The sequence below is a fragment of the Cajanus cajan genome, chromosome 8 (genome assembly GCF_000230855.2).
Source record: "Cajanus cajan strain Asha chromosome 8, NIPB_CcT2T_4, whole genome shotgun sequence".
Classification (NCBI taxonomy): domain Eukaryota; kingdom Viridiplantae; phylum Streptophyta; class Magnoliopsida; order Fabales; family Fabaceae; genus Cajanus; species Cajanus cajan.
In genome coordinates, this window is record NC_138524.1 from 2,652,583 (window position 1) to 2,762,091 (window position 109,509).

The 109,509-nt window shown below is 30.8% G+C and overlaps 8 protein-coding genes and 1 long non-coding RNA gene across 17 annotated transcripts; 4 read left to right on the forward strand and 5 right to left on the reverse strand.

The window, feature by feature from the left end:
* Window positions 1-672: 672 nt before the first annotated feature.
* On the reverse strand, window positions 673-8,759 carry LOC109788532 (serine carboxypeptidase-like 34). Its single transcript, XM_020347276.3, has 10 exons — window positions 8,400-8,759; window positions 3,675-3,785; window positions 3,390-3,485; window positions 3,198-3,290; window positions 3,006-3,094; window positions 2,355-2,645; window positions 1,765-1,904; window positions 1,441-1,533; window positions 1,246-1,351; window positions 673-980 (listed from the first exon to the last, which is right to left on the reverse strand). The coding sequence occupies exons 1-10, from the start codon at window positions 8,674-8,676 to the stop codon at window positions 831-833; spliced, it is 1,446 nt and encodes a 481-aa protein (XP_020202865.1). The 5' UTR covers window positions 8,677-8,759; the 3' UTR covers window positions 673-830.
* Window positions 8,760-13,578: 4,819 nt separating this feature from the next.
* Window positions 13,579-17,257, forward strand: LOC109815231 (uncharacterized). Its single transcript, XM_083061818.1, has 5 exons — window positions 13,579-14,011; window positions 14,097-14,219; window positions 15,212-15,311; window positions 16,044-16,168; window positions 16,867-17,257. Exons 1-5 carry the CDS (start codon window positions 13,718-13,720, stop codon window positions 17,083-17,085), a joined length of 861 nt encoding a protein of 286 aa, XP_082917944.1. The 5' UTR covers window positions 13,579-13,717; the 3' UTR covers window positions 17,086-17,257.
* A 5,707-nt stretch (window positions 17,258-22,964) lies between these two features.
* On the forward strand, window positions 22,965-25,392 carry LOC114915558 (uncharacterized). Its single transcript, XM_083062442.1, has 3 exons — window positions 22,965-22,974; window positions 24,468-25,250; window positions 25,358-25,392. The coding sequence occupies exons 1-3, from the start codon at window positions 22,965-22,967 to the stop codon at window positions 25,390-25,392; spliced, it is 828 nt and encodes a 275-aa protein (XP_082918568.1).
* A 10,929-nt stretch (window positions 25,393-36,321) lies between these two features.
* Window positions 36,322-44,580, reverse strand: LOC109798977 (uncharacterized). The gene is made up of 3 exons (XM_083062328.1): window positions 44,436-44,580; window positions 39,744-40,964; window positions 36,322-39,521 (listed from the first exon to the last, which is right to left on the reverse strand). The coding sequence occupies exon 3, from the start codon at window positions 39,516-39,518 to the stop codon at window positions 36,825-36,827; it is 2,694 nt and encodes an 897-aa protein (XP_082918454.1). The 5' UTR covers window positions 39,519-39,521; window positions 39,744-40,964; window positions 44,436-44,580; the 3' UTR covers window positions 36,322-36,824.
* Window positions 44,581-46,340: 1,760 nt separating this feature from the next.
* Window positions 46,341-48,343, reverse strand: LOC145950932 (uncharacterized). The gene is made up of 2 exons (XR_014428760.1): window positions 46,864-48,343; window positions 46,341-46,674 (listed from the first exon to the last, which is right to left on the reverse strand). It is a non-coding gene; the product is annotated as an uncharacterized LOC145950932 (long non-coding RNA).
* Window positions 48,344-63,331: 14,988 nt separating this feature from the next.
* LOC109798244 (serine carboxypeptidase-like 35) lies at window positions 63,332-66,364 on the forward strand. The gene is made up of 8 exons (XM_020358447.3): window positions 63,332-63,730; window positions 63,890-63,994; window positions 64,100-64,288; window positions 64,492-64,580; window positions 65,016-65,297; window positions 65,564-65,700; window positions 65,806-65,898; window positions 65,974-66,364. Exons 1-8 carry the CDS (start codon window positions 63,466-63,468, stop codon window positions 66,227-66,229), a joined length of 1,416 nt encoding a protein of 471 aa, XP_020214036.1. The 5' UTR covers window positions 63,332-63,465; the 3' UTR covers window positions 66,230-66,364.
* Window positions 66,365-74,169: 7,805 nt separating this feature from the next.
* Window positions 74,170-82,179, forward strand: LOC145950656 (uncharacterized). Its single transcript, XM_083062064.1, has 2 exons — window positions 74,170-75,604; window positions 80,496-82,179. The coding sequence occupies exons 1-2, from the start codon at window positions 74,494-74,496 to the stop codon at window positions 80,531-80,533; spliced, it is 1,149 nt and encodes a 382-aa protein (XP_082918190.1). The 5' UTR covers window positions 74,170-74,493; the 3' UTR covers window positions 80,534-82,179.
* Window positions 82,180-87,120: 4,941 nt separating this feature from the next.
* On the reverse strand, window positions 87,121-91,360 carry LOC109803148 (uncharacterized). 8 transcript variants are annotated; one of them, XM_083062066.1, is made up of 10 exons: window positions 91,320-91,360; window positions 90,907-91,006; window positions 90,562-90,669; window positions 90,224-90,340; window positions 89,745-89,767; window positions 89,211-89,349; window positions 89,010-89,086; window positions 88,816-88,933; window positions 88,174-88,274; window positions 87,121-87,262 (listed from the first exon to the last, which is right to left on the reverse strand). In XM_083062066.1, exons 1-9 carry the CDS (start codon window positions 91,343-91,345, stop codon window positions 88,230-88,232), a joined length of 753 nt encoding a protein of 250 aa, XP_082918192.1. In that variant the 5' UTR covers window positions 91,346-91,360; the 3' UTR covers window positions 87,121-87,262; window positions 88,174-88,229. The 8 variants fall into 8 exon arrangements, with proteins under 8 accessions (XP_082918192.1, XP_082918194.1, XP_082918191.1 ...); XM_083062068.1 differs by lacking the exon at window positions 91,320-91,360 and adding an exon at window positions 91,095-91,304; XM_083062065.1 differs by lacking the exon at window positions 91,320-91,360 and having other exon boundaries at window positions 90,907-91,304.
* Window positions 91,361-93,617: 2,257 nt separating this feature from the next.
* On the reverse strand, window positions 93,618-96,984 carry LOC109799107 (uncharacterized). 2 transcript variants are annotated; one of them, XM_020359614.3, is made up of 5 exons: window positions 96,828-96,984; window positions 96,268-96,376; window positions 95,762-95,856; window positions 94,946-95,190; window positions 93,618-94,706 (listed from the first exon to the last, which is right to left on the reverse strand). In XM_020359614.3, exons 2-5 carry the CDS (start codon window positions 96,295-96,297, stop codon window positions 93,964-93,966), a joined length of 1,113 nt encoding a protein of 370 aa, XP_020215203.1. In that variant the 5' UTR covers window positions 96,298-96,376; window positions 96,828-96,984; the 3' UTR covers window positions 93,618-93,963. The 2 variants fall into 2 exon arrangements, with proteins under 2 accessions (XP_020215203.1, XP_082918621.1); XM_083062495.1 differs by lacking the exon at window positions 96,828-96,984 and adding an exon at window positions 96,538-96,820.
* Window positions 96,985-109,509: the final 12,525 nt, after the last annotated feature.

A 109,509-nucleotide genomic window follows, 5' to 3' on the forward strand; every position in this document is an offset into this window, starting at 1 on the left:
ATTGTCTTAAATATTAAATATTAAAATGTTTAGATTAAAAATATTATCAATATTTATATAATAGTCTTAAACTCTCAATAATAAAAATATTAAAATATCTTTAAAATATTTCAAAGGACAATATATACTAACTAAATATAATTTTAATATTTTAATAATTTAAAATTCTAAATATACAATCAAATATTAAAATCTTAATGTCTTAAAAGTTAATTAATAAAAGATTTGCAAGTTAGCCTACGAACTTGTAATAACTCCGACAAATTTGTAAATTTCATAAATTGAACTAAAAAATTAAATATAATTATACAAATTTTTTTAAAAAAATATTTGTTATCCACAGCATTCACAGGTTTATTGAATCAGTCTGCAAACCTAAATCCATCTACACTGGTTGACGAACTTATATGATGAATAAAAAATGAAGTGACTAGTGTAAGTGGAACCTATTAGTGTTCCTACTGTTATATCAATATGTGACGATTTTAAAATTTTGTGAAAAATTTCATTTATATATGTTAAGATTAGTACCTGAGAAATAAAATTAATGATTTTAGATGTTCAAAGAATGAAAGTCAAATAAAAATATTCAACAAGAATCAAAACCAACATTTATTTATTTTAAAGGATAAAAATAACAATTTTAAATTTAAAATAATGAGAAAAAAAAAGTTATAAAATCAAAATCAGAACTCTTGCACTTTATAATAGTCGTTAAAATTTTCAAATGTAAAATAGGAATATTTGTTTCATTCTATTACAAATTATACAAATAATAAAATTGCATTCTATTTTTCCATCAATCAAAACATAGCTTAAAAGAGAATTTATTAAATTGGTTGAGATGGTAATTTCTTATTTTCTAGGAAGTGTCGAACTAACTGCAGAGCTTGTTTGGGTGCGAAAGTAGGAACTTGATGACCAGCACCCCTGATGGTAACAAAGGTAAGCCCGTCGTAAACAATGGTCCATCCTCCCACCTGTCACACCCCAAAACATTATTCTTCATTCATAACTTTAAACTTAAATTGGAATAATTGAACACAAATTCAACCTATATTATATATGGATTAATGAAGATACAATGACATATTTGTTTTAGAATCCTATTTTAGACTTTTAGTACTATTTAAACAATGAAATTATGATTTTTTTACACTTTGAACAATTCAATTCCTTTAGAAAATAAAAATGGACCGTTTGGGTTTGAAGGAAAATCTCAAATACAACGTGGTTTTGATTTACCTGGTTGCTGGTATACCATGGAGTCCAATCTTCAACAATCCCAAGTCCCAACTTTCTAAGAGTGTATCTTGTTGAAGTTACGGGAATTCTTCCATCGGTATCTCCACTATATTCAAAAATAAATAAAGTAACGAAGAATTAAATAGATTAAAACAGAACAGAAAAGAGTATATATATCATATGATGCAAGTGTACCTGTAAACCCAAATGCGAAGACCACCAGCAATAAGCTTCTTTATGACAGGAAGCATGGAATGTGGTGCGTCACTCCAAAATGTAATATTATCGCTAAGAACAACCACAAGAGACAACATCATCAATACATATTTTACTCATGATTAAATTAATTTACCTATCACCTATGTATTAATATATATATATAGCACAAATTAAGGTTGATTAGATACCATTTTTGCAATATATAATGTTAACCCTAAACTGAAGTTAATTGATGACATAAATAAATGTCATACTATTAGAAAAGATAAATAAACAGAAAAGGGAAAGGTGGAGCAAAACCTGCAATGAGTCCATGGATAGGGAATTTTTGTGACATTGGCATGTAATGCCTTTTGAACTTCTGGCCTGTTTAGGTACACTTCAGTATAATCGGATGCACAAGGATCATATCCACCAGCTGGTTTTCTATGCCACCCATCCTATTCGAATCAAAAATGCCCAACATGCTCTATAAGATATATAAAATTAATCGATCTCATGCATCCATATATGTTTGAGCCATAGTCAAAAGTAAATCAAATAGATAAATTCAATACTATATCTTAATCTAAAACTTTAAAGCACAGTTATTTTGACTTTTATAATACTGTTTTATTTAATGTGAGATTCTCATTCACATTTGTACATTAAAAGTTTACTTATTCACTAAAACTTATTCTCAAGAAATTATGTTTAAAAATAACATTCAAACTTCAAACACACCCTAAAACATATATAGATTTCTTTTTTGTGTCCAAAACTAATACTTAAAGTGACATAACTATTTAATGTTTTTTTATTACTAAAGAGTGTTTCGCGTCAAACATTCGTTACTTAACTAGCTAAAGTGGAATTTTACTAAATGACAAAAAACGTTGGCAAAAGCTCACAATTTTGGAAAAAGTTTGAGGGGTTGTGCTTCTGACAACAGTGGTTTCCTTTCTGGTATTGCTGTTGTTGCTGAAACACTTGGGAGCGTACAAGCTATACATGTCAATAATCCTATACACAGCGAAGTACTTGTTGAGTTCCACTGAGCATTCATCTGTTTGATTTGGAAGACTAAAATTGCATTTGGTAGTAATGTTATGGTATAATCCATCTGATATGACAGCATGATCCCATGCATAATCTACCATACCCTTTGAATCTGTTTCATCGTCCAATGCTGCATTTCCAATCTGCACAACCAAATGTCATTGTGTCAAATTAATATCGGTTTTATTTTTGGCTTCTGGACTTATTGTTTTTTGATTCTACGTGGAGCTTGTTTTGCCCTTGGTTCAGTATGTTGCATGAACACAACACAGATATCATATCATACTTAACTGTACTCCCAATTGCACCTAATCTTATTAAAGTTATAGTCAAGTGACGTACAATTAAAAAAAAATACTTTTTTAATTTTACAAAACATACTTTTTTTGAGTATTCAACCGTACCCATTGTGTACCCGTACGTATTTGATACATATCAGGTACAAGTATTTGATACAAAGAGAAGTATTTTTTGAGTATTCAACTTATACTCGAGAATTTTACCATGAATCCTTTGAAGTTAATGTAGTCTTTCTCGGCAGGATTGCGATTATTATCGAAAATGAGCTCAGAAAGTTGCGGAACGTAGTGTCCTGAAATGTCAAAGAAAACCAAATTTATTTAAAATGGAGAGAGGCCCAAATCATATTATATCATATTAATTTCGTAATGTATGGTGTTTTAGATCATAGATACCTGCATAGCTTTCACCTGCAATGTAGAACTTGTGTGATCTAAATTGCGGAAATCTCCTAAACCAGTTGATGAGAAAGGTGTGTGAATCTTTAGCTGATGTTGGAAAATCAGTACAGTACCCATCAATAAATCACATTTGGTAAAATCAAGAGAAAAAATAGTACAAATTCTTAGATGAGACAGCAACATTACCAGTAATGGTGTCACCAAGCTCACTGATATCACTGCTGGTGTTGGTGTAGGAGAATCCCACTCCCACAGGGGATTCCAAAAACAAAAGATTGGCAGCTGTAGAAATCACATTGGTTAAAGGATCATTGCTATGTTTAGCACATTTTCTTAAATAATAAATACTTATATTGATGTTTATAATACAAAAATATCAGAGTTAAAAAAAATTACAAATCAAGTTGTGAGTAAATAAACATGTTTTGGTATGTAGTGAAAAATCATGGTTATTAATCTAAATTGACCAACCTTTATTCCAAGAATAAGGGTTCAACTTTAGCTTTGGTTGGCTGCTGTTCTGGGGAAAGAAGGGTCCTAGCTCCTCTGCTTCTCCATAACCAATTGAAGAACAGCCAGGGCCTGAAAATATTCATGCATCTTCTTCATATTAATTGCAGTAATGTACATTTGTGTCACAAACAGTTATCAATTTGTATAGCTAATTGTTTAGTACTTCTTTAAATTTACTACTTAATTAATAGCATATCAGGATATAAACATTTTTTTATAGAAATTATATTGATAATGACATAATTTAAATGTAAGACTTAACGCATACTATTTTAATTTTATTATTAAGCCGAACTCGATGATTTATATTTATTTTCGGTAATTAATCGGTATAAAACAATAAATTACAGGTGTAACGTATAACCAACTTCGAAAGGGAAAGCTATACAAAGGGTGATATACAAAGGATATGAGCTACCTATAGACTATAGTAATGAGTTTAAAAATCAAATTAAACTAATTCGAAAACTACGTGATGCTACATTTCAACTTCCATGTTCTTATCACTATCATTGTAAACGAAAAAGTAAGTCATATTTATTCAAAAGGAAAAGTCAAAGAAGCCATTGTAATGATTTTGCGGTTCCAAAAATTGAATGAATCCATTGATTCCAACACGGAGTTGCTCGCGAGGTTAACTTTCATACAATTAAATCATTACGGGGTTTAACAACCTTCAAGAAGATTGGGAAGTTACAACACAATTTTAAAAGAACTTTATATTATAATTTCTTATTTAAGAAGGGTGCAGTAGAATTTTCTTAATTATAAAATATATTTCCATATTTAAAAATATTTACTTATTTAAAGTTTTAATTATAACAATTGATAATTCTTTATTTATTATCATATGCAAATAAATATTCATCTTACATAATGCTCAAACTCAAATATTAGTTTGAATAAAACGAGTATTTTAACATATATATTGTAAGGTTTTATTTTTATATAATTAAAAATTATAATAAGTTAATCAATTTGAATATATAAATTATGTTAAAATTAAATTTTTTTAATATATAAATTATATTTTATATTTAAGATAAATAATTTATATTGTAATAATAAAAAATTAACTATTGACAAAATCTTCCTATAATTTTTTCTAGAATAACAATGAAAATGTTTGAACTCCAAAACTTTCACAAAAAGAAAATAATGAAATATTTAAAAGATTGGATATCAGAAAAGCGTATACATAAGAAATACCAAAATAAAAGTTATTAAGTTATTATCATGAATTACTAAAAACAATCTAATGGTAGTTTTATGGTGTGTTTGGATGAGAAATTTTACAAATTTAAGGAATTTAAAATTATTGATATTTGAATTATTTTAATTTTAATTTCTATCATTCTTAAAATATTTTATTTGGAAAAATTAATTTCAAATTTTTAAAATTTTAAATTTTTAGTTTGGATATGATAATTTGATTCCTCTATGATAAAATTGATTTTAAAAATATATTCATGTATTGAGATTTTTAAATTAAATTTTATAAAAATAAATATTAGTCAATTTTAAAATATTTAATAATTTTAAAAATTAATATTATATAATATTTAATAATTTTAAAAATATTTTTAAATATTTAATAATTAAAAGAATAAAGAGATAAGAGATAAAATAAAATATATAAGTGAAATAAGAAAAATAAATATAAAAAATTTCAAATTCTTACTTTTTTGAGAGAATTTAAAATTTTACTATTTTAAAAATTTTCATAAATACTTGAATTTTAAATTCTTTGAAAATTCTATATCTAAACAAAATATTTTATCTCAAAAAAATTAAAATTCTTCAAATAAATAAAATTTTCTATTTAAATTTCTCGTCAAAACACACAAGCTAATATGAAAATTAAAATATACATCAAAAGCCATGTTGTATAATAAGCACCGATCTGTGAATTTCTATCAAATATTTAATTTTAGAAAATGTAGATGAAGATGTCACGATAACACAAATGAATGAGATAGATTATTTTTTTTAAAACAAATATATATATATATATATATATATATATATATATATATATATATATATATTTTTTTTTTTCATGAGCAAAACTGTACGAGTACAGTATGAGTGGTGCCGGTTGTTTTTATTCGTGATGACATTAATTAGTAACATTGTTGTCGACAATTAATTTGTTGTCTCTTGTGCTAGGAACAATGAGATTTTTGAATTGGATAACAAAGTAGTCATAGATAAAATAAAATAATTTAGCTATTCATAAATCTTAGTTAAAAGTTTTAGTAGAAAATTGTTATTTTCTTCTCGATCCAATCAATGATATTGATTTTGCTAAGAGGCGAACAAATAGTATGGTTGAAAAGCTTGTTAAGATGACTCCATCTTTATCTATTCTTTATACTTTTAATCATGTTTTTTCTTGTATCGAGCAATTGATTATTAATGAAATTACATAAACATGTTTTAAGAAAAAAAAAATCATGATAACAACTTAATATTTTTTTATTATTTTTTATAAACATGATCCATATAGTATTTTAATATTATCATCTGAGGAATAATTTGTGTTCACAAAATAACATTTTCATTAGTTAATTATTATTTTAATACTAACAGGAATCAATTACAGGAGCAATACATCGACTCAAGATTGATTTTTAGATATGAAAAAAAAATCATAATAAAATGGTTAACAAATAATTTTGTTAGATTTTTTTTTCCAAATAAGTTTTTAGTCACTCAAATTTTCAAGAATTTGATTTTTAGTTCCTCTTAATTTTTTTGTCAATTTTTAGTTCTCTATTATTTTTTGTAGCATAAATTAGTCTTTGAAGTTAAATTTACTCTATTAAGTGATGATATATATGCAAACAAATCATGTTAACTTGACTTATGATATTCACGTGACTATTTAATAAATGTTAAATCATATGTGTAAAATTTTACTATTTATTCATGGCTATAGGGGTGAAGATTTATTTTTAAAATATTTTTATTTAAAAAAAAAATATTTGACCATGAATTAATAAAAAAATTATAGTAAAATTACATGTCATATGATTTGACATTTATTAAGTAATTATGTGAGCATTAATAGTCGAGACAGTCACCATCTATCAAATGACACTTAATCTTAAATGACTAATTTATTGGACAAAAAATTAGTGGATGATTAAAAATTAACAAAAAAATTTTAGAGACTAAAAAACAATTTTTTAAAAAATTTAGAGACAAAAAACTTATTTAACTTTTTTTTTTTTTATGTCCATGCTTCGTTAATTTTGTTTCATCATCCCCTAATTTTTTTTGTGGTATTACTAATCTAAAGTATTCTTAACTTTATGTTCCTATCAACACAAGAAAAAGTTGGGTTTTCTCACTTGGGTTCAAAGCAATATTCATTACTTCAATGCCGATTTCATTATGGCAGTTTCTGCTGCAAGTTGAAGGCTTGAAGCCATTGACCGAAACTTCGATCAAAATTCCAATAATCACATGTTTGGTCCATATCCAATTAATTTTTTTCTTATAATATTTTTTATTTTTATTTATTTTATTGACCTCATAATCCATAATAATATTAGAACGACTCAATATTATAAGAAGGGGTGCTAATGGCAAGCGGAAAATAACGTTTTAGTGACTAAACAAAACGCATCTTGTTGACCTAAAGCAACTGAATAAGCTATAGCTACATCCTTTCTTGACTCTTTGCCCCTTTATTTTCTGTTTGTATTTTTCGTTTTTTAATATCCGACGGTAAGCTAAAATAATGAATTTGGAAAACCATTACGTAACCTATGAATTAAATATGACATTAATTAATTATTAATTAAATATGACATTGGCAGAATGATCAAGAAAAAACTCATTAATTAATTATTAATTATAACGAATGTGAGCATAATTGTTACATTCTCCGTCCTGTAATAAATATTACATGATAAAAAAAATAGATACAAAGAATAATTTTATAAAATTAATTTTACTATTTTTTTTTTGTTGTAAAACCGATGTAATATAACAACAACTTCCTACAGAATATTATTAAAATTAATATGAATAAAAAATAGTTAAGATTATATTAAAAATTCAAATAACACTTATTTTTCGTCTTACAAAATGTTTATGAGACAAAAATAGTAACATGAATGTGGCAAAGTTGGTTCGCTCTTGTCGAAATAAAAAAAAAAAGTTTACATCTATATTAATTGTCTATGCCCCATAACATTAATAACCGTTTTAATGAAATAGTAAAGTCCTTTTCTTTGTACAATAATGCTAAGCATTATATTGGTGCAACGAAAAACCAATTCAATATTTTTGACTAAATCAATATTTACCATTGAAGTCAAGCAGAGATGAGAAAGTGTGGTAAATTTTTTAATACCAAGTTTAATTTCTATAGATTAAAAAAAAAAAAAAATTAAAGCATTGTAGTTGTTACGGAATTGTGATGTGATGATATACGAATACCAACATTACTTGTCACAATCATTCATTAATTGGCAAGACTTAGACGTCAATAGTTATTTCATATAAAATATAATATACATGTGTTCATATTTTTGGTTAGAACTAAAGATATTTTCGAAGATTAAAGATTATCAGAAGTGCGTGATGTTATATGATAAAACATGACAGTAAATACTAAATAAAAAGGCGTGACATGCATATCTGAGGAAGAGAGTTATGAGAAAAAGATACCTCCATTGAGCCAAAGGAGAAGAGGTTGTTGTTGCGATTTGTGTGTGGCTTCAAAGAACCAATAGAAGAGTGCTCTGCCATGAGTTTGATTAACAGTGATGTAACCAGCATATTGTTTGAACTTGACCTTAGGCTGACCAGGTAATTCATACACTCTGTCTGCTTCTTGTTCGGCCAATACCTTGCTGCTCACTGACACACCTAAGGCTTGTTTGGTGAAAGAGACGAGAAGCATAAGATGAACAACAAAATTCAACTTAACTGAAAACAAAGCCATTTTCTCTCAATTCTCTCCCCGTGCACCGGGCGTCACCTAGCTTTGGTTTAAATAATGAAGAGACTTGAGAAAACAGGAAAAAGACTTTAATTGCAGGCACTGTTGCTTTATCCCAAAACTAAATGTTCCTTAATTCTCAAAGCCACGTCGGAATGACATGACAATTCTTTTTTGTCAACATAATTTATACAATATTTCAAAATTAAAAACTAATGATTAATTTATTTTTGTAAGTTATATTTTTCTGAACAAGTATTATTTTAATGATTTTTTTTATTTGATTTATTATATTTTGACCATAATCTTGTATTTTATGTTTTCTTATCAATAATTTAAAACTAATTTTTAAAATATAAAAATTATTGAAATTGTAATTCAAACTCTTATAAGCATGATTAGAGAATTTAATTATCTATGAATTGTATTAAACTTTTTGACCATTTTTTATATCACATATATTTGAGTTTTAAAATTTATAAAAAATAATTAATAATATTCAATTATATAAAGATTGACCGGGAGGTGGACTCCACAAAGTAGTTTTTCTATCAAACTGTAAAACAATTGATTTATAGAGTATTCAAATAAATGCCTAATTGTTATAAAAGAAAAATGAAAATTTCTCATTATAATAATTAATAACAAAATGATAAAATATTTTCTAAAAAAATATGTAAGAAAATTATATTTATGTTGTTAATAGGCTGATTTTAAAGGAAAAAAATAATGCTAAAGTTAGGAAAATTATTTTTTCTATAAATGCTATATCAAAAAATCAAGAAAATAAAAGATCATATTTTTCTTAAATTCTATCATTCCTATACAAATCATAATCAAATTATAATTAAATGATATCTCCATCAATTAAAATAATGGATGCATAACATTATGAAAACAAATAATATCAATTCTATTAATAGGTTTTGAAGTCAAACTCTTTAAGATTTATTAGAACAACACGCAAATTCAATCACTTAACATGCCAATTATTTCAGCCAATTCGATTAGGAACAATATCAAATTACAAAAGTAGAAAATTCATAATTATTTCAAGAAATCACACATAAACCTAAAAAGATTTTAGATCACTTCACTATCCACAATTTTTGTAATTATTCCAAATATCATTTAATATTGTAACAATGACCTTGACAAAATTATTCCACTTTCGATGGTACTCTATTTATATCAAAGGATCAAACATAATATTTATATCATATTTTTTTTATCTATCCTTTTCTTTTTCATATTTTGGAAAAATTTTCCACTTTCGGTGAAATTTATTTTCTTTTAACTTTTCATATTATTTTCTCACTTCCAGTGATAAAAAAGAAATATTCTTTTATTTTCATTGTTGCACAACTTTCCCGCTTCTGGTGAGAAAAAAAGTATTCTTAATTTTTTTTTATTTGATTTTGTCTTCAAGACCAATTATATTTAAATTTCACAATGATATGAACAATACAAATACTCTATAAAATAAATAATATGAAGAATATGAATAAAAATAAAATATATAGCATTGAAATATGAATTTGAAAAAATATGACTTTCCTCGATAATTTTTTTTTTCACAACATTGTCTTGTATGTTGCAATATTAATGGAGAAAAGACTATTATGTTAACTCTAATGGAATAAAGACTATCATGCCGATAACGTGTTATAAAAGAAAGAAAAATAGAGATAACAAATAAGATAATATGAGACGAGATGAAGAAAATAATTTGAGTAATATATTATCTTTGAGAGATGATTAACCTATTTATAGAAGTACATGTGATAGCTGAACAATTACATAAAAAATGAATAATACACAACAAAAATATAAATAGTAATGATTGATAATGAATATTGACATCCACTAATTAAGTCACTAATTATTATTCATAACACTAATTTATTATTTATTTGTTGTGTGATTTCCTATTGTAATTTATTTTGACCATTTTTAAGTATGTTAACCAAAATAATATGGATTGAGAGATATTTATTATATAAAAACCAAAGTTAAATTTTAATGAATTGATATAACAATACTCTATATATATATATATATATATATATATATATGGAGAGAGAAGGGAAATCTGTTACTCTAGAAGTAAGTCTACCTAAACTTATTTCGTTCAATAACTCATGTTCAACATCAAATTTTAACGATCAAACCGTTGAATTCCTAATGTATAAATCAAATCTGCAAATTTTAAAAAAATTTGAAAATTATTTGATAACTCGTTTCATTAATTCAAATTAATGTATAAAATGATTTTATGATTATCCATCAATTTGAATTAATGAAACGAAGTATCAAATGATTTTAAATTTTTTTAAAAATTTGTAGATTTGATCTATGCATTAAGAACTTTAAATTCAACGGTTGGATCGTTGAAATTTGATGTAGAATATGAGTTATTGAACAGAATAAATTTAGGTAGACTTACTACTAAAATAAATGAATCCCTCCTCATATATATATATATATGGAGCATATCAAGAGAGAATTTATTATGAGAGATGAGAGGGTTAAAATATAACCCTTAGATTAATTTCCTCTCACTTGATTAAACCCCAAATTTTCTCTCACTTGAGAGATGAGAGGTTAAAATATAACCCTTAGATTAATTTCCTCTCACTTGATTAAACCCCAAATTTTCTCTCACTTGATTAATTAAGGGTTATATTTTAACCTTCTCATCTCTTATAATAAATTCCCTTTTACTTGATATGATCCATATATATATATATATATATATATATATATATATATTCACTTAAAAAACAAACTTAGTTTAACTTGTTTTGACCACAAAGAGAGGTTGTACATTGGATTTTTTGATACACATTTGAGGTTGAGTGAAACTTTTGTAAGATATTTATTTTGTTTGATAAAGGATTGCAAGGGCATGAATTGCGGATTGGTGAGTGGTCAATTGCTTTGGGTTGAATCTTTGAAAATTCTTGCTACTTATAATCCACAAACTTTGTATGCAATGCATTGTGGTTCCCCACCATCGCACTCATAAATAACACAAAGTAAGACCACAAAAATGCCCAGAACTGCAGTTTGACCACATACAAAAAATTAAATTTGTCTAACTGGCTGCTACTGAAAATCTTATCAGTAGAGTTAAAGGAATCATAGAATATGAATATTGTATTCCAATTTTTTGCCGGCCTCATAAAGGCCGAGGAGAAACAAGTGAGGCAAAATAATTAATTCAGTAATTCACGTTAAAATACCGTACTGTATCGTTCGAAATTCAAGTCACGAGAAACAAAGTCACATCATTCACTTACATTTGGTTCACCTATTTGTTTCTCACACACGTTTTTTGTTCTGTTTCATATTCCTTCTCTCATTCACGTCCCTATTGAAAAATTGTCTCAAGCCAATCAGATTATAAGTCCAAGTAGACCAACCACTTCCATTACCACAGATATCTTAATTTGCACAAGCTACATAACAACAGTTTCCAGACACAGCTTCTGACAATTCTCATTTCTCAAGGTTCACACTGAATTAAAACAACATTAACAGTTTGTTTCAAAAAACTGTTAAGGTTAAAACAAAATCTAAATTTTGGATCGGATTAGAAAAAAAATAACAATATTGTTTCAGAAAAGTTAGGGGTTACATGGGTCACATGAGAAAAGAGGCTGGAGTAAGTCTCGTTTGTTTCTTCCATAGTTCATGTGAGGTTTCTGTGGTATTTCATCCATGGTTCTCTGCTTCGTTTCTGGTTTTCTTCCATAATTTTCTCATTCACATAAATTGGATTCCACATCTTACACAATTTTGATTTTCTTCCTTTGATGTCCATTCATTTGACATTTTGGCTTATGTGGTGCAAAGACTAAGCCTGAAAAGTTGTCTCAAATTGGGAGCAAGATCAATGCAAGAATTATGACTTATGTGGTGCAAATGCTACATGCAACTAGGATGGTAACCATCCAACATGTGAATGTATGAAAGCTTATGTTCATTAGTTTTCTCAATATTGGAAATTTTCAATTTGGTCAAATGGTTGTGCTCCAAATTCCAAGGAATAAATTTAAGTGCACAAATGGTTATACAGATGGCTTCTTGAAACACACATGAAATTTTCAGAAAAGTCTTCTTGAAATTGTTCTCATGTATCGTATGCAAATTTAGATGTCTTTGGTAAGGGAAGTGGTTACTTGAGTTTAATAATATCTTTGGCTTGAAGTTTTTTTATTTTTATTTTTATTTTTTTATGAAGATCTAAATGATAGAAGGAATATGTATCACAGAATTATAAGAAAGTGTGTCTGAGATATGAATACGTGGACAATAAATAAGTGAATGAGGCGAGGAAACTAACAAAATCAGTTAATTTTATTTTAAATATAAATTAATGTGACAAGTCAATTTAAATGATGTGGCTTTCAATGATTGAAGGAACAAGAATTAGAGACAAGGGAATAGGAGATTTTTTATCGGAAAAAATGAAACAATTGTTCTAAATTTTAATTCTAGTATTTATTTATTGTAGAATTTAGGGTTTATTTGTTTAACGTAATTTAAACTTCGATTTTCTAAATCATGTGCAGTGTTTTAGAGGATAAATGAGAGTAACCGTAACACTAGCTAAATCGAAGAGGTTGGTTTCCATGTTTTATTTCTACTAAGAAGAGACAATTTTAAATGTTTTTAGTTTTTTTCATCTGAATCACGTAAAAAAAGTAAATAACTAGTAATATTGAATCACGTAAAAGAAAGTAAGAATAACCAATATTACGAGAGCACATATGAATCACGAAAGAAGGACAAATGAGTGGCGTAAAAAAAAAAAAATAATAAAAAAAAATATCAAATTATTTTAGAAAAAGAGTTGTGTGAAGAATAGCCCAAACATGGTTTGACCCAACCCAAGGGCCAAGGGCCAAGGGCCAAGGGCCAAGGGCCAAGCAGGTTGTATTTCAATGGATTGAGCAGTTTCCCGCCATTTGGCGCGAAAATAAAGGAGTAAAATGGCACACAGGTAGTGCAATGCGATTGCAAGAGTGAAGTGAGAAGAATGGAGGGAAAAGGAACAGGAACAGCCACAGGGTGTTACAAGTGCGGCAGACCCGGTCACTGGTCACGTGACTGCCCTTTCGCTCCCTCCGATCCCAATCCAAACCCTAATACCACTCCCAATTCCAACCCTCCTTCCTCTTCCTTGAAGCCCAGATCCGCCGCCGAAAAGCCCAAGAAGCTCCCCCGAACAAAGCCCAAACTCACTCCTGAACTTCTTCTCTCTGACCACGGCCTCGGCTACGTGCTCCGCTATTTCCCTCGCGAGTTCAAGTACCGTGGTCGTGGCCACGAGGTACCTCACTCTCTTTTTCTCTTACGTGTAGGGTTAGTGTTTCTGCTCTTAATTTTATCAACTTTTCTTCTCTTATGCGCGTTAGGTTCGTGATTTGGGCAATCTGCTTCAGTTGTACGCCGAATGGCACTCTCGATTGCTCCCTTATTACTCTTTCAATCAGTTTATTCACAAAGTCGAGAAAGTCGCTGCTACCAGGCGTGTTAAGGTATTCTTTCTCTTTCTCCCCAATGCAATGCAACTTTTTCCCCTCAAACTTTACACATTCAGCATTTGTTTGAATTTATTTAAAGAAAGATAGAAACAGAGCTAGATACGGTTTTATTTTAGAAAATTGATTTCAATCAATTTACTTGTTAAACTCTACATAATTATCTTATCGTCTTATATTGTACTCCATTTTTTTTGAGATCACATGGTGAATTGTTTTGGGACAATACTTATAGATGTTGTTTCTCAGTGCTTTTGATGTTCTCCTTCAATTAAAATTAGAGTTTCATTTTGGTAATATGTTCATAAAAGTATATCAAGGTGAAATTTTAATTTGATTAAAGAATGTTGTTAAAAGCACTCAAAGTACAATTGTTCATTATTTTGTTTGTTGGCAAGTTTACTATGTTATTTTAGTGAGAATTTTGGATTATTGTAAATTTTTACGAGCATGATGATACTTTCAGCTCAGTGATTGGTAAAATATTTTGACTGACTTCGTTCTATGTTAAGCACAGCGCTTCTACAAACTGTAGTGTAATCTAGTAGATTCAGTGAGATCTGTGTATTGACCAGAATCCCATAGCCATCAAAGCCTATCAAAAGGAATAAATCATCATTGGTACAGTTCTTTGATGTTGAATATGTATATATTAGTTTAATTTGTCCAAGAGAATGAGACTTCTTTGATCTATGAACACATCTATTTTCCAGAACAGTTTCCCATAAAAATATTTTCAATCATTTGGTGTTTCTGAATTCAGCTGATACATACACGAAATAAGAATATGAAGTTCTTCATTTCCTGTGCTGCTTCTCATACACAGTGCAGTCTCTCCCTATGTGTTTATATTTGTTGAGAGGCTGTGTTCATCGCATGTACAGATATGCTTGCAAGAATGATGCATCCATACTTTCAGTCTTTCATTCTACGCAAAAATAGATTCTTAATGACTGTCTGCTACCTTTTTTTTTCCGTGCTTTCATCAGACATGCCTTGGAGAACTAAGAGAAAGAGTTGCCAGTGGTGGGGATCCAACAAAACTGCGTGAACCACCAGTTATACATGACCTTCCATCTGATGAACATGGTATCTACCTTACACTTTACTACCAAGGTCTCAACATACATTAGTCTCGTTACTGTAATGGATCTGTGGTTATAATTTCAGAGAACATCTAATAGGACACAGAATGTATATTATGTAATGCATGTTATTTTCAGTTAGGAACAGATGAACGTTATCAACTCAAATAGCTGATAGTGTTTAGATTATGTTTAACGAGTACAGCTTAATGACTTAAGTCCTATTTGGATAAACTTCTTTAAAAGCACTTTTAGAAGAGAAAAATATGAAGAAAAAATTAAATGGGTTTTTTTATAGATTAAAATTAACATAAATTAATTTGTAGAAGTTTTATTTAATTAGTTTTTCCAAAATCTTATTTTTAACTCTTGTATAAGCTAATTTTAGCTTACAGAGAAATTTATTTTAATTTTCCTTCCTTAGCCACCTCTGTTGAGTTGTAGACAAATAATTTTTACCGAGGATTTCCTTCTTTTAACTTTTTTCTAGTATATGCTTATCTTTTAATTGATAAGACGCAGGATCTTATGTTCAACAATTTGAACCTTGTACCAAATTGACCAAATCTAGGTCGACTATTAATTTTGACATACTTCGACTGGACTCATTTTAAATAGGGTAGCCAGCTCTGATTCAATATAATTCACTGGGACATTGCGATGATGATTGATCAAAAGAATTAATAAGTTAGGTTTTATTTATGACTGATGTATCTTTTGTAAATCTGTGCTCTAGGATTCGCTGTATCTGCAGATGATGGAGGAGCAAATCATCAAGAGAGAGACATGTTTACTGAATCTGAAAATGTCAATGACATTCAGGAAGACATGCTTAATGATATTTATGATAAAGCTACTCAAGTAAGTTTAATTTACTTCAAATAAAAGTCATTTATCATTATGTAATATGTTTTATGTAATTGTGAAAGCACTATCAATATTTATCTAAATCAATCAATCAGGACGAAATATGTAAAATTATCTTTTAAGGATACTGATTCTCACAGATTTGTTAGTAATTTACATTATCCGGGAAAAAAGGTTAAGCCTAGTTCAGTCATCCTTATCTAGTGGCATGCAGGAGTAAAAAAATAATAGAAAAAGGAAAAAAGTAAGATTGATGTAAGAATGCAATAGTAGTTGGGGTGGGTAAAATGAACTGAACCGAACTAAATTTATAAAAATTATACTGAACTTAAAAATAGTTCTCATAAATTGAACTAAACTGAATATTAGTTCAAACGAATTGAATTGAACTGTTCTTTTGTATCATTGAATTAAACTGTTCTCTCTCAGTAATTTAAACAGAGATCACTCAAACATCTGTTGTATATGCATTTTATCTTTCCTTCTCAAGTCTATGGTTTATTCATACTTAAGCCTCTGTATGAAGGCAGATACCATTATCTCTAAGAACTTTGTAAATTTAATAAAATAGTTGCAAGTAGCTTGTTAATGTTATTCGTAGCTTTTCAATTAAACCAAATTGTGAGAGAAATGGTAAACAAGGAGCTTATGTCAAAGCATAACGACAGTAGTACCTTCCCCTTTTATTACAGGAACCTTCTGAGTCGATGGACAATGTGGTTGGCACTAGTATGGCTTCAGAAAGTATGGCAATTGAAAAGACATCAGAGGAAGTCCAAAATAATGGATCCAGCCAATCTGTCAAAGCTGAGATAACAGAAGAGCAGAGAGCTCGTATGGAAGCAAATCGGTTGAAGGCACTACAAAAGCGTGCTGCTCTAGCCGGCTTTTCGCAGGCCTCCCAAATTTGATATCAATTGTAAATGAAAACACTCTTTATCGTTGTCTCAGTACCGGTTATGCCCCCCCACCCAAATGAATTATAGTTTATTTTTTGGTTTGGTGAGTCGGTGACAATGTTATATACCCGCTTGTGAGCATGATTTGTCATAACAGTAAATGGATTCTTGTCGATTAGCTTCATGTTTAAGTTTTAAGCGCCGGGCTTACTTAATTTGTTTGGGGGCACCTTATCCCTATTTACAGTACTATTTAGAGAGCTTGATAAAGATTGTGTCACGCTGTCAACCACTTGGGGGCAATTTACTGACTTATAGACTGTAGAAGTAAACAGTGACATAGCATAATGCTATGTGTAAGCCAAATTGAATATCATCTACTCATACATGTATTTGATGAAGTTACAAAAAGTAGTTGGTTCCTGTAAAATGTATAATTTAAATGTTAAGTGTGGTTGACAGTTGACGCTATGATATTATACTTACTATATCCTTGCTCACCCCAGTTTAACTAAAAAAATAAAATTAAAAGTTCCCTTCTCAATCCGTGTCAGATCCTGAATTGATGAATTGTGTCACTTAATATATAACTAGGAAAAAAAAAGTCTATCATCTATTTCTTTCTTTTTTGTGAAAAGGAGAACATATGCAATTATCGTGCTAATTTGACGAACTTTTAACTTTTGATACTCAACTCAACAAGGTAAAAATACCAGCTGCGGTTGCTTCGGCCGTGTAATTGACCGATCTGATCAATTTCTCACACGGAATTACGGGACGTTAGTAAGTCTTGTGGACGAAGTGTAAGCGAGAGTAATCATGGGAGATGAGGCTAAGAGGGACTAGAACCAAATAGGATCAAGTAGAGGTCAAACAGGATTGTCGGAGCAGTTGACTACAGTCTAGGGGTCGTCGAAAAACATCACGTATGGAAACTGGTCGTGCGCATGAACATTAACGTGATAAAAGAAATTCTAAGCTCCATGTACCATGTTGTGATTTAGGAATTGTGTATTAAGAGGTGTATTGAATTAAGATTTCGAAAAATAATTTTAGCATGAAATTTTTTTAAGAATTTTAATAGATTTTAAAAGATTTTATAAGGATGTTGTGATTTTTAAGATTTTTTTAAAGACTTTTAAAACTTAGATTTTAATCAAGATTTTGTAATTCAAATTCTAGTGAATTTTAATGAATTTATATTATAAGATTTTAAAGGATTTTATGAATTTTACATGAAAATATAGATTTATAATATTATAAAATTTAATAAAAAAAATATAACATAAATAAGAAAAAAAAAGTAAAATCAACACAATTTTTTTTAACAAATAATTATTTCTATCTTTTAACAAATAATTGACTTTACTATTTTCTTAACTAACATTTCTTTACATATCTAAAGTTATAATAGTCCCTAATGTATTAATAAATTCTCTTTCATGCACTTGAATCAGAATAATATATTTAAAATTATGTTCTTCATTAATCGGTAGTATTAAATATGAAGATTCATCCATTAATTCACTTGAAAATTCATTAGAATGTCATTCTTTGTGAAAAAAAAATTCTCTTAGACAGAAATAGTCCTTGACTTAAAAATTGTAAAGCGTGAATTAAAAGTATTAAATATTCTCTCAATTACATTTCTTAAAAATGTATGATATAAATTAAAAACTTCATTTTCATTTTGAGGGTCATTACCATGACCTGCAAAATCTTCTTAATATATGTTTCAAAACTTTATATTTCAATATTAAATTTTATTAAAATAAACAATTAAATTTTAATAATTTAAAAATTAACAATATATAATATTTAATAATAAAAAATCATTTTAAATATTTAATAATTAAAAAAATAAATATTGATAAATTATGCATCAATTGATAGATAAAAAAATAGGAGAAGAAGAAGAGATGAATAAAAAGAGAAAGAAAAAAAAGACATAGTTGAAAGAGAGAGAGGAAGAGAAGCAAGAAAGGTGACAGAGAAGGAGAGAGAAAAAATAATATGAGACAAAACAAATAGATATAAAAGAGAGATAAATAAAAAGAAAATGAGAAAATGAAATAGAGAAAAAAGAATAAAGAGAGGTAAGAACGACGAGAAAGAAGGAGAGAAAAACAAAGAATATGAAAGAGAAGAAAAAACATTAGAGAAAATATTTAAGAGAGAAAAAGAAATTAAAAGTAGGAATAGAAGAGAAAAAAATCATGCGAAATCTCAAAGATTTTGGTGAGATTATTTTATGAGTGAATTACATATAAATTATACTAAAAAATCTTACAAAATCCAGTATTTAAAATAATCCATTGAAATCTTTATAGTTTTGAATATCAACGAATTTTTTTTAAGTAAAAAAAAGTGTTAATTTAATACCACCAGATTTTGATAGACTCCTAAAAAAATCCTAATTGTCTTAATTGAAGACCACAAGATTTTGACGGTCTCTTAAAAAAAATTCTAATTATCTTGATTGAATATCACATGACTTTTTTATATTAAAAAAAGTTTTAATTGAATATCACAAAACTTTATTACAATAAAAAAGTCTTTTAAAATTTATTGAAATCTTAATACAATACACCCCCTAAATCTTTAACACACATAACTCTCATTTAAAATAAAAATAAGGATTTACATGATATGATATAATCAATTAAGATATGATTAACCACAATATCTTAACATTTGTATATTTTAAAATATTTTAAAAGGTTAATTTATTTATAAAATTATTTTGAATTTAAATTTAAATTCAAAATAACTATTTTTATCAATTACATGTTTTAAAATCTAAATAATATCAATTTTAATAAGATATTATAATCTAACTGTTGTACTTTTAATCAATTTTAATTATCATTTTAAAAATTAATTAATTTTAATTATTATAATTAATTATAATTACAATAATCAATATTTCTTTATATAAATAGTGAAAATTAGTAAGAGTCAAAGATATTGAGTATGATTTTATTTATTTATTTATTAAGAACTTGCTTACACATCCTCAGTCTAATACTAAGAAAATTGTATTAAAAAGATCGTGTTATATCATATCTTAAAGATTTTCGTTAGAGTTTGTAAACAAGTCTTTTCATGTATTATTAATCAATGGAAAACATTTGATGAGTTTTGACATTCGTGCATGGTTGCAGTGGGGACACTGATGGAAGAGTTCCAGTTACATCAACAAGATACAACATAAGTAAGATGGGTTTGAAAGTGAAGAAAAAGTGGAGAGCATGGTTTCACTAGCTTCAAGTGGCAGGGTGGGTGGAGGAGTATGAGAATGGCCTCACCTTTGCCACCATTAGATGTGCTGGCCACCAAGTTCCTGTGTTTGCACCATACCAAGCCCTTGTTCTCTTCTCCCATTTCCTCTCTTCTAAAACCCTCTCATATTCGAAGTGACATGTGCAAAGAGTATGACTGTCAAAAGAGAAAATATATTAAAAGTGTATGCACGTAACACCTTTCAATTATATAATATATTCATTCAAAACTAGCATATGATGCCAGAAAAATAACACAATCCTATACACTTCAACCTTAAAACCTTTCTCATTTTCTATTTAGTATTGTAATTTCATCCTTATTATTTTTTCTCCATTTGATATACTCTCTTATCAATCCTTTATATTATTCATAAACGTTTTTTTTTTTGCACAAAAATATTTTTAAAGATTTTTCTTTGAACAAATTTGAAACAAATAAAGATATGTATGGAGTTTAATTTTATGTATTGTAATCGATTAGAAATTCTTATTGATATAATTTTTTTAACAAATTTATATTATATATATTTATATATATATATATATATATATATATATATATATATCAATTTTTTTATTGAATATTATGTAAGATTTTTATATTGTTCCTACATTTAGATTAAATTTTTACGATCCTGTATCTGAATTGTCACAATAAATCGTTGATTATAATATTTTAATTCCTACTCACTTTTCAAAAGAGGATGATAAAAAAATCGTAGTACAAGTTTAATGATATAACATTAGGGGTGACATCAAAATATCTGGTCCCAATATGAGCAAAGTTTAATAATTCACACAGTGCTACTGAATTTCCCTCTCTAAGTATATGTTGTCGATTCACATAATCCAAATCTCTTCAAAGTCCAATGAAATTCACTTACTAACACAGGATAAGGATCATTTAATCACTTAATAACATAATTAATTAACAGAGTTAAATCATACATTCATAACCAGATGAAGTTATGTTAGCGAGTTATTTGCGTGTATGCATCTCACGGGAGCTCCTACTCGTTTTTCAATGATTGAAGAAGCTCATCGACACCATTGGAAGATGTACGCTTGACTATTCTCATGTGATTGAATTTGAGGCACCTGATGATATGTGATAATTGATAACTCTCCTCGAATTCAAAAGTTTTTCCAATCACGAGGACTATCCGAATCTGAAAGATGATAAATTGATAATAATGATTATATTTTTACAATAAAGACCTATCGCACGTTGGTCTGGGTGTGCCTAATGTGGGAAGAGGCCTTGTATTTCCTTCCATTTTGTTTTCAATCTTAGTGTTGAGATTGTTATAACTACTATCCCCAAGTTGTACTAATGTTGGTGACAAAATCCCTTGCTCACATGGAACTAAGGCTAATTTTTCATATGACAAATTATATATTATTTTCATTTCTTATAAAAAAAAAAATACACGTTATCTTATTTTTCTTGTATAAGTCTTTATAAAAACATGTTTTTAAATTGTTCTATTTCTTGTTTTTCAAATGTTTAGAAAAACCAATACCTTTTGTGTGTGTTTTTATTTATTTTTATTTTTAGCATATTAAGCTTTAAAATATTCTCTAATCTAATCCCTCTAATAAGAGTATCAAGATTTTGTGACAAAAGAGGAATGTAGAGAAAATTATGATTTACTTATTTATTTATAAATGGGTCTAAAAATTTTAATTTTGTTTTCCTTTTTTATTGTAAAAAATAGATTTAATTTTTTAAATGTATTTTTTAATTAGGTTAATTTGGCTCAATGGTCCAACATGGGTCAAGTTAGTACAAGAAATGACAAATCGAAAAAATATAAGTTAGATTGACCTAACCTAAAATAACATTTGGTTTGTATAGGTTAGGTTGGGTCAGACTAGCCCGACCCATTTGACACTTATACAATATACACACAATTTACAATTATCATAGAGAGAATTGTAGAGATAAAAAAAATGCAACTACTACTTACTAACGCATTCAAAATACTAGAAATTTCGAAAACAATATAGTTTTATAACAGAAACAATATCATAGATCATACACAATTATATCACAATTGGAGGCCAAAGAAACAACAGATTCACAGTACAATTACATTCAACTTTTGGGTTTAAATCTCATGCATTAAAAAAAAAGTAGTAGGATTGAGGTCAATCTTGCAACTTGTAAATAACCCATATAAAAAATGAGGTTCTCACCCCTTCCTTACATTGATAGATGCCAAACTCTTGATTGAGATGTTGGCATATACGTCATTTTTGAAAAACTATTTTTGCAACAGTAACACGTTTGCAACAGCCACGTAAAAGGAAACAACGTGCTTCCGATTTTCACGTTGCTTTCCTGATCCTTTCACTTGCTACGGTTAACATATCATGAATGTGGTCCATTTTTCAACCCATTATCAAATAACTTGCGGATATGGTACCGTGATTCCCGCACGTTTTTCTCCAACGTTCAAAGAGGCTCTACGATGGATTAGAGCTCTATAAAATTGAACACGTATCTCTATTTTGGGTCCCTGAGCCTACTCTCCTCTTCAGTATACTACACCATCGCATATTGAGAGCAAAGGTTCAGAAACCTGAAGGAACAAGCGAACAACAATGGTTGGAGGTTGGTCTTTTAATTTCCGCAATTATGAGAATGATCTGAACGTGTTTGTTTTGATTTTTTCCATGTTTAGATCTTAAGGATATTAGTTCTTTCATTTGGTATCAGAGCACGTTGTTTCCTCTGCCTTGTTTTGTATCGAGTTTTTGGGTATCTTTTTTCAACCCCATAATTGTTTCTAAAGCTGGAGAGGGAGTAGAGGATGATTTTTCTACCGTTTCTGTAATTAAAATGGTGTTTTTCGATGTTCAAAACGTGGAGAAATGGTCGGGTTTTCATTTCGGGTCCGCGGGTCATAAACGGGTAAAAATGACCCGTCCCAAGGTTGAAGACGAGTGAAACGCAATGTGTTTTCGCGTTTTGTTTGTTTGTTTGCTATTGACAGGCATATGTTTTATTTTTAAATTGTATCATACTTATGAGAAAAAGTGCTTGGTGCAGTGGTTTGTTCACTTGGGATATTACTGTCATGGCATGGGTTCGAATCCTGTTGGGGTCTTTTGTTTTGATTCCCGGTTTTGATTTCTTGCATGCTGGAATGATTTCATAATTACGTGGTTCCCGTTTTTTTTTATTTTTATTTCTTGCATGTTTTCGTAATTACGTGATTGCATGCTTCGTACGTACGTGATCAAATGAATTCTGATTTCTTGCATGCTGGAATGTTTCGTAATGCAGGAATGTTTCGTAATTATATTCAAATGATTTATTGCATGCTGACTACATAATATCATAAATTACGTAAAGGGACACGTCACATACATAGTAAATTTAATAGGTGTTATTCCTGACTGCATTACGTAATGTTTTTTTATATTTATTTTATTTGATATTAAAATAAAAATAAGATTTATTTATTTTATTTTAATGTTTAGTGATACATATAATTTTAATAAGTTAGAGAATAGCCACAACATCTTTAATTAATTAAAATTATATATTTTTAAAAGATCACATTAAGAAAAACATTAATTGTAATTAATTATATGTGATGTGATGAAATATACCCACAGGAAATTTCTTACATTTTTATGATTAATTAGGATAAAATATTATATTATATTTCTTAATTTACTCACAGGAATTAAGAAAGGGAACCCAGGAGCAATTTACTTACGATACTTAGTTGACATTCATAAAAAGTATCTAATGATTTATGAGTTAAATACATCCTGTTTAGCAGAAAGACGGATATTCCTTGCTAATTATCAGACAATTACTTATTCACAAACCCTGTGGGGGGCTAACAATTTTCATTTCCCATCTCATGTAAAACCCTTTTCGCTCCGCTTATCCCTACCCCCCTAGGGGTATTTTAGTGATAGGTTCTGATAGTTTTATCATAAGATTACATGAGTCTAATTGAATATGACTTTAGCCCACAGGCAAGTTTTATGTCACTAGATTCGTTAAAAGAGACATGTTTGCATTGGTAAAACATGACATTTATTTTAGTCTCAAGTTATGATGATGAACATGTTTTTTGACATTTGCAGTTTCTCAATCTATGAATATTTCTGATATCAAGTGTGGCATTCCCGAATTAAAGGGTGACAATTATAAGGTTTGGAAGGAGAGAGTTCTTCTTCATTTAGGCTGGATGGACATTGACTATGCTATTAGGAAACCAGCACCACCAGGTATTACTGAGACCAGCACTCCAGATGCAGTTGATCTTTATGAAAAATGGGAGAGGTCAAATCATCTCTCTGTGACCTTCATAAAGACCAACATTTCTGCTGGAATTCGGGGTTCTGTTGACCATCATGACAATGTCAAGGATTTACTAAAGGCTATTGATGAACAATTTACCACATCTGATAAATCTCTTGCCAGCACCCTTATAATGCAGTTCTCATCCTTAAAGCTCACTGGGATTAAAGGAGTGCGTGATCATATCATGCGCATAAGGGATATTGTGGCTCAACTGAAAGCTTTAGAGGTTACCATGTATGATTCTTTCCTAATGCACTATATTTTGTGCACCTTGCCTCACCATTATGCCCCCTTTAAAATATCTTACAACACACATAAGGATAAGTGGTCTATTAATGAATTGTTGACCATGTGTGTTCAAGAAGAGGAAAGGTTAATGATGGAAGAAGGAGAGCAGGTGCTATTAACTGTTTCTTTTAAGAAAAAGAAGAATCAAGATAATAAGAAGGGAAAGATTTCAGCTCAACCAATTATTAAGAAAGAATCCAAGTGCTTCTTTTGTAAAAAGAAAGGACACATGAAGAAGGATTGTTTGAAGTTTAAGAATTGGCTGGAAAAGAAAGGTAATTTATTTGCTTTTGTTTGTTATGAATCTAATATGACTAGTACTAATCATAACACATGGTGGATTGATTCTAGATCTACAATCCATGTTTCTAATACCTTACAGGGTATGCAAAACCTAAGGAAACCGATGGGAAGTGAGCAATGCATCTATTCAGGAAGCAAGATGAGTTCACATGTGGAGGCCGTTGGGACATGCAATTTAGTTTTGAGCAGTGGTTTTATTTTAAATTTAGAAAATACTTTTTATGTTCCTAGTTTTAGTAAAAACTTGATTTCTATTTCGCAACTTGCACCTTTGGGTTTTTCTTTTAAATTTATGGATTCTGGTTTTACTTTGTTGAATAAATCCAAAGTTATTGGTTTTGGTGAATTACGTGATGGTCTTTACTCTATTAATTTGCAAAATAATGATGCTGCTTAGAATTCTATGCATGTTTCTTCTGGGTTAAAACGTTGTGTTATGAATGAGGATTCTTCTATGTTGTGGCACCGGAGATTAGGACATATCTCCATTGATAGAATTAAACGATTAGTAAATGATGGAGTACTTAGTACTTTAGATTTTGCTGATTTTGAGACTTGTGTGGATTGCATCAAGGGTAAGCAAACTAACAACTCCAAAAAGGGTGCCAAGAGGAGTTCAAACATACTAGAAATCATTCATTCAGATATTTGTTGTCCGGACATGGATGCAAATAGTCCAAGATACTTCATCACCTTTATTGATGATTACTCACGATATATGTACCTTTACTTACTTCGTTCTAAGGATGAAGCCTTAGATGTCTTTAAAGTTTTTAAGGCTGAAGTAGAGCTACAATGCGGAAAGCAAATTAAGATTGTGAGATCAGATAGAGGTGGAGAGTACTATGGTAAATACACAGAGAATGGACAAGCACCTGGTCTATTTACGAGATTTCTTCAAGAACATGGGATTGTTGCCCAATACACTATGCCTGGTTCTCCAGATCAAAATGGTGTGGCAGAAAGAAGAAATCGAACATTGATGGATATGGTGAGAAGTATGAGGAGTAATGCAAAACTTCCTCAATTCTTGTGGGCTGAAGCACTTAAAACGGCTGTGTATATAGTAAACCGAGTTCCAACCAAGGCTGTTTCAAAGACACCTTTTGAGTTATTCAAAGGTTGGAAACCCAGTTTACGACATGTACGCGTTTGGGGATGTCCGTCTGAAGTAAGGATTTATAACTCACAAGAGAAGAAACTAGACCCGAGGACTATTAGTGGGTATTTCATTGGATATGCTGAAAAGTCCAAAGGGTATAGATTCTATTGCCCATCTCATAGCACTAGAATTGTGAAATCAAGAAATGCAAAGTTTCTTGAAAATGACTTGATTAGTGGGAGTGATTTAATACAAGATATTAGTTTTGAAAAGGATCACTATGAAGTTCAACCATCTCAATCAAATGACAGACTGGTAGTCAATCACGCTCCTTCAGTTCAAAGATGTGTTAGACAACCAGTGATTCAAGTTCCACAAGTTGTTGAAGATGATAATGTAGATCAAGTTGTTGACCAGGAGCAACAGGTAAATGTTGAACAACCTATTGAGCAATCGGTTGGACAACAAGTTCCTGACCAAAATGATGAGACAACATTAAGAAAATCTACTAGAGTCAAAAGATCAGCAATTTCTAGTGATTATGTAGTGTATTTACAAGAATCAGATTATAACATTGGAGCCGAAAATGATCCTGAAACGTTTTCACAAGCCATGAATTCTAAGGAATCAAATTTGTGGCATAATGCTATGAAAGAAGAGATGAATTCTATGACGTCTAATCAAGTCTGGGATCTTGTTGAGTTGCCTCATGGTGTAAAATCCATTGGATGTAGATGAGTCTTTAAAACTAAAAAGGACTCACAAGGTAACATTGAAAGACATAAAGCAAGACTTGTTGCCAAAGGATTCACTCAAAGAGAAGGAATTGATTATAGTGAGACATTTTCTCCTGTATCTAAGAAGGATTCTCTACGAATAATCATGGCATTAGTAGCTCATTTTGATTTTGAACTACATCAAATGGATGTGAAAACAACATTCCTTAATGGTAATCTAGAGGAAAAGGTTTACATGAAACAACCTGAAAGATTTTTCTCTAGTGATGGTGAGCACTTAGTATGTAAGCTTAACAAATCCATCTATGGATTAAAACAAGCCTCACGCCAATGGTATTTAAAATTTCATGAAGTTATATCTTCATTTGGTTTTGAAGAAAACATCATGGATCAATGTGTATACCAGAAGGTTAGTGGGAGCAAGATTTGCTTTCTTGTTTTATAAGTGGATGACATTTTGCTTGCAACTAATGACAAGGGTATGTTGTACGAGGTGAAACAATTTCTCTCAAAGAACTTTGATATGAAGGATATGGGTGAGGCATCTTATGTTATAGGCATTAAGATCCATAGAGAAAGATCTCGAGGTATTTTGGGTTTATCTCAAGAGACCTATATCAACAAGGTTTTAGAGAGGTTTAACATGAAAGATTGTTCACCAAGTGTAGCTCCCATTGTGAAGGGTGACAAACTCGAGTTGAGTCAGTGCCCGAAAAATAATCTTGAGCGGGAACACATGAGAAATATTCCATATGCTTCAGCTGTTGGAAGTCTTATGTATGCTCAGGTTTGTACTAGACCTGACATTGTATTTGCAGTTGGAGTTTTAGGAAGATATCAGAGTAATCCTGGTGTTGACCATTGGAAAGCTGCAAAGAAGGTAATGAGATACCTTCAAGAAACAAAAGATTTCATGCTCACATATAGACGGACTGATAGTTTGGAGGTGATAGGCTACTCTGATTCAGACTTCGCTGGTTGCATTGATACCAGAAAATCTACATCTGGCTATGTTTTTATGCTGGCTTGTGGAGCTGTATCTTGGAGCAGCAGAAAGCAGACCTTGACTGCTACTTCTACTATGGAGGCTGAGTTCGTTTCTTGTTTTGAGGCTACCTCACATGGTGTATGGTTGAAGAGTTTTATATCTGGACTTAGAGTTGTGGACTCAATTGCTAAGCCATTGAAGTTGTATTGTGATAACTCCGCTGCTGTTTTCATGGCTAAGAATAATAAAAGTGGAAGTCAAAGTAAGCATATCGACATTAAATATCTAGCCATAAGAGAACGTTTTAAGGAAAAGAAAGTTGTCATTGAGCATGTTAGCATCGAGTTAATGATTGCTGATCCTTTATCTAAAGGCATGCCACCAAAGAATTTTAAGGATCATGTAACTCGAATGGGACTTGGTTCCATGATGTGACAATCATTGTAATTACTTGTTAAAACTCTTATTTAGTTTGATGTTTTCTCATTTATCTTGTGCACATACCTATTTACTTTGAGAAAACTCATTAATTGTGACCTGGAATAAACGTATGGTTTATTCATTAGAGCTAAGAGATTAAGATGAGAGACTTAATATATTGTGATACATGGGAGATAATACTCATTATCAAGAGGACCTATCACCATGATTCATATATTTGGTTTCCTATTTGATTGATAATTGGATAAATGGACCAAGTGGGAGAATGTTGGCATATACGTCATTTTTGAAAAACTGTTTTTGCAACAGTAACACGTTTGCAACAGCCACGTAAAAGGAAACAACGTGCTTCCGATTTTCATGTTGCTTTCCTGATCCTTTCACTTGCTACGGTTAACATATCATGAATGTGGTCCATTTTTCAACCCATTATCAAATAACTTGCGGATATGGTACCGTGATTCCCGCCCGTTTTTCTCCAACGTTCAAAGAGGCTCTACGATGGATTAGAGCTCTATAAAATTGAACACGTATCTCTGTTTTGGGTCCCTGAGCCTACTCTCCTCTTCAGTATACTACACCATCGCGTATTGAGAGCAAAGGTTCAGAAACCTGAAGGAACAAGCGAACAACAATGGCTGGAGGTTGGTCTTTTAATTTCCGCAATTATGAGAATGATCTGAACGTGTTTGTTTTGATTTTTGCCATGTTTAGATCTTAAGGATATTAGTTCTTTCATGAGATCTCCAAAGTTGTCTCCAACAGTCTCTGGTTCTCCCATCCCTTAGTGTTTGTAAGGCAACACTAACCTTACTAACGTATTTATATAAAATTGCTAACCTATTAGTTGTCATTTTTACTTGAATTTCATGAATATTATTGTGTAAAATGGCATGCTTTCATTTTTTCCCGTTATAAATTGCCCAAGGATGTGAATATTATATACAAATATGTAAATTATATTATAGAAATTCAATCCAATCAAATTATAGTAATTTTTGGTTAATTATGGTGGTTTTGCTTTGTAGGTTAAGAGAAGAGAAATCAAGATAAAGAAAAGAATTAAAGTTCGAAAAGATTCATGGAAGAAAATATGTTAATCTCTATTAACTCAACAAGGCTTAAGCCAAATCAAAAGGGCTTAAGTCATTTCAGAAAAAATTTAAGATTACAATCTGCCAAAAAAAGGCTTAAGCCATTTCAGAAAACCTAAGCCATTTTACTCTTCATGGTGAAGTATTTAAAAAAGGCTTGGGTCATTTAGAAATGACTTAAGCCAATTTATGACAGTAAATAATCCTTTATTACAAATCATAACATTTAAAAGGGTGAAAAGAATAAGACAGGGGAACTTTTTGGACATCAACACACCTCACCCATCATTCTCTCTCTCTAGCCTCAAAGACCATCCAAGTTGAAGATTTTGGTGGTGATTTTGAAATTTCGGAATTAGAATGGCGACAATTTTTACTAGATTCTTTTTTTCTTCTTTTGTTGGTTGGCTCATGGAAATGAGTAGCTAATCTTTTCTTTTTGGGATTGGATGTAATCTGTTGCACCTTAATGTAACTCTTGATTTTATATGTTATGATTTCTTCTACTTTTTAGTGATTCATTTTTGTTCTCAATGCCTTTACATTTTGATCACTCGTATTTGAAACTTTGATTTAGAACTCAATTGGAAAATGTTTTCTAGATAATATTGCAGGAGAGGAATTAACATATGTGCTTATTAAGATTACAAAAAGGTGTAGAAGGTGAAATCCAGTCCCAAGCATCTCATATATATATATGAATTTCTCCGATACTTATTTGCATATTTGTCACTCATTTTAAATTTTATCAATTTTAACTAAATTTAATGAATCAAATGTTGAACATGTGTGAATATTATATATATATATATATATATATATATATATATATATATATATAAGTTTTTTCTTTCTAAATTAATTGAGAATCAATCAATCTACCTAGTCCCCAAGGATACAAATTTAGTCATTGTGATAAATAATTTATATTGTAGCCAAATATTATTTTTATTTATTGATAAATTATTTTAAAAACATTAAAATTTAATTTCTAAATATTTATAATAATTAAAAACTGAATTAGATAAAAAGTATAAAAAAATCCTAAAGTCTCTGTCGTCAAAGAGGAGCCCCTAACAAAACATTATAGTGCGAGATAGAAGTTTGTATTTAATATATAAGGATTATTTTAAATATAAATTAATACATATTTTTAAAAATTGATTTATGATAAATATAGTATACTGTAAGAAAAATATTTTTATTTATTGATAATTTATTTTAAAAATACTAAAATTTAAATCATTAATAATTATGATAAATAAATATTGAATTAGATACGAAATTAAAAGAACTCCTAAAATTCCTTCGTCAAAGGAAAATTCCTAATTAAAACGCTCTCTGACAATGTAGACATCCGTTATGTATATATAGGGTTTGATTTAATTCATAAATAATTATAATAAATAAAATTGAATTACATAAGTTATAATAATCCCTAAAAACCTGTTATCATAGAAACAAAACCCTTTCATGAGTCTTGTCGGTAAAAAGCCCCTAAAAACTTTCTCGTAGTAGACAATTATTTGCATTCAATATATATGGGTTGATATTAATTATATAAAAATTATTTGTATATTAATTACAATATAGTTTTTACTCAAATTCCTTTTCTTTTACACGTATTTTTTTTACTTTAAAAATAATTAAAATTAAGAAATTATAACATAAAAAAAGGTGAAAATCATTCACTACAAAAAAATCAAGTTTTAGCGATCACCAAAATCGGTCGCTATTTAGGTCGCTATCCATTCATATCCGTCGCTAAAATATTGGTCTCCTAACTTCTCGAGACCAATTTTGCGACTGAATTTTTTGGTTGCAATTTTCGTCGCTAAATTTTTTTATTTATTTAAAAAAAGATTTTAAAAATCAGTCTCTAAATCAGTCGCAAAAACCTGAAATAGATATGAATAAATTCGGTCGCTAAATCTTGAAATAGCTACAGATTATTTTGGTCGTTATTTAAATCGCTAAAAACTTGAATTAGCTACGAATTATTTCGGTCGCTAAAAACTTGAATTAGCTATGAATTATTTTTTGTCGCTATTTCGGTTGCTAAAAACTTGAATTAGCTACGAATTCTTTTGGTCGCTATTTCGGTCGCTAAATCTTGAAATAACTATGCATTATTTCGGTCGCTAAAAACTTGAATTAGCTACGAATTCTTTTGGTCGCTATTTCGGTCGCTAGCCACTTTAAGTAGCTACAAATCATCTTGGTCGCTATTTCGGTCGCTAATGCTAACCAGTATTTTTAAATTCTTTTTAAATTATAAATTTATACCTGTTAACGAATATAAAATTAACAATATATTTATTACACAATTTATAATAATAAACTAGAACATACTAAAAGACATAATCTCATCGATGTAAATTTATATTATAGTGAAAACTAAATAAAATATAAGTATGTCAATATGGTATGCTAAAAACACAATAATAACATAAAACGTTTAAATTTCAACAAAGTAATAGTGAAATACAATAAAATATCTTGAAACAAGTAAAATAAAGAAGCTTAATTAAGGGTCTTCTGCTATCTCATCAAGAGCATCATCAACACCATGGTCAGGATCATCTAGGGTAGTACTCGGTGGAGGAGGGGTTGGCCTTAAAGGGTCAATGTTGAGATGGCGTAGTATATACTGTAACGACCCGGCTGGTCACTACACACGGTATAGCACACTAAAACACCAGACAGATAGAACAAGTATAAATATAGGATCTAGAATATATAAATATACAAGATTCCAGTCTGACTAGAGTTAAAGTGTACCAAGGAAAATTACAACCAAATGCTACTATCCCAAGTAGCTACAAGCAAAATATCCACACAAGCAAATTAGCTCCAAAGTCCGCCGGAGACTCATCCCAAGACGCCCACCTATTTCTGCTCTGCTCCCATACATAGTATGATCATCGCAGTTCCAACCACATGGAAAACATGCAAGGGTAAGCTAGTATTCTTTAAAAATCAAAACATACTAGTAAAGGATTAGCAATGTAAATAAATTCATCGTTATAATTATCAACACATCTGCACAGCTTATATTGCTCAACAACATCAGCACCGTAATGCGGTTATATCAACACTGCTTAGTAGCAGCAACAGCACCACTCTAGTGGCTATAACGGCACCGACTTAGCGGCAACAACAACACCACTCTAGTGGCTATAACAACACCGACTTAGCGGCAACAACAGCACCACTCTAGTGGCTATAACAACACCGACTTAGCGGCAACAACAGCACCACTCTAGTGGCTAACAGCACCGACATAGCGGCTATAACAGCAGCAACAACACTACCTCAAGTGGGTATAATCAGCATACAGCTCAGCATTATATAGTACAATACTGTTAAAAATCAACATATAATTCAGCTCGACTCAACAACAAAATTTGACACAGTTCAAAAATATTCATTTATTATTAATCATCAAACAATTAATAATTTCAAAAACTAACTTCCCTTACTTGGATAATCCTGAACCGAAATTTGAGCAGAACCTCCTCCTCTTTCTCCTCTTTTCTTTATTCTGACAGAACCACCTCTACCGGATTCCTCTTCCTCTTTCTCCTCCTTTCCTTTCCTCCCTCTTTCTCTAAGGATTTTCTCTTCCCAAGGTATGAATTTTCGTAACTCCCCAAGCCCCTATTTATAGCAATTCTGGCTCCTCTACCCGGTACGGCCGTTCCAAAAATTGGAACGCCCGTTCTGGGCTCGAAAAAGCTACGCAAATTTTTGAACTGGAACGGCCCGTTCCAAATACGGAACGGCCCGTTCCCAATTTCTAGCAGAACGGCCCGTACTCCTTTTGAAACGGCCTGTTCTCCCTTTAGAACGGCCCGTTTCACAATCAGAACGGCCCGTTCTCCTTGTCGGAACGGCCGTTCTGAGCCCATTCTCACTCAAGATTTTTAGTTAAATTTTAAAGCTTGGAACGGTATTAATTTTAAAGCAAAATAACCACACAAGCAAATTAGCTCCAAAGTCCGCCGGAGACTCATCCCAAGACGCCCACCTATTTCTGCTCTGCTCCCATACATAGTATGATCATCGCAGTTCCAACCACATGGAAAACATGCAAGGGTAAGCTAGTATTCTTTAAAAATCAAAACATACTAGTAAAGGATTAGCAATGTAAATAAATTCATCGTTATAATTATCAACACATCTGCACAGCTTATATTGTTCAACAACATCAGCACCGTAATGCGGTTATATCAACACTGCTTAGTAGCAGCAACAGCACCACTCTAGTGGCTATAACGGCACCGACTTAGCGGCAACAACAACACCACTCTAGTGGCTATAACAACACCGACTTAGCGGCAACAACAGCACCACTCTAGTGGCTATAACAACACCGACTTAGCGGCAACAACAGCACCACTCTAGTGGCTAACAGCACCGACATAGCGGCAACAACAGCACCACTCTAGTGGCTATAACAACACCGACTTAGCGGCAACAACAGCACCACTCTAGTGGCTAACAGCACCGACTTAGCGGCAACAACAGCACCACTCTAGTGGCTATAACAACACCGACTTAGCGGCAACAACAGCACCACTCTAGTGGCTAACAGCACCGACATAGCGGCTATAACAGCAGCAACAACACTACCTCAAGTGGGTATAATCAGCATACAGCTCAGCATTATATAGTACAATACTGTTAAAAATCAACATATAATTCAGCTCGACTCAACAACAAAATTTGACACAGTTCAAAAATATTCATTTATTATTAATCATCAAACAATTAATAATTTCAAAAACTAACTTCCCTTACTTGGATAATCCTGAACCGAAATTTGAGCAAAACCTCCTCCTCTTTCTCCTCTTTTCTTTATTCTGACAGAACCACCTCTACCGGATTCCTCTTCCTCTTTCTCCTCCTTTCCTTTCCTCCCTCTTTCTCTAAGGATTTTCTCTTCCCAAGGTATGAATTGGGAACTCATCCCAAGTAGCTACAAGCAAAATATCCACACAAGCAAATTAGCTCCAAAGTCCGCCGGAGACTCATCCCAAGACGCCCACCTATTTCTGCTCTGCTCCCATACATAGTATGATCATCGCAGTTCCAACCACATGGAAAACATGCAAGGGTAAGCTAGTATTCTTTAAAAATCAAAACATACTAGTAAAGGATTAGCAATGTAAATAAATTCATCGTTATAATTATCAACACATCTGCACAGCTTATATTGCTCAACAACATCAGCACCGTAATGCGGTTATATCAACACTGCTTAGTAGCAGCAACAGCACCACTCTAGTGGCTATAACGGCACCGACTTAGCGGCAACAACAACACCACTCTAGTGGCTATAACAACACCGACTTAGCGGCAACAACAGCACCACTCTAGTGGCTATAACAACACCGACTTAGCGGCAACAACAGCACCACTCTAGTGGCTAACAGCACCGACATAGCGGCAACAACAGCACCACTCTAGTGGCTATAACAACACCGACTTAGCGGCAACAACAGCACCACTCTAGTGGCTAACAGCACCGACTTAGCGGCAACAACAGCACCACTCTAGTGGCTATAACAACACCGACTTAGCGGCAACAACAGCACCACTCTAGTGGCTAACAGCACCGACATAGCGGCTATAACAGCAGCAACAACACTACCTCAAGTGGGTATAATCAGCATACAGCTCAGCATTATATAGTACAATACTGTTAAAAATCAACATATAATTCAGCTCGACTCAACAACAAAATTTGACACAGTTCAAAAATATTCATTTATTATTAATCATCAAACAATTAATAATTTCAAAAACTAACTTCCCTTACTTGGATAATCCTGAACCGAAATTTGAGCAAAACCTCCTCCTCTTTCTCCTCTTTTCTTTATTCTGACAGAACCACCTCTACCGGATTCCTCTTCCTCTTTCTCCTCCTTTCCTTTCCTCCCTCTTTCTCTAAGGATTTTCTCTTCCCAAGGTATGAATTGGGAACTCATCCCAAGTAGCTACAAGCAAAATATCCACACAAGCAAATTAGCTCCAAAGTCCGCCGGAGACTCATCCCAAGACGCCCACCTATTTCTGCTCTGCTCCCATACATAGTATGATCATCGCAGTTCCAACCACATGGAAAACATGCAAGGGTAAGCTAGTATTCTTTAAAAATCAAAACATACTAGTAAAGGATTAGCAATGTAAATAAATTCATCGTTATAATTATCAACACATCTGCACAGCTTATATTGCTCAACAACATCAGCACCGTAATGCGGTTATATCAACACTGCTTAGTAGCAGCAACAGCACCACTCTAGTGGCTATAACGGCACCGACTTAGCGGCAACAACAACACCACTCTAGTGGCTATAACAACACCGACTTAGCGGCAACAACAGCACCACTCTAGTGGCTATAACAACACCGACTTAGCGGCAACAACAGCACCACTCTAGTGGCTAACAGCACCGACATAGCGGCTATAACAGCAGCAACAACACTACCTCAAGTGGGTATAATCAGCATACTACCATAACTAATGAGTTCTTGAGGCAAGTTGGACTTAAGCAGTTGCAAGACACCGAACTGGTGAAGCTTCTTGGGATGTTGGGTACCGATAAAGCTGTAGGCTTTGAGCTGGGAGAGGATGGGATCTTAAGGTTCAGGGGAGAGGATGGGATCTTAAGGTTCAGAGGCAGGATTTGCCTACCTCAGGATGCTGAGCTAAGGAGAGTTGTGCTAGAGGAAGGTCACAAGAGCAAACTTAGCATACATCCAGGTATGACTAAGATGTACCAAGACCTCAAGAAGACTTTCTGGTGGTCTGGTATGAAGAGAGAGATGTCTTGCAATTGCTTAAGTCCAACTTGCCTCAAGAACTCATTAGTTATGGTAACTGCCCCACAACTAATGTGATCCTGAGCTAACTCCACACAGAGATTCAAATCTCTGAACTTCTCAACCAACTCCAGCTCTCTAATCATCATACTTGTCATGTGGATGGATTTCCTACTCAGCGCATCTGCCACCACATTGGCCTTGCCTGGATGATACATCAACTGAAAATCAAAATCCTTCAGAAACTCCATCCACCGCCTCTGTCTCATGTTCAGCTCCTTCTGATCAAACAGATACTTCAGACTTTTGTGATCACTGAAGACACTGAATCGAGCTCCATACAAGTAATGCCTCTAAGTCTTTAAGGCAAACACCACAGCTGCTAACTCCAGATCATGAGTGGGATAGTTCCTCTCATGAGTCTTCAGTTGCCTTGAAGCATACGCCACCACTTCCCCGTTTTGCATCAACACACACCCCAGACCCTGATGAGAAGCATCACAGTACACATCAAAAGGCTCACCAGAATTCGGTAACACCAACACAGGAGAAGTAGTCAACCTTCTCTTCAACTCCTCAAAGCTCCGTTCACAGGCATCTGTCCAAATAAACGGCTGCTCCTTCCTCGTCAACTGGGTCAGAGGCGCTACTATTCTAGAGAACCCTTCAATGAACCTCCGATAGTAACCCGCTAAGCCCACAAAGCTCCGTATATCCGTGACAGTCCTCGGGCGTTCCCACTGCAATACCGACTCCACCTTAGCCGGATCAACAGCAATCCCCTTAGCTGAAATCACGTGGCCCAAGAACTTCACCTCATCCAACCAGAACTCACATTTTGAAAGCTTAGCATACAATTGCTTCGCTTTCAAAATCTCCAACACTGTCCTCAAGTGCTCTCCATGTTCCTCCGGGGTCCTTGAATAAACTAAGATATCATCAATAAACACTACCACGAATTTATCCAAGAACGGCCGGAAGATCCTGTTCATGTAGTCCATGAACACAGCGGGGGCGTTGGTCACACCGAACGGCATCACAACATATTCATAGTGACCATACCTAGTCCTGAAAGCAGTCTTCGGTATGTCACCCTCCTTCACCCTAATCTGGTGATATCCTGACCTCAAGTCAATCTTAGAAAACACCGTCGCGCCCCTCAATTGATCCATTAAGTCATCTATCCGGGGAAGTGGATATTTGTTCTTAATGGTCAATTTGTTCAGCTGCCTGTAATCAACACACAGTCGACTACCCCCATCCTTCTTCTTTACCAACAACACAGGAGCACCCCACGGCGAAACACTCGGTCGCACCAACTGCTTTTCCAATAAGTCCTCCAACTGATCTTTCAGCTCAGCCAGCTCAGCAGGAGCCATCCTATAGGGAGCTACTGACACTGGTCCCGCACTTGGAACCAGGTCAATGCTGAACTCCATCTCCCTAACAGGAGGCAACCCAGGCACCTCGTCAGGGAACACCTCGGCATACTCCTTCACCACATCGATACCAGCTAAGATCCTCTCGGTCTCCACACTCGTGGTAGCAAGCAGAAGACAGCACTCTGCCCCATCCCTCAGCAAGGACTCAGCTTGAACAGCTGAGATCAACAGCTCATCCTCCTCTTGAGGGAAGATTAACCGCCTATTGGCACAGTCTATAAGGATGCGATTGGCGGACAACCAATCCATCCCTAAGATTATGTCAATATCCACCAAAGGTAAACAAATCAAGTTCACCTTGTACTTCTTCTCATCCACCACAACTGGACAACCCACGCACAATTCAGAAGCAATCACAGAAGTAGAAGCGGGCGTCGACACAAGTAGTCTCAACCCCAATTCACACACAGGCACACCCAACAAAGCAGCACATGCATATGATATAAATGAATGCGTAGCACCAGAGTCAAATAGAATCATCACATCCTTACCAGCGGCCTTGCCCTTCCCCTTTACAAGATCAGAAGAAGTCGAAGCCTCAGCACCCGTCAAAGCAAATACCCTACCAGCAGTAGTAGGTCTGTCACCCCTCTGTGTATCAGCTCTCTGTGCACCACTCCTCTGAGTATCAGCCCTCTGTACATTACTCCTCTGAGTGCTCCTCTCTGGTCTATCCCCCGTAGGACAATTTGCCGATTCGTGGCCCATCTGATGACATCTGAAGCAACGGTTCTCCGTGTGCGGACAGTCCCTGATAAAGTGGGGCCCAGCACACCTGAAACATCTCAGAGTGGCACCTCCACTCTGTCTATCTCCACTAGCAGCACTGAAAGATTGCCTATAAACAGAACCCCCTCGCTGTGGTTGGGGCCTGTCATATGGTTTCCTCTGACTCTCACCCTTCTTGGACCCATATGGTCCCCCAATAGTCCTTACAGTACGGTTGCCACCTTCCAACTGCTCAACCACCTTCGCCTTCTCCACTAAGGCTGGGAACTCCGTGATGGCCATAGGCACCACCATCCTCTTCAGCTCATATCTCAATCCATCTGCAAATTTCCTGCATTTCCAAGCCTCAGGCATAACCTGCGAATAAAAACGGGCCAGGTGCTCGAATTTTATCGCATACTCAGAAACTGTCATCCCACCCTGATGCAGTCGCATAAATTCAACCTCCTTGGCGTGCCTTACACTGTCAGGAAAGTATTTCTCCATGAACACTGTCCTGAAACACTCCCAATCAACGGTAACTCCTCTAGCAATAAGCATCTGATAGGTGCCTCTCCACCAATGCTCAGCCTCTCCCACAAGCATGTACACAGCATATGCTAACCTCCTCTCTGGAGGACATCCCAGTACGGTAAAGATCTTCTCTAATTCACGGATCCAGCGGTCAGCTACCTCTGAATCCCCATCTCCAGTAAACTGCGGAGGGTTACACTTTCGAAACTCAGCAAGATCCCGGCTCTCCTGTGACCCTGCAGGTCTTGCTGCACTAACTGCAGCTCTCTCAACCTCCATCCTAGCAAAATAGGTATTTTGTTGTTGCATAGCCATGGCCAACATCTCGAGGGCACGGGCTATCTGCTCATTTGTCCTAGTCATCTTCTACAAAGATAACAACTTCTTTAGTAAACAGTAACTAAGCCACACAAAATCAATAGCACAACAAATCACCACAACAATTTCAGCACAGCAGACATCACAATACTGTTAAAAATCAACATATAATTCAGCTCGACTCAACAACAAAATTTGACACAGTTCAAAAATATTCATTTATTATTAATCATCAAACAATTAATAATTTCAAAAACTAACTTCCCTTACTTGGATAATCCTGAACCGAAATTTGAGCAGAACCTCCTCCTCTTTCTCCTCTTTTCTTTATTCTGACAGAACCACCTCTACCGGATTCCTCTTCCTCTTTCTCCTCCTTTCCTTTCCTCCCTCTTTCTCTAAGGATTTTCTCTTCCCAAGGTATGAATTTTCGTAACTCCCCAAGCCCCTATTTATAGCAATTCTGGCTCCTCTACCCGGTACGGCCGTTCCAAAAAGCGGAACGCCCGTTCTGGGCTCGAAAAAGCTACGCAAATTTTTGAACTGGAACGGCCCGTTCCAAATACGGAACGGCCCGTTCCCAATTTCTAGCAGAACGGCCCGTACTCCTTTTGAAACGGCCTGTTCTCCCTTTAGAACGGCCCGTTTCAATGAATTTTCGTAACTCCCCAAGCCCCTATTTATAGCAATTCTGGCTCCTCTACCCGGTACGGCCGTTCCAAAAAGCGGAACGCCTGTTCTGGGCTCGAAAAAGCTACGCAAATTTTTGAACTGGAACGGCCCGTTCCAAATACGGAACGGCCCGTTCCCAATTTCTAGCAGAACGGCCCGTACTCCTTTTGAAAACGGCCTGTTCTCCCTTTAGAACGGCCCGTTTCACAATCAGAACGGCCCGTTCTCCTTGTCGGAACGGCCGTTCTGAGCCCGTTCTCACTCAAGATTTTTAGTTAAATTTTAAAGCTTGGAACGTCCCGTTTTGCTTTTGGAACGGCCCGTTCCAAGTTACCAAAACACCCTTCAAACTTTTTGAAAATTGCGAAAATGCCATCAATAATTACAATAATACCCCTATACCTTTATAAAATTCACGAAAATGCCATTTTAATAATAAATAATAATAATAATTAAAAAAAAAAAAATAAGGTATTACATATACTGCATCTGCTCATCATGTTGTCGTATATGTTCTTCCAATGCTTTTTCCTTTGCTTCCTTTGCAGCAAGCTCAACATTTAATTTAGTTATCCTATTTTTCATTTCTTCTATCACCCCTACAGTGACTGGTGATGGTTGTGACATAGAAGATTGTGGAAGTGTTGAGCGAATGAAATCATCGGTCAATCCAACAAGCCCATACAAGTTCCCCTTCGTATTCTTTTTAACCACCTGCAAATAAACTTCATTATCACTAATACAAGTAGAAGCGTAGCCCTCTGTGTCATCCTGTGTAGCTTGTTGCTTGACTTCAATTAGACGCTCCTTATATTTCTCCTAAAAAAATAAAAAATATTATTTCAACAAAAATTTCAAGACAACAAAATCCACAACTGATATATTTAAACCTTTCTTAAAAAAAGTTTTTTTTTTAAAAGTTATAGCTATTAAAAAAAGTTTTTTTTTTGCCTTGTGAATATAATAAACCAACAAAAACTCTAAAGACATTTCTCCCAATTTGCAGGGTTATCCTTGGAACGGTGGCTTCATTGCCTGTAACAATAATTTACTTCGTGCTTCTTGGACTCTAACTCATTTTTGAAGGCCAGATAAAAATATAAGTATGTATATATTTATGGTGAAAATTGTCAAAACTAATATTGTTTCATACTAATCAATTTAACTTGGCATGCGTCTCAAGTTTTACCATAATCTTCTAGATAAAATGGAAATTTTAACAAAAACACATGTTGGCAAATGACTAACAATAATTTGACAGAATTTAAGTTGACATCAAAACATTACTTCAAGTACTTTACTGTACATTTAAAGTTTTCTTACATAAGGGATTATAATTTTTTTTTTATTTTTCTTATATATCTATGTGATTGCTATAAAAGATTGATACATTAACTATAATGTAAGAAAATAACATTAGCTAGGGGTTTTACTTTTTATTTATGTGATAGAAACATATTAAGGGAATTGCTAATGTATAAGGTACTTTTAACAGGGAGTTCATGGAAAACAAGACATAAAGATATCTATCTAGTTATCTTCCATTTCTCATTTTACCACATTTTTTTCTCATATATTTCTTTCTCATTACATTAGTGATCACATTTTTTTTTCTTTTTTTATTATCTTAAATTTTTTCTTTATATATATACCATTAGTTCATTTCTTATAAGGGAATCATTCTCAAAAGATTAAAAAAAGAAAAAGAAAAAAGAAGAGCATAGTAGAACAGAGGCAAGACAATATTAAATATGAAGCAAAATATTGCATCCGGCCCATTAAGAGATGGGAAACTCTGATGTTAGCAAAATGTCAAAATAAGAGTTGAATTGTGACAACTTTTTTTTTTGTTGTTCTAGAAACATGAAACTCATAAACCTTTTCATATTTTTCTTAACTAAATACATTTTTATCAGCTAAATTGTGTAATATTTAACTAATTGAGTGATCATTTCTCATCTAATCAAAATATTTTGTACCTTCTAAAGATTACATTTATTAATGTTTATTTTTTATTTTGCACAATTTCAGGTTACAGATTCAAGCCTGCTGACAAAAGCGAAATTCTTCTACTAAAGTCATGACTACAAAATTATGGAAATTCTTCTTTTCTTAAGTACATGATTTTAACACTGGTGCTGGTTAACACAGACCGGTGGAGACTGTCCAGAATCCTATTGTTGAAGGGATTCAAAAATTAACAGAAATTAACAGGACATAGTGCATACAAGCTCCAAAAATCCTCTCTTTTTTTTGTTATTGTCAAACATGAGCAAGGTTTTTGCATTGAAAAAAAAAAGGTTGATGAGAAAACCACAAGCAAAGGTGGTTTCTAGAATGAAGTGGCCACAAAAACAAATCTACCATAGAAATAAGATAAGTGAACAAGATCAGTGACGATTAACAAAATGCAACAACAGTCACACACAGTAACAACAACATTACAAGACAAAATTGATCACAAACAAAAAGGAAAATCAACAAAAATTACAGAATAAAACAGAACATGGAGAGAAACTTTACCATAGTAGTGATCAGCAAATTAGAACCCAAAAACCCTTTAAGAGCAGAAACTAAAAATTAAATTATGGTTGTAAAATAATGAAATGGTGCATGCAAAATGTAAAGTTAAGAGTATCCACCACAACCTGAGCAGTGTTTATAAAATATGTGTATATTATGTGAAATATGAGTGTGTCACCTCCTTCAACTGACTTAAAAAAATAAGTGTTTCTAAACAAACACTTAAAAAAAGTAATTCTATAATTAGTAAAAAGGAGTTACTTTCTAAAAAAAATTACTCTCTTATTAATACATTAATCCCTAGGTTATATATATATATATATATATATATATATATATATATATATATATATATATATATATATATATATATATATATATATGAGGAGGGTTCAAACGACACCGGTGTAACTTTTACTAAGTGTTACACCGCTCAATAACTTTATATTAAATGTGAATTTTGAAAATTCAACCGTTAGATCGAAAGTTCATATCTCTTAGATCATATATATATATATATATATATATATATATATATATATATATATATATATATCAAATTTTATATTAATCTAAGATGATTTGATACTTCATTCTCATAAAACAAAATTGACGTAATATATACACTTCAAAATATACTAAAATATGAACACTTTGATTACATTTAAGTTGTTGTTTAATTTTAACAAAATTTGATATATATGATCTAAGAGATATGAACTTTCAATCTAACGGTTGTATTTACAAAATTCACATTTAATATAAAGTTATTGAGCAGTGTAACACTTAGTAAAAGTTATACCGGTGTCGTTTGAACTCTCCTTATATATATATATATATATATATATATATATATATATATATATATATATATATATATATTGATATATTGGAATGAAACTTCTAAAAGTATATTTAATATTTATATTGAAAAAACTTTCTTCTAAAAGTTTATTTAAAATGTTTTTGAAAAAGTTAGTTTATAAAATTACTAAAAGTCTATAAATTATAAGTTGGGGGAGTTTAAAAGGCCGATTAATTGATTGAATTAAATATTTTTAATAATGTTAACAGTTAAATATAAAATAATATTAAAAAAATACATATTTAGTTATTTGAAACATAAATAAATTTTTAATAAATTAATGAGAAAAAATAGTATCTTATTAGTTAAAATATTTTTATAAACAGTTGATGTAGCTTATTATAATAAATTAGAAACAATTAACATAAGCTCACATATTAAATACTTTAGTTTTAATTAAATTAATTTATAATACCTAATATACATTGCCAAACATACTCTTATGTACTTCTCTTGCTTTCTTTGGTATACCTTGCATTGATCTTGGTATTTGCTTCTTGCAATAAATTCTTTTTTTGTTTGATACATTAATTTTCAGAATGTTCTGGTGACATGAAATGATATCGAAAAAAATCTTTTAGAAGTCTAATTGTATATTCTAAGAAACATAGTTTTAGAATATTCATAAAAGAAATACATTAAGAACTATGTTTTGAAATTATATTTTCATAATTATATACAAATAGATATCTCAAATTTTATTTTCAAAAATGAGAGTAAGAAGTAAATTTTTGAAATTATAATTTAAGAAATATACAAATAGGTTTCCAAAATTATAATCCCAGAAAATAATTAGACTTTGAAAATTTAATTATTGAGTGTAAGATTAAAAGTATTTAAAAAAAAAATTAGAGAGATAAGATATGTATGTAGAAAAAATTAGTTGTGCAAAAAGTAATTACCTTGCACCAAGCCTTTGGGTTGGTTTTCACCAAAAATTGCATCAAATCTAGGCCCAAATTACCAACAAAAAAAAAAGAATGTGAAAACAGCATGGAATCAACGTAAAAACAAATGTTAATATTAAAATTTAATAACGTGTGAATAAAGATTTAACTACTGAATTTTTTTTTCTATAACTATGATATTATGATGTATTCATCAATTATTTTGATAATTGGTCTTCGTGAGAGAAATTTAAGATTAAATGCAATTGTTACCTAATTTTCAAGTTAAAAAATGCTTGCGTAGTATAAATCGCACAATTTACAAGTAATGTATAAAATTTTATGTTATATTTAAAAATAATATAATTTTAAAATCTTTATTTTCCTTATGTAAAAATATTCTTATCTATAAAACCTTTAAAATAATTAAAGTTGTAATATTTAATCAAAATATGTTAAAAACAAATAAAATATATTTATATTTCTAATAATTAATATAAAAAATAATTTCATAGATCTTTTTTTAATTAATAAAAACATTCACAATAATTTAATTTTTTTAATGTAATTATATAATCTATTTAATTAATTAAAATATTCTTTTAATAATTTTAAAAATTTTAGAATGTTACATGGCTGATGATATCATGTATATTAGTTAATTAATAATCGGAAATGATTTGCAAAGCTGATGCCATAATTTGTGGCTATAATAATATTGCACAAATAAATTTTCGTGTTACTCATGTGATTGATTAATTATTTCACAAACAAACAGTATGGAAACATAGTTGAGCTTTTAATTTAACATGATAGTGCCACAATTCAACAATTTTAATTTTAACGTGGTAAATAAAGTAAATACATATGATGAAAAAGAAATATTAATCGAATATAAGTTTGACTAATAATTCCTAATTTATATTAATGAATTTTTTTAAAATTTGCTGGAAAAATAGAAAGAAAAAAAGTGAATTTTTATTTATAAGAGTTTATTTATATTATGTACTATGTGCAATTATTACTATGGTACATGCCATGTTTAATTATTACTATCATATTCTCTTCGCTCCGAAAAAAAAGTAAGAGTTGATGGTACATGGTACGCACATTTTTTTTTTAATAAAAAAGAATCGTATTCTCTTCGCCGGAGAAGGAGCACTCAGAGAGGGACACCAAAAAGGTTTGTGCCCTTGGTCTTGGTCACAACAGGAAGGGATCACATGCATTAATTATAGAACAAACAAATTCAAAGAAGAATTTGGAATTACATATACATGTCACGTTCAACACTACCCACTTTTAACTTGTGATACTATAAGAAAATTCAATGTTTCTTATGTATAAATTCATAAATAATTATAATAAGTAAAAATTGAATTATATAAGTTATAATAATCCCTAAAAACCTGTTGTCATAGAAACAAAACTCTTCCACACGAGTCTTGTTAGTAAAAAGTCTCTAAAAAAATTTTCGTAGTAGATAATTATTTGCATTTAATATATATGGGTTGATATTAATTATATAAAAAGTATTTGTATATTAATTACAATATAGTTTTTATTCAAATTTCTTTTCTTTTACATGTATTTTTTTACTTTAAAAATAATTAAAATTTAAGAAATTATAACATAAAAAAAAGGTGAAAATAATTATTTCTTCCCAATTTAGAAGATGTGTTTTTTTTCCTTCTTTTTCTGAAGTCTATTAAACGGTAAAAAGTTGAGAACGCCTTAATTGTTAAACATCATGTTTATGTTCTCAATTTTTTGTTAATCTCCGAGTCACCTTTTTTATACTAGTTTATTTATATAGCTCAACATGTTATTATCATCGTCGAAAGATATGAAATTAAATATGAGAATTGTCATTTTTTGACTAATATTTCTCTGAACGAATTTGGGAATCTTAAAAACATGTACAACAAATATAGACGAATATTTGATTTGAAAGTAATTACATTACTAATTATTCAAGAATGTTTTACACCACAAACTCCTACCATCTCTGATCATTATAATAAAACCTTAGTTCAAACCCTTCTTTTATTTTACTTTCATAAAATAACCATTTGTAAATCTTAATTTTATTTACAATGACAATAATAGTAATATTGTGAACCTTGCTTTCCACATATGCCAAATTGATACCCTTCTCCCTTGCAACATTGATTGCATAAATCATTACTTAGACATTTTACTTCATCACACTGTGATACAGGCGGCGACACGTCGCTGAATACGGTTAAATGTCCTACAAAGAAAATTTCTTGTTTTTGTTATTTGAAATTTCAACATAAAATTTATATAAAATTTGAACAAATGTTTTACCCTTTGTTTTGAAAAAACATGCCAAAAAATAATATCAAATAAATGTCTCATGAGAATTGTATGCAATGAAGAAAAAAAAAGAATTGCAGAAGTTAAATTTTTAATAAATTACCTGAACTTATAACAAGTGCAACACATAAAATTCTCAAAAGAAAAGATTGATCGACGTGAAAAGCCATTTCAAAACTTCTTTTTTTTCGATCTGTGATCTCTCGTGACTTCAGAAGTCATTTATTCTTTCCTCTCTTTCACATATATATAGGCACCTTCAGAAGTTAGGTTAGTAGGGACCGGCCTCAACTCAATGCTGCATATGATGCCATTAATGAGAGTGATGCATATTAGCATCTCGGATTATAAACTGTTTCCACTGAAATGGAAAGTGTTGGACTAAGCCAAGCAAACAAGCACAACCTTTTTCTCTGCACGTGATATTTATGTGAAACTGAAGAATCACTCTACAGTATAAGTTATTAATGCATTGCAAGCATTAACTCTTTATATCCATCTCCTTCGGGCCCAACTTTAACCTACCCACATGCTCCAAAAATTAAAAGAACATATGAAAAACTTACCTAAAATATCTCTAGCACAGTTTCAGTAGAGATATTAATATTAATGTGTTAATTATAGGACAAAACTTAATGAGGTATCATAGGTATTATTTATGTTTTTCTAATCACAATTCAAAATTTGCATATATTACTAAAATGAAATTCTAATTCTGACATGTGAATAAAATCAATAGTAACATTATTAATATTGTATTTACAAACAGCATGAAATTAACGTAAAAACAAATGTGGCATCTGGCATGTTAGAGAAAAAAAGGAAAAAGATGCGATGAGTGGAGGATGAATTATTTCACAAATAGCATGGAAACATAGTTGAGCTTTCAAAATTGTTGAATTGTGGCATCTGGCATGTGGCATGTGAACCTAAGTAGATATTTACTTCTTGTTTTTTTTTTTTTTTCACATAAAAAAAGGCATTAAAAAAAATGTGAATGCTTGCCAAACTACATTGGTTAGCGAATAATTTAACTAGTAGGGTGTAAGCAAGTCCAGGTAATCCAAGAACTTGAACTAACTCAGACCAATCCAATGAGTTTTGATTAAATTTTTTCAGTGTTTAGGTTAGACCCAACCCAATATGATTAAAACCTGATATTGTACAGGTCCGATAAACAAGTTTTGTATTTTCAACCCGTTATTGACCCGACCCAACCCAACCAGGTCATATAATAATAATAATAATAATAATAATAATAATAACAATAACAATGTTTGAATGATCATTTATTTAGGATAATACTCAATGTTAATCTTACTTAGTAATAAGTTTTGTATTTTAGGTTGATAGCATCGTAACAATATAGTATATTTATTTTAAATTAATTAATGTTAATATTTTGAGTTGATAATAATGTAACAAAATAATAAATTTATTTTAGAATTTAATTTGCATCATTATTTGCTTTATAAGTTGATAACACAGAATTTGCAATAATGTATTAAATGATTTACATCTATTTTAAAATATTTAAATTTTTACAAATATATATATATATATATATATATATATATAATTATACTGACCCGATTAACCTAATCCAACCTATTTGTGATTGGGTTGGATTGGACCCAATCCGTTAAATTTTGAACTGATCAAATAACGGGTTTATTCAAACCCGATCCAATCCAATCCGCTTATTTCCCTATTAACTGGTGTCACAACTTATGGAGTCCCAAAAATGCACCAAATGTCCAATGATCATGATTTGATGATATAAGTTATATTAGGGTTTTAGACTGTGTAATGCCCATGCTAAATATTTATTATATATAACTTAAATTTATAAAAAAATTATATATACAACTAAATAATATTTTTTACATATAAAACATATTTAAAATGTATGTAGAAAAATATTTTTAAACAAAGAAATTAAATTTTATAATTATGATAAATAATTTATATTGTAGCACAATATTATTTTTATGTATTGATAAATTATATTAAAAATATTAAAATTTAGTTTGTAAATACTTATAATAAATAAAAATCACAATTAGATAAGAGGTAAAAAAACCACTAAAGTCTCTCTTGTCAAAAAGGAGTCCCTAACAAAATGTTACGATGCGAGATAGAGACTTGTGCTAAATATATAAAAGTTGATTTGAAATATGAATTAGTACATATTTTTAAAATTTAGATTTATTATAAATAATGTATATTGTAGCAATAATTATTTTTAGTTATTGATAATTTATTTTAAAAAAAATTAAAATTAAATTTATAAATAATTATGATAAATAAAATTTGAATTAGATACAAAGTTGAAAGAACTCCTAAAATTTCCCTTGTCAAAAGGAAAACTCCTAATTAAAACGCTCTATGACAATATAGGCGTCTATGTTTCATATACAGAGGGTTGATTTAATTCATTAAAAATTATGATAAAAAATCTAAATTAGATATGGAGTTAAACAAAATTTCTTAAGATGTTTTCGTGCAACATAATTGTTCATGCATAGTATATTGGGATTGATTTAAAAATATTAAAATTTAATTCATATATAATTATAAAAAATAGAAACAAAACCTTTCACGCATCTGGTTAGTAAAAAGTCCCTAAAAACTTTCTTCTACCAGACAATTGTTCCCATTCAATATATAGGGGTTGTTATTAGTTATATAAAAATTATTTATATAACTATTACAATATAGTTTTCTCTCAAATTCCTATTTTTTACATGTATTTTTTTTAATCTTTAAAAATAATTAAATTTAATAAATTATAACATAAAAAAGGTGAAAATCATTATTTCTTTTCAAATTTAGAAGTTTTTTTTTCATTTCTTTTCGTGAATTCTATTTAAAGAATATCCTTTTTTTTTTCTTAAATAAACTGTGAAAAGTTGAGAACGCCTTAATTCTTAGACATCATGTTTATATTCTCAATTTTCTTAATCTCAAAGCCACATGTTTTATACTACTTTATTTATATAGTTTAACATGTTATTATTTTCAACAAAAGATATGAAATCAAATATGAGAATATTCATTTTTTGGTTGATATTTCTATGAAAAAATTTGGGGAATCTAAAAAACATGTATAATAAATGTTTACAAATATTTGATTTGAAAGGAATTACATTACTAATTATTCAAGGGTGTTTTACACCACAAACTCCGACCATCTCCGATCATTACAATAGAACTTTACTTCAATCACTTCTTTTATTGTACTTTTATAAAATAATCATTCATAAAACTTAATTCTTTTTACAATGACAATAATAGTAATATTCTGAACCTTGTTTTCCACATATACCAGATTGATACCCTTCTCCAAGGCAACATTGATTGCAAAAATAATTACTTAGACATTTTACTCCATCACACTGTGATGCAAGCGGCGACACGTCACTGAGTACGGTTGAATATCCTACATTGAAAGTTCCTTGCTTTTGTTATTTGAAATTTTAACATAAAATTTATATGAAATTTGGACAATTGTTTTGCCCTTTATTTTGAAACAACATTCCATAAAATAATATCAAATAAATGTCTCATGAGAATTATATGTAATATAATATATATAAAAAATTGCAAAAGTTAAACATTTAACAAATTACCTAAACTTAGAACAAATGCAACGCATAAAATTCCCAAGATAAAAGGTTGATCAAAGCGAAAAATCATTTCAAAAGTTTTGTGTTTTCAATTTGTGATCTTTTCTTGTGACTTGTATAGTTCATTCTTTAAAGTATATATATATATATATATATATATATATATATATATATATATATATATATATATATACATGTATTGAAAGTTATGATTTTTCCTTTTCACTAAACAACTATGTATTATTATTGTTATTTACAACAAAAACGGTTTTCAAAAGGTTATTTTTTTTGAAATGATGACAGGTTTATAAGTTATTGGAATGATATTAAATAAAAATAAAATTATAAAATATTCACATTTATAAAAAAAAATTCAATTGATTTTAATAGTGTTATATATTTTTTGTGTGTTTTGGTTTCTAAATGTTATAAAACATACATTTAAAAAAGTGGGTTTAATTTTTGTATTAATTAAAGATATAAAACATTCATATTTCTACATTACTCATAAATTATGCGGTTTATATTAGGAAGCATTGAGCATTCACTGTTAACTTGAAAATTAAGTTACAATTGTATCAATTTTAATGTACTACAAAAATAACATCGAACAATTCAACAATTAATATTGACATGTCGATTTAGGTGACTGATTCCTCTTAATTAAAACAAGATTTGAATTTTGTAGATGAAAGATTATATGATTGGGATAGGAAATCCACTTAGAGTTGATAACAAATTTCGCTCACGAAGATTGGTTATAAAAACAAAAATTGAAATCCACTTAGAGTTGATAACAAGTTTCGCTCACGAAGATCGATTATAAACTGATATATAATTTAAATCTAAATATGAAATTAATTATAATTTTTTGTGTATTTAACATATTAAAACTTGAAATTTAATTAGAAGTTTTTGAAATAAATGAAAATAATACGATATTAAAAGGTAAATGTGATGTGACGATATTCCACCAATATAATACAAAAAATTCGATATTAGTGTGTGAAAGACTTATTGCAATGTTTTTAAATTATAAAGATTTTTATAAAGTAATTTTTTATTTATAGGGACTCAATTAAAAACATTGAAACCACTATAAGGACTTACAAATTGATTTAACTATAAAAAAATTTGTGAATTCAATAATGTGTGATCAAAGATATAACTATTGATTTTTTTTTTATAATCATGATATTATGAAGCATTCATCAATTGTTTTCATAACCGATCTTCGTGAGTGAAACTTGTTATCAACCCTAAGTGGATTTTCTATCCTAATCATATAGCCTTTCATCTACAAAATTCAAACCTTGTTTTAAAAGAAATTAGTCACCTAAATTCACATGTCAGTATTAATTGTTGAATTGTTTGATGTTATTTTTGTAGCACATTAAAATTGATACAATTGTAACATAATTTTCAAGTTAACGGTGAATCCTCAATGCTTCCTAATATAAACCGCACAATTTATGAGTAATGTAGAAATATGAAAGTTTTATATCCTTAATTAATACAAAAATTAAACCCACTTTTTTAAATGTATGTTTTATAACATTTAGAAACCAAAACACTAAAAAAAATATATAACACTATTAAAATCAATTGAATTTTTTTTATAAATGTGAATATTTTATAATTTTATTTTTATTTAATATCATTCCAATAACTTATAAACATGTCATCATTTCAAAAAAAAATAACCTTTTGAAAACAGTTTTTGTTGTAAATAACAATAATAATACATAGTTGTTTAGTGAAAAGGAAAAATCATAACTTTCAATATATATATATATATATATATATATATATATATATATCCTTTAAAGAATAAACTATACAACTCACAAGAAAAGATCACAAATTAAAAACACAAAACTTTTGAAATGACTTTTCGCTTTGATCAACCTTTTATCTTGGGAATTTTATGCGTTGCATTTGTTCTAAGTTTAGGTAATTTTTTAAATGTTTAACTTTTGCAATTTTTTATATATATTATTATTACATATAATTCTCACGAGACATTTATTTGATATTATTTTATGGAATGTTGTTTCAAAACAAAGGGCAAAACAATTGTCCAAATTTCATATAAACTTTGTTAAAATTTTAAATAACAAAAGCAAGGAACTTTCAATGTAGGATATTCAACTGTACTCAGTGACATGTCGCCGCTTGCATCACAGTGTGATGGAGTAAAATGCCTAAGTAATTATTTTTGCAATCAATGTTGTCTTGGAGAAGGGTATCAATCTGGCATATGTGGAAAACACGGTTCAGAATATTATTATTATTGTCATTGTAAAAAGAATTAAGTTTTATGAATGATTATTTTATAAAAGTAAAATAAAAGAAGTGATTGAAGTAAAATTTTATTGTAATGATCGAAGATGGTCGGAGTTTGTGGTGTAAAACACCCTTGAATAATTAGTAATGTAATTACTTTCAAATCAAATATTTGTCAACATTTACTATACATGTTTTTGAGATTCCCCAATTTTGTTCATAGAAATATCAACCAAAAAATGACAATTCTCATATTTGATTTTAATTATATCTTTTGTTGAAAATAATAACATGTTAAACTATATAAATAAAGTAGTATAAAAAATGTGGCTTTGAGATTAAGAAAATTGAGAACATAAACATGATGTCTAAGAATTAAGGTGTTCTCAACTTTTCATAGTTTATTTAAGTAAACAAAGGGATATTCTTTAAATTGAATTCACGAAAAGAAATGGAAAAAACCCCCTTCTAAATTTGAAAATAAATAATGATTTTCACTTTTTTTTAATGTTATAATATTTTAAATTTAATTATTTTTAAAGATAAAAAAATAAAAATACATGTAAAAGAAAAGGAATTTGAAAGAAAACTATATTGTAATTGTTATACAAATAATTTTTATATAACTAATATGAACCCCTATATATTGAATGCGAACAATTGTCTGGTACAAGAAAGTTTTTAGGGACTTTTTACTAACGAGACTCATGAAAGGTTTTGTTTCTATTTATTATAATTATTTATGAATTAAATTTTAATATTTTTAAATCAATCCCAATATACTATGCATGAACAATTATCTTGCACGAAAACATCTTTAGGAAGTTTTTTAACTCCATATCTAATTTATATTTTTTTATCATAATTTTTTATGAATTAAATCAACACTCTGTATATAAAACATAGACGCCTATATCGTCCGAGAGCGTTTTAATTAAGAGTTTTCCTTTGACGAAGGAAATTTTAGGAGTTCTTTCAACTTCGTATCTAATTCAAATTTTATTTATCATAATTATTTACAATTTTATTTTTAATTTTTTAAAACAAATTATCAATAACTAAAAATAATTTTTGCTACAATATACATTATTTATCATAAATCTAAATTTTAAAAATATGTACTAATTCATATTTCAAATCAACTTTTATATATTTAGCACAAACCTCTATCTCCCATCATATCCTTTTGTTAGGGGCTTTTTTTTGACGAGAGAGACTTTAGTGGTTCTTTTTACCTCTTATCTAATTGTAATTTTTATTTATTATAAGTATTTACAAACTAAATTTTAATATAATTTATCAAAACATAAAAATAATATTGTGCTACAATATAAATTATTTATCATAATTATAAAATTTAATTTCTATGTTTAAAAATATTTTTATACATACAATTTAAATATGATTTATATGTAAAAAATATTATTTAGTTGTATATATAATTTTTTTTTATAAGTTTTAGTTATATATAATAAATATTTAGCATGGGCATTACACAGTCTAAAACCCTAATATAACTTATATCATCAAACATAGTAATTATTGATACACATAATTTTTAAAATATTTGTTATATATAATAAGCATTTAACATGTGTATTGCACAAATAAAATTATAAGAACTTAACAAATATATTTATATATATATACATGTATTTAATCTTTAGTTTAATAAAATAGTAATGTATTTTGTGTATTTCATAAACTTAATTAAGTGAAAATTTAAATTATGCGGATAAAAGTCTTGTTTTTAATCTTTTTCCTTAGTTTTTTTAATAGATTTCAATTAAAAATTATCAAAGAGATTATAATTGATATATAATTTAAATCTAATTTTGAAATTAATTATAATTTTGGTGTATTTAACATTTTAAAACTAGGAATTTAATTAGAAGTTTTTGAAACAAATAAAAATAATATGGTATTAAAAGGTAAGTGTGATGTCATGATATTCCACCTATATAATATAAAAAATTCAATATTAGTGTGTGAAAGACTTATTTTGCAATATTTTTAAATTATAAGGATCTTTCTAAAGTATTTTTAATTATAGAGACTCAATTAAAAACATTGACAAAATTATAACGACATACAAATTGATTTAACTATTTTTTTTTTTTTTGCAAATTCGATAACGCGTGAATAAAGATTTAACTATTAAGAATTTTTTAAATCATGATGTTATGATGTATTCGTCAACTGTTTTGATATGGTCTTCGTGAGAGAAATTTATTACTAACCTTAAGTGGGTTCACTTTCTCAATCAGATAATTTTTCATGTACAAAATTCAAATCTTGTTTTAAGTGGAATCAGTCACCTAAACCAATATGTTAGTATTATTTGTTCAATTGTTCGATATTATTTTTGTATCAAACTAAGATTAATGCAATTGTTACCTAATTTTTCAAGTTAAGAATGAATACTTAATGCTTCCTTAATATAAATTGCACAATTTACAAGTAGTGTATAAAATTTTGTTATATTTTCAAATAATATAATTTTAAAATCTTTATTTTTCTTATGTAAAAATATTCTTATCTATAAAACCTTTAATATAATTAAAGTTGTAATAGTTAATCAAAATATGTTAAAAACAAATAAAATATATTTATATTTATAATAATTAATATAAAAATAATTTCATAGGTTTTTTTTAATTAATAAAAACATTCACAATGATTTAATTTTTTAATGTAATTATAAAATCTAGTTAATTAACTAAAATATGCTTTTAATATTTTTAAAAATTTTAGGATGTTACATGGTTGATGATATCATGTATATTAGTTAATTAATAATCGAAAATGATTTGCAAAGCTGATGCCATAATTTGTGGCTATAATATTATTGCACAAATAAATTTTCATGTCATTCATGTGATTGATTAATTATTTCACAAAACGGTATGGAAACATAGTTGAGCTTTTAAAATTGTTGAATTGTGGCACTATCATATTAAGGAAAAGTAGGGATGGCAAAGTGGGCCATGGTCCGCGGGCCGGGCCAATCATTTCAACCCGCCAACCCGCCAAGCCCACCTCGCCAAGCCCGCCAACTCACCGGGCCAAATAGCGGGCCGGCCCGCCACAACCCGCCGGCCCGCATATATTTTTTTTAATTTAATTATTTTTATGTTTTTTATTTTGATGTAGAAGATGAGGATGAAGATGATTAAGAAAAAAAGTAGAGATAACTTGTTTCAAGAGAGCTTCTAATATTCTTAAAATAAAAATTTAAAGTTAACTAATTGTATTTAAACTTGTTTTGTGGACTATCAAAAAATTTAGTTTATAAATAATTTGGTTTTGATTTTGGTGTAAATGGATTAATTTCTATTTGATTTTGTTTTAAGTTTGTAATTTGTTTTTGTTGAACATATATTAAGTACAATATGTATGCATTTTTAATTTCATATGATTATATTTATTTATTTGTAGCAATTTTTTTTTATTTGACCATAAAATATTTTTTTTCCATTTTTTTTATTTTTTATTTTTGTAAGCAGGCTGGCCCGCCAGCCCACCCTTAGGCGGGGCGGGCCAGCATCTCCAGCCCGTTTTACATTAGCGGGTTGGCCCGATCCGGCCCGCCCCATTTTTGGAGGGCCAATGGCGGGCCGGGCCAAAACGGGCCGGGCAGGCCTGTTTTGCCATCCCTAAGGAAAAGGACGTGGTGTATGTCTTACCACTAACCATGTGGCATGTTCACTTATATAGATATTTTCTTCCTGTTTTCTTTTTCTTTTTTTCTTTTTACATAAGAAAGACATTAAAAAAGATGTACATGCTTGTCAAACTACATTGATTAGCGAATAATTTAACTAGTAGGGATGTAAGGGATAGAGCTGTCAAAACGGGCCAACCCGGCCCATGTGGGCCGGCCCACCTTGACCCACTTTAAAAACGAGCCAACCCAACCCGGCCCACTTGTAATTTTTTCAAAAAAAATTTGGCCCGGCCCGGCCCGGCCCACCACGGGTTGGTGGGTTATACGGGCCAGCCCACCAAAAATTAAAAAAAAATTATTAACAAAATTCAAAATTTTAAATTAATTATAAATTAACATAATAGTCATAAAATTAACATCATTAATAGTTATAAGTCATAATTCATCATACAAAATTAAATACAAATCATGATAAAAGTTTAAAATAAAAATTTTCAATATATCATCATACAAAATAAACTACAAATCATATTCAAATTTTTATTGAAAAAAAAAATGGTGGGTTGGTGGGCCACCCGGCCCACCACGGGTTTAGCCCGGGTGGGCCGGGTCAAAGTGGGCCGGGTTGAAATATACCCACCTACTATAAAACTTCAATTTTTTTTGGCCCGGCCCGGCCCGTTTTCAAGGTGGGCCGGGTTGGCCCACGGGTCCCGGCCCACTTTGACAGCTCTAGTAAGGGATATAGATAATCTGGGAACATGAACTAATTCAATGAGTTTGGATTGGATTTTTCGGTATTTAGATCAAACCCAACCCAATCCGATTAAAGCCCGGCACTGTACGAGTTGGATAAATGAGTTTTGTGTTTTCATTCTTTTATTGACCTGACCCAACCCGATCATATATTACTATAATAATAACAACAACAACAATAACAATAATAATAATAATAATAATAATAATGTTTGAATGATAATTTGTTTAGGATAATATTTACTGTTAATCTTACTTAGTAACAAGTTTTGTGTTTTAGGTTGATAGCATTATAAAAATATAATATATTTATTTTAAATTTTATTTTATATTAATTAATGTTGATTTTTTTAAGTTGATAATAATGTAACAAATTAATAAATTTATTTTAGAATTTAATTTGCATCATTGTTTGCTTTATAGGTTGATAATATAGAATTTACAACAATATATTAAATGATTTACATCTATTTTGAAATATTTAAGTTTTTACAAAAAAATATAAAATTATGCTGACTTAATTAACTCAATCGAACCTAACCTGTTGTGATTGGGTTGGGTTGACCCACTTACTCCCCTATTAATTGGTGTCACAACTTAAAAAATGCACCAAATACCCATTGATCATGATTTGAAGGCCAATCAATCAGCCATAATGGCATATTGCCTTCGAAGGTTTGGGATGAAAACACTCTGAATTTGTTGATCTCTGATTATTGTAAGAAAATCTGATTGATTGTGTTTAATATTTTCTTCAATTTCAATCACATTCTTTTAACATTTAATTATAACACTTTAAATAAATTATTGCTTAAAAATTGGAGATAAGTTTCACTGAACCAACGTAAAAACAAATGTGGCATCTGGCATGTTAGAGCAAAAAAAGGAAAAAGATGGGATGAGTGGAGGTGGTGGAATTGTGTGGTTAAGGGCATCTCCAATGGAAGCAACTCATTTGAGTTGCTTCATGCATTGAAAAATGAAAAAAGTGGTCCCTAGTGTACCATGTCAGTATTAAGCAACTCAAACACAAATTTACTCCAATGATAAAAAATTTTAAGGAATTCAACTTTTAGAATTTTTTTTTTCTAATCATTTATGAACCAATTTTAAATTTTTATTAAAAAGGATAATTGCACTACAATGAAAGAAAATAAATTACGAGAAAAAATACACAATAAGTAGATATTAAAAATAAAATAAAGCAATAGTAAATACATATATACGAAATTAATTTTCATCATTATTATTTCCAACGGTTGCTTGAGGTAGCAATTCTCTCTCTTCTTCAAGCAACTCATGTTGCCACGTCAGAGTCTTCCAATGGCAAGAAACCGAGACTTGAGTTGCTTCATGAGACAAGCAACTCCCATTGGAGTTGCTCTAATAACCCAACCATCTGGCCGTCTGAAATCAATATCCTATAATTTAATATCGAGGATTACTTGTTATGTTTCCTTATTTCTTAAGTGTATGATGTTGCAAACTTTAATTAGTTTGGAAATTTAAAAGAATTATTGATCAAGAAAACTTTATATTTTTACATATATTTAATTTCAATAAAAAAAAATTAAAAACGAATCATCTCCTACATTTGTGATCTTAGTGAACACATCAAACAAGAATTATACTTTAGACAAACTGATATTTTATTTTTGCCTTGTTTTGTACCTAGGTGAAGGACTATATGTAGGCGTGCGTATATGCATTGAGAAAATATAAAATCAAAGATATGAAGAGAGTGGGTGATCCATTTGTGTGAAAGGTGTACATGGTAACATAAAGCTTCACATGCTGGCATGTCAAAAGCAACTGCACTGTACTAATGTCCCATGTGCCATTTCAGCCTTATGTTTATTGGTCTTGACATGGGTAATTATGTGCCGATCGAAAGGGCCATTCCTCTCACTCTCACCAGAATCCCCCATTAGATTGAATCTTAGAAAAGGAAAATATAAAGGTGTTTGACCTAAATTAGGAACCATTTCTTCGAAGTTATGTTAGTAGGGACCCCACTTTGTGGCGGCCTCAACTCAATGCTCCATATCATCCCATTAATTTTCATCATCCTCTAAAGGGCCATTCCTCTCACTCTCACCAGAATCCCCCATTAGATTGAATCTTTGAAAAGGAAAATATAAAGGTTTGGCATGGTATACATTTGGTTGCGCTACAAATCACACCGAATTTGTTGATGTCTAACTATTGTAAGAAAATCTGATTGATTGTGTTTAATATTTTCTGAAATTTCAATCACATTCTTTTAACATTTAATTATAACACTTTAAATAAACTATTGCTTAAAAATTCGAGATAAGTTTCACTGAACCAGCGTAAAAATAAAATGTGGCATCTTACATGTTAGACCAAAAAAGGAAAAAGATGCGATGAGTGGAGGATGAATTATTTCACAAACAGTCTCGAAACATAGTTGAGCTTTTAAAATTGTTGAATTGTGGCACTATCATATTAAGAAAAAGGACGTGGTGTATGTTTTACCACTAACCATGTGGAATGTGAACTTAAATAGATATATTATTCTTGTGTTCTTTTTTTTTTTACATAAAAAAAGCATTAAAAAAGATTTACATGCTTGTCAAACTGCATTGATTAGCGAATAATTTAACTAGTAGAGGTGTAAGCAGGTACAGGTAATTCGAGAACTTGAACTAACTCAAATCAATTCAATGAGTTTTGATTAAATTTTTTCGGTATTTGAATCGGATCCAAATCTGATTAAAACCTAATACTATATGGGTCAGATAAACAAGTTTTGTATTTTCATTCCGTTATTGACCTGACCTAACCCGATCATATAATAATAATAATAATAACAACAACAACAACAACAACAACAATAATAATAATAATAATAATAATAATAATATTTGAATGATCATTTATTTAGTAATAAGTTTTGTGTTTTAGGTTTATAGCATCGTAACAATATAATATATTTATTTTAAATTAATTAAAAAGTTCATATTTTGAGTTGATAATAATGTAACAAATTAATAAATTTATTTTAGAATTTATTTTACATCATTATTTGCTTTATAGTTTGATAACATAGAATTTGCAATAATGCATAAAATGATTTTTACATCTATTTTGAAATATTTATTTTTTTACAAAAAATATATATAATTATGGTGACCCGATTAACCTAACCTAACCTGTTTGTGATTATTGGGTTGGATTAGACCCAATCTGTTAAATTTTAATCTGATCGAATAATGGATTTATTCAAACCTGATCCAATCCAGTCCGCTTATTCCCCAATTAATTAACTAGTATCACAACTTATGGAGTCACAAAAATGCACCAAATGTCCAATGATCATGATTTGAAGGCGTATCAATCAGCCATAATGGCATATTGGCATCGAAGGTTTGGCATGGTATATATTTGGTTGCGGTAGAAATCACACCGAATTTGTTGATGTCAAACTAATGTAAGAAAATCTGATTGATTGTGTTTAATATTTTCTTCAATTTCAATCACATTCTTTTCACATTTAATTATAACACTTTAAATAAATTATTGCTTAAAAATTGGAGATAAGTTTCACTAGAACCAACGTAAAAACAAATGTGGCATCTTGCATGTTAGAGCAAAAAAGGAAAAAGATGCGATCAGTGGAGGATGAATTATTTCACAAACAGCATGCAAACATAGTTGAGCTTTTAAAATTGTTAAATTATGGCACTATCATATTAAGGAAAAGGACGTGGTTTATGTCTTACCACTATTTACCATGTGGCATGTGAACTTAAATAGATATTTTTTTCCTGTGTTCTTTTTTTTTTTTTACTTAAAAAAAGCATTAAAAAAGACATACATGCTTGTCAAACTGCATTGATTAGCGAATAATTTAACTAGTAAAGGTATAAGCAGGTACAGGTAATATGAGAACTTGAACTAACTCAAACTAATTCAATGAATTTTGATTAAATTTTTTCAGTATTTGGGTCAGACCCAACCTAATCTTATTAAAAACTGATAGTCAGAAAAACAAATTTTGTGTTTTCAGCCCGTTATTGACCTGACCTAACTCGATCATTACATTGTAACTCCATCCTTACTTTTTTTTCCCTTTCATATTATTTGTCTAAACTTAAAAAATAAGTGTTTCTAAACAAACACTTAAAAAAAAGTAATTCTATAATTAGTAAAAAGTAGTTACTTTCTAAAAAAATTACTCTCTTATTAATACATTAATCCCTAAGTTTATATATATATATATATATATATATATATATATATATATATATATATTTATTGGAATGAAACTTCTAAAAGTATATCTATATTAAAAAATCTTTCTTCTAAAAGTTTATATATTTAATTTTTTTTTGAAAAAGTTAGTTTATAAAATTATTAAAAGTCTATAAATTATAAGTTGGGGGAGTTAAAAAGTTAAAAACTCGCCGATTAATTGATTGAATTAAAAATATTTAATAATATTAAAAGTTAAATATAAAATAATATTAAAAAAAATACATATTTAGTTATTTGAAACATAAATAAATTTTTAATAAATTAATGAGAAAAACTAGTATCTTACAAGCTAAAATATTTTTATAAATAGTTGAAGTAGCTTATTATAATAAATTAGAAACAATTAACATAAGCTTACATATTAAATACTTTTGTTTTAATTAAATTAATTTATAATACCTAATATACATTGTCAAACACACTCTTATGTACTTCTCTTGCTTTCTTTGGTATACCTTTCATTGATTTTGGTCTTTGCTTCTTGCAATAAATCCTGTCTTTGTTTGATACATTAATTTTCAGAATGTTCTAGTGACATGTAATGATATCGAAGAAAATTTAGAAGTCTATTTGTATAATCTAGGAAACATACTTTTAGAATATATTTAGAATAATATTCATGAAAGAAATACATTTAGAACTATGTTTTGAAATTATATTTTCATAATTATATACAAATAGATATCTCAAATTTTATTTTTAAAAATGAGAGTAAGAAGTAAATTTTTGAAATTATAATTTAAGAAATATACAAATAGGTTTCCAAAATTATAATTCCAGAAGAAAATTAGACTTTGAAAATTTAATTACGAGTGTAAGATTAAAAGTATTTAAAAAAAATGAGAGAGATAAGATATGTATGTAGAAAAAATTAGTTGTGCAAAATGTAATTACCTTGCACCAAGCCTTTGGGTTGGTTTTCACCAAAAATTGCATCAAATCTAGGCCCAAATTACCAACAAAAAAAACAAATGTGAAAACAGCATGGAATCAACGTAAAAACAAATGTTAATATTAAAATTCAATAACGTGTGAATAAAGATTTAACTACTGAATTTTTCTTTTGTATAATGATGATATTATAATGTATTCATCAATTGTTTTGATAATCGATCTTCATAAGAGAAATTTATTGCTAACCCAAGATGGGTTTATTGTCTCAATCAGATAATTTTTCATGTACAAAATTCAAACCTTGATTTAACTGGAATCAGTCACCTAAACCAATATGTTAGTATTAATTGTTCGATATTATTTTTGTATCGCACTAAGATTAATGCAATTGTTACCTAATTTTCAAGTTAAAAATGAATACTTAATGCTTCCTTAGTATAACCCGCACAATTTACGAGTAATGTACAAAAATTTTATATTTATTTTAAAATAATATAATTTTAAAATCTTTACTTTCCTTATATAAAAATATTCTTATCTATAAAACCTTTAAAATAATTAAAGTTGTAATATTTAATCAAAATATGTTAAAAACAAATAAAATATATTTATATTTCTAATAATTAATATAAAAAATAATTTCATAGATCTTTTTTTAATTAATAAAAATATTCACAATGATTTAATTATTTTAATGTAATTATAAAATCTATTTAATTAATTAAAATATTCTTTTAATATTTTTAAAAATTTTAGGATGTTACATGGCTGATGATATCATATATATTAGTTAATTAATAATAGGAAATGATTTACAAAGCTGATGCTATAATTTGTGGCTATAATCATATTGTACAAATAATTTTTCATGTCATTCATGTGATTGATTAATTATTTCACAAACAGTATGGAATTGGAAACATAGTTGAGCTTTTAAAATTGTTGAATTGTGGCACTATCATATTAAGGAAAAGGACGTAGTGTATGTCTTACCACTAACTATGTGGCATGTGCACTTACATAGATATTTTCTTCCTGTTTTCTTATATATAGACACGCACTCTTGTATTGTATCACATCACTCTCCCTTGTTGAAAATAAACATCACGCCTGTTTTCTCAACACTCTCCCTTGTTTAAATCAAACATCACGCCTGGTGGTGGTAGTTAAGTGAATTGAGAAATCAAGAGAAATGGCTTTGTTTTCAGTTTTGTTAAATTTTGTTGTTCTTCTTCTGCTTCTTATATCTTTCACCAAACAAACTTTAGGTGTGTCATTATTGGCAGAGCAAGAAGCAGATAGAGTCTATGAATTACCAGGACAACCTGATGTTATGTTTAAACACTATGCCGGTTACATCACTGTCAATAAAACTCATGGAAGAGCATTGTTTTACTGGTTTTTTGAAGCCACTCATACACCACAACAACAACCTCTTCTCTTATGGCTCAATGGAGGTATTTTTTTTTTTACCAACTTCTGCAATCGTTTTTATTTAGTATTTACCGTCATGTGTGTCATATAACATCATGCACGCATGAATTTGGATAAAATAATTTTGTTACAAAGTATTTGATCATGTCCTAAATTAATTTGCTGGAACTTTTGTATACTAGGACCTGGTTGCTCGTCCATTGCCTTTGGAGCAGCACGAGAGCTTGGTCCATTTCTTGTGAAAGACAAAGAACGCCTCGAACTTAACAAATTCTCTTGGAACAGAGGTAACCAAATACTACTATATACTAATAATTTATTATTTGTTAATTAAAGTATTTAGTTAGATACATGCATAATTAATTTGGACTATGTTGCTTGCTATTCCCTAGTTGCAAACATCATATTCTTGGAAGCACCAGTTGGTGTAGGCTTTTCTTACACTAACAATTCCAAAGATTTACGTGAGCTTGGAGATCGTGTTTCTGCTATTGATAACTATGTCTTCTTGACTGGTTGGTTCCAAAGGTTTACAAGCTTCAAATCTCACGATTTTTATATTGCAGGAGAGAGCTATGCAGGTACCCTTTTTCATATCTACTCATTTTCCCATTATAATACTCCATATATGATTAAGATCGTTATCTTAGTCTAAGTAATATAGTCAATAATATCTTTTATATTTTAGTATACTTTTTAATTGAACATGTATTAGTTTGTCATGTATATATCAGTATCATGTATTATCTAATTATGCACATTTTTTGTATGTTTGGAATTATAGGACATTATGTTCCACAACTTGCTGAACTTATCTATGAAGGAAACAAAGATCCCAAAAAAGACTCTTACATAAATCTCAAGGGATTCATGGTAACTATATTTTTGCAACTCATTCTTTTTACACTTTACACCCTTTTCTTATTCCTTTCTTGGCTTGCTTTTTTTCTTCTCGCGCTACTTTTCTTTTCGTAAATCAACGGCAACGAATATTAATATCTTCACCTTTACAGCTAAATTTCTTATTATATTCTTTGTCATATTTATTATTATTTTTCTTGATTCTTTATTTTTTTCTTATCTCATTTTCCTCATTGTAAAAAGTCTATTTCAATTAGCGAAGAAAAAGTACATGAATTGTTATAAATTCTTGTTGATGTTGATCGCAAACATTATTCAACTAATTAAGACTGTACTCATCCAATTATGTAAAAGATTCTAGTCACCAACTCAAATAAACTATTTGCATTAACTTTTACAAACATGGCAACCGGTTAACAAATGAACCCTGTTGTGACCGAAATTTAGGTGGGAAATGCTGTATTGAATGATCTTGCAGATACAAAGGGCTTGATTGATTATGCTTGGAGTCATGCCATCATCTCAGACCATGTATACCATGGAATAGTACAAGATTGTGATTTTAGTGTGGAGAACCAAACAAGGGATTGTGACTTGAATATTGCTAAGTTATTAAAATCTTATTCTGATATTGATATATTCAGCATTTACTCTCCCATTTGCCTCGATAATCATCGAAGAGCAGTTTCATCAACACTTGTCGTTACTCCTCGTCTTCTCACGCGACATGTACGTGTTTACTCTTTGGTTCATCCTTTTAATCAATTATTTTCACCACATATATATGTTTAATAGAAATTTATTATTTAAAGTCTATTTAGATTCTAACATATAAGCATTTTGAGAGTTTTCTTATTAAAAAATATCTTTTATTTTCGGTAAATAAATTCTCAAAAGTATTTTTAACTTGAATATAAACAAGCGTTTAGATTAATTTATAATTATTATTTTTTAATTATATATACGGTCTGTGTTTTGTTGCATTTTATTCATAGGATCAATGGCATAAGCTAGCATCAGGATACGATCCCTGTACAGAAGATTACATACGAAAATATTTCAATAATAAGGATGTTCAGAAAGCCCTCCATGCCAATATCACCAACTTGTCTTATGCATATTCCCTTTGCAGGTACGTATTAATTCTCACATATGATTAAATAAACTAGTTGAGTATTAATACACTAATAACTTGTGACTTATTGACAAGTCAATTATTCTGTTTGATGAAATTAAGTGCTGTAATAGAGAAATGGAATGACTCGCCAAACACTATTCTGCCAGTTATTAAGAAGCTCTTACGAGCAGGGTTACGTATTTGGATATACAGGTACGTAGGCCTTGAATTAATTATTGATTGTTGTGAATTAAGTTGATGTGTTTTGACATGCATGCATGGATGCAGTGGGGACACTGATGGAAGAGTTCCAGTGACATCAACAAGATACAGCATAAACAAGATGGGTTTGAAAGTGAAGAAAGAGTGGAGAGCATGGTTTCATAAGCTTCAAGTGGCAGGGTGGGTGGCGGAGTATGAGGGTGGCCTCACCTTTGCCACTATTAGAGGTGCTGGCCACCAAGTTCCTGTGTTCGCACCAGACCAAGCTCTTGCACTTGTCTCCCATTTCCTTTCATCCGAAACACTCCCATCTTTGACGTGACATGTTCAAAGTGTATACATGGAATTCCTTTCAATTATCTTAATGATTTGATAGGAGAGAAGTTTTTTCATGTATAAGAATCAGGATTTTGAAAATTTTAAATTCTGGAATCATGTTCAAAGTGAAGTATTCAAATAGCGTATCATAAACTGTTTCTACTGAAATTAAAAGTGCAGCCGTGTAGGGTTTAATGTTTGTTTTTAATTAACTTTCGCACCCTCAACCCAAGCTCACCCAGTAAATATAGAATCAAACACAAGGAACTACGTTAGGTATGAGAAAGAGACACAAAGGATTATGGGTTACTAACCACGCAATTTCGTAAGCTAGCCTTACGTTGTTTGAAATAATCTTTTCTGGGTCGTAAAGCTAAGCCCGCTTTTCTCTTCCCTGAAGCTCATTTTGTCTGTGAGTGGTTGGAGGACATGGATTCCTCATCACTGAAAGGGTTGGGTACGCCACTCCACCACCTCCACTCACGCATCTTTTTCCTTTTTTGCTCTAACATGATTACTAAGATACATGACAAGGTCTACGGTTGAAACAAATGATTATTCCTCACCACTCAACTTTCTTTAAAGCTAATTAAAGAGATAAAGGAGGATCGTGGGACAATAGCTGGTAGGTTTCAGTTTGCCCCATAGTGCCATATCACATTCACAACCAACAAATCTGTTCCCTTCAATTAATTAAAGTTGTCTGCATTAAACTTTTGATTATGTCATTCCTTTTTAAAGGAGGATCACGAGAAATGAACCTTGGTGATGAGAAATGTACTCCTGGTCAGTGCTGGATTATCTCCATCACGAGCAGCTCCAAAACAACTCAAGTAGCTAAGTTGCACCATAAATTTTAATATAATTTGGAGCTTACCATATAAACAAATTATTATACATAAAAAAGATTATTTTCTTTTTACAACTCAAATGAGACAACTTTTTGTCTCCTCTAATTTTAGAGAAATAAGTTTTAAATGTGTGTATATATAAATTTTTTAAAAAATAACTAAATTAAGAGATAAAAGAATAATTATAAAACTTCCTACAATGTATTTTTTTTTCTTCAAATCCATCATCTGATTAAATAACAAAATTGAATCCAAAAATTAAGAGATAAAAGAATATACAACGATAGTGAGGTTACATAAGGGTTGGACTAAACCAAGCAAACAAGCACAACCTTTTTCTCCGCAGGTGATATTTATGTGAAACTGAAGGATCACTCTACAGTATAAGTTATTAATGCATTGCAAGCATTAACCCTTTATATCCATCTCCTTCGGGCCCAACTTTAAACTACCCACATGCTCCAAAAATAAAAAGAACATATGAAAAACTTACCTAAAACTTCTCTAGCACAGTTTCTGTACAAGACACTCTAGATTAAAAAAAAAAGTGTTGATAGATAGGCAAAAACAAGTAATAGATACGTGCCAAAAAGTCGGTATAAAAAAAGAAACTGAAAATGATTTATTTTTACGTATTTTTAACGACAAAATAATACATGGCAAAAGTAAAATATTATTTTATAAAATAATCATGTATATTGTGTATTTCATAAACTCAATTAAGTAAAAAATTTAAATTATGCAAATTTAAATTATGTTTTTAATCTTTTTCCTTAGCTTTTTTAGTAGATGTAAATTACAAATTATGAAAGAGATTAAAACTGATATATAATTTAAATCTAAATATGAAATTAATTATAATTTTTTGTGTATTTAACATATTAAAACTTGAAATTTAATTAGAAGTTTTTGAAATAAATGAAAATAATACGATATTAAAAGGTAAGTGTGATGTGACGATATTCCACCAATATAATAAAAAAAATTTGATATTAGTGTGTGAAAGACTTATTGCAATGTTTTTAAATTATAAAGATCTTTATAAAGTATTTTTTTATTTATAGGGACTCAATTAAAAACATTGAAACCACTATAGGGATATACAAATTGATTTAACTATAAAAAAATTTGTGAATTCAATAATGTGTGATCAAAGATATAACTATTGATTTTTTTTATAAGCATGATATTATGAAGCATTCATCAATTGTTTTCATAACCGATCTTCGTGAGCGAAACTTCTTAACAACCCTAAGTGGATTTCTTATCCCAATCATATAATCTTTCATCTACAAAATTCAAACCTTGTTTTAAGAGAAATCAGACACCTAAATCGACATGTCAGTATTAATTGTTGAATTGTTCGATGTTATTTTTGTAGCACATTAAAATTGATACAATTGTAACTTAATTTTCAAGTTAACGGTGAATGCTCAATGCTTCCTAATATACACCGCAAAATTTATGAGTAATGTAGAAATATGAAAGTTTTACATCCTTAATTAATACAAAATTTAAACCCACTTTTTTAAATGTATGTTTTATAACATTTAGAAACCAAAACATTAAAAAAAATATATAACACTATTAAAATCAATTGAATCTTTTTTATAAATGTGAATATTTTATAATTTTATTTTTATTTAATATCATTCCAACAACTTATAAACCTGTCATCATTTCAAAAAAATAACCTTTTGAAAACAGTTTTTGTTGTAAATAACAATAATAATACATAATTGTTTAGTGAAAAGGAAAAATCATAACTTTCAATACATACACACACATATATATATATATATCCTTTAAAGAATAAACTATACATGTCACAAGAAAAGATCACAAATTGAAAACACAAAAACTTTTGAAATGACTTTTCGCTTTGATCAACCTTTTATCTTGGGAATTTTATGCGTTGCATTTGTTCTAAGTTTAGGTAATTTGTTAAACGTTTAACTTTTGCAATTTTTTTTTTATATTATTATTACATATAATTCTCATAAAACATTTATTTGATATTATTTTATGGAATGTTGTTTCAAAACAAAGGGCAAAACAATTGTCCAAATTTCATATAAATTTTATGTTAAAATTTCAAATAACAAAAGCAAGGAACTTTCAATGTAGGATATTCAACCGTACTCAGTGACGTGTCGCCGCTTGCATCACAATGTGATGGAGTAAAATGTCTAAGTAATTATTTTTGCAATCAATGTTGCCTTGGAGAAGGGTATCAATCTGGCATATGTGGAAAACAAGGTTCAGAATATTACTATTATTGTCATTGTAAAAAGAATTAAGTTTTATGAATGATTATTTTATAAAAGTAAAATAAAAGAAGTGATTGAAGTAAAGTTCTATTGTAATGATCGGAGATGGTCGGAGTTTGTGGTGTAAAACACCCTTGAATAATTAGTAATGTAATTCCTTTCAAATAAAATATTTGTCAACATTTACTATACATGCTTTTGAGATTCCCCAAATCTTTTCATAGAAATATCAACCAAAAAATGACAATTCTCATATTTGATTTCATATCTTTTGCTGAAAATAATAACATGTTAAACTATATAAATAAAGTAGTATAAAACATGTGGCTTTGAGATTAAGAAAATTGAGAACATAAACATGAGACGTTCTCAACTTTTCATGGTTTATTTAAGAAAAAAAAAAGGATATTCTTTAAATAGAATTCACAAAAAAAAATGAAAAAAAAACTTCTAAATTTGAAAAGAAATAATGATTTTTACCTTTTTTATGTTATAATTTATTAAATTTAATTATTTTAAAAGATTAAAGAAAATACATGTAAAAAATAGGAATTTGAGCGAAAACTATATTGTAATAGTTATATAAATAATTTTTATATAACTAATATCAACCCCTATATATTGAATGGGAACAATTGTCTGGTAGAAGAAATTTTTTAGGGACTTTTTACTAACTAGACTGTGAAAGGTTTTGTTTCTATTTTTTATAATTATATATAAATTAAATTTTAATATTTTTAAATCAATTCCAATATACTATGCATGAAAAATTATGTTGCACGAAAACGTCTTTAGAAATTTTTTTTAACTCCATATCTAATTTAGATTTTTTATCATAATTTTTAATGAATTAAATCAACCCTCTGTATATGAAACACAGACGCCTATATTGTTAGAGAGCGTTTTAATTAGGAGTTTTCCTTTGGCGAGGGAAATTTTAGGAGTTCTTTCAACTTCGTATCTAATTCAAATTTTATTTATCATAATTATTTGTAATTTTAATTTTATTTTAAAATAAATTATCAATAACTAAAAATAATTATTGCTACAATATACATTATTTATAATAAATGTAAATTTTAAAAATATGTACTAATTCATATTTCAAATTAACTTTTATATATTAAACACAAACTTCTATCTCGCATCATAACATTTTGTTAGGGACTCCTTTTTGACGAGAGAGACTTTAGTGATTTTTTTACCTCTTATCTAATTGTATTTTTATTTATTATAAATATTTACAAACTAAATTTTAATATTTTTAATATAATTTATCAATACATAAAAATAATATTGTGGTGTAAAACACCCTTGAATAATTAGTAATGTAATTAGTTTCAAATCAAATATTTGTCAACTTTTACTATACATGTTTTTGAGATTCCCCAATTTTATTCATAGAAATATCAACCAAAAAATGACAATTCTCATATTTGATTTTATATCTTTTGTTGAAAATAATAACATGTTAAACTATATAAATAAAGTAGTATAAAAAATGTGGCTTTGAGATTAAGAAAATTGAGAACCTAAACATGATGTCTAAGAATTAAGACTTTCTCAACTTTTCACAATTTATTTAAGTAAAAAAAAAAAGGATATTCTTTGAATTGAATTCACGAAAAGAAATGGAAAAAAAAAAAAACCTTCTAAATTTAAAAAGAAATAATGATTTTCACCTTTTTTTTAATGTTATAATATCTTAAATTTAATTATTTTTAAAGATAAAAAAATAAAAAATACATGTAAAAGAAAAGGAATTTGAAAGAAAACTATATTGTAATTGTTATACAAATAATTTTTATATAACTAATATGAACCCCTATATATTGAATGCGAACAATTGTCTGGTACAAGAAAGTTTTTAGGGACTTTTTACTAACGAGACTCATGAAAGGTTTTGTTTCTATTTATTATAATTATTTATGATTTAAATTTTAATATTTTTAAATCAATCCCAATATACTATGCATGAACAATTATCTTGCACGAAAACATCTTTAGGAAGCTTTTTAACTCCATATCTAATTTATATTTTTTTAACAGAATTTTTTATGAATGAGATCAACCCTCTGTATATAAAACATAGATGCCTATATCGTCGGAGAGTGTTTTAATTAGGAGTTTTCCTTTGACGAGGGGAATTTTAGGAGTTCTTTCAACTTCGTATATAATTCAAATTTTATTTATCATAATTATTTACAATTTTATTTTTAAGTTTTTTAAAATAAATTATCAATAACTAAATATAATTTTTCCTACAATATACATTATTTAGCATAAATCTAAATTTTAAAAATATGTACTAATTCATATTTCAAATCAACTTCTATATATTTAGCACAAACCTCTATCTCGCATCATAACGTTTTGTTAGGGGCTCCTTTTTGACGAGAGAGACTTTAGTGATTTTTTTTACCTCTTATCTAATTGTGATTTTTATTTATTATAAGTATTTACAAACTAAATTTTAATATTTTTAATATAACTTATCAATACATAAAAATAATATTGTGTTACAATATAAATTATTTATCATAATTATAAAATTTAATTTCTATGTTTAAAAATATTTTTCTACATACATTTTAAATATGATTTATATGTAAAAAATATTATTTAGTTGTATATAATTTTTTTTATAAATTTTAGTTATATATAATAAATATTTAACATGGACATTACACAGTCTAAAACCCTAATATAACTTATATCATCAAACATAGTAATTATTGATACATATAATTTTTAAAATATTTTTTATATATAATAAGCATTTAACATGTGTATTGCACAAATAAAATTATTAGAACTTAACAAATATATATATATATATATATATACATGTATTTAATCTTTAGTTTAATAAAATAGTAATGTATTTTATGTAATTAAGTGAAAATTTAAATTATGCGGATAAAAGTCTTGTTTTTAATCTTTTCCTTAGTTTTTTTTAATAGATTTCAATTAAAAATTATCAAAGAGATTATAATTGATATATAATTTAAATCTAATTTTGAAATTAATTATAATTTTGGTGTATTTAACATTTTAAAACTAGGAATTTAATAAGAAGTTTTTGAAACAAGTGAAAATAATATGGTATTAAAAGGTAAGTGTGATGTCATGATATTCCACCTATATAATATAAAAAATTCAATATTAGTGTATGAAAGACTTATTTTGCAATGTTTTTAAATTATAAGGATCTTTCTAAAGTATTTTTAATTATAGAGACTCAATTAAAAACATTGACAAAATTATAAGGACATACAAATTGATTTAACTATTTTTTTTTTTTTGCAAATTCAATAACGCGTGAATAAAGATTTAACTACTAAGAATTTTTTAAATCATGATATTATGATGCATTCGTCAACTGTTTTGATAACTGGTCTTCGTGAGAGAAATTTATTACTAACCTTAAGTGGGTTCACTTTCTCAATCAGATAATTTTTCATGTACAAAATTCAAACTTTATTTTAAAATGAAAATAATACGATATTAAAAGGTAAGTGTGATGTGACGATATTCCACCAATATAATACAAAAAATTCGATATTAATGTGTGAAAGACTTATTGCAATGTTTTTAAATTATAAAGATCTTTATAAAGTATTTTTTTTTATTTATAGGGACTCAATTAAAAACATTGAAACCACTATAAGGACATACAAATTGATTTAACTATAAAAAAAATTTGTGAATTCAATAATGTGTGATCAAAGATATAACTTGATTTTTTTTTATAACCATGCTATTATGAAGCATTCATCAATTATTTTCATAACCGATCTTCGTGAGCGAAACTTGTTAGAGCAACTCTAATGGGAGTTGCTTGTCTTATGAAGCAACTCAAGTTCTCGTTTCTTACCATTGGAGAACTCTGACGTGGCAACATGAGTTGCTTGAAGAAGAGAGAGTTGTTTCCTCAAGCAACCGTTCCTTACCAGATTTTAAGCAGATCTTATTAAACATATTTGGAAACGTTTCGGAAATAATAATGATAAAAATTAATTTCATATAATATTTATGTATTTATTATTGCTTTATTCTATTTTTAATATTTACTTATTGTAACAGCCCAAACAACCCGCATGTAGATATTGTCCGCTTTGGCCCACGGCCTCACGGTTTTGTTCTTGGCAATGACACGCATGCCACCCCAAAACGCGTCTACACAAGGAAGGTATCCACACCCATATATATGGCATGCTTCGTTCTCCTTCCTAACCGATGTGGGACTTCACAATCCACCCCCCCTCAAGGGAGTCCAGCGCCCTCGCTGGCACACCGGCCCGGGTCCCGGCTCTGATACCATGTAACAGCCCAAACAACCCGCATGTAGATATTGTCCGCTTTGGCCCACGGCCTCACGGTTTTGTTCTTGGCAATGGCACGCATGCCACCCCAAAAGGCCTCCACACAAGGAAGGTATCCACACCCATATATATGGCATGCTTCGTTCTCCTTCCTAACCGATGTGGGACTTCACAATCGATTGTGAAGTCCCACATCGGTTAGGAAGGAGAACGAAGCATGCCATATATATGGGTGTGGATACCTTCCTTGTGTGGAGGCCTTTTGGGGTGGCATGCGTGCCATTGCCAAAAGCAAAACCGTGAGGGCTGCGGCCAAAGCGGACAATATCCACATGCGGGTTGCTGGGCTGTTACATTTGGTATCAGAGCCGGGACCCGGGCCGGTGTGCCAGCGAGGGCGCTGGACTCCCTTGAGGGGGGTGGATTGTGAAGTCCCACATCGGTTAGGAAGGAGAACGAAGCATGCCATATATATGGGTGTGGATACCTTCCTTGTGTGGAGGCCTTTTGGGGTGGCATGCGTGCCATTGCCAGAAGCAAAACCGTGAGGGCTGCGGCCAAAGCGGACAATATCCACATGCGGGTTGCTGGGCTGTTACATTGATTGTGAAGTCCCACATCGGTTAGGAAGGAGAACGAAGCATGCCATATATATGGGTGTGGATACCTTCCTTGTGTGGAGGCCTTTTGGGGTGGCATGCGTGCCATTGCCAGAAGCAAAACCGTGAGGGCTGCGGCCAAAGCGGACAATATCCACATGCGGGTTGCTGGGCTGTTACATTTAGTGGTATCAGAGCAGGTCGATTCTATCGGCCGTGAGTTATGTGTCTACTATGTTTATTGATTGTAAATATATTATGTTATAGTTGTCTGTGTTTATTAAAAGTTCTATATATCCAGATTATGGCTGGTAGAAATGATCGTGCGATTGCTGATGCTCTCCAAGCATTAGCCCAAGCTATGAACAACAACAATATGGCTGGAGTTGTTCCTAACTGGTTGGAGCAATTTCAGAAGAATAACCCGCCGACCTTTAAAGGAGGATATGACCCAGATGTTGCAATAAATTGGCTAATGGAGATCGAAAAGATCTTCAATGCTATGGAATGTCCTTTTCCTCAGAAAGTGAGGTTGGCTACCTTTATGTTTACTGCTGATGCCCATTTTTGGTGGGAAGGAGCACTTCAAAGGATAATAGATGGAGGAATGCAATTAAATTGGGAAAACTTCAAAAGAGTTTTTCTTGAGAAGTATTTCCCGGATGATGTGAGAAGCCAGAAGGAAGCTGAATTTCTCGAGTTAAAGCAAGGAAATGATACGGTGGCACACTATGCTGAAAATTTTGATGCCTTGGTCCGTTATTGTACCCATTATCATGGTGAGGGTGGCGAACGGGCTAAATGTATTAAGTTTGTGAATGGCCTTCGTCCTGAGATAAAAACCGCAATTAATTATCAAGAGATTTATCACTACCCAACGCTTGGCAACAAGAGTAGAATCTATGACCGTGATAATCGTGCACGTTCTGTCTTTTACAAGGGAGCTGGAGGTCCTATTCGTGCAGTGAATTCAAATACTTCTGGTAAGAGTAAGCCTTATTCTGCTTCTACCAGATCTCAGGGAAATATGGCTGCTGCCAATAGAACTAAATCGTCCACTGTGAACACTACTGGTAGTGTTGGAGGGTCTGTGTCTATTTCTTCAGGAAGATGTGGAAAGTGTGGACGGATCGGTCATATTAAATCAGAGTGTCGTGACAAGGAGGTTACTTGCTTCAACTGCAATGGTAAAGGACACATCAGTACTCAATGTCCTGAACCACCAAGAACACGTGTCATTGGATCAGGATCGCAAACCGAACGACCAAAGACTATAGGGAGAGTATTTGCTCTTAGTGGTGTTGAAGCTGCTCGGTCAGAAAATTTGATACAAGGTACTTGTTTCATAGCTGAGACTCCTTTTGTTGTACTATTTGATTCTGGTGCAACTCATTCCTTTATTTCCATCTCTTGTGTCCAAAAACTGAAATTGCCTGTGTCTTTGTTAAATTTTGATTTAGTTGTTGAAACCCCTACTAATGGTCCTGTAACTACATCCCTAGTGTGTTTAAAATGCCCTTTGACAATTTCTGATAAACAGTTTCTAGTTGACTTAATCTGTTTGCCTCTTAGTCAATTAGATGTAATCCTTGGTATGGATTGGCTATCTTCTCACCATGTTCTTTTGAATTGCTTTGATAAATCCATTTCATTTGGTGAATGTAAGAGTACGAAATTTCTTAGTGCTTCTGAGATTAAAACTTGTTTAAAGGAAAATGAAAGGGTATACATGATCTTATCTTCATTGACAGTTGAGACTGAGAGTAAGCTAGATGAGATTCCCTTAGTGAGAGAATTTCCTGAAGTATTTCCTAAGGATGTGTCTAGTTTACCACCCGAGAGAGAGATTGAGTTCAGTATAGACTTAGTGCCAGGTACCGCACCCATATCTATAGCACCCTATAGGATGTCTCCTAAAGAGTTAGTTGAGCTTAAGAAACAAATAGAGGAACTACAAGAGAAACAATTCATTAGGCCTAGTGTTTCACCTTTGGGAGCGCCTGTTTTATTGGTCAAAAAGAAAGATGGAAGTATGAGATTGTGTGTAGATTATAGACAATTGAATAAGGTGACCATTAAGAATAAGTATCCCTTGCCTAGAATAGATGATCTTATGGATCAACTAGTTGGAGCTTGTGTGTTTAGTAAGATAGATTTGAGATCAGGTTATCATCAAATCCGAGTGAAATCCGAGGATATCCCAAAGACTGCTTTTAGGACTCGTTATGGGCACTATGAGTATTTAGTTATGCCTTTTGGTGTAACTAATGCACCTGGAGTATTCATGGATTATATGAATAGGATCTTTCATCCTTACTTGGATAAATTTGTAGTAGTCTTCATAGATGATATCCTAGTGTATTCCAAGACCAGGGAGGAGCATGCTGAGCACCTTAGGATTGTCCTTCAAACCCTTAAGGAGAAACAGTTGTATGCTAAATTGGCAAAATGTGAATTTTGGTTGGAGAGTGTAAATTTTCTAGGGCATGTGATATCCAAGGATGGAATAGCTGTAGATCCCTCTAAGGTAGAAGCGGTTCTTGAATGGAAAGCACCTAAGTCAGTTTTTGATATTAGAAGTTTTCTAGGATTAGCTGGGTATTATAGGAGGTTTATAGAGGGTTTTTCTAGATTAGCTTTACCTTTAACCAAGTTAACTAGGAAGAACCAACCTTTTGTGTGGAACTCTAAGTGTGAAGAGAGTTTTCAAGAACTTAAGAAGAGACTAACTAGTGCACCTGTGTTAGTATTACCTGACCCTAGCAAGACTTTTGAGGTATTTTGTGATGCTTCCAAAATGGGATTAGGTGGAGTACTTATGCAGGAAGGTAGGATAGTAGCTTATGCGTCTAGACAACTTAAGATCCATGAACAAAACTATCCTACCCATGACCTTGAGTTAGCTGCAATAGTATTCGTGCTTAAGTTGTGGAGGCACTACTTGTTTGGATCTAGATTTGAGGTGTTTAGTGATCACAAAAGCCTTAAGTACTTGTTTGACCAAAAAGAATTAAATATGAGACAGAGAAGATGGTTAGAATTTCTTAAGGACTATGACTTTCAATTGAACTATCACCCCGGCAAAGCTAATGTTGTGGCTGACGCTTTGAGTAGGAAATCTCTGAGAGTGTCTTCCTTGATGATTATGGAATTGCGTATGATTGAAGAATTTAGGGATATAAGTTTAGGGTGTGAACTAACTCCTAAGAGTATTAGGTTGGGAACCTTGAAGGTGACTAATAACTTGATAGATGAAATTAGAAAAGGTCAGAAGATAGACCCTTTCCTATTGAGTCAAGTTGAGAAATTGAATCAAGGTGTGGAAAGTGAATTTAGAATTGGAATAGATGGAGTATTGAGATTTAGGGATAGGTTGTGTATTCCTAGGGTGCCTGAACTTAAGAAAGCAATACTTGAAGAAGGACATAGGAGTAGTCTTAGTATTCATCCAGGAGCAACTAAGATGTACCAAGACCTTAAGAAGATGTTCTGGTGGCCTAAGATGAAAAAGGAAGTGGAGGAATTTGTGTATGCCTGCCTGGTATGTCAGAAAGCTAAGGTAGAACACCAAAAACCTTCAGGTTTCCTGCAACCTTTGGATGTGCCTGTGTGGAAATGGGATAGTATCTCTATGGATTTCGTAGTGGGGTTACCTAAAGCTGCGAAAAACTTAGATGCTATATGGGTCATTGTGGATAGATTGACTAAGTCTGCCCATTTTATTCCAATTAACATTAAAAATTCTTTGGAAAGACTAACCAAGTTGTACATAAGTGAGATTGTAAGATTACATGGGGTTCCTACTAGTATAATGTCTGATAGAGATCCTAGATTTACTTCTAGATTTTGGGAGAGTTTGCATAAGGCTTTAGGCACTAAGCTTAGATTGAGTTCAGCCTACCATCCCCAAACAGATGGTCAAACCGAAAGAACTATTCAATCTTTGGAAGACTTGTTGAGAGCTTGCATCTTAGAACATGGGGGTAGTTGGGATAGTTTCCTACCTTTGATAGAGTTTACCTACAACAATAGCTATCATTCCAGTATTGGGATGGCACCTTATGAAGCTCTATATGGTAGGAGATGTAGAACACCTTTGTGTTGGGTAGAACCTGGAGAGAATGCTATCTTAGGACCTGAGATAGTTCAACAAACTACTGAACAAGTTAAGATGATCCAGGAGAGAATGAGAGCAACTCAGAGTAGGCAGAAAAGTTACAGTGATAAGAGGAGAAAGGACCTTGAGTTTAATGAAGGTGATCATGTATTCCTTAAAGTTACTCCTTGGACAGGAGTGGGCAGAGCACTGAAGTCCCGTAAACTTACTCCACGTTTTATTGGTCCTTATCAAATCCTTAAAAGAATTGGTGAAGTAGCCTATCAAATTGCCTTACCCCCATCTCTTTCAAATCTTCATAATGTCTTTCATGTTTCCCAACTCAGAAAGTATGTCCATGATCCTTCCCATATCATTGAGTCTGACAACATTCAGTTGAAAGATAATCTTACCTATGAAACAGTTCCTCTAAGAATTGATGATACGAGGGTAAAACAACTAAGAGGAAAGGAAATTCCTTTGGTTAAGGTCGTTTGGGGAGGAAATTTTGAAGAAAGTGCTACTTGGGAATTAGAAAGCAAGATGCGTGAAGCATATCCATTCCTATTTTCAGGTAAATTTCGAGGACGAAATTTCTAAAAGGAGGGGAGAAATGTAACATCCCAAAATTTTATTTTTATGTATTGAGATTCTTAGTAGATATATCATATTTTTATATACATATTTTACTATTTATATACGTATTTTACTATTCATGTATACGTATTTTACTATTTATATATACGTATTTTATTAATTACGTATACGTATGTATGAATAGTATTTTACTATGCAATTGCACAGTGAAGGGGCGGCTGAAACGTGGGCTGCGGATTCTTTCCGTTTCAAAATTTTAATTAATTTGAATATAATAATGAATAGTGCATAGTGCATAGTAATTTATAATATTATTTTAATGAATAGTGCATAGTGCATAGTAACTTCAAAATTTCTATAAATAGGGGCTTAAGGTTTTGGAAATTCAGAATTCTAGAGAGAAAGAAATTCTAGAAAAATAGAACGGGAGAGTAAGAGAGAGAAGGAAAAAGAAAATAAGGTTCTGCCTAGGTTTTGAAAGAGGAGGAGAATAGAGAAGGTTCTGCCCTTGTTTCGATAATCATCTAAGAAGAAAGAGAGGAGATTCTGCCGAATTCTTTTTATCCAGGTAAGGGGGGGAGTGGGAAACCTCGCTTGGGGGTGTTGGAGTAATCGTTAAATAGTTGTTTGTTAGATTGGCTCCCGATCTTATGCCTGTTGTTTGTTTGTATGAAATATTGTTATTAATGTGCTTTGCTTTTTGCATTACTTGATTTCTTGTCCGTAGTAAATAATAACTATACTATTTTTATAAAAGAAAAAAAATGAATAAATTGTTTATTAATAAAGATATGGAAGGCTAAGCCTCCTATTAATTAATAAATATGTAATTGATGTTAAAAAAAGAATAAGTTTTAGAATAAAAATACCTATGCGAACTTATGAAGATCTTATTATGACTTGAGTATATGAAGTATATATGAGACCTATGCGGACCTATGAGGATATGACTATATGAAATATGTACTCATGACTTGTGACCTACGATCCATGAATGGACCGTTGAACTGTTGAACTATTGGACCGTTGGACTATTGGACCGTTGGACTATTGGACTATTAAAGTTGGATTAATAAAATAAATCATAATTATGAAATATGAATCTTATATGTGTAATATGCTAAATGTTGAGTCTATGAATGTATGACATGCATCATATGCATATATTATTCCAGGTGTGCCGCTGAGGCCGCATACCAGTGATGCTAACAAGGTGTATGATCACCAATGATAGGTGTGCCTTCGGGACACCAGTGATGTAACATGCTAACGAGGTGTATGAACACCAGTGATAGGTGTACCTTTGGGTCACCAGTGATAAATTCTGAAACTTCCGTATGGTGCCACATGCATACATTAGTGAGTCAAGTCAAGAAAATCATTATACATAAGCATATATGTGAGATTGATTATATATGTGAATTATATTGCGTGTGTGTGTGCTATTTAACTTTTATTTCTATACCTGCAACTAAGTGAGAAGTTTCTCACTCCTCTTGTTATTCTTGTATATGTTTAAATTTATGTTGCAGGTAATCTTAATCATGAGGATGTTGGTAATGAAGTCTAGAGGCTTAAGTGGGCATGCTCTGATAGGATGTGACATCGGGCTTAGCTAGGCTTCTTTCTGGGATAATAATGTTTTATTTTCCTTCTTTTGAAATTTAAATATATTTGTATGATATCAAAAAATTATAAATTGATTCCTAACTAGGAGGCACTGCCACCTTTACTGGGATTAATTTATAATCTTTGTTTTATTATGACTTCTTGAGTTTGGTATAAATGTTAATTACGAATGTGCATCTTCTACCTTATGATATTTATTATCACTCTAATATACTTTTTAAATATAGTTAATGCTTATTAAGTAATTATGTTGGGGTAGAGGGTGTCACATTTAGTGGTATCAGAGCCGGGACCCGGGCCGGTGTGCCAGCGAGGGCGCTGGACTCCCTTGAGGGGGGGTGGATTGTGAAGTCCCACATCGGTTAGGAAGGAGAACGAAGCATGCCATATATATGGGTGTGGATACCTTCCTTGTGTGGAGGCCTTTTGGGGTGGCATGCGTGCCATTGCCAGAAGCAAAACCGTGAGGGCTGCGGCCAAAGCGGACAATATCCACATGCGGGTTGCTGGGCTGTTACACTTATTGTGTATTTTTTCTCGTAATTTATTTTCTTTCATTGTAGCACGATTATTCTTTTTAATAAAAATTTAAATTTGGTTCATAAATGATTAGAAAAAAAAATTCTAAAAGTTAAATTTCTTAAAGTTTCTTACCATTGAAGTAAATTTGTGTTTGAGTTGCTTAATGCTGATATGGCACACTAGGAACCACTTTTTTCATTTTTCAATGCATGAAGCAACTCAAATATTGGAGATGCCCTTATCAACCCTAAGTGGATTTCCTATCCCAATCATATAATCTTTCACCTACAAAATTCAGACCTTGTTTAAAGAGGAATCAGTCACCTAAATCGACATGTCAGTATTAATTGTTGAATTGTTCGATGTTATTTTTGTAGCACATTAAAATTGATACAATTATAACTTAATTTTCAAGTTAACAGTGAATGCTCAATGGTTCCTAATATAAACCGCACAATTTATGAGTAATGTAAAAATATAAAAGTTTTATATCCTTAATTAATACAAAAATTAAACCCACTATTTTAAATGTATGTTTTATAACATATAGAAACCAAAACATTAAAAAAAATATATAACACTATTAAAATCAATTGAATCTTTTTTATAAATGTGAATATTTTATAATTTTATTTTTATTTAATATCATTCCAACAACTTATAAACCTGTCATCATTTCAAAAAAATAACCTTTTGAAAACGGTTTTTGTTATAAATAACAATAATAATACATAGTTGTTTAGTGAAAAGGAAAAATCATAACTTTCAATATATATATATATATATATATATATATATATATATATATATATATATATCGTTTAAAGAATAAACTATACATGTCACAAGAAAAGATCACAAATTGAAAATACAAAACTTTTGAAATGACTTTTCGCTTTGATCAACCTTTTATCTTGGGAATTTTATGTGTTGCATTTGTTCTAAGTTTAGGTAATTTGTTAAACGTTTAACTTTTGCAATTTCTTTTTATATTATTATTACATATAATTCTCATGAGACATTTATTTGATATTATTTTATGGAATAGGGCAAAACAATTGTCCAAATTTCATATAAATTTTATGTTAAAATTTCAAATAACAAAAGCAAGGAACTTTCAATGTAGGATATTCAACCGTACTCAGTGACGTGTCACCGGTTGCATCACAATGTGATGGAGTAAAATGTCTAAGTAATTATTTTTGCAATCAATGTTGCCTTGGAGAAGGGTATCAATCTGGCATATGTGGAAAACAAGGTTCAGAATATTACTATTATTGTCATTGTAAAAAGAATTAAGTTTTATGAATAATTATTTTATAAAAGTAAAATAAAAGAAGTGATTGAAGTAAAGTTCTATTGTAATAATCGGAGATGGTCGGAATTTGTGGTGTAAAACACCCTTGAATAATTAGTAATGTAATTCCTTTCAAATAAAATATTTGTCAACATTTACTATACATGTTTTTGAGATTTCCCAAATCTTTTCATAGAAATATCAACCAAAAAATGACAATTCTCATATTTGATTTCATATCTTTTGTTGAAAATAATAACATGTTAAACTATATAAATAAAGTAGTATAAAACATGTGACTTTGAGATTAAGAAAATTGAGAACATAAGCATGATGTCTAAGAATTAAGGCGTTCTCAACTTTTCACGATTTATTTAAGAAAAAAAAAGATATTCTTTAAATAGAATTCACGAAAAGAAATTAAAAAAAAAACTTCTAAATTTGAAAAGAAATAATGATTTTCACCTTTTTATGTTATAATTTATTAAATTTAATTATTTTAAAAGATTAAAAAGAATACATGTAAAAAATAAGAATTTGAGCGAAAACTATATTGTAATAGTTATATAAATAATTTTTATATAACTAATATCAACCCCTATTTATTGAATAGAAACTATAAGTATTTACAAACAAAATTATAATATTTTTATAATAATTTATCAATAAATAAAAATAATATTATGCTACAATATAAATTATTTATCATAATTATAAAATTTAATTTTCATGTTTAAAAATATTTTTCTACATGCATTTTAAATATGATTTATATGTAAAATTAATTATTTAGGTGTATATATAATTTTGTTTATAAGTTTTAGTTATATATAATAAATATTTAGCATGTGCATTATACATTCAAAAACCCTAATATAAATTATATCATCAAACACAGTATTTATTGATACATATAATTTTTAAAATATTTGTTATATATAATAAGCATTTAACATGTGTTTTGCACAAATAAAATTATTAGAACTTAACAAAAATATTTATATATATGTATATATACATGTATTTAATCTTTAGTTTAATAAAATAGTAATGTATTTTGTGTATTTCATAAACTTCATTAAGTGAAAATTTAAATTATGCGGATAAAAGACATGTTTTTAATCTTTTTCCTTATTTTTTTTAATAGATTTCAAGTAAAAATTATCAAAGATATTAAAATTGATATATAATTTAAATTAATTTTGAAATTAATTTAAATTTTGGTGTATTTAACATTTTAAAACTAGGAATTTAATTAGAAGTTTTTGAAACAAATGAAAACAATATGGTATTAAAAGGTAAGTGTGATGTCATGATATCCCACCTATATAATACAAAAAAATTCAATATTAAAAAGGCATGTGAACTTAAATAGATATTTTCTTCCTTTTTTTATATAAAAAGGCCTTAAAAAAGATGTACAGTCAAACTGCATTGATTAGCCAATAACTTAACTAGTAGGAGTGTAATTAAGCGGGTATAGATAATCCGAGAACTTGAACTAACTTAATCCAATCCAATGAGTTTTGATTGATTTTTTTTTGTGTTTGGGTCAAACCCAATCCAATCCAATTAAAACTTGATGTTGTACAGATCAGATAAACAAGTTTTGTGTTTTTAACTCGTTATTGACCGAACTCAACTTTGTCTGGTCAAAAAACAAAACTGACCCAACTCAACCCAGTCATATAATAATAATAATAATAATAATAATAATAATAATAATAATATTTAAATGATCATTTGTTTAGGATAAGACTCACTATTAATCTCACTTAGTAATAATTTTTCTGTTTTAGGTTGATAGCATTGTAACAATATAGTATATTTATTTTAAATTAATTAATATTAATTTTTTGAGTTGATAATAATGTAAAAAATTAATAAATTTATTTTAAAATTTAATTTGCATCATTGGCGACCTTGGGACACATCTCAAGTGTACTGGGCACACCTCTTTGTTTATAGACACAACACAGAAAAAGCAAGGCTCTCCTTTGAGATCCGGATGTTCTACCACTTTTCCCAGGGAAGGCATATACTACTAATAGTAGTCCGCTTTGTGAAAGTCCCATAAAAGCTCACTTCGCGGCAACGACATCCATCCAACAAGATATGCTTCGGGTAACATTCCCTGATCTGAAATTTCGTTAGTGAGCTGGTTCGGTCTATCCCTTCACTTAACCGAAAGCATACACTCGGGAAGTTAGAAATCACACCAAAGTTGTTGATGTCTAATTATTGTAAGAAAATCTTATTGATTGTGTTTAATATTTTCTTCAACTTCAATCACATTCTTTTAACATTTAACTATAACACGTTAAATAAAATATTGCTTAAAAATTGGAGATAAGTTTCACCGGAACCAACATAAAAACAAATGTGGCATCTGGCATGTTAGAGAAAAAAGGAAAAAGATGCGATGAGTGGAGGTTGTGGAATTGAGTGGTTAGTAATCCAACACTTTCTGTCTCTTGCTCATACCTAACGTAGCTCCTTGTGTTTGTGTCCATATTTAGTGGGTGAGCTTGGATTGAGGGTGTGAAAGTTAATTAAAAGCAGAAACACTAACCCTACACGGCTATTTCAACACTTTCCATTTCAGTAGAAACAGGTTATGGTGTGCTATTTGAGTACTTCACTTTGATAGTAGAAGGATTAAAGGAGAATGTGGATTGTGGAGTGTGTTTCTTTTGAACAAATCAGATGAGGCGGATTCATGAGGTGGCTGCATAAATGGTTGAGATGAAGGTATATGAAATCCTAGCCTTTCCTCTTTTTCAAATATAGACACGTCACTCTTCCATGTTTGTTCAACTCTCTCCATTATTTAAACCAAACCTCATGCCTGGTGGTTGCAAGGGAAGTGAATTGAGAAAAATTAAGAGAAATTAGGGATGGCAAAGTGGGCCATGGCCCGCGGGCCGGCCCGTTGGCCGCCAAAAATTGGCGGGCCGGGTCAATCATTTCAATCCACCAACCCGCCAAGCCCGCCGGGCCAAATAGCGGGCCGGCCCGCCACAACCCGTCGGCCCGCATATTTTTTTTTTAATTTAATTATTTTTATATTTATTTTATTTTGATGTAAAAGATGAGGATGAAGATGATTAAGAAAAAAAAGTAGAGATAACTTCTTTTAAGAGAGCTTTTAATATTCTTAAAATAAAAATTTAAAGTTAATTAATTGTATTTAAACTTGTTTTGTGGACTATCAAAAAATTTAGTTTATAAATAATTTGTAAGTTTATAATTTGGTTTTGATTTTGATGTAAATGGATTAATTTCTATTTGATTTTGTTCTAAGTTTGTAATTTTTTTTTGTTGAACATATATTAAATACAATATGTATGCATTTTTTATTTTATATGATTATATTTATTTATTTGTAGCAAAAATTTTTTATTTGACCATAAAATATATTTTTTTTCATTTTTTTTTATTTTTGTAAGCGGGCTGGCCCGCCAGCCCACCAGCCCGCCCTTAGGCGGGGCGGGCCAGCATCTCCAGCCCATTTTACATTGGCGGGCCGGGCCGGCCCGGCCCGTTTTTGGCGGGCCAATGGCGGGCCAGGCTGGCCCGTTTTGCCATCCCTAAGAGAAATGGCTTTGTTTTCAGTTTTGTTGAATTTTATTCTTTTTCTGCTTCTCATATCTTTTACCAAACAAACTTTAGGTGTATCATTATTGGCAAAGCAAGAAGCAGATAGAGTCTATGAATTACTGGGGCAACTTGATGTGATGTTTAAACAATATGCCAATTACATCATTGTCAATAAAACTCATGGAAGAACACAATTGTTTTATTGGTTTTTTGAAGCCACTCATAAAACCAATAAATATTGCCCCGGTAAAATAACATGCAGATAAAGTTTTATTGATAGTGATTTAACCGACATATTGTTTAAACATCACATTAGGTTGCCTCAGTAATTCATAGACTCTATCTGCTTCTTGCTCTGCCAATAATGATACACCTAAAGTTTGTTTGGTGAAAGATATGAGAAGCAGAAAAAGAACAATAAAATTCAACAAAACTGAAAACAAAGCCATTTCTCTTAATTTTTCTCAATTCACTTCCCCTGCAACCACCGGGCATGAGGTTTGGTTTAAATAATGGAGAGAGTTGAGCAAACATGGAGGTGTGTGACGTGTCTATATTTGAAAAAAGGAAAGGCTAGGATTCCATGTATGTACTTTGATCTCAACCATTTATACAGTCACCTCATGAATCTGCCTCATCTGAATCGTTCAAAAGAAACATACTCCACAATCCTCATTCTCCTTCAATCTTTCTACTATCAAAGTGAAGCACTCAAATAACGCACCATAACCTGTTTCTACCGAAATGAAAACTGTTGAAATAGTCACGAGGGTTAGTGTTTATGTTTTTAATTAATTTTCGCACCTTAAACTCTATACCCACTGACTACTACAGGATGTATTATCTACATCGGTTCTAGAAGGTAATCTACATCGGTTATAAAACCGATGTAGAATAGAGCGACTTAGTAAAACAAACACTTCTACATCGGTTGTTAGAAAACCGATGTAGATTTGCGTACAAATTTACATCGGTTATAAGTAAAACCGATGTAGATTTTACCACTATTCTACATCGGTTATTCCAACAACCGATGTAGAATATGTGTGGAAGTCACACAACTTGGCGCTGGTTCCAAAAGATGGAATAGGTGTGGAAGTCCTTGGTGGGGTCGAACCAGAGGTTGAGTCTCTGCTCCCTGTTACCTACTCCATTCACGTACACGTTCGTTTGGACCGAGTAAGGTTCACCAGTGGTGTTGCCCAGGAACTCAAAATCAAACTCGTTGTGACTTGGGCCGTCTGATGACATCTGCATCACACAAATTGAAAATGAACATCAACGTCTTAGTCATTTAATATACCATCATTGGACTAGGGTCACCATCCCTTGTCAAGGTCATAAATATAGGTCAATACAAAGTGTGACAGGATTTGGATTTTTAGGGAGAACCGGTAAAAATCCTTAGTTCTAAACAGGAGCCCCAATGAAGGAATAGAGCTCGGTGCAAAGAACCCGTATTGCGTAGCAGAGAATTAGTTAGAAGAGAGAGAATAATTTTTCAAAAGTGAATCATTTTCCTTCATTCCACTTGGCAGCACATCTAATAATATGCACGGGTATTACACCCTGCCCATGCAATCTAGAATCTTCTACCCAGCCACATCAGCTTGTAAAATAGAGAAAAAACCTCACAGTAAAAAATATAAAAGCCCATTACAGTAAAAAGCAAAAATACCAAGGTATATGAAAAGAGAAAACTCATGACATTTGATTATTGTTAACAGTAGATAATTACTGTAACACAAAGTGGAATAAATTGCACAGGATTGTTAGGTTGATCAATGTCAAAATGAAGGATCTCATTGTAGTTTAAAATATGAATCTTAAATAATTCTAAATCCTCTCTTTATAATGCTTCTTATTTTTAAATATGCCCACCGTTAGATTTAATATTTATTTAAAAGATATTATGAGAATTTGCAAGAGGTTAGAATGATAGTAAGGTATAAAGCTATAGTTAAAAAATAGGTTCGTGGCTCAAAATATGGAGACAGATATACAGAGACAATAAATGCAAGAATCAATTGGATGTGCAAATTCACGGGTTGAAATGAAGTAGGTAGCTGTCACTAATGCCTCTGGTATAAGTCAATTCAAAGAGTTGTCTGCACTTGAAAATAATTTCTACTTAAAAAAAAAAAGATTAATTTTTCACTTACATAGAAAGCAGTAACAGTTCCAGCAGAGTCACCCTCCACAAGCTTGAGCTGGATGGTCACTTTCCCAAACATATACTTGCTCTTGGATCCAAATCCAGCACCTGCAATGTCCCAAAAAAGCCACATTTTTTTAACATAAATTAACAAAAATAACATTTTGCAATGATATTAAATGAGCTATTTAGAATCAGATCTAACAAAAAACAGTCTAAAATTAGACATGATGGCATTCAGTTTTGAGAGATCTCAAACAATAACATTACTGAAAAGGGTTTCAAAGGTAAGAACATTATACAAATCAGTAAATGGCAAATTACCAAGGGGATGAATTTTATGCAAGTGAGAAGTGAAGTGAAGTAAAGCGAGTCATTTGAATCCAAGATTTCTATTGTTCATTAGATTTCTTATTCTTGATACAGTGGACAATTTTCCCCTATTAAGTATTAACACAATTATCATGTTGCCAACTTTATTTTCTTCCATAAAATAATGTGTATCAAATCAAGCACAGTTGGATGATCAAAACAAAAGCAAACTTCATCTTTAAATTATGTCCAGAAACAAAAAAAAGCCATCCATTTAAGAAAATTAACCAATCTATAGCAACTGAAACAGCAAAGTTGAAACAATTGTGATATTTACCTTCTCAGGTCGTGTCTCCACCTTGAATCGAATTAGACCTAGACAGAGGAGAAGAACTACAGCCAAAGATGAAAGCAACACCATAATTGGATGTCTAGCTACATATGATCCATATTTCCTGATCATGTTTCAAACATGAGCTCAGATGACATTCTATCTGGGATGAGATATATGTTGATAGCATAGGCAGTAACCTGAAAAAATTTGTCATATATCCTTGCACAGCAGAGAGCCGGACACCATTTCTGTTTTGTGGAACATCTTGCATCATCTTATAATCAACATCAGTCAAAACAAAGTCAGAATATAGAACAAGCATACATGAGGAAGGAAAGGAAACAGAACTTATATTTTTAAGAGAAAAAAAAAATTAAGGAAAAACAGTTCTCACAAACATGTTTACAATGAAGAAATTGCGTACATACATGAATCTGCATCAGGAGGTTTTCATCCTTCTCCCTATTATGAGAATACAGGGCACCATCATTAATCACATTAGACATTGATTTTGTTCTGTATGTTGGTTTTCTTTCCCTTACTCGATGATACAATCCCCAACCCAAGAAAACACAAATAAGTATAATGTATAAGACTGCTAAAATCAAGTCAACACACTTCACCAACAATTCCAAAAGGTAAAAACCATGTTAGTTAATAATACAGAGTAGGCTCCTCAAACCACATTTTATTCATCATGAATGGAAAAAAATACACCCGGTAAATATCATCATGAATGGAAAAAAATACAAACCAAGAACTCTAATGCATCCATGATCCATCTACTTCTCACTCTTAATATGTGCATGCCAGTATACACAGGGCAACGAGAGATTAATTAAGGAGAGGCCTTGTGCATATATTCAGTAATATCTTTGAGCACCAGCCCCAATAAATTGTAGAGCCCGAGAATTCATAGTGCCAAATTTTACCTCCTTGCAGGATTCGTATAACCCTTCACCAAAAGCATCAGTCACAAAATAGTCAATCCCACCCACTGTCAAATTACCACCAAACTGTAAATTGTAATAATTAGAGCCTATTAGTTATTATCGCATTGTAAAGGCAATGTAGTAAATTGTGATTTGCATCCAAAATATTGATGACAAATTGTCAATAATATGAAAGAAAAAGAACACCAAATAGGCTATTTTTTGAATTTACTAGTATTGTTGAACCAAAGCAGAAGAGAATCATCTCAAAGGATGCCTATTATTTGGTTTATTTTATTTTGATAAAACAATAATTGTTATCATAAAAAAAAAGACTAAAAGCACAGAAAAAACAATCTTGAGAAGGAGCAGGGGAATAAAACAATATTTAAGATTAAATTCTTGTGGTTTAAAAGAATGATAAATAACAAAACTGCTCGTAGAAAAGTACAACATTATAGGAATGTGTTGGATCTTACATTGTCAACTGAAGTCACATTGATAAATAAACTCTGGTTCGGAGAACATGTAAGCTCACAGAACAGATTGAAAAAGTTTCTTAAGCATGCTGGACAACCTACAAGAAAAGGAATTGCCTGCCATAATGTACAGTGTGTTAAAGGCATGTTAACAGAATTTCAAAATTAACTAGAAAGATGTAGACACGGTAAATCAAGACTAGTCAGTATATTTATAGTAGTATCCATTATTACATAAAATCTTTGAAACCAAAGAGAGAGAGGCTGTGAGATCAACTCAAATCTTCAGCATGGTCAATATGGATATATAATTAAAATAAAAATGATAAAAGATTCACCTGTTGGACTTGCGTCCTTAATGTGTCAAACTGAGCTTCTGTACAACAAACATTCCCGGTAATTGCTGGACACAAACTTTGGATCTTTGATGAAAGCAAATCATCTGGCTGGGGAAAGATAAGAGAGAAAGTTCACTAGATCATGACAACCTTTAGAGCTTTAAAATTTAATTGTTTAAACTAGAAGATGTGATACACCTTATAACAAATCAAAGTTCAACGTCACAAATCATATCCTAGAATAAAAATCTATATGCAAAAAAAGAGTTTCAGAAAATGAATCTTTTAGAAAGGAAAAGATATAGAGGCAAATTGACACTAAAATAATGATAAACTGATAAATACCGTAACGGCCGGGGAACCATATGGACAGTTCACTACTTTACCATCACTGCGCGTTCCACAAATTCCATACATTGAACAATAATCCTCAGAATGTCTTTTCCTACATAGAACAAAATGGAAATAAATTTTTCTCTTCTTTAAGACCATAATAAGTACACGTTCAACCCTGTCCTGTGTCTACACTCAACTAAGATATAGAGGCTAGGGTTTTGGCGGAGAGGCCGTGGGCGAGGCGCAAGAGGACCATGGCGACGGCGTGGTCGGAGGGGAGGGAGAGGTTGGAGAGGGCGATGTGGGGCTTGAGCTTGTCGACGACCGTTGTGAAGACCGGGTAGGAGAGGCCGTAAATATAGACACAAACACAAGGAGCTACTATAGTATGAGAAAGAGACACAAAGTATTGAATTACTAACCACACAATTCCACCACCTCCACTCATCGCATCTTTTTCCTTTTTTCTCTAACATGCCACATTTGTTTTTAAGTAGCAGAATTTTTTTTTTTTATAGTTAAATCAATTTATATGTCCTTATAGTTTTCTTAATGTTTTTAATTGATTCCTTATAATTAAAAGTATTTTTTTTAATTTAGTCCTTATAATTAAAAATACTTTAGAAAGATCCTTATAATTTAAAAACATTGTAACAAGTCTTTCACACATTAATAATGAATTTTTTGAATTATATTACCTTTTAATATCGTATTATTTTTATTTTTTTCAAAAGTTTATAATTAAATTTCTAGTTTTAATATGTTAAACACACCAAAAATTATAATTAATTTCATGTTTAGATTTAAATTATACATCAATTTTAATCTCTTTGATAATTTTTAATTTACATCTATAAAAAAATTAAGGAAAAAGATTAAAAATATAACTTTTATCTGCATGATTTAAATTTTCACTTAATTGAGTTTATGAAATACATAAAATGCATGACTATTTATTAATCTAAAATTTTAATAAATAAATATATATATATATATATATATATATATATATATATATACTTGTCAAGTTCTAATATTTTTATTTGTGCAATACACTTGTTAAAAGCTTATTAAATGTATAACAAATATTTTAAAAATTATGAATACAATATTTGGTAACATAATTTAGACTAGTCTTTAGAATGTGTAATGCACATGCTAAATATTTATTATATAATTAAAATTTATAAAATACATATATATATATATAACTAAATAATATTTTTTTACATATAAATCATATTTAAAATTTACATACAAAAATATTTTTAAACATAAAGATTAAAATTTTGAAGTTATGTGGATAAAAGTTATGTTTTTAATTTTTTTTCTTATTTTTTTATAGACATTAAAAATTATCAAAGAAATTAAAACTGATGTATAATTTGAACATCTTTTTTCTTAGTTTTTTTATAGATGTAAATTAAAAATTATCAAAGAAATAAAAACTGATGTATAATTTGAATCTAAACATGAAATTAATTATAATTTTTGTTGTATTTAACATATTAGAACTAAGAATTTAATTAGAAACTTTTGAAACAAATGAAAATAATACGATATATTAAAAGGTAAGTGTGATGTCATGATATCCAGTCAATATAATACAAAAAATTTATTATTAGTGTGTGAAAGATTTATTACAATATTTTTAAATTATAAGAATTTTTAAAAATATTTTAATTATAAGGATCAATTAGAAAATTAGAAAACTATAAGGACAAACAAATTCATTTAACTATAACAAAATTCTGTAAAGTAAAAACAAATGTGGCATCTGGCATATTAGAGCAAAAAAAGAAAAAGATGCGATGAGTGGAGGTGGTGGAATTGCGTGGTTAGTAATCCAACACTTTCTGTGTCTTTCTCACACCTAACATAGCTCCTTGTGTTTGTGTCCATATTTAGTGGGTGAGCTTGGGTTGAGGGTGTGAAAGTTAATTAAAAACAGAAACATGTACTATCCCTACACGGCTATTTCAACACTTTCCATTTCAGTAAAAACAGGTTATGATGCGCTATTTGAGTGCTTCATTTTGATAGTAGAAGGACTGAAGGAGCATGAGGATTGTGGAATGTGTTTCTTTTGAACGATTCAGATGAGGCAGATTTATGAGGTCACTGTATAAATGGTTGAGATGAAAGGTACGTACATGGAACCCTAACCTTTCCTCTTTTTTGAATATATATATAGACATGTCACTCTTTCATGTTTGCTCAACTCTCTCCATTATTTAAACAAAACATCACGCCTAGTGGTTACAGAGGAAGTGAATTGAGAGAAATTAAGAGTAATGATATATGAACAATAAAAATTGTATATCACTTTTTATGTTTATCTCACACTATTATTCATTAATATTTTATATTGATAATAAATGAAGTGACCGAGGGAGATAAACACATAAATTGTTATACAATTATATCTTATACTAGACTATGATCTATGCAGAAATGTATGTACTATATTTTAAAGAGATTAAAATTAAGTTAAACTATTATATTTAATGAATTTAAAAAAATCAAAACAAATGTATAACAATAATAATAATAATATATAAGATACCTACTAACCTACATATGTTTATGACAAATTACGAGAAAAAATTAGCAAGACATTAAATTTTGCTATGATTTTAATTTTTTGAGTTCACTATGTCATTAAGAAAAAAATGTGACTCAATTATAAAATGAGTAAAAAGATAATTGAATTAAAGATATAAAAAATAATAAATGATATTATAAATGAAAAATAAACGATGAACATATAATGCTAAAAATACAAAATCTAATAGTCAAAAAATACATATTAATTCTCACTTTTGCAATTGCTAAAAATTCATACTAAACAGTATAAATTTCTAAAGAAGGAGCCAAAATTATCCCCGTACATCACAAGTTTCATTCATCACAAAAAGATATGACCTTATTCTGACAGCTTAGAGATTAATATCAAAATAATGAAGACTACTACAGCTTCCATGCAAAAGCAGGGAAAGGAAAAAAAAAATGGCATCACTGAGCCACTACGAGAAAGGTATGCTGAATTTCTACAGAAAACTGTTGTTATCGGCTACTTTCATCTTTTCCTGTCATCTCATCCTCTTCATCCACAGGAGCATACCATTCTGGCCACTGCTTAGAGTTGCACAGCCTGTAGTTCAGGAGGAGTTCTTCATCTTCAAGAGCCCTAGTTGCTACCAGAACAACAGTTTTCAGGGTAGGAACTTGTGATTGACTGTTTCTTGAAATTCCAGATTTGAACCAAAAACTGCCAAATCTCTTCAAGCTCACTTCTGCATTGCCAAATGATATGTTGGGTATGTAAACTCTCATGCTGTTTTCAGTCAATGGAAAGTCATAAGGGCAAATCATGACATTTGGAAGCAACCCTTTTGCAGGGTGATTAGCAAAATGCGCTACGGCTAACGGGTTTCTACGCTCAACCACGTCATCATCACCATTATCAAGCTTGTTTTCTAACATTTTTCTACCATTGAATCGTTCTGGACCGTCACCTCTACAAACCCAAGGTTGGGCGTCGATCACAGTCCCGTCATATCTCCTAATCAAATACGGATTCTGCTCATCATGGTACCCAGGAACATAATGATAATAAGCTGGAGAATAGACCACACCAGGATAAAAGGCTAATACAGCACCAAGATCAACTGCACCATCTAAAAATAGACCTTGGCCAGAATTCTTGTGAGATATTTGAGAAGGTTTAATATTAAGTGTGTAGCCAAGTTTATCCTTTAATTTCTGAGAAACATCAGCTTGACTTAATGGTCTTTGTTTAGAGACAGCTGCAAGCAAGCATGTCAATAAAAGATGGAGTTAGAAAGTTTCACAATAATATGAAAAATATGAATAAAAAAATCGAAGTTAATACAATAGGTTATATTGCTATTCCACCATGGATCATCAGGAATAGAAGATGACTAAACAATGAGTGAAATATGCGGAATAACAAGCAAAATAAGGGGAAGATTACAACAGAAAAAAATAAAATCACCAGGAATGTTATTAGGTGGATCACACCTACCATTGGCAGAACAAAGCCCGCTATGGTGAAGTGAACTGTTCGCTTGTTGAGATAATTTTAGGTGGTCATTCACCATCTTTTCATTTGGAATAAGAATTTCATCCATTCGCAAGCAAAATGTTTTGATTTGAGAATGAACATTTTCTTGTACTTGCATTTGTTGATCGGCAAAAGAGGCTTTATTGGCTATTTCAATAATCTCTTCAGCATCTACTTCATCAGCATTCTTCCCCAACCGATTGTAGCTGGATATTTAAGTCTTTGCATGAGCAAAATATGTCAAAAATGTTAAAAAGGAAAAGCATAACACAGTATAGAAACACAATTGAGATAATTGGCTATTAAGTTATTTTAATTCATACATAATTGCACAAATCGAGGAGGATCATACAATTGAAGATCTAACATGTCATTGTTAAAATTAACTCAATCCTTTTTAATTTTCTTCCATGTTTCTTTTATTGCTATAGGATACCTTACCCTCCCTCTTCTTGTATTCTATTTAATAACAGCAATTTTATAGGTCTCTTCATGAGCACCAATTACTTCATTATTGCAAATCTTTTTCACAAGTAGAGGTTAGATGTGGTTTGTGTAAGTCCTATTCTCTTTGTCATCCCATTGTGGGTGCTTGAAACAAAGTATAGACAGAAAATTACGCAAAGAACAGAGGGTGCCTAAATTTACAAAAAAAGAAGAAAAAAAAAGGACAAGTCTGAAATGGATAATAAAGGAAATGGATGAGTCTTCATTATTAAAATCAATGCTCCCATATTACTAATCGGTAAAAACAATCTCAGACAATAGAAGACCAACCTTGTATAAAGAAACAAGCGGTTAATGTCAACTTCAAATTGTAGCTGTCTAGGATCCCTAGCAAAAGTAGGACTTTTCGAAAGGGTTTTCACAGCCTGAAAACAAATTCAGACCAAGATTGTTGTGAAAATGCACAACAGGTCGAATAAGATATCATAGTTAAGCATAACATAAGAATTAAGATCATGGAGTCATGGAGAGTTCATAAACACTAATCTTTATAAGATTAACACTATATCCTGCAAAAAATAAGACGCCCCGCCTCCAAGATATACAAATGATTCTTGCTACCGGCCAAACAAAGCATATTATCTTCTGAATGAGCTTTGCTCATTTTTCTTTCAAGACCACGTGTCATTGACAAGGGCAGGGCACTGAGATTAACACGTAATTTAATTGTTTCTCATTTATCCTAAACTTTTATACAACAACAACAATAATTTACACAATTTGTCATATTCACACAGCAAAAAAGTAATTAATTTTCATACAAAATGAGGAGATACCTCTTGAAATTTCTGAAATAAAAAAGCCATGGCGATTTGTAGAGGAAAAAGCTACCATCCACAACCTAACCAGATTTTTATGCACTCAATTTAGGATGCTGGAGAAGTACTGCCGAAAAAGAGATCAAATAAGTTGTAAATGGCCGTTGAAGAAGAAAATAAGTGAAACATATTGAAAATAAACAGGGCAATATAACTGAAGGAAGAACTCAAGTAGAGAGAAAAGTCAAGTGAAATAATGACAAAAAAAAAATAAGCAAATTATTATACCTGCAGTGGGGCATTTCTATAAACACCTTGTAGTCAGCCAACCTACATTAATATTAGATTACTTTCTTCCTAACCCTTCCTCTCTAAATCAACTTAAGATGTTGCTCACAGATGCTTTACCCCTATGCATTACTAGAATTGTTAATCTAACGATAATAAACTGCATTTTGATCCTACCAAGTGCCAAGAACCCATGAAGTCTAGCTGCATTCAATTCTCAAATTCCAATTGAGGGAATTCTTATTCCTAACTCACTTTGCTATTCACATTGGAAGAGTTAAAGAACGTACCTTTGAAAGCTAAGAGATCGCCGGACAATCACCACCGTCGCCGCCCTTCACGGCAAAGGTCGTAAAACTTGGTGCTATTTTCTCTTTCTTTTTTAATTTGGGATAAAAAGGTAGTAAGAACTTGGTACTATTTTTTTTTTTTTTTTTTTTGGGTAATTTGGGCCTAGATTTGATGCAATTTATGGTGAAAACTGACGAAAAGGCTTGGTGCAAGGTAATTACTTTTTGCACAACTAATTTTTTCTAGATACATAACTTATGTCCCTCTCATTTTTTTTAAATACTTTTAATCTTACACTCGTAATTAAATTTTCACAGTCTAATTATATTTTGGAATTATAATTTTGGAAACCTATTTGTATATTTCTTAAATTATAATTTCAAAATTTTACTTCTTACTCATTTTTGAAAATAAAATTTGAGATATCTATTTGTATATAATTATGAAAATATAATTTCAAAACATAGTTCTAAATGTATTTCTTTTATGAATATTTTAAATATGTTCTAAAACTATGTTTTCTAGATTATACAAATAGACTTGTAAAAAAATTTCTTCGATGTCATTTCATGTCACCAGAACATTCTGAAAATTAATGTATACGTGGTGTGGTGTTGGATAACAATTTATGTTCTTTTTACTCTCTATTTGTTGAAGACCCTCTTCACCTTTTTCTAATGTGCCCTATAGCTTTTAATACTTGATTAGTTGTGGCCAATTGGTTGGAGGTGGCGGTGGTCCTTCCTAATTCTTTAACTTCTTTTTATTTATATTGGAGAAATCTTGGTATTTGTAAAAAACATTCTCAGTGTTTTCTGGTAGTTTGGGTTTCTGTTATTTAGTTACTATGGCTTCATCGAGATGTGATCACATTTCAGCAAGGTGTTTCGGATTGCAAGGAAGTGTTTGACAACATTAAATTGCATTCATGGAAGTGGATAACTAGTTCTGTCCTGAATGTTCTTTTAGTTACATTAACTGGTATCATAACCCGAATTTATATTTTTCATAGTATCGACTTTGATTTTTATTTATAATTATGTTTTTATGTTCCTTGTAACGGGTTGGAGTACCTCTTATACTTCCTTTTAATTTAAATCTCTCTTGCTTATAAAAAAAAAATTCATAATTCATCTCTTGTTCTCTCTCACCCTTTTTTTTCTTTGATTCTGAGTGTGTTCTAACTTAGCTTGCGGGGCTTTGTATTGTATGAGAAATCCTTTCTTGCATGGGTTTTCTATCTGTGTGCGAATTTTTTTGGTGTGGAATTCTGAAAAGTTCAAATGGTAAATCTTGAGTGCTTCTATTGTGGCTTTCCCTGCCAACTTGTGTTTTTATGGCAAGTTTAACAATGATGTATGAAGATGACTATCATTTTTCCGAAAAGTACAATAAATTGTAAAGAACTAGATTTTATACTCACGGGATATACATTATTTATTAATAAATATTAAAATATTAAATAGATATTACACCACTCTGAAATAATTTTTGTCATTTCCTTCGACTTATCCTTTCTATGCTACAATATATGTTTTGGAATATGAATCAAACAAAGAGAGGATTTATTGTAAGAATCAAAGACCAAGATTAATGGAAGGTATACCAAAGAAAGTAAGAAAAGTACATAAGAGTGTGTTTGGCAATGTATATTAGGTATTATAAATTAATTTAATTAAAACAAAAGTATTTAATATGTGAGCTTATGTTAATTATTTCTAATTTATTGTAATAAGCTACTTCAACTGTTTAAAAAAATATTTTAGCTTATAAGATACTATTTTTTTTTTATTTTCTCATTTTATTCTCATTAATTTATTAAAAAATTTATTTATATTTCAAATAACTAAATATGTATTTTTTTAATATTATTTTATATTTAACCGTTAATATTTTTAAATATTTTTAATTCAATTAATTAATCGGTGAGTTTTTAACTTTTTAACTCCCCAACTTATAATTTATAGACTTTTAGTAAATTTATAAACTAACTTTTTTAAAAACATTTTAAATTAACTTTTAGAAGAAATATTTTTTTAATATAAATATTAAACATACTTTTAGAAGTTTCATTCCAATAAATAAATATATATATATATATATATATATATATATATATATAAACTTAGGGATTAATGTATTAATGAGAGAGTTATTTTTTTTTTAGAAATAAACTCCTTTTTACTAATTATAGAATACTTTTTTTTAAGTGTTTGTTTAGAAACACTTATTTTTTAAGTTTAGAAAAATAATATGAAAGGGAAAAAAAGTAAGGATGGAGTTACAATGTAATGAAATAGAAAATGAGATCAATATTAGTTAGTATAAGTGATAGTGACTTGTGTTTCTTAATCAAATTGTTCATGATTTGAATCCTGATATTGGATATGAAATAAATTATGTTAGAAGAAAAATATACACATTGTGTGTACTTATGCTCTTGATGAAAAAAATTAGTTACTATTTTGATGATAAATATTTAGTATCAATACCATAATTAAAAAATGTAAAAAAACTTTATGTTAAAGCGGATTAAAATTATATGTTATTTTATTGGTACCACGTCCCAGTTTTAGATGAACATATTATATAATTGTCAGCTCGAAGATGGGAGGGTTTTAGAAGAGAGGAAATAAGAGAAGAGAGCAAAGGTTTGGAAATGTAGAAATGACTTTATTTTTAACAATAAATTGTCAATAGATTTTGGTATTCTCATTAGGCATGGCAATCTAACCCGTCCCCGTGGGTACTCGCCCGAACCCGCCCCGATTTGGACGGGGAAAACCCGTGTTTATCGGGTTCGGGTTCGGGTTCGGGTTTTCCCCGATTGATAAAATCGGGGGCGGGGACGGGGATGTTAATACCCACCCCGCCCCCGCACCCATACCCGCCCCCGCCCCCCGCCCTGCTTAATAATATAATTAAAAAATTATTTTTATATATATATAAACCAAACTTAAAAATATTTATATGTAAAAATTTATATTATTTTTCTTTTCTTTTATTTTTTTAAAATTATTCATATTTATTTAAAAGAAAAATAGAAGAAAAAAAAAAGAAAAAAAATAGGAGCGGGGGCGGGGGAAACCCGAACCCCGCCGGGGGCGGGGATGGGGACCTAGATTTTACCCCCGGCGGGTATCGGGGACGGGGGGCGGGGGCAGTTTAAATTTGCGGGGGCGGGGGCGGGGAACGTAAAACCCGCCCCCCGCCCCGCCCCGCCCCGTTGCCATGCCTAATTCACATGAACCGTTTGTCACAATGTTCAAGTTATCCTTAAAATACAAATAGAGCACAATCATAATAGAAGCACTCTTCTCCCCAACCCCTCCAAGTGGTTTTCAAGGAAGCCTCCAAAAATTGTTACAGAAAAATCAAGTGCTTACACGGCCCACATATGTCGTCACGGGCTCACGGCCCACTTCTGCCATATTTTATTTGTTTTTAACTTCAGATTGCGTGTTACAAGTTTTTGAGGTTTATTTAATTGAAAACAGACAAATATTTTTGTTTTAATTTTTATTTGATAAAATTAACATTATGTCCACTAATTTGTTTATTAGTTTAATTTAGTCACTTAGCTTTTTTTCATATTACATTTGTCTTCACAGTTTTAAATTTCATTTTAGTTTGTCAAAATTTTGACAAAAACCAAATTGTGTTACTCAAATATTGAATATCTCATGAGAAACTAATTACTTAGTTACTATTTTCTTCTGATTAAAAATATTTACTTCATTACTTTTTTTCTTTCTGTAATATCCCAAAATTTTATTCAAATGAAAAGAGTTATTTATTATGTGAATAAGTATTTTATTCCCGTATTTTACTATTCATGTATATGTATTTTACTATTTACATATACGTATTTTACTATTTATGTATACGTATTTTACTATTTACGTATACGTATTTATGAATAGTGTTTTACTATGTATGCATAGTAAAAGGCTGCGTTTTCGGGGGCTGCGGACGTTTGAAGTTTCAAAATTATAATTAATTTGAATATAATAATGAATAGTGCATAGTGCATAGTAACTTATAATATTATTTTAATGAATAGTGCATAGTGCATAGTAACTTCATAAATTCTATAAATAGGGACCTAAGGATTTTGAAAATTCATAACTAGGGAGAAGAAAAGTTTAGAGAGAAGGAATTCTAGAGAGATAGAAAGAGAAAATAAGAGAGAAGGTTCTGCCTAGGTTGTGAAAAGAGGAGGAGAATAGAGAAGGTTCTGCTCTAGTTCCGGTTCCGGTTTAAGGAGAAAGAGAGTAGATTCTGCCCAAATTCCTATTTATCCAGGTAAGGGGGGAGTGGGAAACCTTGCTTGGGGGTGTAGAAATAATTGTTAAATAGTCTGTTTGTTGGATTGGCTCCCGATCCCTTGTTTGTTGTTTGATTATTTGAATATACATTATTACTGTGTTTTATTTGTACTACTTGATTTTCTTGTTGCGGTAATTAATAATTATAATTAATGGATAACTTCAATGGAAGACTAAGCCTCCTATTAACTTATAAATTTAGACTTTATTATCTAAATGGAAGGCCGAGCCTCCTTATTTTCATTAAGCTTCCTATTTTACTTAAGGATTTAATTATACCATGAAATATAAATTATATGATCCCTAAAGACCTTTGAACTATTGGACCCTTGACTTAATGACCTTTGGACTGTTGAACTGTTGGACTGTTGGACAATGGACTATTGGACTATTGAACCTTTGGACTATGGGACTATTGAATTATTGGACTTTTGGACTATTGGATTAATAAAATATAATATAAGTATGAATTATGCTTATGATATGGTATATTATAGGAAATTCTGTAACATGTTAAATGTTAAGTTTATGATTGTATGACATGCATCATATGCATATATACTCCAGGTGTGCCGCTGAGGCCGCATACCCACGACTAACAAGGTGTACCTTTGAGTCACCCACGATATGCTAACTAGGTGTGCCTTAGGGTCACCAATGATGATATGTGAACTTCCGTATGGCGCCACATGCATATATTTATGAGTTGAGTCTATGACATCATTGTATGATAAATAATTATTATATATGATAATGATTATGTGTGTGTGCTATTTAACTTTTATTTCTTCATCTACAACTGAGTGAGATGTTTCTCACTCCCTTGTTATTTTTTTTGTATATGTTTAAATTTTTGTTGCAGGTGATCATCATCATGAGGATGTTGGTGATGAGGCCTAAAGGCTTCTTGGGGCATGCTCTGATAGGATGTGACATCGGGTTTAGCTAGGATTTCTCTTATGTCTTTCTTGTTCTAAAAATATTTTCTTTTCTTGTGTAATTTAATAAATTATAAATTGATTCCTAACTAGGAGGCACTGCCACCTTTACTGGGATTAATTTATAATCTTTGTTTTATAATAACTTCTTGAGTTTAATATTTATGTGTATGAATTATGAATGTGCATCTTCTACCTTATGACACTTATTATTTTATATCATTTTATGAAAATCTTTTATAAATATAGTTTATGTTTATTAATGTGTTGGGGTAGAGGGTGTCACATTTAGTGGTATCAGAGCAGGTCGATTTTATCGGCCGTGAGTTATGTGTCTACTATATTTATTGATAAATGAATTGATTGTGAGATCTATTATGTTGATATGATGCTTGCCTATGTCTATTAATTGTATTATTTCTTTAGAATATGGCTGGTAGAAATGATCGTGCGATTGCTGATGCTCTCCAAGCATTAGCCCAAGCTATGAACAACAATAATATGAATGGAGTTGCTCCTAACTGGTTGGAGCAATTTCAGAGGAATAATCCACCCACTTTCAAAGGAGGTTATGACCCAGATGCCGCCATGAATTGGTTATCAGAGATCGAGAAAATCTTTAATGTTATGGATTGTCCCCTTACAGAGAGAGTGAAGCTAGCCACCTTCATGCTGACAGCTGATGCTTACTTTTGGTGGGAAGGAGCACTTCGGAGGATAATTGATGGAGGCGTACATTTGAATTGGGAGAACTTCAAGAGGGTCTTTCTTGAAAAATATTTTCCAGATGATGTAAGGAGTAGGAAGGAAATGGAATTTCTTGAACTAAAACAAGGAAACGATACAGTAGAGGTATATGCTGCAAAGTTTGATGCTTTGGTCCGCTACTGTACACACTATCATGGTGAAGGTGGGGAAAGGGCCAAATGCATAAAGTTTGTAAATGGTCTGCGTCCTGAAGTGAAAACAGCAATCAATTATCAGGAGATATATCATTTTCCCACTCTGGTCAATAAGTGCAGTATTTATGATCGTGACAACCGTGCTCGTGCTGCTTTCTATAAAGGAGCTGGAGGCCCTGCTCGTACAGTGAATTCTAATACTTCTAGTAGAAGTAAGCCTTATTCCAACCCTACAAGATTTCAAGGGAATATGACTATTAATAATAGAAGTAAGTCCTTTACTAGAGGAACCACTGTAAATACTACTGGAAGTGTTGGAGGATCTACTTTTTCAGGGAGATGTGGGAAGTGTGGACGTGTTGGTCATAACAAGTCAGAATGTCGTGACAAGGAGATTACCTGTTTCAACTGTAGTGGTAAAGGACATATTAGCACTCAATGTTCTGAACCACCAAGAACACGTGTCGTTGGATCAGGATCGCAAACCGAACGACCAAAGACTGTAGGAAGAGTATTTGCTCTTAGTGGTGTTGAAGCTGCTCAGTCAGAAAATTTGATACAAGGTACTTGTTTCATAGCTGAGACTCCTTTTGTTGTACTATTTGATTCTGGTGCAACTCATTCCTTTATTTCCATCTCTTGTGTCCAAAAACTGAAATTGCCTGTGTCTTTATTAAATTTTGATTTAGTTGTTGAAACCCCTACTAATGGTTCTGTAACTACATCCCTAGTGTGTTTAAAATGCCCTTTGACAATTTCTGATAAACAGTTTCTAGTTGACTTAATCTGTCTGCCTCTTAGTCAATTAGATGTAATCCTTGGTATGGATTGGCTATCTTCTCACCATGTTCTTTTAAATTGCTTTGATAAATCCATTTCATTTTGTGAATGTAAGAGTACGGAATTTCTTAGTGCTTCTAACATTAAAACTTGTTTAAAGGAAAATGAAAGGGTATACATGATCTTATCTTCATTAACAGTTGAGACTGAGAATAAGCTAGATGAGATTCCCTTAGTGAGAGAATTTCCAGAAGTATTTCCTAAGGATGTGTCTAGTTTACCACCTGAGAGAGAGATTGAGTTCAGTATAGACTTAGTGTCAGGTACTGCACCCATATCTATAGCACCCTATAGGATGTCTCCTAAAGAGTTAGTTGAGCTTAAGAAACAGATAGAGGAACTACAAGAGAAACAATTCATTAGGCCTAGTGTTTCACCTTGGGGAGCGCCTGTTCTATTGGTCAAAAAGAAAGATGGGAGCATGAGATTGTGCATAGATTATAGACAATTGAATAAGGTAACCATTAAGAATAAGTATCCATTGCCTAGAATAGATGACCTTATGGACCAGCTAGTTGGGGCTTGTGTGTTTAGTAAGATAGATTTGAGATCAGGTTATCACCAAATCCGAGTGAAATCCGAGGATATCCCAAAGACTGCTTTTAGGACCCGCTATGGGCACTATGAGTATTTAGTGATGCCTTTTGGTGTGACTAATGCACCTAGTGTTTTCATGGACTACATGAATAGGATCTTTCACCCTTACTTGGATAGATTTGTAGTGGTCTTCATAGATGATATCCTAGTGTATTCTAAGAATAGGGAGGAGCATGCTGAGCACCTTAGGATCGTTCTTCAAACCCTTAAGGAGAAACAGTTGTATGCTAAATTGGCAAAATGTGAATTTTGGTTGGAGAGTGTAAATTTTCTAGGGCATGTGATATCCAAGGATGGAATAGCTGTAGATCCTTCTAAGGTAGAGGCGGTTCTTGAATGGAAAACACCTAAGTCAGTTTTTGAGATTAGGAGTTTTCTAGGACTAGCTGGGTATTATAGGAGATTTATAGAGGGTTTTTCTAAATTAGCTTTACCTTTGACCAAATTGACTAGGAAAAACCAATCTTTTGTGTGGGACTCTAAGTGTGAAGAGAGTTTTCAAGAACTTAAGAGAAGACTAACTAGTGCCCCTGTGTTAGTATTACCTGACCCTAGCAAGACTTTTGAGGTATTTTGTGATGCTTCCAAATCAGGTTTAGGTGGAGTATTTATGCAGGAGAGAAAGGGTAGTAGCCTATGCATCTAGACAACTTAAAACCCATGAGCAAAACTATCCTACCCATGATCTTGAGTTAGCTGCAATAGTATTTGTGCTTAAGTTGTGGAGACACTACTTGTTTGGATCTAGATTTGAGGTGTTTAGTGATCATAAAAGCCTTAAGTACTTGTTTGACCAAAAGGAATTAAATATGAGACAGAGAAGATGGTTAGAGTTTCTTAAGGATTATGACTTTCAGTTGAACTATCACCCAGGCAAAGCTAATGTGGTAGCTGACGCTTTGAGTAGGAAATCCTTGAGAATTTCTTCTTTAATGATGAGGGAATTGCACATGATTGAGGAATTTAGGGATATGAGTTTAGGGTGTGAACTAACCTCTAAGAGTATTAGGTTGGGAACCTTGAAGGTGACTAATAACTTGATAGATGAAATTAGAAATGGTCAGAAGGTAGATCCTTTCTTATTGAGTCAAGCTGAGAAGTTGAATCAAGGTGTGGAAAGTGAATTTAGAATTGGAATAGATGGAGTATTGAGATTTAGGGATAGGTTGTGTATTCCTGGTGTGCCTGAACTTAAGAGAACAATTCTTGAAGAAGGACATAGGAGTAGCCTTAGTATTCATCCTGGAGCCACTAAGATGTACCAAGACCTTAAGAAGATGTTTTGGTGGCCTAAGATGAAGAAGGAAGTGGAGGAATTTGTGTATGCCTGCCTAGTATGTCAAAAAGCTAAGGTAGAACACCAAAAACCTTCAGGTTTGATGCAACCTTTGGATGTGCCTGTATGGAAATGGGATAGCATCTCTATGGATTTCATAGTTGGATTACCTAAAACTACGAAAAACTTAGATGCTATATGGGTTATTGTAGATAGATTGACTAAGTCTGCCCATTTTATTCCCATTAACATTAGATACTCTTTGGAGAGACTAACCAAGTTGTACATAAGTGAGATTGTGAGATTACATGGGGTTCCTACTAGTATAGTTTCTGACAGAGATCCTAGGTTTACTTCTAGATTTTGGGACAGTTTACATGAGGCTCTAGGCACTAAGCTTAGATTGAGTTCAGCCTACCATCCCCAAACAGATGGCCAAACCGAAAGAACTATTCAATCTTTGGAAGACTTGTTGAGAGCTTGCATCTTAGAACATGGGGGTAGTTGGGATAGTTTCCTACCTTTGATAGAATTTACCTACAACAATAGCTACCATTCCAGTATTGGGATGGCACCCTATGAAGCTCTATATGGTAGGAGATGTAGAACACCCTTGTGTTGGGTAGAACCTGGAGAGAATGCTATCTTAGGACCTGAGATAGTTCAACAAACTACTGAACAAGTTAAGATGATCCAGGAGAGAATGAGAGCAGCTCAGAGTAGGCAGAAGAGTTACAGTGATAAGAGGAGAAAGGACCTTGAGTTTAATGAAGGTGATCATGTATTCCTTAAAGTTACTCCTTGGACAGGAGTAGGCAGAGCACTAAAATCGCGTAAGCTTACTCCACGTTTCATTGGTCCTTATCAAATCCTTAAAAGAATTGGTGAAGTAGCCTATCAAATTGCCTTACCCCCATCTCTTTCAAATCTTCATAATGTCTTTCATGTTTCCCAACTCAGAAAATATGTCCATGATCCTTCCCATATCATCGAGTCTGACAATGTTCAATTGAAAGATAATCTCACCTATGAAACAGTTCCTTTAAGAATTGATGATACGAGGGTGAAACAACTAAGAGGAAAGGAAATTCCTTTGGTTAAGGTCGTTTTGGGAGGACATTTTGAAGAAAGTGCTACTTGGGAGTTAGAAAGCAAGATGCGTGAAGATTATCCTTTTCTATTTCAGGAAAATTTCGGGGACGAAATTTCTTAAAGGAGGGGAGAAATGTAATATCCCAAAATTTTATTCAAATGAAAAGAGTTATTTATTATGTGAATAAGTATTTTATTCCCGTATTTTACTATTCATGTATATGTATTTTACTATTTACATATACGTATTTTACTATTTATGTATACGTATTTTACTATTTACGTATACGTATTTATGAATAGTGTTTTACTATGTATGCATAGTAAAAGGCTGCGTTTTCGGGGGCTGCGGACGTTTGAAGTTTCAAAATTATAATTAATTTGAATATAATAATGAATAGTGCATAGTGCATAGTAACTTATAATATTATTTTAATGAATAGTGCATAGTGCATAGTAACTTCATAAATTCTATAAATAGGGACCTAAGGATTTTGAAAATTCATAACTAGGGAGAAGAAAAGTTTAGAGAGAAGGAATTCTAGAGAGATAGAAAGAGAAAATAAGAGAGAAGGTTCTGCCTAGGTTGTGAAAAGAGGAGGAGAATAGAGAAGGTTCTGCTCTAGTTCCGGTTTCGGTTTAAGGAGAAAGAGAGTAGATTCTGCCCAAATTCCTATTTATCCAGGTAAGGGGGGAGTGGGAAACCTTGCTTGGGGGTGTAGAAATAATTGTTAAATAGTCTGTTTGTTGGATTGGCTCCCGATCCCTTGTTTGTTGTTTGATTATTTGAATATACATTATTGCTGTGTTTTATTTGTACTACTTGATTTTCTTGTTGCGGTAATTAATAATTATAATTAATGGATAACTTCAATGGAAGACTAAGCCTCCTATTAACTTATAAATTTAGACTTTATTATCTAAATGGAAGGCCGAGCCTCCTTATTTTCATTAAGCTTCCTATTTTACTTAAGGATTTAATTATACCATGAAATATAAATTATATGATCCCTAAAGACCTTTGAACTATTGGACCCTTGACTTAATGACCTTTGGACTGTTGAACTGTTGGACTGTTGGACAATGGACTATTGGACTATTGAACCTTTGGACTATGGGACTATTGAATTATTGGACTTTTGGACTATTGGATTAATAAAATATAATATAAGTATGAATTATGCTTATGATATGGTATATTATAGGAAATTCTGTAACATGTTAAATGTTAAGTTTATGATTGTATGACATGCATCATATGCATATATACTCCAGGTGTGCCGCTGAGGCCGCATACCCACGACTAACAAGGTGTACCTTTGAGTCACCCACGATATGCTAACTAGGTGTGCCTTAGGGTCACCAATGATGATATGTGAACTTCCGTATGGCGCCACATGCATATATTTATGAGTTGAGTCTATGACATCATTGTATGATAAATAATTATTATATATGATAATGATTATGTGTGTGTGCTATTTAACTTTTATTTCTTCATCTACAACTGAGTGAGATGTTTCTCACTCCCTTGTTATTTTTTTTGTATATGTTTAAATTTTTGTTGCAGGTGATCATCATCATGAGGATGTTGGTGATGAGGCCTAAAGGCTTCTTGGGGCATGCTCTGATAGGATGTGACATCGGGTTTAGCTAGGATTTCTCTTATGTCTTTCTTGTTCTAAAAATATTTTCTTTTCTTGTGTAATTTAATAAATTATAAATTGATTCCTAACTAGGAGGCACTGCCACCTTTACTGGGATTAATTTATAATCTTTGTTTTATAATAACTTCTTGAGTTTAATATTTATGTGTATGAATTATGAATGTGCATCTTCTACCTTATGATACTTATTATTTTAATCATTTTATGAAAATCTTTTATAAATATAGTTTATGTTTATTAATGTGTTGGGGTAGAGGGTGTCACACTTTCCCCTCCTCTTCTCTACTTCTAACTGACAATTCCTACTTTTATACGGGGCTTATCTAATAATGAATAATGAGACTTAAGGTAAAATTTGAAGAATTTTTTTTTTAATAAAAGAGTCATATATCAAATTTATTTTATTTTATATTATATATATATAACTTTTTCATTACAAAATTAATTACAAATCATTTATTATTGGTTAACTTAAAGTTTGAGTTTGAGTTTTAGTAATGCTACTCTTAAATAAATAATTCACCCTACTCTTTTTTCTTCACAACCTTTTTAAGTGACTTAATATTAACCTAACAACTCAACATTAGAGCCCTCACTTATAATTAGAGATGGAAAAAAATTGAACTTAATTAAATTGTTGGCAAACTAAAATGTATATAAAAAAATAAATTGTTTATAAAATAATTGTAATTAATTGTTTTTTAAAAACTGAACTAAACTATTTAAAAATTAAAATAAATTATAAATATTGAACTATTTTTATAAAAAAAGGAAATATTAAATGATTCATCTTAATAGATTATCTCAATAACTTAATGGTCTGAATTTCGAAAAAAAAGTGATCTTAAAAAATCATGTAAATTTGGCCGAGCCCAATGAGTTAATGAAATTATGTTTGGCCACTAATATTTAGGCTTAAAAATTATATAGTCTATTTAGCCTTTTTTTTTAATTTTTTTTAAGATTTAAATAAAAATAAAATAGAATAAATTTAATGAATTGATCTTGTCTTAACGTCAACATGTCAAAATAATTCAATTC

Excerpts from the sequence above, each read along its gene's own strand:
- LOC109798977 (XM_083062328.1), bottom strand. The coding sequence starts at position 39,518 with ATGACTAGGACAAATGAGCAGATAGCCCGTGCCCTCGAGATGTTGGCC.
- LOC109815231 (XM_083061818.1), top strand. The coding sequence starts at position 13,718 with ATGGAGGGAAAAGGAACAGGAACAGCCACAGGGTGTTACAAGTGCGGC. Across the intron at positions 14,012-14,096 it reads ACCGTGGTCGTGGCCACGAG|GTTCGTGATTTGGGCAATCT; the intron begins GTACCTCACTCT and ends TATGCGCGTTAG. Across the intron at positions 16,169-16,866 it reads TTTATGATAAAGCTACTCAA|GAACCTTCTGAGTCGATGGA; the intron begins GTAAGTTTAATT and ends CTTTTATTACAG.
- LOC109788532 (XM_020347276.3), bottom strand. The coding sequence starts at position 8,676 with ATGGCTTTGTTTTCAGTTAAGTTGAATTTTGTTGTTCATCTTATGCTT. Across the intron at positions 3,095-3,197 it reads TGCAGGTGAAAGCTATGCAG|GACACTACGTTCCGCAACTT; the intron begins GTATCTATGATC and ends TTGACATTTCAG. Across the intron at positions 1,352-1,440 it reads CTTCGCATTTGGGTTTACAG|TGGAGATACCGATGGAAGAA; the intron begins GTACACTTGCAT and ends TTTTGAATATAG.
- LOC109798244 (XM_020358447.3), top strand. The coding sequence starts at position 63,466 with ATGGCTTTGTTTTCAGTTTTGTTAAATTTTGTTGTTCTTCTTCTGCTT. Across the intron at positions 65,701-65,805 it reads TATGCATATTCCCTTTGCAG|TGCTGTAATAGAGAAATGGA; the intron begins GTACGTATTAAT and ends GATGAAATTAAG. Across the intron at positions 65,899-65,973 it reads TTACGTATTTGGATATACAG|TGGGGACACTGATGGAAGAG; the intron begins GTACGTAGGCCT and ends GCATGGATGCAG.
- LOC145950656 (XM_083062064.1), top strand. The coding sequence starts at position 74,494 with ATGTGTCTACTATGTTTATTGATTGTAAATATATTATGTTATAGTTGT. Across the intron at positions 75,605-80,495 it reads GTCAGAAAATTTGATACAAG|GTAATCTTAATCATGAGGAT; the intron begins GTACTTGTTTCA and ends TTTATGTTGCAG.
- LOC109803148 (XM_083062065.1), bottom strand. The coding sequence starts at position 91,053 with ATGGTCTTAAAGAAGAGAAAAATTTATTTCCATTTTGTTCTATGTAGG. Across the intron at positions 89,350-89,744 it reads TATACGAATCCTGCAAGGAG|GGAAAGAAAACCAACATACA; the intron begins GTAAAATTTGGC and ends TCATCGAGTAAG. Across the intron at positions 89,087-89,210 it reads AATTTCTTCATTGTAAACAT|ATGATGCAAGATGTTCCACA; the intron begins GTTTGTGAGAAC and ends GTTGATTATAAG.
- LOC114915558 (XM_083062442.1), top strand. Across the intron at positions 25,251-25,357 it reads GAATTGGCTGGAAAAGAAAG|GGTATGCAAAACCTAAGGAA; the intron begins GTAATTTATTTG and ends AATACCTTACAG.
- LOC109799107 (XM_020359614.3), bottom strand. The coding sequence starts at position 96,297 with ATGGCTTTTTTATTTCAGAAATTTCAAGAG. Across the intron at positions 95,857-96,267 it reads TATTTCAGAAATTTCAAGAG|GCTGTGAAAACCCTTTCGAA; the intron begins GTATCTCCTCAT and ends ATTTGTTTTCAG. Across the intron at positions 94,707-94,945 it reads CGGGCTTTGTTCTGCCAATG|CTGTCTCTAAACAAAGACCA; the intron begins GTAGGTGTGATC and ends GCTTGCTTGCAG.